This window comes from Chanodichthys erythropterus, chromosome 12 (assembly GCF_024489055.1).
Source record: "Chanodichthys erythropterus isolate Z2021 chromosome 12, ASM2448905v1, whole genome shotgun sequence".
NCBI classification, from domain to species: Eukaryota; Metazoa; Chordata; class Actinopteri; order Cypriniformes; family Xenocyprididae; genus Chanodichthys; species Chanodichthys erythropterus.
This window is the reverse complement of record NC_090232.1, coordinates 102,101-228,911: the sequence shown is the minus strand read 5'-3', so window position 1 is coordinate 228,911 and position 126,811 is coordinate 102,101. Positions and strand designations below refer to the sequence as shown.

Here is a 126,811-nt window from a genome sequence, read left to right as displayed (position 1 = left end):
TTTTAGAGACATGCCTTAGAAAATTGTTTATCTTGAGACAAAACAATGGCAGTGACATATTTTAAGATATGTTTTCAGTTAAAACTGCTCAGACATACATTTTAGTCTGGGACTAGATTTAAGCCTTGTCTGTGAAAGGGGTTAAGCAGTAATTAAAAAAAAAATAAAAACATTATTGGCATTCATCTTGAGACAAACCAATAGCGCAGACAAATTGTAAGATGTCAGTGCAAGTTACTTTCAGTTAAAACAGCTCAAACATGCATTTTAGTCATTGGAAAGAGCCTGGAAAACTGTGACAACAAATGCAATCTGTATCTGTAAATTTTAAGTAAATACAAATGGAAACTCACCAACAAAGACAGAAACACAGTACTACAGACTGAAACACTACCACAGTTCACTGTTCAGGACTTGAAGCTTTAAGGAGTGAAGCTCTTCTGATGCAAAAAGTATGTTCTTATTAAATTGATACTCTGACGAACACCACAAGCAATGACCGAAAGCTGATCAGGAGCATAAATGGAGCCAGTTTTGCAGAAACAGAAAATACAAACTTTGAGGACTCCTTTTCTCAGCCTTCACTTGTTGTAAGGCATCTAAAGAAAATAAAAACCAACAGGAAGTTAGAACTACACAATGTAGTGTATGACTGACAGAAGGTGGGTCATATATATTTGGAAATGTGACTGTTACAATGTACTACAAAATTAAGTGAAACTTGAAATATGATTTAAAAAAAAAAAAGGTTCAAGTTAAAACACGCTGAATTCAAATGTATGACTATTTAATATAAACCATTATAGGTTGATGTATATCATACCCAGAAGCAGGGCACAAGCTGATGTGACTGAAGTGAGTTGATTCAAAACTTTCTCTCCCTCGATCACGATGCCAAGGTTAGCAGGCGGTTCATGAAGTTCTCCAGCTCCTTCAGAATAATGAACATCACCATGAAGAGCTGCTCAAGGTCACCCTCACAATCATCTGTCTGGGCTGCGTTTCCCAAAAGCATCGTAAGATTAAGTTAGGCTTACGATGCTTTTGGGAAACGCTACCCAGGTTATCCTAAAGTTGTGCACATAAAACAAACCAGTTTCATCGCCTTTTGCTAGAATGACTACAAAATAAACAAATTTATACTTTTTCTGAAAAAATAACATGGGAACACAGGCAAAACAAAACACAAAAGTCACATGAATCTGGGATGGCATAAAGGTTAGTTAATGAACATCTGGTTTGGACATTAGTAATTCATTATCTATTAACAACTATATCAGTTTTTTATAGAAATTACTTACCATGTATTGTAAAGTGTCCTCAGTCATCAAACATCATTGAAAAGCTTTAGGTCCTAAGGGGAGAAACATTTTTACAGCCCTAATTAGTGGTCGATAGTTGTTTGCCAGGTCAATTAATTAGTTGTGCAAATACTATTATTATAATCTACTATTTCTACTACTACTATAAAAAAAAAACATGATCATGATACTAAAAAAAATCGTAACATTTTTCCCTGGTCGAAGCAAAACACCAAGTTAGGCAAATGTAACGTTAGCTCACAATGTCTTTACTTACAGATTTGGATCATCATTTTTGGGAAAACATACATGAAAATCAGAGCTAACATGTCAAAGACAAATAAAAGTACAGACAAATATTAATTTAAAAACTTAACTCAATATTATAATGCAGGAATCTTCACAGCCTCTGGCGTTTTCTCCCGCACCACGCGCACTTCCCGCCCACAGCATTTCAAATATCTCGCGCTGCATACAGGGTAAAGGAGGAATTCATTTTAATTACGATTCTGTTAGGATTCATGTCCACAAACAACATTAATGAACTATAAAACACACATTCAAATGCTGCATTATCTAATATATAGAGTAAAACAAATTTCCACCTACCTTTGAGTCCGAGAAGACGCTCGTGCGTCGTGACGTCAGAAAAACGTCTGACGCGGGATCCTTAAAATGCAGATGATGAGATGTTTGAGTAGTTGTGAATTTAGTGTTTAAGTTGAAAGATTGTAACGTTATTAAATTAATAATGTCCAGCTTTTTCATCTCACTGACTTCCAACTGGTTGGAGTTTATCTACACTTCAGTTGGAATTTTTTTTTTTTTTGTTTTTTTTTTTTTTTTTGGGGACTAGAGGGAAGGGTCATGAGGAGCATGAATGCTAATGTGAATAAAGTGTTGTATGTGGGGACAGATGGATTGACATTGTCTAAGTTCCACCACTGATGAAGCTGACCAAAAATCAACGTTGATTCAATGTTGTCTTTTTCAACACTGAAAAGCATTGAAAGTTCAACATTGATTCAATGTTATTTAGCATTGAATTTTCAATCTCAACCAAAATGATGATTCTGATAGATTTATAACATCACCTTGCTATCTGGGGCAGATTAGCCCATCGGATCCTCTTGTGGGCCCAGGGGAAGCTCCTCTCCCTGAGAGCAGCACTTATCCCGGGGCATCAAAATGTGGGGGCAGACATCCTGTTGATTCAGACATCCTGTTGAGGCAGGGGCCGAGGCCCGGGGAGTGTTGTCTCCACCCTAAGGTGGAGCTCATTTGAGAACTTCAGTCTTGCAGAAGTTGACCTATTTGCTTCTAAAGAACATCTCTTTGCCCCCTGTGGTGCTCTCTGACTAATCCAGCCCCTCTGGGGTTGGATACCACATTTTCCCCGATCGCTCTGTTCCCAGGAGTTCTGGAGAGGGTTCGCCTAGAGAGGGTCTATCTCATACTGATAGCCCCGTTCTGGCCAAGCCGAGTTTGATTTGCAGACCTAGTGTCTCTTCTAGACGGCTCCCCCATGGAGATCCCCATCAGATAGGGCTTTCTGTCTCAAACAGGCGGCATGATAATTTACCCCCGCCTGGAGTTGTGAAAACTCTGAGCCTGGCCTCTGAGGGGGCTAGGCTCATAGAATCCGGTCTCCCAACTGAGGTTGTCGAGACCATACTCCACTCCAGAGCTCCTTCCACGAGAAAGCTATACAGACATATAAATGGAAGTTGTTTTCTACTTGCTGTAGACAATGTCAGCTGGACCTGTTTCCACTCCATCTGATCTGGATACGGCCTGGATCCAGCACCCGGCAAACCTCAGGATAAGCAGAGAGACAGATATTAGCGGAGATGCCATTCTTATTCTGATGCACAGGTATATCTAGTGTTATAGGAAATGTTCTCGGTTCCGGCCGACCTAATTATTGCAGCGTTACAATCCTTTAACGGATTTGAAAAATTTTAATGTATTGATAATGTGTTATGTGTATGCAAGAGCAAAGAGATGTGTTTTTAGTCTAGATTTAAACTGACAGAGTGTGTCTGCTTCCCGAACAATGCTAGGAAGATTGTTCCAGAGTTTAGGTGCTAAATAGGAAAAGGATCTGCCCCCTTCAGTTGATTTTGATATTCTGGGTATTATCAGCTGGCCTGAATTCTGAGATCGCAATAAACGTGAAGGACTATAATGCATTAAGAGCTCACTTAGGTACTGGGGAGCTAAACCATTTAGAGCTTTATAAGTAAGTAGCAAGATTTTAAAATCTATACGATGTTTAATAGGGAGCCAATGTAATGTTGACAGAACTGGGCTAATATGGTCATACTTTCTGGTTCTAGTAAGAACTCTAGCTGCCACATTTTGGACCAACTGTAGTCTGTTTAAAAGCCGAGCAGAACAACCACCCAGTAGAGCGTTACAATAATCTAGTCTTGAGGTCATGAATGCATGAACCAACTGTTCCGCATTTGTCATTGAGAGCATATGCCGTAATTTAGATATATTTTTTAGATGGAAAAAGGCGGTTTTACAGATACTAGAAACATGACTTTCAAATGAAAGATTGGTATCAAAGAGCACACCCAGGTTCCTAACTGAGGACGAAGGTTTAATGGAGCACCCGTCAAGTGTTAGAGAGTATTCAAGGTTTTTTCGTGAGGAAGTTTTTGGTCCAAAGATTAGGATATCAGCTTTTTCTGAATTTAATAATAAGAAATTTCTTGTCATCCAGTTTTTAATGTCAGCTATGCATTTTATTAGTTTTGTGAATTTGTAGGTTTCGTCAGGGCGCGAGGAAATATAGAGCTGAGTATCGTCAGCGTAGCAGTGAAAACTAACACCATGCTTCCTAATTATCTCTCCTAAGGGCAGCATGTACAGAGTGAAAAGCAACGGTCCTAGTACTGAGCCTTGTGGTACTCCATATTGAACCTGTGATCGATACGACATCTCTTCATTAACTACTACAGACTGATAACGGTCAGATAAGTACGATTTGAACCATGCCAAAGCAATTCCACTAATGCCAATATAGTTTTCAAGTCTTTTTAAAAGAATGTTATGATCGATAGTGTCAAAAGCAGCACTGAGATCTAATAACACTAATAGAGAAATACAGCCACGATCGGATGATAGGAGTAGATCGTTTGTAACTCTAACGAGAGCAGTCTCAGTACTATGGTATGGTCTAAATCCTGACTGGAAATCCTCACAGATTCCATTTCTTTCTAAAAAGGAGCACAGTTGTGTTGAAACTGCCTTTTCTAGTATCTTTGACAGAAAAGGTAGATTCGAGATTGGCCTGTAATTTACTAAATCTCTCGGATCTAGTTGTGGTTTTTTAATAAGAGGTTTAATAATAGCCTGCTTAAAGGTTTTTGGCACGTATCCTAGTGTTAAGGATGAATTAATTATATCAAGAAGTGGACCTACGACCTCTGGAAGCATTTCTTTCAGTAGTTTAGTCGGCATTGGGTCTAACATACATGTTGTTGATTTTGATGATTTGATAAGTTTAGATAATTCTTCCTCTCCTATAGCGGTGAATGATTTTAGTTTTACCTCAGGGACACTACAGTGCACTGTCTGAAGCGAAACTGTAGATGGTTGCATGTTTTTAATTTTCTCTCTAATATTATCAATCTTGCAAGTAAAGAAGTTCATAAAGTCATTACTGCTGTGCTCTATGGAAACATCAGCAGTTGAATCTCTGTTTCTAGTTAATTTAGCCACTGTGTCAAATAAATACCTAGGATTATGTTTGTTTTCTATTAAGAGATTTGAAAAATAAGTAGATCTAGCATTTCTTATAGCCGTTCTGTACTCAATCATTTTTTCTTTCCACGAAAGGCGAAAAACTTCTAGTTTTGTTTTCTTCCAACTACGTTCAGCTTTTCTAACAGCTCGTTTTAGAGCCAGAGTGTGCTCATCATACCACGGCGTTGGATTAGTTTCCTTAATCTTCTTTAGACGTAAAGGAGCGACTGCATCTAATGTGCTGGAAAAGAGAGAGCCAATAGTTTCTGTTGCAGCATCGAGTTCTTCTAAGTTGTCAGGTATACTAAGGCGATGAAACTGCTCGGGGAGATTATTTATAAAGCAATCTTTAGTGGTAGACGTGATGGTTCTACAATATTTATGACTGGGTGATGGTTTTGTAGCCTTTGCTAATTGTATTATACACTAATACACTATCATTAAGACTAAATAATGATCTGATATATCATCGCTCTGCTGTAGAATTTCAACAGCATCAATATCAATTCCATGCAACTGTAACAGACACGTCAGGTTCCACCTCACTGCCATACCCACGTACCCAATCACCGGAGTACTAATCACCACCACCTGCCACTCATCAGCACTGCAATCAACACCACTACAAAGACTCTCCACACACACACACTCACTGTCCGGTCTCGTTTGCACTACTACCTACGTATGCTAACCTTAAGGACTCCAAACGCCATACTTACCTGCTCCTGTCGTCTCCTCCATCTCCTTCGTCTCCCGTCCTCCTTGTGTGATTACCTGCCTGTGTGTGTGAGTGTCTCCGCCAGCTTCAACCATCCCATCTCTTCTGCTGCATCTGCAAGACACTATCAGGACAGTATCATATTCCCTTCATCTCTCCAGTACTCATTATCTGCTTACCATAACCCAGTGCTCTGCTTATTATTAATAAACTCACCTGGATTGTTTATACCTCTGCCTCCGTGTCTCTGTACCGTAACAGCAACAGTATTAGATCTAAGGTATGATTACGACAATGAGTGGGTCCTGACACGTGTTGTCTAACTCCAATAGAGTTTAAAATATCTGCAAATGCCAATCCAAATGCGTCTTTATTATTATCTACATGGATATTAAAATCACCAACAACAAGGACTTTATCCGCAGCCAGTACTAACTCTGATAGAAACTCAGCAAATTCTTTGATAAAGTCAGTATGGTGCCCTGGTGGCCTGTATACAGTAGCCAGCACAAATGTCAACTTACATAATGTTACATAAAGCACCATCACTTCAAAGGAATTATATTTGAAATTCTTTTGAATGATTCTGAATATGTTACTATAAATTACAGCAACACCTCCCCCTTTGCCTTTATGTCGAGGATTGTGTCGATAATCATAACCTTGAGGACTAGATTAATTTAAAGTAATGTAATCGTCTGGTTTTAGCCAGGTTTGTGTCAAACACAGCAAGTCTAGTTTGTTGTCTGTGATAATTTCATTTACAATAAGTGCTTTTGAAGAAATAGATCTAATATTCAGTAACCCAAGCTTTATCATTTGTTTATCTATCTGTGATTTTCATTTTTTGAACATCAATTAAATATTTACCCTTAAAAGGTTTCGGAAGTTTTTTGTATTTACTAGTTCGAGGTACAGACACAGTCTGTATGTGATAATATCTAGGTGAAAGAGTTTCTATGTGCTGTGAATTATTTGAGTTCTGTGACGTGAGGCGGCTAGCAGACGGTCGGTTTAGCCAGTTTGTCTGTGTCCTGATCTGGGCCCTGGTTTGTCATGTTTCAGCTCTAAGACTATTTGTCAAATTTCTAGATAGAAGAGCAGCACCATCCCGGGAGGGATGAATACCATCTCTTTTCAACAGATTAGGTCTGCCCCAAAAGCTTTTCCAATTGTCTATGAAACCTATATTATTTGTATTGTGGGTGGTGTATCGCGATCTTTCGGTTCAGTTTGTGATATCGTTACACCCCTAATTAGGAGGTATCTGGAAGATTAAAACTGTCCACCTGTTGGCAATTTCATCTCTCAAAAGAATTGGAGATCTTCAAGCACTTTCGGTTGATCCCTCATGTTTGGAATTTGCGCCTGGTATTTTCAGGGCTTTCCTTCATCCTAGACCTGGTTATAAACCCAAGGTCCCCACCAACGTCCCAGGACTGATTGTACTGCAGGCCTTTTGTTCCTCCTCCTTTGACTAATCCGGATCAGGAAGAATGAGCAAGTGGGTGGTCGAGGCCATTTCTCTTGCCTATGAGTCATACGGGCAGCCTTCATCTTTGGCTGTCCGGGCACACTCTACTAGGGGTATGGCTGCCTCAAAGGCTTTGATCTCGGGGTTCCCATCAACGAGATATGTAATGTGTCTGGGTGGTCATCTCAGCATACCATCATTAGGTTTTATAACCTTGATTTGGGCTCCACTCCAGGGTCCTCGGTGCTCTCGTCATATGATAACAGACAGGCACTTGGTCTTATGGCCTATTTGGGATAGCGTTCCCAAAGCGACTATGCAGCGTCGATGTTCCGATGAAAGGGAACGTCTCGGGTTACGTCTGTAACCCTTGTTCCCTGAATAAGGGAACGAGACGCTGCGTAGCTTAGCCATACTCCCTGCACGCCTGTGAGCGTCTGCTTCATCCATATCAGAAGCTGGCGTTCTTTGTTCTCAGGAGTGCTTTATAGTTTCCTGGTCCGTGACGTCACCCGCTCTGACGTCCCGTCACACTATTGGTTCGATTTCACGAATGCTTCAAGACAAAACACGCAGAGGCGTTCCCAAAGCGACTACGCAGCGTCGTGTGGAATTACAAATTTAAGAATCCGTTTAAGATCTGCGGATCTTACATCCTGACCATTTGGCAGGACAAGCTCAAGATACAGCAGTGCTTTTGTCTCTACGATAATGTAAAGGTATAGGTGATACTGCCAGACTAATTGGATTAGCACCTATGCATTTGAATGACACAGTTATGCTGATTAGATCATGGCTAGGAAATGTAAGCAATGATCTGATTCCTGTACTGCATTTGCATCCTTTGTTTAGATTGTCCACACCTCTACTCTATGTATCCCTCCCCCTTGAATGTATATGAACTACCAAGTCACTGCTTTAGTTAGATTTTGGATGACCACAGCGACGCACAGCGTGAGTAACTTCTGCTTCAAGAGATCCCAAAGTCTCCTGGTCTATGCTTCTGAGATTTCCAACAGTTTTGGTGCCGTGACCCGGATGGAGCTTCTCACCTCAATCCAGATTGGAACTTAAAGCACAACAGAGATCTGATCCAAAAGAAGATCCAGGCTGAATTTTCCTGTACACCCAAGGGTTGGTGAGAGATACTCTATCCAAAAGAACCATTAAGACCAGTTGTTATCCTCTGCGCCGTCAGAGAAGAGTTAACAGACAGCTGTAGGGTTTGGTTAACTAAGTTATCCTCTAAAAATGTTCTTTTAGAGATGAAGTTTATCCTCTGTTTAGGCAGGGAAGTTTAGCATGACATGCTAATAATTAGGTATCCTCTGTTCAGGCAGGGAAGAATTAGTGTAAAGTGCTAATAATTTGTGTTGTCCTCTGTTTTATCAGGGAAGGTGGTGTGTTAACAGAATAGCCATCCTCTACTTTGCTAGAGAAGAAGGTTCTGTTAATTCAGGCTCTGTTAATTCAGGGAAGGTTACAGTTGTTACAGTGTGTTAGCAGGTTGGTTCTACTCTGCTCACCAGAGAAGGTTGAATACATTACGATGTGTATTAACTAGGTTAACCTCTTCTCTGTCAGGGAAGTGTTGAAGTGTATTGTTGTACCAGAAAGACATTACACAATGTTGAGAAAGAACGCTAGACTTATTCCAACAACTGAGAAAGGTGGACTAGCTACTCCTTTATGGACAGATAGTGAGTTCAAATCAGTGTTAGGAAAGCACATGGACTCAATAGTGACTGAGTCAGTCAGATTGGATTTGACAAAGAAATTTGGGATTCATCCAGAAAAAGTTTGGTCCATTGAAGAATGCAAAAAGGTATTTGGTGCTTGTATTCGGAAGAAAAATATGAAGGGCATTATCTGCTGCCACAAAGAATTTACTCTATCCATTGCACAAGAACAAATCCAACATATTGCTAAGTTAGAAGAGCAGAACAAACAGTTGCACACTAGAGTGTCTCGTCTCACTCAGAAGTTGGGCCTTAACAAAGCCTCAACAAAATGTGACTCAAAAGACCAACAGTCAGATGAAAGCTATCCTGACTTACAGTCTTTCTGTAGACTAGAGGGCAATAGCAATAGGGGATTGATGGATAAAGATGTAAACGCAGTTGAAGTGTGTGGAGTGAGACAAAAGGCTCAGAGTAGGGCAAAAGGGGTTGACACAGTTCCATCTGTAACCCCATACTGCAGTTACAAGCAGTCAGTACCGCTATAGGTCCTGAAGACATAGAAAGAATTGCTGAGAATTTGCCATCAGTGCATAGAAATTTTTCTGAGTTTAGGACAGAGTTGTCCAGAAAAATGAAGCTCTATGATATGTCCCTAGCTGAAGTCACACAGCTAATGTCACAAATCCTGAAAGAGTCAGAATTCAATGATTTTGAAAGTGCTGTAAATAATTCTGAGTTTCAGCATTCCAGCAAAGGCGAATTGAGAGAAGGAGTTCTGAGAGTGTTACAGAACCTTGTTGGACCAAAGGTAGACTGGTCAAAGATCACTAGTTGTGTACAGAAGGATGAAACTGTAAGTGAGTACACTGAAAGATTTTGTCAGTCAGCGGCAGCATACAGTGGAATAGTTGACACTCCAGAGAAGGTGTTAGAGGATAATGGACCACTGGTCCGCATGTGGTTTGATGGGCTTTCATCAGAATACAGAAATGCATTGCCTTTCTTAGACCTCACATGGTCCAATGGAACCCTGCAAAACAACTTGGATAGGTTAGCTATTTGGGAAAGAGACTCAGATGTCAAGACAAGAGTAAAGATTGCAGCAACATCCTTTAAGGTCAACACAGAGAATCGACAGAAACGTAAATGTCCTAAGAGAGAAGGCACTTGTCATTACTGTGGTGAACCTGGACATTGGATGAAAGAGTGTAGGAAAAACAAAAAGACATTAAAAGAAATGAACAGCTTTACTCAGCTCCTACTCAGTCTACTTGCTACATTGAAACTGCCCCTCCCCTCTTCTCCAAACTCTTGGAGCAGCAGCTTGCTGACATGCTAACCATTTGGGCTGTGAGTGCTTAATTTCCCCAGTAATCTACTAGAAAGCTGAAAGACTCATTATGAACAAATGAAAGTTGACTGTCACTTCCACTATTTGGGAACACTGGTTAAGTACACTCACAGCCTTAAATGTTATGCTACAGCACACTCCATTCACTTGTCCATCCTCAATGGGTTATGATGTCTGCTATGACTGATGTTTCAATGGAAGATGGAGATGTAGCACCTTAAATTTGGAAACTAACTACAGGGAGAGAATAGGACACACAGACCAGTGAGGAGCCCAGGGAAGAACCGAAGTGCATAAGGCCTCGGGGGCTAAACCCTGTGGTGAAGACTTCCTCATAGGTTTCCCCCTCTCTCAGTTTATCCCCACCTTACTGGTCTATAGGTGTCAAATTGATTAAGACTAGGTTAAGAAAAAGAAGAACAAAACCACTATACGATCACTAGAAGTTTATGATGATCAGAGTTAGACAGAAAAACTATACGATCATCAGAGGTCTAACGTACTAAAGTCTATGCATGAATACTGCTGGTCTGCTGTCTCTTTGTTTTCTTGTGTTGCAGGTATGTGTATATGCCATGACGTCTCAAGCAGCACCTGGTGTAAAGCATCACCTCAGATATCCATGAACAACCTTCATGATGACAGAGTTATCTGAGCAACTCGGAGTTGCACAATGACAAAGAATCATCTTGGGACAAACATGGAAATGGACTCTACAGGGAACAGACTCCACAGATATTCAGGTGCCATGGACTTTTAGGACTTTCACGCTTATGCTACATGGTTTTCTGTGTCATCATGTAGTTAATACAACCTGTTACCACCCTGCGTTGTATATGTGTGTCAACAGTATACGCAAGTTAAAGAACAACACTTATGTAAATGTTGGACACGACACAGAATAAGATGTATGTGCCTGTAGCTGTTACAAGTTGCATGACTGGAAGATGGAACTTATGTTAACAAACATATGTTATAGAAGGGATTTAAAAAGGTTTAAATTTGTATTATGTGAGAGTTATTAGAACTCTCAAAGGGGGAACTGTGGAATTACAAATTTAAGAATCCGTTTAAGATCTGCGGATCTTACATCCTGACCATTTGGCAGGACAAGCTCAAGATACAGTGGTGCATTTGTCTCTACGATAATGTAAAGGTATAGGTGATACTGCCAGACTGATTGGATTAGCACCTATGCATTTGAATGACACAGTTATGCTGATTAGAGCATGGCTGGGAAATGTAAGCAATGATCTGATTCCTGTACTGCATTTGCATCCTTTGTTTAGATTGTCCACACCTCCACTCTATGTATCCCTCCCCCTTGAATGTATATGAACTACCAAGTCACTGCTTTAGTTCGATTTTGGATGACCACAGCGACGCACAGCGTGTTTCTCAATAAAGAGTAACTTCTGCTTCAAGAGATCCCAAAGTCTCCTGGTCTATGCTTCTGAGATTTCCAACAGTCTCGTTCCCTTATTCGGGGAACCAGGGTTACAGACGTAACCGGAGATGTTTTGTTGCCGTAATTAATGCCATACGTCTGGTGGAAAGGGATTAATTAGTGAGGGCAGACAGCTCACTTTGAGACCAGGAAATTGCCTCTGGAATCCACCTGCTGATTGTTAGTTTGGTAGCCGGGCAGAACTCTTGGGGGACCTGAAGCATACCAACAACTGTTCAGTCTTTTTCAGAGAGCAGTCATAGATGTAGCTTCTCTTGGTACGCCGAAACAGTCAGAGGATGAGAGCCTGTAAGACTATAAGCCAAGACCAAAGCTCTGAAGAGTGCCAGGGACAACTCTTCTAAAGTCATGGCTAGATCTCCCTGCTGGGACTTTAACTCTGAGGTCTGAAAACGCGCCGGCGCGTTTTGCAGGGTTTTTTTTCACATTGCAGCAAAACAGACTTAAAATACTCCGTCATTTTTTGTCATAGAGACATAAGTAATATATCAATTGAAACTATAGAATATCTTCTTTTATTTGTATACAGAGTAAAAACACAATGTTGTGCTTTTTGTAAAATAGAGAAAACTAACATGATGCGTGATCTCTCGTCTCCCTCTGAACGAAGTTCAATCTGATAGTTCTCAGAAAATGAACTGTAACTTAGTGAATACTAATCACAGAAAAATTATTAACTTATGTCTACAAAAACGTTAAGATGTCAGGTTTTAAATCATGTAAGTCAAATCGAAAACAAACCTTCTGTGTTTATGTAATCTGTATGAAAAGAGAGCCATGTCAGAAGTCCGTGATTCAGCTCATTACCCGCTAATGCGGCCACACCCACAGAGCCAGCGCTATTCAGACGCAAATTCAGAGGCAATACATGCATTCATCGTCTCAATCGTGTATTTATTGTCGTGAAAAGTGTTTATCTGGATGTAAAAGTCATGATTAGCGAGCTCTAGAAGACATGCAGTTACTTCCTGTTTTCTTTTCTTCTACAGATGAAGTTTAGATGAGTTTTTGTTTCTTTAGCGCCCTCCTGCTGCTGTATGAATTGGAAACTCCATTCATGGAATAGCCTCTTCTTCTTTTAGATGAATTTGTAGACTAAAAATGCACAGAGCGCCCTCCGACTTCAAGGATGAATTAAAAACACCAGCGCTCATAGCAGTGGCGTAGCCAGAATTTTTTTTTGGGGGGGGGCCCATCTAAAAATGAGGGGGCCGCTATATATATATATATATATATATATGACACTAATAATGACTATGACACTAATAATTCTTAATTTCTAAAAGAAATGCAAAATCAATGGGTAGTTATTAATAGAATAACGAGACACAAACCTTACATTAAATCGCGCTTGGTCCCATTTATTTTTGATCACAGTGCATACTACATATACAAACTTTTACTCTCAAAGTGCGCACATTTGTAGAAATACACGTTTACCTCAGATTTCATTAGATAGAATTTATAGAACATGTAGGCTACGCAGAGTTTCATAATTACCGAGGTCATGAAATGTTGTTTCCTAGGGGGGTACGGGGGCATGCTACCCCCAGAAAATTTAGATTTCCCTGGTGTACATATGTGCATTTTTAAGACATTAAGACCAACAAATTGGTTAACAATAGCTTTAAAACCACGTCAACAAATACATGCAGGCATGCACAGTTTTGAGGCAGCTTTAATCGCATGTTTGGCAATTTCATTTTCAAAAGACGGTCATTGCTCATAGTTTCTATTGCGCTTTATTTGAGCAATAATAAAGTAATTATGCAGCGCGCGCCGGCGCATTTGCGCATGCAATTCTTGAGTGCACGCCACGAGCACAGTATAATGACTGATTGGACAGTCGTGTTATTTTTTCTGAGTTTTACCGACATAGCCTGACAACATCTCATCTGTTCACTGTTGTTCAACTGAAGCTCCCTCGTCATCACCTGCACCTTTTCCGCGCTCGTTTGACTTGCGCCTGGCGCTGAGGCGAAGTTGGAAAGCGCCTCTGAAAAGTGTCCCGTTTGTTGTGGTCGTAACGAGACAGTTCTATATAAACGCAGCGTTTTACTTGGCAATGTTTTAAAAAAACGATTTTTATTTTTGGTATTTTATATGCACCGGGAGGGATACATTTTTTTATCCCCACCAGGGATAAAAATAATTCAGCAGAGGCAGGGATACATAGACCAGACCATAAACCATTTTGATTACACTCATGCTGATATTGTACTATTTGATGATCAGTAGTGGTTCGCTAAATATAATAATTCAATAAGCATTTAGGCTACAATAAGCACTTAACTTTTAATATATAACCTTAAAAATATATATTAAATAGATAATACAAATATCTAGATAGCTGGCTGACTAAAGTAGGCTAAGTTTGAAAATGATATAATTTGTACATGGAGTTATTATAAAAATATACTTAATTTCTTTACAATTTATAGGTGTTGTTTTAACAGTCAGTTATGTAAGTTTGATGGTTAATAGCTTCTAGCAACATTAAATCCAGGAGAGAAGACAATTCTAAAGTAAAAGCATGTTTGATTTACATATAACAAAGATTGAGCGCGCACAGCCGCGCACGCAATATCTGCGCGAGAGCGAATAATGCCACGGAAACTGCCTCAAATGAACTATAATGACGAGAAGAAAGCTGTGTGCGCTGCAGTCAGAGGTTCTTGATTCTCTAACGACTTTTTATTGGTTAAAACGAATGTAGAGTTAGAAGCCCGAGCACCCACCGGATTTCACCGGAAGCTCGGATGTCGCTTCACATTGTCACTCACCGCATAATAACGAACTCTCACATGCAAAGATAATAACAGCAGAAGCTACGCGCAACACGTGAAATAATCAAACCAATAATTCTAAAAACAGCTGTTGCATTTTACCGCGCAGCATATGCATCAGTGTAACAAATCAACAAAAAAAATAAAAAAATCGCTCAGAAATCTGGGGGGGCCTGCATAATAATGAGGGGGCCTAGGCCGTGGCTACGCCACTGGCTCATAGTAATGACAATGAATATTAAATAAATATAACTCCTCTGTATAGAAAATTGACATAAGCATATGAGAATCCAATATTTCTCCAAATGTGCATGCTTTTAAACTAAAAGCCTATATTCAGACTCTTTGCATCACAGAAATACATTATATTTTAAAGTATAATATAAAAACCATTACTTTATATTGTAATAATATTTTTCTGTATGTTTCATATATCATAATGAGCTTGAGACATCACAGAAGGTTTTTTTTTCACAGCCTACCTGACTGAAATGCCTCATTAATATGCAAGTCATTTCAGCTCATTACTATCCAATTCTTTTGTCTTCTCAGGTGAGAATGGGCATTATTCAGTGGTGATTCACGCCTCCTCGCATACTGTGTCTCATGGCAAAAAGTGTCTTACAAAAACTAAATCAATATATTGTTTTATATGTAGTATAAATATAGTAGGCAGCATAATTTTTACATCATTTGAAGCAAAAACTCTAGTTTACAACCTCCAATACCCTAAAGTATTGTAAACACAGATTTACTATACTTGTTTTGGCCTTATTTCAGTGACTTAAGTTTTTTGTTTTTTCAATAACCACGCATAAATGTTATTCCTTCAAAAACACAAACATGTACATACATGTTCCTCACATATTATTGTAGCCTAGTTTGTGCTGAATACAGTGTAATGACACTTTTTCCATTAATATGTTTATGAACAACTGAAAAAAGCACAAATGTCAGGGCATGTCAAAACTTCTCCAGGCCCCAAATCAGCCTCAGACTCCAGAGGGTTAAGTGTGGATGGGGAAAGACCAGCATAGAGATGGTCTTGAAGTAACTCAAGCACTGACGCCACTGGGCATTTAACTGGGTACATCTAACAGCAAAAGTGAACTGTTTCTCGTGGTATAAAGATTCCTCGTGGGGGGAGCTCTAGAGTTGAGGCTGGTCTCCACAACCTCAGTTGAGAGACCTGTATCTAAGAGCTTATCCCCTCAGGGGTCCAATGAGGGGAGTCAAATGCTGCGTTCAAGTCCTCCTGGGAAGTTCCTGTTTACAACATGGAAAGTCGTGTCTAAGACGGCTGGTGCATTCAAGTCACTTTCGTTGGAGTAAGATGGTGGTGTACCTTCTCTTAATTAATTACACAAATACAGCACTTCTACTTATAGAAAATGATGCTTACCAGATATGTTTTGTTGAAATGACCCTATACATTAATATCTCTTAGTAAATAATCCATTGTTTTGCTGGCATCCAATCCAAACTATACAAACATGGCGGATACTGTTGTGGTTTCTTCTTTTTGTAAATACAAAACACTTCTCAAAATCTTTGATTCAGAATACACGCTTTATTTCAAAGCTGGAGCTGTTATGTCTACAGAGACAACAACTGCCCGTTCCAAGTTATGTGATCATATTTACCTCATTCTTCTAGGCTAAAACAGAATTTTCCATACTCATAGACACATTCTTTAAGATTCAAATTTCTTACAGCAAACTTTTTCTTGGAAGCACATGTACAGGCCTCATGCTGTCATGTTCTCTACACATGTACAGGCCTCATACTCTTCATATGATTGTAACTGTGAAGTAAAACACATTATATTAAGCTACATTATACTCAATTATACCATAATAAAATCTTGTACGATATCACCCACAACCAGAGGTACGAGACCCATCCCACTGCGCATTAAAATACATAAAAGTGTATAAAAGAATGAATTTCTGCATTACTTATAAATAGATTTGATATTAACATATTAGAGAACATTCTTATATGGCACTTTCATTATATCAAGTTTTACAGCAGTTATGTTGTTTTTGTCAAATTCACTACCAGGAAACTAAGTCAATTTTGAAGACAAATTTTATATTTATGTTTTAATGCTAAAGACAATTTTATGTTAATTATTGCTAAATTATATAACATTATCTGTGAGTGAACATAATCCGAGTCATTGCCAGAAGTGGCACAGATCTCTACAGCTAGAGTTGGGCCAGTTACAGTGAACAGGAATCGGCCCAGTGCTTTACAGCCGTAACAAACATACATGTGCCAGAGCGAGCTGCGGGTCAGATTACACACTCCCTACAGACCCCAAAGTGAAGGAGTTCTGGCTCTGATCTGAAATGAGTTTCTATGATGAAATAAACAGGAATCACACACAGACCAGCAGCAGAAACAGCAGGATGGAGACGCACAGCTGGATTCTCTTCATGTGGGGTGAGATATTCATTTATAAGATATAACATTCGTAACATTAATAATGCTAACATTAATATCTGTAACATTAATAATGCATCAGTTTCACTGAAGAGTTTGTGTCAGTCTGGAGTCATTATAACATCATGTAAAGCAGTATGTGTTCATTTAGATGTGTTTGTGTGGTCACTTATAAATCACACCAAATGATGTTTTTTGAAAATGTCAAAAAAAAATAAAATAAATTCTGTAAGGATTGGTTTAGGGGATAGAATGTAAAGTTTGCACAGTACATAAATGAGTCATTCACAGAGCCTGTTTTGTGAACTGGCCGAGTGTTTCGGCAATGTAAGAGTGTAAAGAGCGGCAATGTAAAGTGTTGTTTACCTGATATAACCAGTGTAAAAACAATCACTGCACCTCTGTAATGCTGTTCACTGTGCCGGGAGAGATTCTAGCGTTCTGCCAGCTCTCATATAAACTGCGACACTCTCTTCTGTGCTGATGAGAGATATTGAAACTGAAACTGTTGGTTCACACAATCTATCACACGCTGGGTCTCTCGCACAGGCTCGTGCGCAGTTTAATAGACCTTAAACATGCAGCCATCTGTAGAATTTTGTGTTACAAATGTTTACATTTTACAGTCACTTTGGAAAAACAAACTTTTCTAATGTCATATTTCATCATATTTGCATTGTTTTATTTCTGTACTGTGGGTTATTTTCTCATCCAGTTTTTCCTCAGAGAACGCTCCTGATTTAGACATGTATTTACTGACATAGTATATCTTCATTACATTAGAATGCATCAGAATATCTCTGCTCTCCGAGTCAGAAAAAAGATTTTATTGCTAGGGTTGACACACACACCTTCCCGGAAAAGACACACAAACACACACACACACACACACACACACACACACACACACACACACACACACACACACACACACACACACTTCCACGGTCTTCTATTGTTTTTCTATCCTGAATGTTTTTCTACTAAATGACTAAATGTAAATGTAATGTAAATGTAATATAGTCCACTTGACAGAGTGAATGAAAAGAAGAGAGTGAATTCAGACACTGATGAACACCTGTTAAGCAGAATCACTGAAGGACAGAGAAACAAGACCAGAAAAAAAGAGAAGAGACAAGCAGAAACACACACTGAGTGTGAAACCAGTTTACAATCCAGTTTGACATTATTTATTTAATACATGTACAGAAGTTCTTGTTGAAAATTAAAAGATTTAGATGTTCTGTGTCTAATCTTTGATTTCATTGTTATTTTACATTTATTGATTAACTATGTTTGTGATTTAAAAGCATGAGATCCAGCAATGTTACAGTAATCAGTTATTTGGTAACACTTTACAATACGGTTCATTAGTTAACATTAGTAAACAACATTATTTAACAAACTAATAATGAACTACACTTATAGAGCATTTATTAATCTTTGTTGATGTTAATTTCAACATTTACTAATACATTATTAAAATCTTGTTAACATTAGTTAATGCACTGTGAACTAACATGAACAAACAATGAACAACTGTATTTTCATTAACTAATATTAACAAATATTAGTGTAGGATAGCTAAAATAGGATTAATTTACGTATTATGTTTATTAAATATCTTATGTGAGCTGTTATTTGAGTTGACACCATCTAGGGGTTGAAGTTGGAGATGTAAGGCCTCTGGAAATAAAAGACCTGTGACTTCACCTGAGGGTGTGGCCAGAACCGGAAGTGACAGTCTTTGACCTCACGGCCTGACACCATGCGAAATAGACTGATTCAATCTACTTGTTATCTTTTCAATCCTTTAGTTATTTGACATTTAGATTTTTTTGATTTTGCATACAGTTGCTTTTTTGTAATAAATAATACTTCAGTTTCTGAAAATTATGCTGTGGACAATGGAATCATTTGGAGAGTGAGCGTCAAGCCTTTTTTCTGTTCAGCCACCAAAGTGGAACATTTTTTGGGATTGACTCCTCGTCGTAAGTCCAACTCCGTATTAGCTGAGCTACCGAGCAAGCTTGGTTGTGGCCAAAAAAACGCAAAACACATAGAGCCTGAAAGTCCAAAGTACGTTCGCTTACAAATCGGGCACTCCGGTAAGAAGCGTTTTGAAGTCGTGACATGATATTGCGCTAGGAGACGTCAAAACAAGTCTTTATGAATCCATAATCTGACCCCGGCCGTCGTCGAAACCGTGTGTGAAAACGAGCCAAATCGCTCATTGACGTTTTACCGGCCTCTAGCTTTCGTTTCTGTCAGAAACTGCAGCCAGATGTACGCGCCGGAACATAATTTTGTGTCTCACGAAAACGTGCCCACGGGTATGTCTCTCCCATGAGACCAGGTTGTGCAATAATATGTAATGGCTTTAAGACAGTTGTAGTTCTTGTGCTTCTGCTCATCTCTTTTTTATGTTCTTGTTGTTCCTATTCTCTTTAGTGATTCTGCTTGTTAACAACAGGTGTTCATCACTAATACTCGATCATCACTTATACATTTAATTAATTATCTCACTGCAACACAGCATCAATGTTACTTTTACTCTTTGTAGTGTGGACACCAGAGGATGTTCCTGTTGGGTTGAAAGGGTTAAAGGTGCAACATAAAAAGGCACACCAACAAAATGTATTATAAGAGTAACACACTGTAAGTTAAAAAAAACAACAACAGTTGAATACTGGCAACACTGTTGCCTGTAGTTTACCGTAAAATTGAGTTTTGTGAGTTACCATTGTGCTGAAGAATAGAGCCTATGCTTAAGTTCAGGTGAAATCAAGAATTGTTGATTATATGCTGTTTGTTGCCTTATTTAACAGATGGTGACTGTGTAGTTGCTGTTTCAGTGATAATCTCTTATTATTTAAAATATTTAAAATTTATATTTAAAAATTATTTAAAATACAGGTGCTGGTCATATAATTACAATATCATCAAAAAGTTGATTTATTTCACTAATTCCATTCAAAAAAGTGAAACTTGTATATTATATTCATTCATTACACACAGACTGATATATTTCAAATGTTTATTTCTTTTCATTTTGATGATTATAACTGACAACTAAGGAAAATACCAATTTCAGTATCTCAGAAAATTAGAATATTGTGAAAAGGTTCAATATTGAAGACACCTGGTGCCACACTCTAATCAGCTAATTAACTCAAAACACCTGCAAAGGCCTTTAAATGGTCTCTCAGTCTAGTTCTGTAGGCTACACAATCATGGGGAAGACTGCTGACTTGACAGTTGTCCAAAAGACCACCATTGACACCTTGCACAAGGAGGGCAAGACACAAAAGGTCATTGCAAAAGAGGCTGGCTGTTCACAGAGCTCTGTGTCCAAGCACATTAATAGAGAGGCGAAGGGAAGGAAAAGATGTGGTAGAAAAAAGTGTACAAGCAATAGGGATAACCGCACCCTGGAGAGGATTGTGAAACAAAACCCATTCAAAAATGTGGGGGAGATTCACAAAGAGTGGACTGCAGCTGGAGTCAGTGCTTCAAGAACCACTACGCACAGACGTATGCAAGACATGGGTTTCAGCTGTCGCATTCCTTGTGTCAAGCCACTCTTGAACAACAGACAGCGTCAGAAGCGTCTAAAGACAAAAAGGACTGGACTGCTGCTGAGTGGTCCAAAGTTATGTTCTCTGATGAAAGTAAATTTTGCATTTCCTTTGGAAATCAGGGTCCCAGAGTCTGGAGGAAGAGAGGAGAGGCACACAATCCACGTTGCTTGAGGTCCAGTATAAAGTTTCCACAGTCATGATGGTTTGGGGTGCCATGTCATCTCCTGGTGTTGGTCCACTGTGTTTTCTGAGGTCCAAGGTCAACGCAGCCATATACCAGGAAGTTTTAGAGCACTTCATGCTTCCTGCTGCTAACCAACTTTACGGAGATCAGTGTTGGGGCTAGTTACTCAAAAAAGTAATATATTACATATTACATATTACTCTCAAAAATAGTAATGCCTTACTTTACTTTATTACTCCCTGGAGAAAGTTTTTTTTCTTAATTACTCTATAATTGCCTGAGATGCATCAGATGGAGGGAGAACATACAAAGGAGGAGTGTTCTTTAGGGTCTTTATTACGACAACAACAACAGACTGGCACTGTCTAGCACAAATAACTACAAACAACTGTACTTGTGCAATCAAGTACAAACAAGTATTAACTTCCTCAATGTTTAACAAACACCGTCTAGTGCAAAAAATCAATTTGATTGTCGATTAACAAGTACAAACAAAAAAAATATTAACTTCCTCAAAAAAATATATCCATAAATAAAAAAGACTGGCCTTACCAGCACTGTGTAGAGGAGAGGTAAATTGTTAAAAAGCAAAACACAGTGCAGAGGAGAGGTAGGTTGTTGAAATGAGTTAAAGCAAATACAGAAGTCTCAAAGTAAATAAAAGGAAAAATACAGTTGGCATTTACTGTAATGCATTTTTCTGGTGCAAAATATGAGCTTCTGAATGTGTCAGCTTATTTGTCAAAGTAATGGTTATTTTTATATTATATTATATTTTGATGTTGGTAGTACTTTATGTTCAAATGAAAGTTTTTGATGCTTGTGGGGCTGCTCGTTCATGTCACTCTGTCGCTTCGCAACGAGCTTGATGTGTCCGTGCTTTCGCTGCAGGTGCTTCTTCAAGTTGGAGGTAGAGTTACAAGTGGTGGAGAGCAGCTTTCTCAGAGTGTGCACTTCACCGTCAAGTTATTTTCCTATATTCAAAGTAACGACTGAATCTCCACCCGTCAAAACTAGCTTTTGTCACGGATCCCTTGTTCCCCTGGACTCCATTTCCCATCATCCTCCTGTTCTCCACACCTGCACTCACTTCCCTCGTCTGCTCCTCATCAGCACTCATCACCTGCACCTGGACTCTATTGTCAGCACTCCCCATATATTGCACTCACTCCCTGCACTCCTTGTCCGTTCTCTGTTTGTGTTAGTGTTTGTATGGTGTTCTCTGCCTTCGTGTATATTAAAGTATTGAATGTATTGTGGAAATCCGTATCTGCCTCATCTCTACACCAGCAAACGTAACAGAAGAACGGACCCAGACGTTGGATTTCTACAAAGAGGAAAAAGATGGATTCTTTCTGCTCCCGGGCTCCTGCTCCTCCAATGCCTCCCACTCCCTTGTCTGCTGGCGATCGCATCATCGGGCTTCTGCAGGTCGGTCGTTCGCTGGAGAGGTATGTGGAGGAGTTCGTTGAGCTCGCTGTTTTGTCTGACTGGCCTGAAGCATGTTTAATCTCCCTGTTTCTGGATGGACTAGACGATGACACCATCTGTTTTGGTGAACCCGATTATCGTTTCTCCTTAAGCGAAAACATAAATTCCATTTTGTGGTTAAATGATTCCAAATTTGTCGTTGATTGGGTTCAGGATGGGTGTCTGTCTCTGGTCCATCCAGAAACACGGTTGGCCGGGCCAGTCAGTCAACCTCCGTCTTCCTCCGCATGCCCCTCCAGCAAACTCCCTGCCTGCCCCACACGGAACCCACACTCCTCAACTGGGTCCCGAAAGCGGAGGAGGAGGAAACAGTCTGCTCCAGTGTCTCAAGAGCCCGCTCCAGTGTCTCCAGAGCCCGCTCCAGTGTCTCCAGAGCCGGCTCCAGTGTCTCCAGAGCCGGCTCCAGTGTCTCCAGAGCCGGCTCCAGTGTCTCCAGAGCCGGCTCCAGTGTCTCCAGAGCCGGCTCCAGTGTCTCCAGAGCCGGCTCCAGTATCTCCAGAGCCGGCTCCAGTATCTCCAGAGCCGGCTCCAGTATCTCCAGAGCCGGCTCCAGTATCTCCAGAGCCGGCTCCAGTATCTCCAGAGCCGGCTCCAGTATCTCCAGAGCCGGCTCCAGTATCTCCAGAGCCCGCTCCAGCCCTTTCCGAGCCTGCAGCTCCAACCCTGTGCGAGCCACCAAGTGAGGTGGCCTGGCTTATAGACTTTTGGACCGAGCCAAGTTCTCCAGTCTCCGACGAGCAAAGTTCTCCAGTCTCCGCCACCTACGAGCCCTCAGCTCCAGCCGCCGCCTACGAGCCCTCAGCTCCAGCCGCCGCCTACGAGCCCTCAGCTCCAGCCGCCGCCTACGAGCCCTCAGCTCCAGCCGCCGCCTACGAGCCCTCAGCTCCAGCCGCCGCCTACGAGCCCTCAGCTCCAGCCGCCGCCTACGAGCCCTCAGCTCCAGCCGCCGCCTACGAGCCCTCAGCTCCAGCCGCCGCCTACGAGCCCTCAGCTCCAGCCGCCGCCTACGAGCCCTCAGCTCCAGCCGCCGCCTACGAGCCCTCAGCTCCAGCCGCCGCCGCCGAGCCAGCCGCTCTTATTATGAACTGTGCTATTGAACTATCCAACCCAACAACTGTTTTCCCTCCCTGCCTCCCTCTCCCGCCTCCTCCCACTAATGTCCACACTGCACCTCCACCTCAAGCCACCTCACCCAGGACTCCACCTCGGTCCGTTGGTCCAGATGCTCCCCCTTGGCTCCAACCTCCCTCATCTCCACCGTGGTCCATCAGTCCACCAGTTCCGCCAGGCTCCATCCTCCCCCCGGTTCCGCATCAGTCATTCGTCGGCCTTCCCTCACATCAGGACTGCACTCCTCGGTGTTCACCTCGTCCCTTCGTCCCTCACGCTCCGTTGGCTTCCTCACTCCCTCCTGCGTCCCTTTGGTCGGCTGTCGCTCTGGCTCCACTGCGGCCTTCTGGAGCCCCGCCTGCACCTCGGTCGGCCAAGCCTGCGGCATCGCCCTGTCCCGCCGGATCCTCACCGCCACCTGGGATCATCGGCAATTCGGCTTCGGCCCCTGACCCTCCATGGCTGCCCTCGGCCCCTGACCCGCCATGGCTGCCCACGGCTCCTGACCCGCCATGGCTTTTGAACCTGCCCTGGAGACCTGCACTCCAGTCCACTCCTCCCCCTGCTCCGGCTTGAGGTCTCCAGGGCGCCCACCGGTTGTTACATCTACGGCGCGAGGACGCGCCTACCGGGAGGGGGAGGTACTGTCACGGATCCCTTGTTCCCCTGGACTCCATTTCCCATCATCCTCCTGTTCTCCACACCTGCACTCACTTCCCTCGTCTGCTCCTCATCAGCACTCATCACCTGCACCTGGACTCTATTGTCAGCACTCCCCATATATTGCACTCACTCCCTGCACTCCTTGTCCGTTCTCTGTTTGTGTTAGTGTTTGTATGGTGTTCTCTGCCTTCGTTTATATTAAAGTATTGAATGTATTGTGGAAATCCGTATCTGCCTCATCTCTACACCAGCAAACGTAACAGCTTTCTGTTGCTGGGAACCTTCCTCTGAAAAAGAGCTTGCCATTGTTGACGCTTCCATTTTCCCCCATCTGTCTTTGAGGGTGCCGCTCTGCTGCTGGCTGCCGGGTGTCGACCAATCGGTGATGGTAAATGATACCTCGTGCCAAACCCAGACCAATCACTGTTCCATTCACGCCCTCCTCCCCTTCCCTTCTTTTCTCTGTGTTGTGTGCCTTGTGTGTGATGAAGGTGCTACTGGTAAATGTAACGCAAGTAACTAGCTCGGGAAAGCTGTAATAATATTACCATTTTCAGACGAGTAATGCCTTACACTGGTATACTATATTCTACTATACTATATATTCTATTATACTATATACTGTACTTTGTAACGCGTTACACCCAACACTGACGGAGATGCAGATTTCATTTTCCAACAGGAAAAGTACCAAAGCTACCAGTACCTGGTTTAAGGACCATGGTATCCCTGTTCTTAATTGGCCAGCAAACTCACCTGACCTTAAGACCACAGAAAATCTATGGGGTATTGTGAAGAGGAAGATGCCATATGCCAGACCCAACAATGCAGAAGAGCTGAGGGCCACTATCAGAGCAACCTGGGCTCTCATAACACCTGAGCAGTGCCACAGACTGATCGACTCCATGCCACGCCGCATCGCTGCAGTAATTCAGGCAAAAGGAGCCCCAACTAAGTATTGAGTGCTGTACATGCTCATACTTTTCATGTTCATACTTTTCAGTTGGCCAAGATTTCTAAAAATCCTTTCTTTGTATTAGTCTTAAGTAATATTCTAATTTTCTGAGATACTAAATTAGGGATTTTCCTTAGTTGTCAGTTATAATCATCAAAATTAAAAGAAATAGACATTTGAAATATATCAGTCTGTGTGTAATGAATGAATATAATATACAAGTTTCACTTTTTGAATGGAATTAGTGAAATAACTCAACTTTTTGATGATATTCTAATTATATGACCAGCACCTGTATGTGTAGTGAATTCTAATGAAATAAGTTTACAACAATATTATGCACACATAATTAGCATTATATAAATATTAGTTTATAAATTCAAATAATAGTCAGACAATTAAAGACTGTTTCCGCAAATTAAATGAGGTAAGTCGAGTTTTAATTTAGTGCATGGTATCTTTAAAACATCTTACTGTAGATTACAGTAAATAACTGTACAATCAATAGTAAATTACTGGCAACAGTGTTGCCATTATTTTACTGTAAAAAAAGCCTGCCAAGGTCTAACAGTGTATATAAACACCTAGAAGAATAGTGTGTTAGAAGTGCAATTAAACTATTGTTGATATGAGCCACACCCTGCTTCATTAGGAAATGCAACTTTTCTAGGCTACTTGTACCGCTTCTGCTTATAAAGAATAATAATGACAACATAACTGAGATTTAAGAGGAAAAAACGTTTATTGAAATAAGTGATTCATAAGTAATAATAATGACAACACAACTTTGATTTGAAGATGAACAGAAGTAAGCTGTGTATGAGGTACAGCTATCATAAAGAGATACCTTGGAGGAAGAAACATGTTCAATGACATGTTTGTGTGTAAACAAGTGAAAAGAAGTTAGCTGTTTATGAAGCACAGCTGTAATGAGAGATATATAGATAACTTGTTTATGGGTAAACAGTGAAACAATTGGAAGTGATAACTTTTGTATAAAAACAAACTGTTGATAAATTGAAAAGTAATGTGTGGAAAAAGGAAAAGAAACAGATGATTGTATTAAAGAATGACAGACAAGTGGTATTGGAATGCCTTTATTAAAGCATATATTGATTGCTTATTAAAGAATGACAGACAACTGATATTGTAACACATTTATTAAATCATGTATTAATCACTTATTAAAGAATAAAAAACAACTGGTAATGCATTTGTTAGTAACATGTTAGTAGATTATAAAGGAACTAATCTGTATTAGAAAGAAAGGCAGTCTTACCGTTGAAGGATGTCTTGATCAGAAGCACAGGACGCAGCAGAGGAATAGAGTCCAGAACAAATAGGAGAGACCTCTATATATAGACATATGAGGGGAATTCCCAAGAAGATGACATCAACTGGTCAGATAGTCTATAAAAGGCTGGACCATGAAGAGAGCAGGAGGGGCTGCTTCACACCTGTAACGAAGCGGGACTCAACGTAAGATCCAAATGCAGCTTTATTAAAAGGTGAGCATGGTCGTACAGGCAGGGTCAATCAGGAGCAAACAGGAACAGCGAAGGACAGGCAGAGTCGTAGACAGGAAGCAGGCAAAGATCAGGACAGGCAGATATCACTCACAGGACGGTATACAAAGCACAGGTCAGGACAGGCAGCAACGGGTCAATAACGGGTAACAGGCAGGAACAATAACAACAAACAGACATGATATAAATGCTCAGAATTGTAACGGGAGTTAGCAAGACCTCGCGGTGAAGTGGTGTGTGAATGAGTCCTTTATAGTCCAGGTAATGTGTGGCAGCTGGGTGTGGTGATTAGTGTGGAGTGATTGTGAAATGAGTGCAGGTGATAAGCAATGGAGGATCATGGGAAATGTAGTCCGGGATGTGACAGGAACAGACGTGATCGTGACAACACCTGAGGCTGTACCTCCGACACCAGAACCAGCTGATGATGCCTCCATCGCTGATATTGCCTTGACTGAAGAACTTTTCAATACTTATACTTTATTTAATTACTTGTATAAAATGTTAGTAGAATATATATAATGTTAGTATTAATGTAATAAATAAATGAACTTATAACTTTATAATTAACCCGGCCTCATGTGGCATTAATTTAAGTTGTTGAGCCTGAACAGACCACGGAGAAGTCTTCTGTCTGATTGTAAGTATTTTAAAATGCCTATAATTTAGGTCAGATTTGACTTTCTTACTGTAACGAAGGTTCTTGTGTAATGGGAAGGAAGAGGACAGGGATCGGCTTTGGGCTGCTGACAGTCTTTATTCTCACCAGAGAAAAATATCAAACACATAAACAAAAAGACGGTGACGCACACTCAATAATTCCACATCCAAGGACGGGCTTCACTCCATGAAACGAGCACAGCTCACTCAGTCTGTCTGTCAGCAGACCCTCTCTCTCTCACACGCTCCTGCTTCTCCTGGCGTTTTATCCTGTCTCCACGCCAATTACTGGAACGAGAAACAGGTGTTCGTGATTTACATTCAACCCGTTCAATCACCGCACATCCCCAAACGCCCCTCGCCACATACCCCCCCCGCCCGACTCAGGCCGGGGAGCCGTCCGGCCTGCCGCCCACCCCCACCCCCCCCCCCCACCCCCCCCCCCCCCCCCCCAACAAATCTGGAGAGGAAGTCGGCCACAGCCATCTGAACACCCGGCCTGTGGATCACCTTGAATTTAAAAGGCTGTAAAGCAAGATACCAATGAGTGATCCGCGTGTTGGTGTCCGAACAGAGGGCATGGTCCGAACAGAGGGTGAATTCCCGCCCCAGGAGATAATAGCGGAGGGTGAGGACGGCCCACCTGATGGCTAAACACTCTTTCTCCACGGTGCTGTACTTAGCCTCTCTCTTGGAGAGCTTGCGGCTAATGTACAGCACCGGCCGCTCCTCACCCTCTATCTCCTGGGACAGGACCGCACCCAGCCCTCTGTCCGATGCGTCTGTCTGCAACAAAAAGGGGAGAGAGAAATCAGGGGAATGAAGTAACGGCCCGCCACATAAAGCAGCCTTCACCTGGGTAAGGGCCTGCTGGCACAGCTCCGTCCACTGGACCGTATCTGGTGCATCCTTTTTAGTCAGATCAGTCAACGGGCTGGTGAGGTCCGAATAATTAGGAACAAACCTCCTGTAATATCCCGCCAGCCCGAGGAACTGTCTGACCTCCTTTTTGGTCTTGGGACGCGGACAGGTTGCAACCGCTGCTGTCTTATCAATTTGGGGACGCACCTGTCCATGTCCCAAGTGGAAGCCCAGATACCTTACTTCCACGCGCCCAATTGCACACTTCTTTGGGTTGGCCATGAGCCCAGCCCCTCTCAGCGACCTCAGGACAGCCCTCAAATGCTGCATATGCCGCTGCCAATCGTAACTAAAAATAATAATGTCATCCAGATAGGCAGCCGCATACGCAGCATGGGGCCGTAAGATCTTGTCCATGAGTCGCTGAAAGGTAGCCGGTGCCCCGAACAGCCCGAACGGAAGGGTCACGAATTGGTGTAATCCAAACGGCGTCGTGAAAGCGGTCTTTTCTTTGGATAATGGAGACAAGGGGATCTGCCAATACCCTTTCGTTAAGTCCAGTGTCGAATAAAAGCGAGCTGTACCAAGCCGGTCAAGCAATTCGTCCACACGCGGCATTGGATACGCGTTGAATTTCGACACTGCATTCACCTTGCGATAATCCACACAGAACCGCACTGAGCTGTCCGTTTTGGGAACCAAAACTATCGGGCTCGCCCAGTTACTGCTGGATTCCTCTATTACCCCCATTTCAAGCATTGCCTCTAATTCTGCCTGAAACACTTTTTTTTTTGTGTGTTCAGATAACCTATACGGCCGGCTGCGAATCACCACGCCCGGCTCTGTCTCGATGTGGTGCTGAATGAGGTCAGTACGGCCCGGTAGGGGAGAGAACACGTCGGCAAACTCAGCCTGTAATTTGGAAACATCAGTGAGCTGTGAGGGCGAAAGGTGATCTCCCCCCGGGGCCAGAGCGAGGGATTGTTTTTTTACATTCGCCTCTGGCCTGCGATCATCCTCTCCGCTAATCACCATCGCCAGCATCACTGACTCCGCCTCACTCCACTTTTTCACGAGGTTGAGGTGATAAATTTGACGTGCCCCTCTCCTGTCGGACCGTATTACTTCATAATCGAGATCACCAACTCGCCGTGTGACCTCAAACGGTCCTTGCCACTTCGCCAGTAATTTTGAGCTTGACGTGGGGAGTAATACGAGTACTTTCTCTCTCGGTGTAAATTTACGCAGATTAGTTCCCCTGTCATACAACCGGCACTGTCTGTCCTGGGCTTGTAACAAATTCTCCATAGATAGCCGCCCCAAAGTGTGGAGTTTTGTTCTCAAGTCCAGCACATACTGAATTTCATTTTTCGATTGAGATGGTCCGTCCTCCCAAGACTCTCTTAGGACATACAGCACCCCGCGGGGGTGGCGTCCAAAGAGAAGCTCGAAGGGGGAAAACCCCGTGGAGGCTTGCGGGACCTCTCGCACAGCGAACAACAGGGGTTCCAACCATTTATCCCAATTTTTGGCGTCTTCTTGAACGAACTTACGAATCATGGATTTAAGCGTGCGATTAAAACGTTCGACCAACCCGTCCGTTTGTGGGTGAAAGACGCTGGTTCGAATCGATTTAATGCCCAACAATTCGTACAGTTCGCGTAGCGTACGTGACATAAACGCCGTGCCTTGATCAGTGAGGATTTCTTTCGGAAACCCCACTCGGGAGATTAAACTGAAGAGGGCGTCCGCAACACTCTTAGCGGAAATGTTGCGGAGAGCCACTGCTTCTGGATATCGTGTTGCATAATCCACAATGACTAATGCAAAACGATGCCCTCTCGCTGATCGCTCTAATGGTCCGATGAGGTTCATGCCAATTCGTTCGAGGGGACCTGCATTAATGGAAGGCGGCGCAAAGGCGCTTTTGGAGTGGCCGGAGGATTTACCAGCTGACATTCACGATAAGACGCGCACCACCTGCGCACGTTCTCGTGAATGCCCGGCCAAAAGAATCGGGCCATGAGGCGATTTAGTGTCGCTGTTTGTCCTAAGTGTCCAGCCATTGGGTTAGAGTGAGCCGCATGGAAAAGCATTTCCCTGCGGCTCTTTGGTACTAATAACTGGGTTGTATCCTCTTTTGACTGTCTTGGGTCACTCGATACAACCCATCTTTAATAATCGCAAAATAGGGATAAGTCAGTGGTCGTCTGAGTGGAGAGGCTGACCGTCGATCATGCTGACCCTCTCAAACGCATTTTTCAGCGTGTCATCGTGAGACTGCTCCAGGGGGAAATCATCACGGTCCGAGAGAATCAGTCTCCCGATTCCGCTCTGTTCCCCTGAGGCAGTCACCACTGGTCCCCGGTCAGTCTCCCTCGCCTGCACTCGCACTTTCTTTCCCCGCGCACATTTACTCCAAGAGGCACCCGAGCATAAATGTCCCAATAACTTATTAAATGCGGGCCAATTCGTCCCCAAAATTATCGGTTGCCGGAGGTGCGGATTAACTGCCACCTCCACACTATGCTTTTGACCCCTAAATAGAATCCCGACTGACACCAACGGATAACTCGCGATATCCCCGTGCACACACCATACCTTAACCACGCGGCCTGTATCCAATGCCCCCGATGAAATCAGGCTTTGATGCACGGAGGTTTGGTTACAACCTGAGTCCACCAAAGCCTGATAAGTACCCCCCTTGATACTCACTGGTATCTGGTACTGACCAGCTTGACCGGGGGTGACCTGCAGGTCGTCCGGGACCCGGATCAATGTCCCCACCTCCATCACTGGACACCGGTCTATGAAGTGATCTGGGTCCCCGCAACGCCAACAGGCCGACCCAGACCTGCCCGCCGCTCCAGTGGATTGGATGGCCGAATCCAGCGACGTGGGCCGGTGGCACTGAACCCACTCGGCGGTCTTCTTCGGGAGCCGAGTGGTGAACTGTTCCAGCACCACGCGATCGATCATCTGCTCCACGTCGCCTCCGTCCTCCATCAGCCATTTGCGGCACGAGTCCCGGAGCTGTTGGGCCAACGCGAAGGGCCGGCCCGCCTCCCCCAACTACAAAGACCGGAAGCGCTGACGATGCTGCTCAGGGGAGCGGCCGACACGCTGTAGGATGGCCCTCTTGAGGTCGTTGAAGACCAGGAGGTTCTGGATGGGCAGCTGCTGTGCTGCCACCTGCGACTCGCCCGAAAGCAGCGGGACGAGCCACATGGGCCACTGGTCCCGGGGCCAACCTGACACCTCGGCAGACTTTTCAAACAGGTCCAGGAAGGCCTCCGGGTCATCTTGCGGGCCCATCTTCTGCAGTGGCAGCGGGAAGGGGCCAGCAGCTGCCGCGCTGGTCTCCGCGGGAACCTCTCGGTCTATCCAGCTCCGGAACCTCTCGCGGTCCTCCTGCTGGCCCTGGACAATCGCCTCGAAGCGGCGCTCCTGATCCTTGCGGAGATCTAGCAGGGCCCGATGTTGCTCTTGATGGAGGGCTGCGAGGGATGCGATGATGTCCGCAAACGGCGTCCCAGCGGCGGAGGTTGCCTGCATGGCGGCGGCTTCCGTCTTCCTTCCCGGGTTTCGGCACCAGTGTAACGAAGGTTCTTGTGTAATGGGAAGGAAGAGGACAGGGATCGGCTTTGGGCTGCTGACAGTCTTTATTCTCACCAGAGAAAAATATCAAACACATAAACAAAAAGACGGTGACGCACACTCAATAATTCCACATCCAAGGACGGGCTTCACTCCATGAAACGAGCACAGCTCACTCAGTCTGTCTGTCAGCAGACCCTCTCTCTCTCACATGCTCCTGCTTCTCCTGGCGTTTTATCCTGTCTCCACGCCAATTACTGGAACGAGAAACAGGTGTTTGTGATTTACATTCAACCCGTTAAATCACCGCACATCCCCAAACACTCCCTCCTGTTGCAGACCCTGCTAAACCACGCCCCCCTCGCCACACTTACCTAACCTGAGAATGATAAAAATAAGGTAAAGGTGCTTAGTGACACATCATTAAAATACTATTTGCACTACAAACCAGTGTGAGCATTAGATAGACAGACTGACTGAATTTCCAGAACCGGAGTAGATTGGTAGGCTAGTGTGTGCTGGTGAAGCTGGTCATCTGGTCATAAACTGCAGCTGAACACACTCAAAGCAGTTCAGATGATTGTGGACTTGAGGAGAATACAGCACTGGAGTCTGTGATGGTGCTTCTTCAGGTCCTGAGAGACGTAAGAGAAGCGGCACAATCACAGACTCCAGAGCTGGTGCTTCTGAGGAGGTTCAACATCCGGACTGCCGAGAGGATTGGTGTACCTCTGCTGTCCACCCTTCAAGAGCTGTATACATCCAGGGCTCAGAAAATCTCTGTCATGTCCAGGACACTTCCTTTTGACCTGCTGCAATAGAAACTGTGTAATACCAAACTTACCAAATTTATACTTATACTCAGTAGATGAGAAACTTTGGCTTTTATAGTGCATCTTTAATAAAGACTGACGTCTCACAAACATCTCGTGATGTCTCAACAGTCTCTCTCACTTCTCCAGCGTCTCTTTCAGAGGCCTTCAATATGGACACTGAACATCCACTGAGATTTAACGGCGCGGCAGAAGATTTCTTTGGTTACAGCGTTTATCAGTCTGAGTTTGGAAACAGGAAACAGTGAGTGAAACACACACACACTGGTTGCTAGGGTGTTCTGTGTGGTTGATAGGTGTTTTCTGACTGTCTTATTGATTGTGAGGGTGTTTTTGGCAGGATCATTGTTGGAGCCCCATTAAAAAGAAACTCAACAGGTGAAATTTACAGCTGCACAGTAGATCTGCGTTCCTGCAGACCGCTGCACTGGCCAGGTATCAGCGTCACATACACTATCTGTCATGAACTTTCTGTTGACTTCCACTGTCTCACACAAACCTTTGTGCATCTGTTTAATCTGCTCTAACTGTGTTGTGGTTTGAGTTTGTCCTGTCATACTGAGGTCTGATCTCTCTGGTGATGATTGACAGGCTCAGAGAGCGTCCGGTTCTTCGGCATGTCTGCTGCTGTGTCGTCTGCTCCTGTCGGACGCTTGACTGTAAGTTCAGCAGATTCCTTCATTATTCACTTCAGTGTTTGACTTCTGCTCACGGTCTCTTCTGTACTCGTGTCCACTGAAACACTGCAGGAATGTTCTTTTCGTCCTCATTTTAGCACTGGAGTCTTAATTTCAGCTTCTTTGTGATTTGATCCTCCTGATGTCACTGATATTGTGTCTCTTTCTCAGAGCTGCAGTCCGTATCTTCCTCATGAGTGTGACGGAAACTCATATCCGAACGGCATCTGCTTCCAGTTCAACAGCGGTTTACAGGCCGTCTCAAACTTTACTGTCGCTTACCAAGGTCTGACGAGACACAGAAACCAGCTGATACTGACACTTTTAGTATTTAAAGCATTAGTTCACTTTCAAATTCAAATTTCCTGATAATATACTCACCTCCATGTCATCCAAGATGTTCATGTCCTTCTTTCTTCAGTGGAAAAGAAATGAAGGTTTTTGAGGAAATCATTCCAGTTTCAGTGCAGTTTCAAAGAGCTCTACATGATCCCAGACGAGGAATAAGAGTCTTATCTAGTTCAAGTTCAAGTTCAAGTTCAGGTTTATTTATAAAGCACATTTAAAAACAACTTGTGTTGTACCAAAGTGCTGTACAGTATTACACATGATATAAGATAATAAAACTAATACATAAGATAACATATAACAACATGCAGGGTAGGCCATAAACCACTCAATAAGCCTTATATAATTCAGGTGACATCATAGGCTAAAGAAAATAAATGAGTCTTTAAGCTAGATTTAAAAGTGTCCAAAGTGGGTGAAGACCTCACGTTCACTGGAAGCGTATTCCACAACTTAGGAGCCGCAACTGCAAAAGCTCGGTCACCCTTGGTCTTTAAGCGAGACCGAGGAACCGAGAGGAGGAATTTATTGCATGAGCGGAGAGATCTTGGAGCAGAGTAAGGGTGAAGAAGATCGGAAATGTACTGTGGAGCAAGCCCATGTAAAGCTTTATACACGTACAGCAGAACCTTGAAGTCAACTCTGTATCTGACTGGTAACCAATGTAAGGTGGACAGAACAGGAGTGATGTGTTCTCTCTTCCTAGTTCTTGTCAGGAGTCTAGCTGCCGCATTCTGAACCAATTGCAAACGGTGTGTGGAGGATTGAGGTAGACCTATGTATAGAGAATTGCAGTAGTCAAGCCGAGATGTAACAAGTGCATGAATCACTACTTCAAGGTCTTTCTTTGCGAGAAACTGTTTTAATTTGGCGATGGACCGGAGATGAAAAAAGCTTCCTTTGACAACAGAATTTATCTGCTTATCGAATAATAAGTCAGAATCAAAGATGACGCCAAGGTTCTTAACTTTGTTTTGCAATGTTAAAGACAGGGAATTCAACTGGTTTTCCATATTAGTGACAAACAAAGGTGAACCAAAAGCAATGGCCTCAGTTTTATCCCCATTTAACTTTAGGAAGTTTTCAGACAGCCACATTTTGACTTCCTCCAGACAGGAGATGAAATTTAAAATGGAATTTCCATTTGTTGACTTGACAGGAAGATAGAATTGAGTATCTTCAGCATAACAGTGATAAGAAACCTTGTATTTCTGAAAGATAGAACCAAGAGGAAGCATGTATAAAGAGAAGAGCAGAGGACTCAGAATGGAGCCTTGCGGAACACCACATGTGATCAGTGTTGAAGATGAGTTATGTTTGCCAATATTAACTGAAAAAGTGCGACCTTTGAGATATGAAGAGAACCAACTTAATGCAACTCCCTGAATGCCAACCACTCTCTCCAGACGATGTAATAACATATTATGATCTATTTTGTCAAATGCTGCGCTGAGATCTAAAAGACCCCGTCCCCAGAATCCAGAGAGCATAAGATGTCATTTGTCGCTTTTAGCAAAGCAGTCTCAGTACTGTGAAATGCCCTGAAACCTGATTGAAATTTATCGAGCATGTTACAGTCAGCGAGATAAGCTGAAAGCTGCAAGTAGATAACCTTTTCTAGAATTTTGGAGAGAAACGACAACTTCGAGATCGGCCTATAATTATTTAAAATGTCAAGGTCCAGGTTTGTTTTTTTCAAGGGAGGCTGGACCACAGCATGTTTAAAGCTTGTGGGAACCACTCCACTAGTCAGAGAACTGTTTATTATGGCCAGTATGATGGGAGCTACAGAATTAAAAATGTCTTTAAGAAAACGTGACGGCATCACATCCATAGGTGAAGAAGTCGGTTTCAGTGAAGAAACTATATCTGACAGCTGGCTAAGCGAGACAGGGTCAAAGGTTCAAAGCGTGAAACAACTGATGGCAATATTTGTGCTCTGATGTCCCGGATTTTGTCCACAAAAAAGTCAAGGAATTTTTCGCAGATCTCAGGAGTAGCAGTAGGGTAGCCTGCTGTAGTAGGGTTCAAGACTGAATCAATTGTTTTAAAAATCACTTTAGGCCTATGGCCATTTTTAGCAATTATTTCAGAGAAATAATTTGATTTAGCAGTCTTAACAGCAATTTGATACTGCTTTAAGGAGCCACAGGGCATTTCATAAGAGACTCTAAGTTTGTCTTTCTTCCACTTGCGCTCCGCTATCCTACATTGCCGCCTGATGGAGCGGGTGTGATCATTAAGCCAGGGATGGGTATCTTTCTTATTTCTAGATCTCAGCGATTTTAGAGGAGCTACCAGGTCCAGAATGTCAGTGCAGGTGGTGTTAAATATTTCAGTCAGTAGTGCAGTGTCCCCTGTGCTATTTAACACATCTTCTATTTGAGAGAGATAACTGGTTGTGTAAATCTCTTCAAAACTCTTTACTGTAGAAGCGTTTATAATGCGAGTTAAGTGGCGGCTCTCTGGAGGGGGTGGAAAGAGGTGTTGCTGAAGAGATTCAAATAAAACAAAGCTATGATCAGAGATTCCAGATTCTATCACCTTAAGATTGGTCACATGAAAGCCGGAGGTTAATACCAAGTCAAGTGTATGACCTTTTATGTGAGTAGGACATGCAACTAACTGTGTCAAGTTAAATGCATCCACCATGCACAGAAATTCCTTGACTAAAGGTTGAGTTTTACAGCAAATGTGAATATTAAAATCTCCCAGTATTAACAGTCTGTCACAGCGCGGTACTAATGTCGATAAGAACTCTGAGAATTCAGCAATAAAATCCTTATTATATTTAGGTGGTCTATAGATAAGTGCACAGAGTGTGGGACAGGATTGATCGATCTTCATTAACTGCACTTCAAAAGAAGTAAAGACATCAACAGGCAGAAGTTTACAGTGGTGATGCTTTCTAAACACGGTCTAAACCACCTCCACGGCCAACAGATCTTGGAGTGTTATAAAACATACAGTCTGCTGGAGTCAGTTCTCCTAAAGGAGCAGCATCCCCAGCATTTAGCCAGGTCTCTGTCAGGAATAAAAAGCCTAAGTTCCTAGAGCTGAAGAAGTCATTCAGAATAAAAGATTTGTTTGCGAGAGATCTGGCATTAAGTAGTGCAAACGTAGCTGCCGATGAAGCTGAAGTTGATGATGAAGTTGAGATTGGCACAGTCTTAACAGATGAATAATCCAAAGAACGAATGTGGTCAAGATTAATACTGCCCCCCGTAGCCACAGGCTTGTTGATACGGCGGCGAGCAGTTGACCAAAACGACGGGATACAGTTGTTAAGTGCATGGCTGGTATGAAACGTCTCGAATCTGCGACGAGACCCCCGATGCACATAACGGGGCCGACGCGCAATTCCTAATGACGTGCAGATTTTGTATGTCTCGGCAGTCAGACGCGAAGCAGTGTTCAAGTTCAAAAGTGCAGAGGCAGTGTAGAAATACATCCTATTCGTGCCGATGCACCGCCAACCGGATGAATCATGAGGAGTTATCCAAATAAAAGGCCAGTTCGTTAAAACAGTATAAACATAAAAGGAAAAAAGCCAGAACCAACCCATCTACACAGCCTGTCACAGCGCGAGGCCAACTCACCACCAATACACAATCGACAGGAGGTACGGGACCGGGCAGCCTTTGATTCAAGACCACCAAGCCCCCACAACACACTGATCACTAATGAATAGACCGATGGGCAAGTGTAAGCTAACTCACCGGAATATCAAAACGGATCAGGTCGGTAGAGTGTCCAGGCGATGAGACTCGCAGGCCAACTTTGTAGTGCAGGTTGCGCTGGCTAAATGTCAACAAAGTTCCTTGAGTTAGTCCACTCCAGAACAACCATTACATCCACAAGGCGGAGGATAATCCACTGGTGGAAACCATAACAGAAATGCAAAGTTATATGACCAGGAGAAGGAAAGCACGTTATCCGGCAGCATCCAATTTATTCGGCGAAAACCACCGCAGACAGCACATAACGCTCCGGAGAACAGCGGCAGACAGGCACGCCAGCGTACGCTCCACCGGAAGTCGCCAAAACAACGCGAGTGGTAGTTGTTTTCTAGAGAAACCATCGGACATTTACTAAAAAAAAAAAAAAAAATTATATACTTTTTAACTACAAATTCTCATCTTGCACTGCTCTGTGATGCTCCACGCATGATGTAATCATGTTGGAAAGGTCATGTGACATAGGTGGAAGTACCGCAGTAGGGTGAAAATCTCCATCTCATTTTCTCCTCCAACTTCAAAATCGTCCAATATCATTGTTTTACCTTTTTTTATAAACCTCGTTTGACTTAGTCTTTGACGTTCTCTTTGTAAATACTGGATCGGTACTTCCTCCTATGTCACATGACCTTTCCAACATGATTACGTCATGCGTGGAGCATCACAGAGCAGTACAAGACGAGCATTTGTGGTTAAAAAGTATATAATTTTTTATTTTTTTAGTAAATGTCCGATGGTTTCTCTAGATGAGACTCTTATTCCTCGTCTGGGATCATGTAGAGCTCTTTGAAGCTGCACTGAAACTGACATTTGGACCTTCAACCCGTTGAACCCCAGTGAAGTCCACTATATGGAGAAAAATCCTGGAATGTTTTCCTCAAAAACCTTCATTTCTTTTCCACTGAAGAAAGAAAGATATGAACATCTTGGATGACATGGAGGAGAGTAAGTTATCATGGAATTTTCATTCTGAAGTGAACTAATCTTTTAATGCACTTTTAACTCTTAACTATGAACCATGTGCTGGTTTCTTAGTAACATTTCAGATGGTGTGATGTTTACTGAAAACTCAATTAGAGACTAAAGACACGATTAAAGATATTATGTTAAATACTTGTGGAATAAATGCATTTATTGGCCATCTTGTCAATAATTTATGGTTTGATTGCTAAAAGAAGTTGTTGTAACAGATGTGTTTCCATATCTTGTGATATTTCTGCAGAATGCACGAAGAGAGAAGTCAATCTGGTGTTACTCTTTGATGGATCTGCCAGTATGAAAGACAGAGAATTTGAAATGAACAAAAAATTCATTATAGATGTTATGAAAAAACTCTCAAACTCCTCCATAAAGGTAGATAATCCACCACTATTAATGTGGAAATGTCGACATGTAATAGTTTGCTAATGATGTTAACGGCACGTGTGCTTGTTGTTTGTCTCTCTGTGTGTCAGTTTGCTGCTCTCCAGTTTTCAACTGATTTCAGAACTGTGTTTGACTTCAATGACTATCAGAACGGCTCCGCTGAAGAGAAACTCATGAAAGAGAAACACATGAAAGCTCTCACAAACACACGCAGAGCAATCAAATATGCCTTGTGAGTGAAACCTTCATTTGTTTATGAATGATCACTGAATTTACACTTTAAGAGGGAAAGTCTTGAAATGCACACAATGATGGCTCTTTCTGTAGTTTTTCTCTTTTGTTCTGGTCTGATAAACACATTAAAGTTGGACTTTGTCATTCTTTAAATTAGAAGTTAAAACACATTGGTGTAGAAACTACAGAGGCATGATGACACTGATCAAATATTCATATGTCATTATTTCTGATTTATTAAATCACCAGAACCAATCTCCTGAATAATGCGTCGTCTGGAGCCGATCTCAGCGCTCAGAAAGCCCTGGTGATCATCACAGATGGAGACCCCACTGATCCAGATACTGAAAATATCATCCTTAAAACATGTGATGAGCAAAATATCCTCCGCTACATCATTGGGGTGAGTTTCCTCACAGCTCAAGCTGGTCATTTTCATTGTGTGTTCAGATAGTTTGCGGTGTCAGTTTCGTGTTCAGAGTCACTGTGAGTCAGTCAGTTTGATTCCTGAAGAGTGAAACACTGTGACTCTGACGCTTCCAAAGCATTAGTTTGTTTGAGCTGTCTGACATGTCAACTTCTGACTCATGTGAGTTTGGAGACTGACCCTGTTTGACTGACCACTTCAGCTTTAAGTGACAAGTACTACAAGTACTAAATTATCCACAGATTAGTAGTCCATTTTTAGTTTGTTTCTATTTTTCAAGAACAAACATCCAAGTTCAGTAAAAGATGTTTCACTATTGAGTTGTTTCAGTTCACAGTTATTAAGTGTTTTTGCACTGTCAGATTTAATGATGTTTTTGTTCATGAGGTGGGAAAGGTTAACTTAACCAGACTCACTCAACTGGCTTCAGAACCAAAAACAAAAAACACCTTCTACATTCAAAACTACAATGGACTCGAAGGACTTCTTGATAACCTGCAACAAAAGATTGAAGGTAAAATGCAAGTGTAAATAAAATGTAACGTGTTAAATAAAAGCAGCTAATGAAGAATCCACAGATGATTTTAAGAGTTTTCCTTCTGTGGTTTCAGGGTCAAAGGACAGCAAATACGGACAGAAAGAGTTATCACAAAGTGGATTCAGTGTCCTCTACCACAAGGTCAGAAATATGCCATAAATCAATAAAAAATATTATTTCTTATAAGGAATAGTTCTCTGATGATTATTGTATGTGATATGTCAGTAGGCTGAGACTGAAACTGAGATTGCTGCGTTTGTTTCAGGCCTCTGTGATTGTGGGTTCGGGTGGATCTAATGACTGGCGTGGATCTCTGTATGAAGTGACGGGGTCAGGATCTGGATTCAAAGAGACTGAGATTAATAATCCAGCTGTCAGTAAAGACTCGTACATGGGTATGTTGAAGCTTTTGCTCCTTTCTGGTCTGATGTGAAGAGTCTGTGCATGTTTTAATGATGCTGATGATGTTCAGGTTACTCTGCTGTGCTGGGAATGAGAGGCGGCGTCTCTCTTCTGTTCTCTGGGGCGCCGCGGGCCGAACACACGGGTCTGGTGACCCTCTTCACCAAGAATGAAGGCATATGGACAGTGACGGGGAACATCACCGGAGAACAAGTTAGTGAAGAAAAACCCTCTGACATGATATTAACACTCTCCACTGATGAGAGCAGAGCTTCCCAAATCCTACAGTCCACCAAGAAGAAACCACTTAGAAACACTCCTGCAAAACCACTGCAAACATCTAGAAAATCTCAGCAGCCACCTACCAACCACTTTCACCTTACGAAAATAAAATAAATGGTAACACTTTACAATACTGGTGCTCTAATATGCATTAATTCGTGTTTAACTAATGCACAGATAATCATGTGTTAATGTATGACTCATGAAGAACTAAACCATTAATAATGATTACTGCATCAGCAACTAATAAAGAGTCTATATGATCAATAGATTAAGTAATATATAAAATGTTATTAATTATATATGTCATAATGTAATAATTCCTAATAATAATAATAATTCTTATTAAGTTTAATTATGGACTTTCACCCTGCGTCTCAATCATCTCCTTAGGTCGTGAATCAGTAAATCATGTAAATGAATGTGGCTGATTCCCTGATTAGTGCCCTGACTACTGAACTAGGGAGCTGATTGAGACACACCCTCAGTTTGTCACACTCATCATGTGTTCCTTTGTTCTGTTTTCCCGCTCCTCATCATTAGTTCATTTGTATCACCTGTGTCCTATTAATTACCCTTGTTATGTTTGCTACTTAAGTTCCTCTCGTGCACTCAGTCTTTGTCTGTTATACTATATTGTGTTGTTCCTGCTTGTCTGCCCGTTTGGATTGTGTTTATTAAATTTGGAGTATTTTGATATTGACCTGTTTGTCTACCTGCCTTAACCCAACGTGACACATACATGGTCAATGCGTATACTGCAGTATATTGAAAATTATAAGCACTAGTTTCCCACCTATGGAAATGTGTTATGTTATATGTCACATTATTTTTGGCAGTATATTCCCATATATTTTTGTTCCATAAGGGCTGCCTATCAACCACTTAGCAACACCCTAGTAACCACCCTCTAGCAACTGCAAAGCAACCACATAGAAACATCCTTACATTAATTTTGATTGATTTTTGTCATCAGATTGGATCATATTTCGGAGCGTCTCTAAGTGTGTTGGATCTGGACTCGGATGGAGACTCAGATTTCCTTCTGGTCGGAGCTCCATTATTTCATCAGTCTCAGCCGAGGGCAGAAGGAAGGCTGTACGTCTACGCTTTATCAGAGGAGGTATGGACAGATTCACAACATTTTCCAGTTATAAATACAAAAACATATGGTGGTTAATGTCAGGGCCTGTGACTGGAAGTTTGCTAGTCATCACCATTGTGTTTCTCCAGTGATGGGATGGACAACTTCAGTCCTGGAGGGTCAGTGTCCTGCAGAGTTCAGCTCCAACCCTGATTAACTCACCTGCCTGTAGCTCTAGTGATCCTGAAGACATTGATTAGCTGGTTCAGATGTGTTTGATTATGGCTGAAGCTGAACTCTGCAAGACAGTAACCCTTCCAGGACTGAAGTTGCCCATCCCTGCTCCAATGGGATCAATGGGTCGGTGTAATAGGTTTCTGGTGAATCATATTAAAGTCATAGAAGTATCAGCACTGGTCATGTGCTCATGAATAAATATTAAGTTCTCTTTCTCTCTCTGTAGTATTTTCAGAAGACACTGAACGTGAGCGAGTCAAACACAGGCAGATTTGCAGCATCTTTGGCTTCATTAAAGGACCTGAATGGAGACAGCCTGTCAGATGTGGCAGTCGGAGCACCACTTGAGAATGACGGTGAGGGAGTCGTCTACATCTACCTGGGTGACAGGACACATGGAATAAACCCCGAACATGCTCAGGTGAGACTTTGCTTTAGTTCCCTCAATCCCAAACACTGTGTTTGTGTCCAGCTTAACCCAGAATCCCAGACAAGACAAATGTTCACAGATAAACAGACAGACATGGCAGGATAAATGTGTGCAATGATGAACCGCTTTAGCACAATAAACGTAAGTGTGTGTGTGTGTGTGTGTGTGTGTGTTTAGCGGATCTCAGCGCGGTCGGTTCTGCCCGGTCTGAAGCAGTTTGGAGTGTCTCTGTCCGGTCAGATGGACATGAGCGATGATAATCTGACAGATGTGGTGATCGGAGCACAAGGAGGGATTGTGCTGCTCAAGTAGGACATTTTACCACTCATTTACAGAATAATGTAAAGATTCTCTCATAGTCTCAACACAAGGTGTCATTTATGAACTCTGGCTCTGTTTGAGTACAGTCACATCAGTGGCCAGTTTTTAACTGTTTTTGGAGAATAAATGTAATGATTTTAGTAAACTATCAGCTTGAGTTGGTCAAGTTTTTCAAGGCCCAGTTAGTCTCACTGTATCATTAACTGTTTACTCTTTTCTCTCTCTTCTCAGGGCTCGTCCTGTGATGTCTGTATCTGCACAGCTCAGTTTCAGTCCCAGTGAAATCAGTCTGACCGACTTTGAATGCCCGAGTGACAAAGAGTTAAACGCGTTTAATCTCACTTCCTGTTTGACGGTGGCCGAGCGAACCAGTAGCAGCGGTAACGCCAATGACATCTCAAAGAGTTTCTGTCACATGAAGAGCATGGCCTCCATGTCTTACCTTCTCATGTCTCTCAGGATCTCTCAAGAAGAACCTGAATGTTTCTCTGAACCTGAATGTGGACGTGATAAGAGGAATCAATCGAGGATTCTTCGTTCAGAGTGATTCGTCATCCAGGACTCTGCAGCAATTCGTCCTGTTGGATTCTGGGATCTCCTGTTTCAGCTTCCCCATCTTCATGAAGGTATATTTCGTCTATCACAGATTCAGCCAATCATGGTAGTTTCGGTTTGACAGCAAACGTTGTGTTTGTTTTAGAGCTGCACTACCGACACAGTGTCTCCTCTGAAGATACAAATTAAATTCTCACAAACCAAGATGTTTTCTGAAAGCTCCATGGCTATTCTTGACATCCACAGCAGGACGAAGGAGTATGTCGAGGTGAGTTGAGCTTCAGACATCTCTATTTATACACTATAGGCTTGTTAAATTCATGTCTCTCTCTGCTCAGAAATATCAGATCAATATCAGTCAACTATTAAGATCTTTCAGATTCACTGTATAAAGTTCCTGGAACATTCAAAATCTCTATAAAAGTTTCTGTTTTGTATGTGACTAGGTGCCGTTTCAAAGGAACTGTAATTCAAACAGCTGTGTGTCTGATCTGAAGCTGAACTTCAGTTTTACGTGAGAAACAACCAACAAATAAATCTGACATGATTTTAATGTGAAATATGATTTTAAATGCTTCTGAATATTGTCATCCTTCATAAGGTCTTGTTTTTTAATTAAGCATGAGATTTTGTGTTTGGTTTGTTCTGCAGGAACGACACGTTACTGGTGGTGAATCAAGCTCATTTCACTGTCCTCGTATCGCTGGCCAACCCAGGTGACGACTCCTTCAACACCAGCATAGTGCTGCACTACCCAGAAGGCCTCTCGCTCTCAAAATTTGACACCGTTAAGGTACAGCTATCCACACGTCAAACTAAGGACTGTCAAGAACTAAACAAACCTTCTGAAAATGGTTTTGGCATTAAAATCAAAGCATCAACTGAAATATACCTCTATATCAGTCCGAAACAACCACAGAATACATACAAGAGTGGTCATGCTTTGTAAAATTTTTAAATTTAACATATTAAAATTTTTTTATGAATTTTATTAAAATATTTAAATTAATTTTAAGTTATCTAATGGTCCCCTTGGGGGATCACTGAGGCCCCCTAGTGGGCCACTGCCCGCGGTTGAGAACCACCATCCCAAGCTGTTTATCATTGTGCCGCTGTGAAATACAGACTGAACGGCGGCTCAAAACACCCAATCATGAACATAGGATACACAAACTACATCTCTCAGTGGGATAAAGAAAACCAGTGTTGCTAATAAAGTTTTGATGGGTGACTATTGTAATGAATGCAAAGCGGCTACAGTGACATACAGGAGTCGCACATTAGGCATGTCCGTTAATGGAGATCAGTGTTTGCTTTAGTTACTCTTGATCCTTGACTTTTAATATTAGATTTTGTTTGGGCTGCTGTAACTGAGTTATAACAGCCAGACAAGCAAAGAGAAAAGATGATCAGGTGGTGTTGGTTATGTTTTCACATGATCATTATTTGATCTGAATCACTGAACTCATTTAGAGCCCAATCTCTGAGTTAGATTTACATTATTGATTACAGCAGAACTGTGATTCTACAGCTGAAGATCAGCTTCTTCAATATAATCTAAACCTGATGGAGTATGGGTTCCTTGCTGCTGTCGGCTTTAGGTTTCTTGGTTGAATATCAAATGTCAAGTGTCCCCAACTGTGTTTTGATCTGCCTGCATTGACACCATTGTATGTAACTGAACTGAGCTGGATGATGGCATCACTGTTTACTCCAGTGCTGATATATAGATAAATTAACTAAATTAATAACTATTGATTCTTACAACGGAATGAATCAATACTGAATTTACTTGAGATGGATACTGACACCATTTTGTTTAAGAGCTGAAATTATATACCAGAATATACCTTATCAGAATAAGTTGCTTGTCACAGTTGTTGAGATTCACAGGCTGATTCTTGATGTCTGTGTGTGCCTAAAAGAAATATTTATTTATTTATCATTATTTTTTGATCAGAACACCTTTTGAGAAATCCTTCAGATTATATTGATAAAGTTGATCATCTGCTGTAGAATCACAGTTCTGCTGTAATCAATAATGTAAATCTAACTCAGAGATTGGGCTCTAAATGAGTTCAGTGATTCAGATCAAATAATGATCATGTGAAAACATAACCAACACCACCTGATCATCTTTTCTCTTTGCTCGTCTGGCTGTTATAACTCAGTTACAGCAGCCCAAACAAAATCTAGAGCCAAGAGTCAAGAGCCCAACTAAAGCAAACCCTGACCCTGATGAAATTGTGATTTTTCTCCTTTGATTCTGCTTGTTAACAGCAGATCACCTTCCTGACACATTTAAAATCATTAACACAATGAATGTGTCAAAATGAAAAAAATGAAGTCATCCACCGATGAAGAGGCATGAACTTGCTTAACGGCTTGCGGAGTGACATAGCAGCAATGTGATTGGATGATAGTTAACACATGTTGTGTTGAACACATTGTTTCTCTCTTTCTTTTTACACATGATCAAGTCAGAATGAGACAAAACGTGTTAAAATAGCCATAGCACAATTTTTTTTTATTAATTAACATCCTTTTTGAGAGCACAGTGTTGGGGAGTAGCTAGCTGTTAGCTACATGTAATGAAGCTAACTACATTTTTCAGTAGCTTGACAGTAGGTCAGTTCCTTTAAAAACAGTGTAGCTTTTCCAATAGCTAACTACTTTTCCAGCAAGTAGTGGTGTAGCACATTCTGTTTTCCATTCTGACTAACCTGCAATGCATTGAAGCAGCACAGCATCATCTTACTGCCATCTGTTGTTATATCATGCATCTTGCAGCTTTACAGTTCACAGAGAAGAGACCGACTGATGAGGATGTACAGGAGTGGGTTGATAGTACACAAATTAACTAATAAAAGATACACTTAAAGGATTAGTTCACTTTCAAATGAAAATTACTCCAAGCTTGTATATGTATATGCTATGTATAGGACTTTCTTCTTTCTGATTAAAAAGAGAAAAATATTAATGAATATCCTGACGCATCCGAGCTTTATAATGGCAGTGAACAGGATCAATGAGTATGAGCTGAAAAAAGTGTCTCCAGCCACATCCATCCATCATAAACATACGGCTCTGGGGGTTAATAAAGGCCTTACGAAGTGAAGCGTTTGTGTAAAAAAAAAAAGCAGTTCAAAATAAGTCTTGACACTTTTTAATATATTATAGGGCTAGTTCACCCAAAAAGGTAAATTCTGTAATTTATTACTCACCCTCATGTCGTTCCACACCCATAAGATCTTCGTTCATCTTCAGAACACAAATTAAGATATTTTTGATGAAATCCAAGGGTTTTCGATCCACATATAGTCAGCAACGTCGTAGTACCTTTTGAGGTCCAGAGAGGTACTGGAGATATCATTAAAATCAACTTGACTACAGTAGTTCAACCTCAGTGTTATGAAGTGACAAGAATACTTTTTGTGTGCAAAAACAAAATGAAAATAACGACTTAATTTAACAATTTGAACTCGTGTCATATGCAGTTGACATAATGAACGCAGTGAAGGCTTCCCGGTTTGCGTCCAAACGTCAGCTCAGTATTGGCCGAAACTGAACATGTGAGCAGCACGACGCAGGAGCCGGCCAATAATCAGGTGCATTCGGACACAGAACACGGAAGCCTGCGCTGTGCTCTCTGCGTCAACTGCATATGACTATTTTAATGGTCTTTAATACCTTTCTGGACCTCAAAAGTTACTATGATGTTGCTGCCTATGTGTGTTTCACAAACCCTCAGATTTCATCAAAGATATCTTAATTTGTGTTCTGAAGATGAACGAAGGTCTTACGGGTGTGGAACGACATGAGGAAGAGAAAATTTTATTTTTGGGTGAACTAACCCTTTAATATATAACCTGCAAATACTGCAAAAAATATTTAATTTCCAGTAAAACACTATTACACAGAGTTGTGTGTCATTCTGAATTAAGTTTCAGATTCAATTTATAAACTAAAATGGTGCCAATTCTACAATCAGAGATATTCTGATTAATTTATATATATTTAAATTAATAAAGATATAGGTCAAAGAATCGAAGATAAATAAGTTTCTGAATATCTGATTATAAGTCTAAATAAATGATGTTGTGGTGTTTTAAGGTCTATTCACACTGCACGACCAACAGCTACTGACACTGTGAGTTTTGGTGAATCAGTGTGTTGTCATGTCATGTGGGTCATGGAATGTCTGAAAAGTGACGCACTGTAATCTGGAGATTGTCCTCATTGGTCATTGTCTGTCGGTGCAGTGTGATTTGGCATTTTAAGGACTTTATAAATGTGTGTGTGTTCAACAAACAGCCCAGCCAGACTCGAAGCAGCTGTGGTGATCGTGACAGTGGAGCTATGAACAGAACCACCTGCAGTATCAATCTACCAGTGTACCGCAGCGGCACCACGGTAAGACACACAAAACATGTTTCCTGCATTGCTGTAGTAACTTTCCTCATGTAATGAAACACAAACATCCAGAAACATTTAGTTTCACATCTCTGTCAGCATGAGGAGCTGAATTATCACATACAGTCACAGGGCAGGGAGAGAAATTAAAAATATACCCATATTCCTTACATTTCATACTTCCAATGTCTTTTTTTTACATTTATAAGGGCAAAGTCTTTTAACCTTATTAAAGGTATGTCTCATACTTTATGTAAAATTATTAAATTTAATCAATTACTTCAGTTCAAATGCTGTTATCAAATGAATTTGGTATCAACTTCATCCATTTTTGCGCTGCAGCAGTGGCTCAGAACTGGCATTTAGATGTATTTACACAGACTGTTTAATGCAGCTCAGAGGTGACGTGTGCATTTACACTGCAGTTACAGTGGCATAAATAAAATATGAATTGATGTTTTTAAAATAACATTTTCAATATAGAACTTTGAATTGGAAAAAAAAAATTAAATTATACTTTTAAATCAGAAACTAAATCTTTCAGTAGGTGATGAGCAAGTCATTTAATCTTGGATTCAATTGATTTGTTCAAAACTGCGATTAATTCAGTAACTGTTACTACATTCGTTGGTGAAATAAACAATATCGACAATATTTTGTTTAAAATAAATTATGCATTTAACCAGAAAGAGCACACATGCATGAATTAACGTAACTCTAATGCTTTGAACATGGGCTGGCATATGCAAAAGTTGGGGGCGTACATATTAATGATCCCAACTGTTGAGTCACAGTCAGTGTTATGTTGAGATTCGCTTGTTCTTCAGAGGTCTTTTGCAAAAATCAAATTTACATAAGAAGGAGGAAACAATGGAGTTTGAGACTCACTGTATTTCCATCTACAGAACTTTAATTATTTAACTATGCCGAGGTAAATTAAATTTTTTAATTCTAGGGCACCTTTAATCATTTGAATCATTCAGTCAGAAGACTTAGTTTCAAAATGTTGATGCTAAACCAGATCCGAGGACTGGTTTGTCATGATAGTTGTAAAGGATCTATACTTCCATGTCTCCATCCTTCCACAGCATAGGAAGTTCCTCAGGTTTGCTTTCAGGGGCGAAGTATACCAATATTAGGTTCTTCCATTTGGTCTAGCTCTATCACCCCACATGTTCATGAAATGCGTAGATGCATCTCTGGCTTCGCTCAGGCTGAAGGGCATACGCATTCTGAACGGATTAGATGACATCGAGATGTCGTTCTTGCTCATATGAAAAAGTGGGGTTGTGGCTGAACGCCAAGAAGAGTGTGCTTTCTCCATTACAGAGAACCACCTTCCTGGGCGTGGTATGGATTCAGTGATGCTGCGGGCCGTTCTGTCGCCCACCCGTATTGCTGCAATCTTTTCAGTCACACAGGAGATAAAACTAGGCCAGTCACTCACTGTAAAACAGTTTTCTAAAACTGTTGGGTCTGATGGCAGCTGCGTCCAATGGTGATACCTTTTGGCCTGCTATACATGAGACCCTTACAGTGGTGGCTCAGGACCAAGGGTTTTTCCCTGAGGGGGAACCCACTTCGTATGATCAAGGTCACATGGTGGTGTCTCCGCGCCTTAGTTATATGGAAGAAAAGTTGGTTACTGTCACAGGGACCTGTGCTAGGAGCTTAATATCATTGAGTCACTCTCATGATAGATGTTTCTCTCACAGGCTGGGGAGTGGTAATGGAAGGCTGCTCAGCTCAAGGGCTGTGTAGGAGTCATCATCTTTCGTGGCACATAATTGCCTGGAGATGATGGTGGTCTTCAATGCGTTGAAGTTCTTCCTCCCAGACCTGAGAGGTCATCGTGAGACAGTGGCTGAGGCCTGGGGAATGGAGACTTCACCTCAAAGTGGTGAAGCTCATATGGGAGATTTATGGCCACGTGGGAGTGGACTTGGAATGGATGCCATGGTACAGACATGGCTGAGGCTATGTCTGTTTTTTCCCCAATTGTTCTGCTCCCAGGAGTTCTGGACAAAATTCGCCTTACTGGCCAAGTTGGATATGGTTCTTGGACCTTGTGTCTCTCCTCGACGGCTCTCCCTCTGAGATTCTGATCTGGCGACGGGCTTGATTTTTCACCCAGCCCAGAAGTATTGAACCTGTGGGTTTGGCCCCTGATGGGGCCCAACTCATAGTATCTGGTCTCTCAACCGAGGTTGTGGAGACCATAATTTACATTTACATTTAGTCATTTAGCAGATGCTTTTCTCCAAAGCGACTTACAAATGAGAATAGTAGAAGCAATCAAATCAAGTACAACAGTATGTAAGTGCTGTGTGAAGTCACAGTTTCGTTAGTAAAGTGCTCATAGCAAGGATTTTTTTTAATACACAAATAGATGGAAAAAGAATAGAAATTTAAAAAAAAAAAGATTAAGATAGATAAATAAAAAGTAAGTGCTACTATTACTGGGTCAAGTGTTGACGAAAAAGATATGTCTTTAGCATTTTTTTGAAAATGGCTAAAGACTCAGCTGCTCGGATAGAGCATTGTAGGTCATTCCATCAGCCAGGAACAGACCTGGAGAAGGTCTGTGAGGAAACTATAGGCCCTGAAGTGGAAACTTTTCACTTCTTGGTGTGATGTGCGACAGCTAGATCCAGTTAATTGCCCAATTGGTATAGTACTGGAGTTCTTGCAAAATCGCTTTCATCAGGGCTATCCTCGTATTTCTGCATACCATGTCCCTGTGGATGTATGGGGTATAACCCTTTGAGGTATCGTTTCCTTCGTGGCACTCTGAGAATGAGGCCTGCAACATGCACTAGGGTTCCTGCTTGGGAGTTGGCCTTTGTGTTGGAAGTCGCTTGATTCTGTCTCTGAAAAATTTCTGACATTGAAAACTGTTTTCCTCCTTGCCGTTTCTCCCCTAAAAAGAGTAGGAGACCTTCAGGTCCTATCTGTATGCCCTACGTGCCTTGAGTGTGCACCAGGGATGGTCAAAGTGTTCCTTTACCCTACCGGGTTATATACCTAAGGTTCTGACCAATATTCCACGGCCTATAGTGCTGCAAGCTTTCTGTCCTCTGTTCTCAGATCCAGAACAGGAAAAGTTAAATCTTGTGTGTCCAGTGTGAGCATAGAACGTCAGATCAACTATTTGTTTGTTTTGGACCGCGCAATTAGGGGTCTCCCTGCCTCCATACAAATGGTTAGCAAGTGGATAGTTAAAACTATATCACTTGCTTATGAGGTCTCTTGTCAGCAGTATACAATGTCTGTCAGAGCTAATTCTTCTAGGAGTATGGTGGTCTCCAAGGCCTTGTTGTTGGGGGTTTTCCTTGGACAGGCAATTTTGTAATATGGCGTTTTGTGATATTGTTCCCATAGCACCCCCTTGGGACGCAGTGCGAGTTCCCTTGAAGGAGAACTTCTCAGGTTATGACTATAACCATAGTTCCCTGAGAGAGGTAACGAGACACTGCGTCCTGAAGGGGGCGCTATGGGAACGATATCCCAAAATGCCATATTTCCAAAATGCCTGTCCAAGGAAAACCCCCAACAACAAGGCCTTGGAGACCGCCATACTCCTAGTAGAATTAGCTTGCGTTGCATTGCCATACTCCCTGCATCCCTGTGATCGATTTGCTTCGATTTGCAATTTAAGCTAAAGCTGGTCTTTCCAGATGTGTATTTATCCTTTCCTGGTCATGATGTCACCCGCTGGTGATGTTCACTCTCGCCATTGGACTAGTTGACACACGTGCATCAGACGCATTCACACTGAGGGCGTTCCCATAGCGCCCCCTTCGGGACGCAGTCTCTCGTTCCCTCTCTCAGGGAACTATGGTTATAGTCATAACCTGAGATGATTTTCTTTTTTTTATTCTAGGACTAGGCTTAATCTCTGTCTGGGAAACTGGACTCTTATCTTCAGTTGATTTTATCTAAGACTGTGGATGAAGTCCGCTGTAGTTTCTCTTTTCTTCAGTGATTCTGCTTGTTATTATTAGGTGTCTTCAATAATGCTCAATCATCACTTAATTAATCACTTAATTACCTCTTAAACTTAAACACTACAGTATAACAGTGTGGACTCATATAAACCCTTAGCAGTGTTAATTTAACACTGGGAAATTTTCTGTGATGTGCAAAGATTCTCAGAAGAATAACGGATGTTTCAGCTCACTACTCTTAAAGGGACAGACCGCTCACCCCAAAACTGACCATTCTGTCTTTACCTGCTAGAGGTCACATATAATATGTGAGCGATGATAATGAGGTTAATTTTATTTCAATCATTCTCTTGGCCTTGCTTCAAACATCTGTGATTTCTATTGTGTTCTAGACTAATTTTCTGGCAATCTTTCGTGTGAAACGGGAGTACGACTGGGCTGACAGGATGGAGATGATGATCACCGCTAACAGGTGAGTGAGGCTGAACTTGACAGATGTGTTTGTTTTCAGCGCTGTTTCATATCAGTAATGATCAGCAGAGATTTGGGCTCGCGATTAAAAAAGACTTTACTGCATTTCATGTTCATTGAGTCAGTTCTGTTTGTTTGTTCACAGTGATAATAATGGAAACATCAGCGATACGGTGGTGAGGAGGAGCATCCCGGTTCAGTTCGCCGTTGATCTGGCGATCAGTCTGTGAGCGGCATTTATTTAATATCTCTCTTCTGTGTTTCTCTTCATGTCTGAAAGATTGAAAACTCAACATCTACATGTCTTTCTCTGTTCTGACTTCCTCTTCCTCACTTTCTGTTTTAATGACTTTATTGTAAACACACACAGTGTTATTACCATTATCAGTTGTAATATATTGTGTGTTTGTCAGAGTGGCTGAAGACTCTGTGAGGTATCTGAACTTCTCTCTGGAGGACAGAGGTCCAAAACCTCTCAACATCATCTACAAGGTCAGAGAGTCAAACACACATCTGCAGCTTCATTGTGTCGTGAACTTCATGTGTCATCATGAGGTAAATATGGGCTTGACGTGATCAGATTGCTGTGTGTTTGTGTTCACAGGTGGAGAATCTGGGTTTCAAAGGTCTGCCGGTGTCGCTCAAACTCATCCTGCCCTGTCAAACCACACATGTGATTTTAACCTCTCAGAACTTCAGCATGAAGGTGCGTCACTCGTTCATCAGATCATACCTTCAAACCAGCATGTGTTTTGCTGAATGAACATCTTCTGTTCTTCTCTACAGAACTCTTCAGTGCCGTGCGAATTCACCAAACCACAGGTAAGAGATCATAGACCCATTCACACCTGCTGTTAAAGAGATCGTTCACCCAAAACATGATCATTCTGTCATCATTTACTCACTCGCATGCCATTCAAACCTGTTGAATGACATGCAGTTCTTCTGCTGAACACAAAAGAGATGATTTAAAATAAAAGTTTGGTGTTCAAACACACAGATTTCATCTCTGTTTAGTTCATTTGATTCTCTGGTTTATTGGTGTCAGTGTTTCAGTTCTCAGTGTTGTGTTGATGTTTCAGGACGGTCACTGCGGGAAGTTTGAGTGTGATCAGTTTGATCTGCAGAAATTTTCAGAAGTTCACTTCATCCTGACGGCAGACGCAGCTCTCCAGAACGTGAAGGAATACGAGAGCGTGAGTGACGAACACAGACAAACAAACGAGTTTAAGACCGAATAACTCTGAAATCAGACTCTGTTTCTTCTGCTGTAGAAATACTCTTTCAGCGAGTTCAGAAAGGATTTGGGATTCGACATCAGCGCCGAGCTCCACTTCAACAGAAGCCGCTACAACCAGACGTCAACCGGCCTGAAGGTGAGCGAATGAAAGCTGTAGCTTTGCCATAATTGGTGCCATCTACAGACGAGCAGCTGTGTGTGATCGTCAGTGTCAGTCTGAATTCACACCACAGACCTGCAGCTCTTGAGTTCATGACTGACGTCACTGTTCCAGTATTACAGACACAGACACTGTCATATTTATAACTATTTCTTCTTCATTCTGCAGGACGACCCTCACAAATCACAGGTACACACATTTCATTCCTTCATCCATCATTTAATGATGATCAACACTGGAAGCTGGATAGTTTCTCTCTGTTCCTCTCAGACTAAAGTGAGTGCGGAGTTTGTCGTTCCACCCAGTAAAAAGCTGATCGTCTGCACTGGCGCAGGGGGCGGGTTCATCCTGCTCATTATCTTATTGATCCTGCTGGTGAAGGTAGGAACCAATCAAATCACCTCACACTTGATGTCATCATTCACCTCTCAAATTCTCAAGCCAACCTGTTTGTGTGTTTGTGTTTGTGTAGTGTGGTTTTTTTAAACGAACGCGCCCTGACGAGTTTCCCTCAGGGAATGAAAACATAACTTCGGTTGAAGACTCTCCTCTCATTAACACGAATGGTAAAGAAAACGGAGGAGTCAGTGAGAACAACAGCACAGAGAAAGAGAATAAAGTGACAGAGACGAATCCCAGTTCTAAACTGCCAAACGCTGAAGAATAAATCCACATCTAGCTGCTTTTCCACCACCTTGGCCTGGAATTCTCGGCACGGTTGTCTATCCTGAATCGTGCTGGTAGAATCCGTGAATTGATGATGCTACTCAGGATTGGTCACTTGTCTGTTGCTTGGCTACCAGTTTATCTGGCTAATCACTCTATTTGAATGATGTAAACATAAATTAATAATAAAAGTAATTGAAATATCTGATCATCCTCCATAACGCAGCTGTTATTTACTTCTCATTTCGTCTGTAAACCTTTGCGTTACCAAAGCAATGGCTGATGCTTTTGTATGACATTCCAAAGAGCAGCCGTTATATCAGCCGCACAGTGGAAAATGAAACCGTAACTGTACCAGCTGGCCTGTATCGGCAAGGAATGGAACGGTTACGAAATGAGAACCATTCAGCCCGATGGTGGAAAAGCGGCTTTTATTTTCAGCACAACAAAAGTAAATGAAGGTGAAGATGTTTGTTTGGAAGGAACTGAAGATTCTTTCATTGTTAATGATTTTTGGCCTGTTGCATGAAGCTAGTTGAACAAACTCTGAGTTTCAGAGTAGGTTTGGAGTTATTTGGACAAATCCAGATAAATCCAACCTGGTTTATATCAGGCTCAACTGTTGCACAACGCTTAGTATAAACTTTCTCTGTCAACTCAGGATTAATCCAGAGTTTGCAAAGCGCGTGCACCTGAAAGTGTGACACGTGCTGCAAACAGCCAATCACACGGAACAAGGAGAACGTCCGTTTGATTCACTTCTCGCGACAGAGCCGCGCAATTCATGTCTCTTCCGAAGATTAAGAGATCGTTATGAAAAATATAAAATTAAACGCATTTACAAAAAGCAGGAATAAACACTGATGCAGTGAAAGCATGAGAAGGCAGCTGAAAGAAAATATCTGACTCAATCAGTGCATGTGAATCAAACAAATAGACCAAATAATTAATATAGTTTCACAAAGAGCTCAAAAGAATACATGTAAGCTTAATATGTTGAAAAGCTTTATATATTATACATGTATTATGTTTATTTTAATTTAAAAGCAAAGTTTAATATTGTCAATTAATATAATAGGCCTAATTATATGAATTTGTCGTGAATTATTCATAATTCTAATTTATTTAATATAAATATAATGAATAATTAACAGCAAATGTCTCTAAACAGTTTTCATTATAAACTGCTTTAATTTGGAGCGGGAGATACAGGGGGAGTGGCTTTATTGCATCAGATACGTGTCACTTTACTCACAGCTGGTTTGGGTTTGTGATCTCTAACTCGGAATAAAACCTGCTCCAGAGCAGGTTAGCCGTGTAGCGTAAGTTACCATAGCAATGAAACCCGCTAAAAACCAATCCACCTTCATAAGCTCGAAAAAAACAGAGTTTGCTCAAACTAATCTTGAACTTACCTGGGTAGCAACTGAAACCGGCTTTGTGCAACAGGCCACTGGTTGTGTGATAATGTTTTCTTGAGGCTCATTGTGTGTTCAGTATGTTTAGATTAATGATCTTCAGCTTGTGTTGTAATAGCTGGTCCTCATCATGTTATTCTGAATATTAATATTTTTAAAAGAAGAGAAATTAATGTTCAATTATAATACAAATAAATGAGTTTTATACGTGATATTGATGTCTGTTTATTGTTAGACTGATGTTTTTGGCACTATTACAAGACATACATGAAAAATAATTATCAAAATGCTTTATATTTATTTAAACTAATTACATATCCTCACTACATAGATTACAGTAACATAAAAACACACATCTTTAAGCAAAGTCCCTTTAAGACAGTCATTCACTCGGCGGCCATCTTTGAAACTAAGGCATGCAAGTGCAGCTCCTATCTCTTTGAATGGGGAAACATTCAAATTCTCCAAAACTGTTTGCCAAGCTCATAAATATCATATTTAAAATTACAGATGAAATCTGACAACAACCGTCTCATAAATTTTGTTTCTAAAAGCTAAAACCATGACAAAAAACTGCATTTTTCAGGCTGGACCAAGCTATCCGGTTGTTAAGTCTGACGTCACGTGGCAGCGCTTCCGGGTCCAAACGCTCTCTCATGCCACAAGAAAACAACAAATGGTGCTAATATACATACACGATGTGGTGTAATACTACAAAAAATATATAATTACAACCTTTATCTCCATATCAAAATTCCAGATGGCCAGACAATGATTCATCTTTTATAAATCATTAAAATATAAATATCTGTGATGCTGTGAGCACGGAGAATGTTGTGTAGACTGTAAGAATTTAAAATGTTTAACTTTTTTAAATGATTGATGTTTAATATGAATAAATAGTGCTCATAAACGGCCGTCGATGGCATTCTCAAGTGAAATGAGTTGAGGCTTTGACCCGGAAACGGCGTTCCTTACGTCACGACTTAAGCGGATTGCACATGCGCAGTCCTAAGTGCGCATCTCAGAACACGGACTGTTTCTATAGCAACCAGAGCTTCTAAGGGCAGCTGCAGCGATGCGATGACTACCAATCAGCGAGTGGCTTTTCTTCAGAAGGCAGGAATTATTCCACCATATTGAGCATTGCACTTTCTCCCATTCATAGTAATATGAGTGAACCATCTTTCTGGAAGTTAATCAACAGAGAATGTGAAATGCATAATGTACAAATATAAATTAAACTGAACATGTGCCACCTTCTACAAGTAATTTACAGATATGAATATGGTACATATCAGAATGATGAACATCTACAAAGGCCTGTTCACACCAAAAATTATAACTATAATGAAAACTATATTATTGTCATCACCGGTAGATGAAAGCTATAACGATAACTATAACGATAACTATAATGGCAATTATATTAGCACCTACACCAGTGGACAAAATCTATGATGATAACTATAATGATAAATATATTAGTGTCCACACCACTGGATGAAAGCCATAACAATAACTATTATGAAAACTATATTAGCATCCACACCTGTGAAGTACATGTGTAACTAGTCCAATGCTGATTGGTGCTGCATCACCTCGTGACGTGTTACGGTATAACACAGAAGCTACAAAGGGAAGCTGGCGACACAGTAGCATCAGCTTTGATAGGCTGAAGCAAGCCACTCCCAGGCATTGAGCAATTATGGCAAAGGGATGCAGAGTCTCATTCCCTTCTCAGGGAACAAGGGTCATAGTCATAACCCGAGACATTCCCTTTTGAGAGAACTCGATAATGATGCTTTGTGGAATGAGATGCACACTACGCCATACTCACAAATGCCTGTCCTGGTCTGAAATTGTACAGGCACAGCTCAAGACGAGAACACTCAAGACCCTGGCGTAGCCAGCAGGTCCAGGCAATAAAACTTTACAACAAAGGTTTTGTTGCCGTAATTAATGCCATACGTCTGGTGGAAAGGGATTAATGGCAGAGGCGAGGGCAGACAGCTCACTTTGAGACCAGGAAATTTCCAAGTAATGCTCCCCCAGAGGTCCACCATTAGTGGTGCGTGGAAGGCAACTGGTCGTCATGCAGACTTTAAGTGTGGATGGGGAAAGACCAGCATAGAGATGGTCTTGAAGTAACTCAAGCACTGACGCCACTGGGCATTTAACTGGGTCCATCTAACAGCAAAAGTGAACTGTTTCTCGTGGTATAAAGATTCCTCGTGGGGGGAGCTCTAGAGTTGAGGCTGGTCTCCACAACCTCAGTTGAGAGACCTGTATCTAAGAGCTTATCCCCTCAGGGGTCCAATGAGGGGAGTCAAATGCTGCGTTCAAGTCCTCCTGGGAAGTTCCTGTTTACAACATGGAAAGTCGTGTCTAAGACGGCTGGTGCATTCAAGTCACTTTCGTTGGAGTAAGATGGTGGTGTACCTTCTCTTAATTAATTACACAAATACAGCACTTCTACTTATAGAAAACAATGCTTACCAGATATGTTTTATTGAAATGACCCAATACCTTAATATCTCTTAGTAAATAATCCATTGTTTTGCTGGCATCCAATCCATTACACGCTTTATTTCAAAGCTGGAGCTATTATGTCTGCAGAGACAACAACTGCCCATTCCAAGTTATGTGATCATATTTACCTCAATCTTCTAGGCTAAAACAGAATTTTCCATACTCATAGACACATTCTTTAAGATTCAAATTTCTTACAGCAAACTTTTTCTTGGAAGCACATGTACAGGCCTCATGCTGTCATGTTCTCTACACATGTACAGGCCTCATACTCTTAATACGATTATAATTGTAAAGTAAAAAACAATATATTATGCTATATCAGTGGTTCTCAACTCCAGTCCTCGGGACCCACTGCTCTGCACATTTTGTATGTTTCTCTTATCTGACACACTCAGTTCAGTTCATGCAGTCTCTCCTAACGAGCTGATGATCTAAATCAGGTGTGTTAAATAAGGGATACGTACAAAATGTGCAGAGCAGTGGGTCCCGAGGACTGGAGTTGAGAAACACTGTGCTATATTATACTCAATTTTACCATAATAAAATCTTCTACAATATCACCCACAACCACAGGTATGAGACCCCTCCCACTGCGCTTTTAAAATACATAAAAGCGATTAAAGGAATGAATTTCTGCATTACTTATAAATAGATTTGATATTAACATATTAGAGAACATTCTTATATGGCACTTTCATTATATCAAGTTTTACAGCAGTTATGTTGTTTTTGTCAAATTCACTGCCAGGAAACTAAGTCAATTTAAAGACAAATTTTATATTTATGTTTTATACTAAAGACAATTTTATGTTAATTATTGCTAAATTATATAACATTATCTGTGAGTGAACATAATCCGAGTCATTGCCAGAAGTGGCACAGATCTCTATAGCCAGAGTTGGGCCAGTTACAGTGAACAGGAATCGGCCCAGTGCTTTACAGCCGTAACAAACATACATGTGCCAGAGCGAGCAGCAGGCCACAGTCGGCCCAGTTAACACACGCCGATGCCGATTCTGAGCCGCAGGCACCGCGGGGCAGCCGAGCTCGGGCCGATTACTGTCACGGAATGCACAGACACAGGATGGTAAGATCCAAGCGCAGCTTTAATGGGGTAAATCTACAGGCATAATCAAACAGGCAACGGTCAAAAATCCACAGAAACAGTCCACAAAAGAAAGCCAGAGTCACAAAGTTCATGTAAAAATATACAATGAACCACAAACAAAGGCAGAAACAACAGAGTATAAATAGACAGAACTAATGAGCAAACACAAAACAGCTGAGTGCAATGAAACAAGGATAATGAGTCCAGCAGGTGAATTATGGGAAATGAAGTTCTGACAGGTGACAAAAGTCCATGTTGGAGTGCACTCTAGTGGTCAACTCGGGCACTCCAATTCGTGATCATGACAGTACCCCCTCCTTACGGAGCGGCTACCAGACGCTCCATGAAACAAAGACAAAAACAAAACTCTCTGGTGGGAGGTGGACTGGTGGAGGACCTGGGGTTGGTAGGGTGGCCCAGGACTAGAGCCCCTGACTGAAGGCCAGGGAGGAGTCGGAGGAATAGACCACGGGGGCTCTAAGAAGGTCGGGGTCCTGACTGAATGCCAGGGCGGCGCTGGAAGAACTGAAGAGGAGGGGTTCCAGCAGGTCTGGAGTCTTGGCTGATTGCCAGGGCGGCACTGGAGGAACTGACCAGGCAGGCGGGTTCCAGCAGGTCGGGATTCTTGGCTGAGTGCCAGGGCGGTGCTGGAGCAACAGACCAGGCAGGTTTCAACGGTTCAAACGGCCTGGGCAGTGATAGCAGGGCAAAATCCTTGGATGGCGGCAGCAGGACAGAAGGCATGGATGGCGGTGGCAGGGCAGACGGCCTGGGCAGTTGCGGCGGCGGCAGGGCAGAGCAAGGGGACTCTGTGGCCGTATCAGGGAGAGCGGACAGCTCGGTGACGGCCTCCGTGGCCGTATCAGGGAGAGTGGGCAGCTCGGTGACGGCCTCCATGGCCGTATCAGGGAGAGCGGGCAGCTCTGGGATGGCCACAGGCTGCTCTGGAATGGCAGCAGGCCGCTCTGTGACGGCAGCTGGCTCGGGCTGGTAGATTGGTACAGAGTCATAACAACTTGAGTGCATCCTCCAGGCACGCAAGAACGGCAAGAAGTAGAAGGCTAAGACCGTCCTCCAGGCCTTGACCGAACTGACATGGAGAGCGGGCTGCTCTGGGACGACAGCAGGCTGCTCGGGCTGCTCTGGGACGACAGCAGGCTGCTCGGGCTGCTCTGGGATGACAGCAGGCTGCTCGGGCTGGCAGACTGCTCCAAAGTCAATAGAGCCATAGAGCTCGAGTTCATCCTCCACGGACGCAGGACAGCCAAAACATAAAAAGTGAGCACAGCCCTCTGGGCCAAGACAGGACTGACCAGGAGAGCAGGCTGCTCTGGAGCAGACTCCCTGGTTGGAGCGGACTCCCTGGCTGGAGCGGACTCACTGGCTGGAGAGGATCCACAGACTTGAGCAGACTGATGGGCTGGAGTGGGCTCTGGAGTGGACTGATGGACTAGAGGGGGTGCTGGAGGTAATCAAACCTGCCCAATCTTACTGTAACAATCACCATCTGTTCCTGTCACGTTCCTGCTCACTCCGGACTCCATTTCCCATAATCCTTCCTTGCCTATCACATGCACTCACTCCACCAATCACCTGCTGCCACATACAGCCTAGCACTCCACACTGATCACCACACCCAGCTGCACATCATTACCAGGACTATAAAGGACTTTCACACACACCACCTCACCGCGAAGTCTTGATTACCATTGTGTCCTTACTGAGCGTTTCTATCCTGTCTGCCTGCTTGTTATCGTTCTTGCCTGTTTCTTGTTTTTGACCCGTTGCTGCCTGTCCTGATCTTTGCCTGTCCCTTGACTACGACTCTGCCTGTTCCTCACTGTTCCTGTTTGTTCCTGTTTTGACCCTGCCTGTACGACCACTCTCATTTGTAAATAAATGCTGCACTTGGATCTCCCGCCTGAGTCTCCATTCATGACAGAAGACTTCGCCAACTACGATCCAGCAGCTTCTATGAGTGTGTCCAGCCTCAGCATGGACCCAGCCATATGTCTTGTCAGCCTTCGTCAAGGTAACTGTACCCTGGAGACACATATTCAAAAGTTTCTGGATATAGCCCACCTATCTGATCTACCTGACTGTGCCCTCGTTGACTTTTTTATTCATGGATTAATAGAGCCACTTAAGGACTATGTATTCACCAATGGTCCACGAGGGTCGTTCGTGGAGTTCTTGGACTTTGCCCTGCTCACAGCTGGTTCAACTTTTACCGTGGGGGTCGCGGAGGAACGCGACACCACGCTGAACCACATAATGGCGGCTGTTACAGACTGCGCACATAAAATGGCGGATGCGGCAACGCTCAATCATGTCTTCGCTGATCGCCCAGAGCAACGTCACGCCTTCGCTGATCGCCCAGAGTCACGTCACGTCTCCGCTGATCACCCAGAGTCACGTCATGTCTCTGGATCTGTCCAAGGGTGCAGAGGACTACGTTCCAGTGTGACTGATCCACTGCTGATTTCAGCACGAGCGGCTGGCATTCCTAAGCCTCCGCAGGCCGCTTCGATCTCAAGCCCACCGACCGCTACGCTCTCAAACCCGGTGGCCGCTTCGCACTCAAGCCCGGCGGTCGCTTCGCTCTCAAGCCTGGTGGCCGCTTCGCTCTCAAGTCTGCCGGCCGCTTCGCTCTCAAGCCCGGTGGCCACTTCGTATTCAAGTTCGTCGGACGCTTTGCATGCAAGTTCGCCGGCTGCAATGCTCTCAAGTTCGCCGGCTGCAACGTTCTCAAGTTCACCGGTTGCCATGGACTCAAGCGCCCTGGATGCGATGGACAAGATGGCTGCTTTGCCAGTGCCCACGGGCAAGATGGCTGCCCCCTCGGAGCTTAAGGATATAGGGAGCGTTCCAGCCATTGAGTCTGCTCCAGAGACCGCTCCAGTCGGTGAACCATCGCCTCACTCTCGGAGGAAGAGGAGGAGGAAGGCGGCGTCCTCCTCTCCGCAAGACACAGACGCCCTTCAAGAGGCTGCTGTGGTTCTGGAGACCATTCCAGAGGCTCTTGATCCTCCGTGGCTGCCCATGGCTCCTGACCCTCCGTGGCTGCCCGAGTGCATGGACCTGCTTTGGGGACCCTGTTCTTGTCTGCATGCAGGTCCCCAATGCACCCACCCCCCCTCCCTAGCTCTTCCTTTCACGCCGCGAGGACGCGCCTTCCGGAAGGGGGGCGTTATGTAACGATCACCATCTGTTCCTGTCACGTTCCTGCTCACTCTGGACTCCATTTCCCATAATCCTCCCTTGCCTATCACATGCACTCACTCCACCAATCACCTGCTGCCACATACAGCCTAGCACTCCACACTGATCACCACACCCAGCTGCACATCATTACCAGGACTATAAAGGACTTTCACACACACCACCTCACCGCAAAGTCTTGATTACCATTGTGTCATTACTGAGCATTTCTATCCTGTCTGCCTGCTTGTTATCGTTCTTGCCTGTTTCGTGTTTTTGACCCGTTGCTGCCTGTCGTGATCTTTGCCTGTCCCTTGACTACGACTCTGCCTGTTCCTCACTGTTCCTGTTTGTTCCTGTTTTGACCCTGCCTGTACAACCACTCTCATTTGTAAATAAATGCTGCTCTTGGATCTCCCGCCTGAGTCTCCATTCATGACACATACGCAGATACAGGTAACTAGAGAAATTCCAGAAACTTAAATTCCCCACAAACTCCATCTCCCACTGCGGCAGAGGGTCGTCCAGACACTGATTAACACTCTGAGGTCTAAAAACGCGCCGGCGCATTTTGCAGTTTTTTTTTCACATTGCAGCAAAACAGACTTAAAATACTCCGTCATTTTTTGTCATAGAGACATAAGTAATATATCAATTGAAACTATAGAATATCTTCTTTTATTTATATACACTCAAAGTAAAAACAAAATGTTGTGCTTTTTGTAAAATAAAGAAAACTAACATGCGTGATCTCTCCTCTCCCTCTGAACGAAATCCAATCTGATAATTCTCAGAAAATGAACTGTAACTTAGTGAATACTAATCACAGAAAAATTAAACTTGTCTAAAAAACGTTAAGATGTCAGGTTTTAAATCATGTAAGTCAAATCGAAAACAAACCTTCTGTGTTTATGTAATCTGTATGAAAAGAGAGCCATGTCAGAAGTCCATGATTCAGCTCATTATCCGCTAATGCGGCCACACCCACGGAGGGAGCGCTATTCAGACGCAAATTCAGAGGCAATACATGCATTCATCATCTCAATTGTGTTTATTGTCTTGAAAAGTGTTTATCTGGATGTAAAAGTCATGGTTAGCGATCTCTAGAAGATATACAGTTAGTTCCTGTTTACTTTTCTTCTACAGATGAAGTTTAGATGAGTTTTTGTTTCTTTAGCGCCCTCCTGCTGCTGTATGAATTGGAAACTCCATTCATGGAATAGCCTCTTCTTCTTTTAGATGAATTTGTGGACTAAAAATGCACAGAGCGCCCTCCGACTTCAAGGATGAATTGAAAACACCAGCGCTTATTGTAATGACAATGAATATTAAATTAATATAACTCCTCTGTATAGAAAATTGACATAAGCATATGAGAATCCAATATTTCTCCAAATGTGCATGCTTTTAAACTAAAAGTCTATATTCAGACTCTTTGCATCACAGAAATACATTATATTTTAAAGTATAGTATAAAATCATTACTTTATATTGTAATAATATTTTTCTGTATGTTTCATATATCATAATGAGCTTGAGACATCACAGAAGGTTTTTTTCACAGCCTACCTGACTGAAATGCCTCATTATATTCTTCTCAGGTGAGAATGGCCCATTATTCAGTGGTGATTCACGCCTCCTCGCATACTGTGTTTCTTGGCAAAAAGTGTCTTACAAAAACTAAATCAATATATTGTTTTATATGAAGGAGTAGGCAGCATTTACATAATTTTGAAGCAAAAACTGTAGTTTACAACCTCCAATACCCAAAAGTCTTGTGAACACAGATTTACTATACTTTTTTTGGCCTTATTTCAGTGACTTAAGTTTTTTGTTTTTTCAATAACCACGCATAAATGTTATTCCTTCAAAAACACAAACATGTACATACATGTTCCTCACATATTATTGTTGCCTAGTTTGTGCTGAATACAGTGTAATGACACTTTTTCCATTAATATGTTTATGAACAACTGAAAAAAGCACAAATGTCAGAGCATGTCAAAACTTCTCCAGGCCCCAAATCAGCCTCAGACTCCAGAGGGTTAAACATGTCCCTGAGGACCAAATCAGGGAGATTAAATCTCTCTGCCCGCGACAAAAAACCATTGGGTAAATTTCCGCACCTCCATACCCCTCTGCCGAAGCTGAGCCAAATCCTGGGGATTGCTCCGACTTCCCTGTGTGTTGGTCGGTGGCCGGACTCTCTTGCTGCTGGATCTTTGCATGGTGGTTCGTTCTGTCACGGAATGCACAGACACGAGATGGTAAGATCCAAGCGCAGCTTTAATTGGGTAAATCTTAAGGCATAATCAAACAGGCAACGGTCAAAATCCACAGAAACAGTCCACAAAAGAAAGCCAGAGTCACAAAGTGCATGTAACAATATACAACGAACCACAAACAAAAGCAGAAACAACAGAGTATAAATAGACAGAACTAATGAGCAAACACAAAACAGCTGAGTGCAATGAAACGAGGATAATGAGATTACTACATGCTATCTGGGTCAGTGACTAGAATGGTGATTATATTGGGTGTGTAATGAAAACAGCCACAGATTACACACTTCCTACAGACCCCAAAGCGGAGGAGTTCTGGCTCTGATCTGAAATGAGTTTCTATGATGAAATAAACAGGAATCACACACAGACCAGCAGCAGAAACAGCAGGATGGAGACGCACAGCTGGATTCTCTTCATGTGGGGTGAGATATTCATTTATAAGATATAGATCATATGTAAAGTTAATAATGCATCAGTTTCACTGAAGAGTTTGTGTCAGTCTGGAATCATTATAACATTATGTAAAGCAGTATCTGTTCATTTAGATGTGTTTGTGTGGTGACTTATTAATCACACCAAATGAAGTTTTTTGAAAATGTCTAAACAGAAAGTTTTCTGTAAGGATTGGTTTAGGGGATAGAATGTAAAGTCATTGTTATGAACCAGTTCTTTTCAGTGAACTCAGATTGGACCTTCTGAAACAGTCACTCCATCTAGAAATGAGTCAATATCCAGAAGTATATGATCCTATGATGCCTTGCCATCCCATTCAGTGCTCCAGTTAGTCTAACAGTACACTGAACTGAGAACAGTCTTTCGGACAGTTCTGTCTGCAGAGACTTTCATAAAGTAGTTGACATTCTGCAGAGCCCATTCTGTGAACCGGCCGAGTGTTTCCACCCTCCTGACAAAAGAACAGTAACATAATGCTGCTGCATATTATATATAACCAGTGTAAAAACAATTACTGCACCTCTGTAATGCTGTTCACTGTGCCGGGAGAGATTCTAGCGTTCTGCCAGCTCTCATATAAACTGCGACACTCTCTTCTGTGCTGATGAGAGATATTGAAACTGAAACTGTTGGTTCACACAATCTATCACACGCTGGGTCTCTCGCACAGGCTCGTGCGCAGTTTAATAGACCTTAAACATGCAGCCATCTGTAGAATTTTGTGTTACAAATGTTTACATTTTACAGTCACTTTGGAAAAACAAACTTTTCTAATGTCATATTTGATCATATTTATATTGTTTTATTTCTGTACTGTGGGTTATTTTCTCATCCAGTTTTTCCTCAGAGAATGCTCCTGATTTAGACATGTATTTACTGACATAGTACATTAGAATGCATCAGAATATCTCTGCTCTCCGAGTCAGAAATAAGATTTTATTGCTAGGGTTGAACCAGCCTGGGCACTTTCAGCAGGCCTTCATCACTATCAACACCTTTGTGTCTTGTAGCAAGAGAAAGGGGGTTGAAACAGTGAAGAAAATGTCTTGTTCATTTTAAAATATCTTTTAGATATTTTCAATCTCTCTCTCTCTCTCACACACACACACACATGCACTTCCACAGTCTTCTATTGTTTTTCTATCCGTGTAGAAGCCAGCAATTTCCTGTGGATTGGCGAGGCTATATAAACACCTAGAAGAATAGTGTGTTAGAAGTGCAGTAAAACTATTTGCACTACAAACCAGTGTGTCCATTAGATAGACAGACTGACTGAATTTCCAGAACCGGAGTAGATTGGTAGGCTAGTGTGTGCTGGTGAAGCTGGTCATCTGGTCATAAACTGCATCTGAACACACTCAAAGCAGTTCAGATGACTGTGGACTTGAGGAGAATACAGCACTGGAGTCTGTGATGGTGCTTCTTCAGGTCCTGAGAGACGTAAGAGAAGCGGCACAATCACAGACTCCAGAGCTGGTGCTTCTGAGGAGGTTCAACATCCGGACTGCCGAGAGGATTGGTGTACCTCTGCTGTCCACCCTTCAAGAGCTGTATACATCCAGGGCTCAGAAAATCTCTGTCATGTCCAGGACACTTCCTTTTGACCTGCTGCAATAGAAACTGTGTAATACCAAACTTACCAAATTTATACTTATACTCAGTAGATGAGAAACTTTGGCTTTTATAGTGCATCTTTAATAAAGACTGACGCCTCACAAACATCTCGTGATGTCTCAACAGTCTCTCTCACTTCTCCAGCTTCTCTTTCAGAGGCCTTCAATATTGACACTGAACATCCACTGAGATTTAACGGCGCGGCAGAAGATTTCTTTGGTTACAGCGTTTATCAGTCTGAGTTTGGAAACAGGAAACAGTGAGTGAAACACACACACACTGGTTGCTAGGGTGTTCTGTGTAGTTGCTAGGTGTTTTCTGACTGTCTTATTGATTGTGAGGGTGTTTTTGGCAGGATCATCGTTGGAGCCCCATTAAAAAGAAACTCAACAGGTGAAATTTACAGCTGCACAGTAGATCTGCGTTCCTGCAGACCGCTGCACTGGCCAGGTATCAGCGTCACATACACTATCTGTCATGAACTTTCTGTTGACTTCCACTGTCTCACACAAACCTTTGTGCATCTGTTTAATCTGCTCTAACTGTGTTGTGGTTTGAGTTTGTCCTGTCATACTGAGGTCTGATCTCTCTGGTGATGATTGACAGGCTCAGAGAGCGTCCGGTTCTTCGGCATGTCTGCTGCTGTGTCGTCTGCTCCTGTCGGACGCTTGACTGTAAGTTCAGCAGATTCCTTCATTATTCACTTCAGTGTTTGACTTCTGCTCACGGTCTCTTCTGTACTCGTGTCCACTGAAACACTGCAGGAATGTTTTTATTGACTGTCATACTGATGTAAATTGTAGGATAGAAATTGGCAACTCTCTAAAACTTCCCTGAAATTCAGTCTGTCATCACTTCCTCTCCTTCATATCATTCCAAACCCACATGACTTTCTCTCTTGAATGAAACACACAAAAGGTGAATGTGAAAATGTGTTTTTCTAGGCAGTACCAGTGAACTGGGACTGAAGCTATTATGCATCTGAAAAGTGATCATTATGACTTTTGCACTACAATGCATGTCTTGAAGTCATGTGATGCTTTGTGTGATGTCAGTTTCAAATAGTTGATTACACTGAATCAATGAGCCGGTCGCAGTGATAAACAGCAGAAGACCATGTGTAGCCCACCACCCACTCTAAGCAGGACTCGAACCCGGGCCCACCTGTATGGGACTCGGGCGCTCTAACAGGGTGTCTAAAGAACAAAGTTTGTAGCGTCAGTCGCTAGAGCGCCTCTTGAGATCAGGAGAGTGAGGTTTACCCACACAGCTCTTACTAGCCCACGTCTGCCTCATAAGCCCTGAGTTTCCTCAGTTCACGGTCTTGTGTTAACATTATGTGGTGTATGTTTATCTCTTGGTGTTCAGTAAAAGTCTTTATTATTTCTGCGAAACACATCTCATTCTTTGGATTATCACACAGCAACCCCGACAGAACATGAGACCTCAAAAAAGATTTAAATGGAAAAAATAATAATGTATATCCCCACAGTCCACCTGCTTCTGCTCGAGCAGGGAGATCGCTCCCTTGAGGATCACACGAGAAACTTTCTTGATCTGGTGTGCCTTACTCACTACCCCTACTGCTTGCTATGTGTTTTCTATCAAACTGAGCTTATTGAGCAGTCAAAGACCCATGGATGGCCCTTGAGAGGGAGCTTCACCGAGTATGAGGAGTGTGTGCTGGTGCGGTGTGACTCATCTTTTAAGGACATCACCAGCCTCACTTCGGACCCAGAGCCCAGCCAGCTGCCAGTCATGCCCGCAACGGAGCAAGAGCCAGAGGCTGTTTTCATCTCTGAGCCGGGCCCATCACGGAGACTTCTGTCATTGAGAGCGTATTAGTGGAGTTTGAGGAGGTGTTGAGGAGGTATTTACTATACTACAGTTACTGGTGACCCCATTCAGTTCCAAGTCTTCTTAGTCATCACTGGATAAGTCCAGTTCAATGTCACCTTCATCATCCAGCAACTAGTCTTCATCGTCCAACCCCAAGGGTGTACTCACACTAGGCTCTCTGAGCCGTGCGTTTGACCCATAGACTGTAAAAAAATATGGACGTAGCGTCCGTGACGTCACCCAAGAGTTCTGAACAGCAGTTTTGACGCGTAAATGAGGCCGCGGCCATCTTAGCTGCGCGTCACCGCACGTCACTCCCGGATAACTGAAAATGGGCAAAGAGGCGGGGAGGTGGTTTGAGCTGATGTGATTGGTTGCTGAAACCACGCCCGCCTAGCTAGACATGACCATGTTAGCAGGCAAAGGAGCTATCAATCTATCTTAGATACGATCTAAAATAATAATGAAGATAAGTTTTATCATCAGAACGTTCTAAAGGTTTACTGTCAATCTACGGTGTTTTTTTAAGATATAGATCCTCCAACATCAGAAGTGTTGGGTGTGCAAATAACAACATGGAAAATCAAATGGGACTTCATACCTTTATAATGAAATAGAGATCGCGAGATGAATCCAATCTGTGGCACTTGGGTAAAATATGAGTGTCCATTGCAAAACAAAAAAACATGTCACATTTCTTCTGAATGATCTGCTCTCTGTCATCGTTCTTCAAGAAAGGATGAAATCTGAGCAGCATTTATCTTGTAAAATTGCATACGATCGTATCTAACAATATTTTTTCAAAATAGTGCAGCAGTTTTAGTTATAATATCCAAGCAGTGCTGTCAGAGTTGTATATCCTCCTGGTATTGTCATTGTAGTAAATCTCACAATCAAAACTTTCAGCCAATGCCACGATCCACAACGTGTGTTCTGTTTCTTCCGCGTGCGAGCACATCTACACAGACACACATCAGTCTCGAATATTATGCAGCAAGCCATATTTTATAATTGTATAAAATAATCGTGCACAAATACGGCTGAGATGCCAAATTCAGCGGCAGCTGAGGTAAAGTGACGGCTCACAGACAGCAGCGCAATCTACCTGTCACTCAAGTGACCACGCCCTTAATTATGCAGAACTTTAAGGCATAATATAATTTAAACGGATAAGTTATAAAAAAATTCACCCCCCCTCAGAGTTGTCATGAAGGGCAAAAATAGCAGTATAGACCAAAACCACAATTTGAACCAACTTGTAAACATGTTTTTTTCTGCTATAAACTTGGCCAATTTAACAAGGGACTCTATGAGATTCTGCTCTCTTTTGGAGCCTGTCCCTAGTGGCCAGTCGATGAATCGCAGTTTAAGTCACTTCCGTATTGGCTTCACGAGAGAAAGGGGTGGGTTGCCGCTTGGTTTGACCCCCAAAGCACGGTTCGTTTGACAAGTGTGATCGCTCCGTTCTGCACCCGGGTGTGGTTCGTTTGACCGTCTCTGGTCCGCTTGGAAGAGATGGGCCAGAGCACGGTTCGGTTGGGCTCAAGTGCGGTTCACATGCATTGTTAGCTCTAACCGTGCCTGAGCATGGAACAGCTACTGCTTTTGTGTACACTACTGTCATAATTATGGCAGCAAACATGTTCATTACTACTTTGATAGTGCACTTTTCAATTCATGTAATGAATTTGAGTGTATTTGGGTTTATAACGGCTCTGCTTCTCACCTTATTGATGAACAGGAATTGTAGTTTGCAAGTAAAGCTGCAAATTCCTCCATTAAAGTCAGCTGCCTTTGTAATAATCCTCTGATACGTGCAAGTGAGAATCACTGTGTGGCATCAAAGATAAATCGGTAACACTTTAGAATACTGATCCTTCGTTAATGAATAACTACACAGGAACAAATAAGTAATGCATTATTAACACTATAATAACTACAATTATCTAACAAGAAACTGATGAATGAATTAGTAAGTAATTGTGCTCAGTTAAAGGTGGTTGTTCACTATTAACTAATCAGTAACTACTATTTTTTCATAACTCCCAGACAACTACTATATACAGGTTCATAATTAATGTGAATAATGTATAATTAATTCTAAAGTAAATGTCATAGTAACCCACTAGTAATGACTGAATTATTACCAAATCCTTCAGAATTACTAATTATTTGGATCAGTATTCTAAAGTGAAAAGCATGATAACTCTCTAGTAACTACTGAAGTCACTGTAAACTTTTGAGGTTTTTGTAAAGTATTGGATAGTAATTACTTAAGTGTTACTACATCCTTCTAAAGGAACTATTACTGGATCAGTATTCTAAAGTGAAGATCATAGTAACCCACTAGTAATTACTTTAGTGTTAGCAAATAATATATCATAAGGAACTACTGTAGAAAAACATATAAAAACATCAAAAGTTTACAGTGACTTCAGTAGTTACTAGAGAGTTATCATGCTTTTCACTTTAGAATACTGATCCAAATAATTAGTAATTCTGAAGGATTTGGTAATAATTCAGTCATTACTAGTGGGTTACCAAGGCCTTTACTTTAGAATTGATTATACATTATGCATCATTCATGTTAATTATGAACCTGTATATAGTAATTCTTAGTAGTTCTCTGGGATGAATGAAAAACAGTAGTTACTGATTAGTTAATAGTGAACTACTATCTTTAACTGAGCACTATTACTTACTAATTCATTAATCAGAGTTACTTGTTAAATAATTGTAGTTACTAAAGTGTTAATAATGCATTATTCATTTGTTCCTGTGTAGTTATTTCATTAAAGAAGGATCAGTTTTCTAAAGTGTTACCAATAAATCTTTTAGGCAGTATCTTAGTAAAAGTGCATTTCTTCCTGTTTTCAGGTTCAAAAGTTGCATCGTATATGACGTAAGTATGCTCCGGCCCAGAACATTAAGTGCAATATGAGTGTGGGGTAGTGCGAAAGGGGACAGTCACGCTCAGGCTCGCTTCAAGGCAACCGTGTCTAGTATGAGTACACCCCAAGTCTCCTTCATCGCAGATGGTCCCATCCAGCTTCCCTCTTTCACTATCAAAGCCATCCTCGGCCTCGTCTCTGCTGTCTTCCTTCAGGGGCTGTGGGGGGTAAAGTTAAAGTCATGTTTAGTTTCTGGTTATGGCTGTTATTTGATTATCATCCTCCGTCAAGTCAAGTGAAGTCACCTTTATTTATATGGCGCTTTTTACAGTGCAGATTGTGTCAAAGCAGCTTTACATTGATAACTGGTACATTATTTTGGCTGCACAGCAGCTCTTAAAGAATAGTGTCAATGCAGGCAGATCAAAGCACTGTTGAATATCAAACGTCTCCGTGTATATAAGCCCTCAGTTTCTTCAGTTGATGGTCTTGTGCTTACATTATGTTAGTTGTGTAGTGTACATTTATAGCTTGGTGTTCATTAAAAGTCTCTATTTATTCATTCTGGATCACACATCATCTCGTTCATTGGATTATCACACAGCGACCCCTGAGAGAGGGAGAGTAAATGATGACAGAATGACAATTTTTGGGCAAATCATTCCTTTAATAGTTAATGTTCACAGAATGTTCATATAATAAAATGTGGCATTTGGTAAATAAAAAATGGGAACTGGATTTTTGAAATATTTTATAGAAATATATATATCAGATGTTTGTGTGACTGATGATCCTCCTGATGTTACTGATATTGTGTCTCTTTCTCAGAGCTGCAGTCCGTATCTTCCTCATGACTGTGATGGAAATTCGTATCTGAACGGCATCTGCTACCAGTTCAACAGCGATTTACAGGCCGTCTCAAACTTTACGGCTGCTTACCAAGGTCTGATGAGACACAGAAACCAGCTGATACTGACACTTTTAGTACTTGGTGAAGTTCCTAAACGTAATTTCAGGAGGAGTGAACCCATCTAATCTCTTAATTAACTGCCGGAGCATAACATTTGAGATGGTGTGATCTTTATTGAAAACTCAATTCATAACTAAAGACACGATTAAAGATATTATGTTAAATACTTGTGGAATAAATGGATGTATTGGCCATCTTGTCAATAATTTATGGTTTGATTGCTAAAAGAAGTTGTTGTAACAGATGTGTTTCCATATCTTGTGATATTTCTGCAGAATGCACGAAGAGAGAAGTCAATCTGGTGTTTCTCTTTGATGGATCCTCCAGTATGAAAGACAGAGAATTTGAAATGAACAAAAAATTCATTATAGATGTTATGAAAAAACTCTCAAACGCATCCATAAAGGTAGATAATCCACCACTATTAATGTGGAAATGTCGACATGTAATAGTTTGCTAATGATGTTAACGGCACGTGTGCTTGTTGTTTGTCTCTCTGTGTGTCAGTTTGCTGCTCTCCAGTTTTCAACTGATTTCAGAACTGTGTTTGACTTCAATGACTATCAGAACGGCTCCGCTGAAGAGAAACTCATGAAAGAGAAACACATGAAAGCTCTCACAAACACACGCAGAGCAATCAAATATGCCTTGTGAGTGAAACCTTCATGTACTTCTAGATCAGGGGTGTCCAAACTCCCTGTCCAAACTCAGGGCCACTGTCCTGCAGAGTTTAGCTCCAACCCCAATTAAACACACCTGAACCCGCTAATCAAGGTCTAACTAGGCAAACTACAAACTTCCAGCCAGGAGTGTTAAGGCAAGTTGGAGCTAAACTCTGCAGAACAGTGGTCCTCCAGGACCGAGTTTGGACACCCCTGTTCTAGATGCTCACTGAATTTACACTTTAAGAGGGAAAGTCTTGAAATGCACACAATGATGGCTCTATCTGTAGTTTTTCTCTTTTGTTCTGGTCTGATAAACACATTAAAGTTGGACTTTGTCATTCTTTAAATTAGAAGTTAAAACACATTGGTGTAGAAACTACAGAGGCATGATGACACTGATCAAATATTCATATGTCATTATTTCTGATTTATTAAATCACCAGAAGCAATCTCCTGAATAATGCGTCGTCTGGAGCCGATCTCAGCGCTCAGAAAGCCCTGGTGATCATCACAGATGGAGACCCCACTGATCCAGATACTGAAAATATCATCCTTAAAACATGTGATAAGCAAAATATCCTCCGCTACATCATTGGGGTGAGTTTCCTCACAGCTCAAGCTGGTCATTTTCATTGTGTGTTCAGATAGTTCGTGGTGTGTCAGTTTCGTTTGGTGGTTTGGTAGTTTCTTTCCTGAAGAGTGAAACACTGTGACACTTTCACAACATTGTTTTTTTGAGAGGCCTGTCATATCAACTTGACAAACAAATGTGAGTTTGGGGCAGGAATATCAAGAAATGTTCAAGAAACCTGTCTGGAAACAGTCATTATTTGTGCAATTTGGTGTCTCTAGTAATGCAGAAATGACCCAATTCAGCTTTAAGTGGCAAGTACTACAAGTACTAATTTATCACAGATTAGTATCTGTTACTTTTATGTTTTAAGGGGAAGGGGAAAATTCTCAGTTTTCAGTTTGTTTCCATTTTTCAAGAACCAACATCCAAGTTCAGTAAATGATGTTTTACACATTGAGCTGTTTCAATTAACATGGTTATTAAGTGTTTATGCACACACAGTCAGACTTTATGTTTTTGTTCATCAGGTGGGAAATGTTAACTTAACCAGACTCACTCAGCTGGCTTCAGAACCAAAAACAAACAACACCTTCTACATTCAAAACTACAATGGACTCGAAGGACTTCTTGACAACCTGCAAAAAAAGATCTACAATATTGAAGGTAAAATGCAAGTGTAAAGAAAATGGATGTACTGTGTAATGTTTTTTTTTTTTAAAGCAGCTAATGAAGAATCCACAGATTATTTTTATAGTTTTCCTTCTGTAGTTTCAGGGTCAAAGGATGCACAAGGCAAGGACAGGCCGAAAGAGTTATCACAAAGTGGATTCAGTGTCCTCTACCACAAGGTCAGAAATATGCCATATTTAAGTTAAAAACAACAACAACAACAACAACAACAACAACAAAAAAAACGGTTTCTTTTAAGGAATAATTCATGTTATCCCATAATAGCTGTTGTTCATGTGATTTGTGCACTATATTCCAAATATTCGAAGGTCAAATGAAACCTCTCAAAATCTCATAAAATGCTGCCGATTTGTCAGTTTGTCAGTAGGCAATGATTCTCCCTGGTTTTTGTGGTGAATTATGGGAATGTTTAGTGGTGAATGTATCAGTGCACTGGAACAATTTCAACACTGTGACGGTCGAAGAAATGGCCAAACCTCTGAACTAGCGAGCTGGTTGAGAAATGCTCATGGATTGTGCTTAAAAGCTATGAATTATTGAAATAAACAAATAAAAATAAATGAAGAAAATAATATTTAGAAATCAAAATTGTTCAAAAAATTGTCATATTCAATCTTGAATATGTAACTAATTTTACATATTGTTGTGTCTATCCCATTCATGGAAATATAAATGAATTTAAATGTTTAATGAACACTTACGATACAAAAATCAATATTGGTTTGCAACTTGAAGGTACTCAACTAAAACCAGAGCACCACTGATCTGGTTTATTTGTTGACAAATGATTGTATGTAATAGGGTTGTAACGGTACATGTATTCATCCCAAATCTTACGGTATGGACATCACAGCTTGGTTCATGCAGTTAGACGACGAATACAGTCAGTTACAGGTGATCCACACTCCAATCCAGAAGGGGCATGCAGTATTGCAACATTATTTGCTAACCGAGAAGAAGATGAACAGACCATCTAAATATGTTTGTAATCTCTCAACCAGTGTATTAACCACAGAAAGATATCAATAAAACTGATTGAGAATAATATCTTATTACATTTTCCTCAGGCAGGTCATTATCACTCATCAGCTCTCCCTTCATAAGCAGTCACCATCCTCACCACAGTTGTCTGGTCTTGTCAACATGTACGTCTATGTGTAATGCTACGTCTATGACAAGCTCAACAACCCACCTGTTATGTTCACCTTATATGTTCACCTGATAAACCTACATGTTGTACCTGACCTATCTTCTGTCCCTCGTGTCATCTCCCTGGATCCTCCACTCAGCCAGCATCACCGTCACCACTGCACCTGTAATACACAAACTGTGTTACTCTCCAGCTAAGTCATCCATAGACTCACTCAAATACTCACCATTGCTACATCCAGATCCTCTAATTCATTCCAACCTTATTCCTTATTCTAATCAATAAGCTCTGTTTATTCTACTTACCTGTCCGACTCCCTTCCTCATCCAGAGGCGACTTCCTCCTTTGTACTGAGTCCACAGGCAACTCCCTCCTGAGTCCTGAGTCCAGTTCCTGCATTCTTTTCAGCCCATGTCTGGGCCACACACATGGTTGGGGGCTAACCGTTCCCGGCCTTGGTGGCTGAGCCCGTAGTTTGGGCCAAGGCCACAGAGGCCACACCACCACCACTCCTTGAGCGGCCAGAGTTCTGCCATGGCTTCCCGAACGGCCAGAGTTCCATCCTGGAGATGACCTACCCTTATCACCTTGACCACCAGTCATGACTCCAGGATGCCCTTCCCCTGGCTACCATCTACGGCGTCCAGAGGCGATTCACTCCCTCATCCAGAGGCGACTCCCTTCCTCGTCCAGAGGCGACTCACTCCCTTCCTCGTCCAGAGGCGACTCACTCCCTTCCTCGTCCAGAGGCGACTCACTCCCTTCCTCGTCCAGAGGCGACTCACTCCCTTCCTCGTCCAGAGGCGACTCCCTCCCTCGTCCAGAGGCGACTCCCTTCCTCGTCCAGAAGCGACTCACTCCCTCGTCCAGAGGCGACTCACTCCCTCGTCCAGAGGCGACTCACTCCCTCGTCCAGAGGCGACTCTCTTCCTCGTCCAGAGGCGACTCTCTTCCTCGTCCAGAGGCGACTCTCTTCCTCGTCCAGAGGCGACTCACTCCCTCGTCCAGAGGCGACTCACTCCCTCGTCCAGAGGCGACTCTCTTCCTCGTCCAGAGGCGACTCACTCCCTTTTCCAGAGGCGACTCACTCCCTCGTCCAGAGGCGACTCTCTTCCTCGTCCAGAGGCGACTCGCTTCCTCGTCCAGAGGCGACTCACTCCCTCGTCCAGAGGCGATTCACTCCCTCGTCCAGAGGCGACTCCCTTCCTCGTCAAGAGGCGACTCTCTTCCTCGTCCAGAGGCGACTCCCTTCCTCGTCCAGAGGCGACTCCCTTCCTCGTCCAGAGGCGACTCACTCCCTCGTCCAGAGGCGATTCACTCCCTCGTCCAGAGGCGACTCCCTTCCTCGCCAAGAGGCGACTCGCTCCCTCGTCTAGAGGCGACTCACTCCCTCGTCTAGAGGTGACTCTCTTCCTCGTCCAGAGGTGACTCACTCCCTCGTCCAGAGGCGATTCACTCCCTCGTCCAGAGGCGACTCACTCCCTTGCCCAGAGGCAACTCCCTTCCTCATGCAGAGGTGACTTCCTCCTTTGTACTGAGTCCACAGGCAACTCCCTCCTGAGTCCTGAGTCCAGTTCCTGCGTTCTTTTCAGCCCATGTCTGGGCCACACATGGTTGGGGGCTAACCGTTCCTGGCCAGAGTTCTGCCATGGCTTCCCGAACGGCCAGAGTTCCATCCTGGAGATGACCTACCCTTATCACCCTGACCACCAGTCATGACTCCAGGATGCCCTTCCCTCCCTCCCTGGCTACCATCTACAGCGTTAGGATGCGCCTTCCGGGAGGGAGGAGTACAGTCACAGTCACCAGCACATGCACTCCAACTCCTAGCATTCCTCCCGTTCCACACCTGCACTCTCTCATCAATCACCTGCAAGCCATCACCATCGTTACCACTCATCAGCACTCCCTTCATAAGCTTCACCATCCTCACCACAGTTGTCTCATCTCGTCAACGTGTACGTCTATATATGACAAGCTCCACGACCCACCTGTTATGCTCACCTGAGAAAGCCACCTGTTGTTCCTGACCTGTCTTCTGACTTCTGTCCCTCCTGTCATCTCTATGGATCCTCCACTCAGCCAGCATCACCGTCTCCACCGTCACCACTGCACCTGTAATACACAGACTGTTACTCTCCAGCTAATTCATCCATAGACTCACTCAAACTGCAATACTCATCATTGCTACATCCAGATCCTGTCATTCATTCCAAACTGTTCAATAAACTCTGTTTATATTCTACTAACCTGTCTGTTGCCTTCTGTTCCATGACAACTGCCTGATGTGCAATTTACATGTTTTATTTTTTTTTGTGTTGATTATTATATCTAAAACAATTACAAAAAATGTAACCTTTAATATTACAGTAAAGTACAAATAAGGTTTACAAATAGTTTACAGCACGGGCTGAGATTTTTATTATCTTTAAGAAAATGTTAATTATAATTTAACTTATTTAAAGAGAGACACAATGTGTTCAATAAACACTGTTTAATTTGTGTCAGGACTCTGTGATTGTGGGTTCAGTTGGATCTAATGACTGGTGTGGATCTCTGTATGAAGTGACGGGATCAGGATTTGGATTTAAAGAGACAGAGATTAAGGATCCAGCTGTCAGTAAAGACTCGTACATGGGTATGTTGAAGCTTTTGCTCCTTCCTGGTCTGATGTGAAGAGTCTCTGCATGTTTTAATGATGCTGATGATGTTCAGGTTACTCTGCTGTGCTGGGAAAGAGAAGCGGCGTCTCTCTTCTGTTCTCTGGGGCGCCGCGGGCTGAACACACGGGTCTGGTGACCCTCTTCACCAAGAATGAAAGCACATGGATAGTGACGAGGAAAATCACCGGAGAACAAGTTAGTGAAGAAAAACCTCATGATATTCAGATTCTCCAATGGCAGGAGCAGGGCTTCTCAAATCCTACGGTCAATAGGACATTAAATATAACTGCAAACACCTTTTTACCACACACTCTCATGAGATTGTAAGGACCACCTGTCTGCCCAACGAACGGATTCCAATGGCCTGGGCAAAGGTATAATGCTTTCCAGCGCTCCTGTGAAGTTCACTTAATTTTTAGAATTTAGTTTCAATTTTACTTTAGCGGTGCGCTTAATCTGTCTCCAATTTCAAAAGATTTTTATATTTAGATTGTGATTCTAATTAGAAACACAAACTATTGGTTATGTATTAACTCAGATCTTTGATTATTCTGGGTATCCCATACTTTAATTCTTCGTTCAGATGCACCGGGATACATGGATCTCACAGACAGTTCTGATTCTAAGAGAATCAGAGTAAGAAATGCATGTACACACAATGGTGTGTGTGAGTTTTTAAGACACTCACCCATCACTGCATGGGGGTTTCTGGGGGTTTCTGGGGGTTTCCTTGCCGCTGTTGCCTTTGGCTTGCTTAGTTGGGGACACTTGACATTTGATATTCAATAGTATTCTTGACATTTATTCAACAGTGCTTTGGTCTGCCTGCATTGACACTATTTTTTAAGAGCTGCTGTGCAGCCAAAATTATGTACCAGTTATCAATGTAAAGCTGCTTTGACACAATCTGCATTGTAAAAAGCGCTATATAAATAAAGGTCAAGTCAAGTCAAGTCAAATTTATTTATATAGCGCTTTTACAATTGGTAATTGTTTCAAAGCAGCTTTACATATTAGAAGCACAGAAAAAAGGGAAATGGTTAAAAATAAGCTGTACAAACAAGCGTGGTAATATGTTACATATACAAGATGGTGCTACATTAAGCCAATGTTGGCTGACTTCCAGGGGTGGAAAAAAAACCCTAGGAGAAAAACCCAGCGTGCTAACACTGGGAAAAAAGTCCTAGGAGGGAAAAAACCCCTTGGAAAATATATATAATATATGTAAATGGATATGGAGATCAAAATCTGAATTATACATTTTTATTATAGAGATTAAAAATAGATTATATATAAATATATGTAAGCGGATACGGGGATTAAAAATCGGAATTATAGATGCAGCCAGAACTGGATCTGTAGGCCCATTGTCTCCTGGGCTACGTTGTAGTCAGGTCCAGACACAGGTTCTCCATCTGATCTGGATACGGCCTGGATCCAGCACCCGGCAAACCTCAGGATAAGCAGAGAGACAGATATTAGCGTAGATGCCATTCTTACTCTGATGTACAGGTATATCTAGTGTTATAGGAAATGTTCTCGGTTCCGGCCGACCTAATTATTGCAGCGTAACAATCCTTTAACGGATTTGAAAAAATATTAATGTATTGATAATGTGTTATGTGTATGTGTAGTACAAACAATGTTCGTTAGCGTAGGAAGGAAGGGGACAGGGTCGGTGGTTAACTGCTGACTGAGCTTTATTTCAAAATTCAGAAATGTAAAACCAAAAACTGTGCAAGGCACAAAACAAAATAAACCACAAAGGGCTTCACTCCAGTCACGGCATATACGATCCACAAAGGGCTTCACTCTGGTCACGGCATATACAATCCACAAAGGGCTTCACTCCAACGTGTCGTGCACCAGCGGCTCAGTCAGCAGTCCCCCTCTCTCTCACCGACTCCTGCTTCTCGCGGCGTTTTAACCTGTCTCCGCGCCAATTACTGAAAAGAGAAACAGGTGTTCGTGATTTACATTTAACTCGCTCACTCACCAAAGATCTCCCGATGCTCTCTCCCGCTGCAGACCTCGCTGAACCACGCCCCCCTCGCCACATACACCCACCGCCCGACTCAGGCCGGGGAGCCGTCCGGCCTGCAGCCCCCCCCCCATTCCTGGAGAGGAAATCGGCCACAGCCATCTGAACACCCGGCCTGTGGACCACCTTGAACTTAAAAGGCTGTAATGCTAGATACCAACGAGTGATCCGCGCATTGGTATCCTTCATGGAGCCACTGCAGGGGAGCGTGGTCCGAACAGAGAGTGAATTCCCGTCCCAGGAGATAATAGCGGAGGGTGAGGACGGCCCACCTGATAGCCAAACATTCTTTCTCAACAGTGCTGTACTTAGCTTCCCTCTTTGAGAGCTTGCGGCTAATGTACAGCACCGGCCGTTCCTCTCCCTCTATCTCCTGGGACAGGACAGCACCCAGCCCTCTGTCCGACGCGTCTGTCTGCAACAGAAAAGGGAGAGAAAAATCAGGAGAGTGAAGCAATGGCCCGCCACATAGAGCAGCTTTTACCTGGGTGAAGGCCTGCTGGCACGGCTCCGTCCACTGGACCGTATCTGGAGCATCCTTTTTAGTTAGATCAGTCAACGAGCTGGTGAGGGCCGAATAATTAGGAACAAACCTCCTGTAATATCCCGCCAGCCCGAGGAACTGTCTAACCTCCTTTTTGGTCTTGGGGCGCGGACAGGTCGCAATCGCTGCCGTCTTATCAATTTGGGGACGCACCTGTCCATGCCCCAAGTGGAAGCCCAGATACCTTACTTCCACACGCCCAATCACACACTTCTTCGGGTTGGCCGTGAGCCCGGCCCCCCTCAGCGATCTCAGGACGGCCCTCAAATGCTGCATATGCCGCTGCCAGTCATTACTGATGATAATATCGTCCAGATAGGCAGCAGCATATGCACCATGGGGCCGCAAAATTTTATCCATGAGACGCTGAAAGGTAGCCGGTGCCCCGAACAGCCTGAACGGAAGGGTAACGAATTGGTGTAATCCGAACGGCGTCGTGAAAGCTGTCTTTTCTTTGGATAATGGCGACAAGGGGATCTGCCAATACCCTTTCGTTAAGTCCAGTGTCGAATAAAATCGAGCCGTACCTAGCCGGTCAAGCAACTCGTCCACCCGAGGCATTGGATACGCGTCGAACTTCGACACTGCGTTCACCTTGCGGTAGTCCACACAGAAACAAACTGAGCCGTCCGTCTTGGGAACCAAAACTATCGGGCTCGCCCAGTTACTGCTGGACTCTTCTATTACTCCCATTTCAAGCATAGCCTCTAATTCTGCCTGAACTACATTTTTCTTGTGTTCAGGCAATCTATACGGCCGGCTGCGAACCACCACGCCCGGCTCTGTCTCGATGTGAGGTTTGTACGGCCCGGTAGGGGAGAAAACACGTCTGCAAATTCTGCTTGTAACTTGGATAAATCAGTGAGCTGTGAGGGCGAGAGGTGATCTCCCCCCGGGGCCAGAGCGAGGGATTGTTTTCTGATATTCGCCTCTGGCCCGAGATCATCCTCTCCGCTAATCACCATCGCCAGCATCACTGACTCTGCCTCATTCCATTTTTTAAGGAGATTGAGGTGGTAAATCTGACGTGCTCCTCTCCTATCGGAACGCACAACCTCATAATCGAGCTCACCGACTTGCCGTGTCACCACAAATGGTCCTTGCCACTTTGCAAGTAATTTCGAGCTTGAAGTGGGAAGTAATACAAGCACTTTATCTCCCGGTGCAAATTTGCGTAAGTTGGCTTGTCTGTCATACAGTTGGCTCTGTCTGTGCTGGGCTTGTAACAAATTCTCCATAGACAGCCGCCCCAATGTGTGGAGTTTTGCTCTCAAGTCCAGCACATACTGAATTTCATTTTTGGCCTGAGATGGTCCTACCTCCCAAGTCTCTCTTAAGACGTCTAACACCCCACGAGGCTGGCGTCCAAAGAGAAGCTCGAAGGGGGAAAACCCCGTGGAGGCTTGTGGGACCTCTCGCACTGCAAATAACAGAGGTTCCAACCACTTATCCCAATTTTTGGCGTCCTCTTGAACGAATTTACGAATCATGGATTTAAGCGTGCGATTAAACCGTTCGACCAGCCCGTCCGTTTGTGGGTGAAAGACGCTGGTACGCACGGATTTAATGCCCAACAATTTGTAAAATTCGCGTAACGTGCGTGACATAAACGCCGTGCCTTGATCAGTGAGGATTTCTTTCGGAATCCCCACTCGGGAGATTAAACTAAACAGTGCATCCGCAACACTCTTAGCGGAAATGTTGCGGAGTGGCACTGCTTCAGGATATTGCGTTGCATAATCCACAATGACTAATGCAAAGCGATGCCCTCTTGCTGATCGCTCTAATGGCCCGATGAGGTCCATACCAATTCTGTCGAAGGGGACCTGCATTAATGGAAGGGGGCGCAACGGCGCTTTTGGGGTGGCCGGTGGGTTAACCAACTGACATTCTTGACAAGACGCGCACCACCTGCGCACATTCTCGTGAATGCCCGGCCAAAAGAATCGGGTCATGAGACGATTTAGAGTGGCCGTTTGTCCTAGATGCCCAGCCATCGGGTTAGAATGAGCCGCGTGGAAAAGCATTTCCCTGCGGCTCTTTGGAACTAATAATTGGGTCGTATCTTCTTTTGTTTGAGTGTCTTGGGTCACTCGATACAACCTATCTTTTATGATCGCAAAATACGGATAAGAAAGTGGGCGTCCAGGCTGGAGAGGCTGACCATCGATAGTGCTGACCTTTTCAAACGCATTTTTTAGCGTCTCATCGTGAGACTGCTCCAGGGGGAAGTCATCGCGATTTGAAAGAATAAGTCTTCCAATTTCGCTCTGTTCCCCTGAAGCTGAACTCACTGGTCCCTGATCAGTCTCTCCTGCCTGTACTGGCACCTCCTTATCCCGCGATTTTTTTCTCCCAAGAGGCATCCGAGCATAAACACCCCAATAATTTGTTAAATGCAGGCCAATTTGTACCCAAAATTATCGGATGCCGGAGGTGCGGATTAACTGCCACCTCCACGCTATGCTTTTGACCCCTAAATTGAATAATGACGGGCACTAACGGATATTCCACCACATCCCCGTGCACACACCTCACCTTAACCAAGCGGCCTGCATCCAATGCCCCGGACGAAATCAGGCTTTGATGCACCGAGGTTTGGTTACATCCTGAGTCCACCAAAGCCTGATACGTACCCCCCTTGACACTCACAGGTATTTGGTACTCGCCAGCTTGACCGGGGGCAGCCTGCGGATCGTCCGGGACCCGGATCAACGCCCCAACCTCCATCACTGGACACCTGTCCACAAAGTGCTCCGGGTCCCCGCAACGCCAACAGGCCGGCCCAGACCTGCCCGCCGCTTTTGTGGCAGAGAGCGGGTTAAATGGTTGACGCGGAGAGAGGGGAGAAGCAGGAGCGGAGTCCGGCCCGGTGGCAGGGAGTCCCGCCCCCCTGGGTGGGGCTCTTGGTCCATAATACGGGCCCTGTTCCGTTCCACCCCGCCCTCGGGGCGGAACATGTGGCGGGCCAGGTGGACGAGACCTGGGTAGAGGGACAGGTTTAGAGAGAGAGGGGGAATTAAAAGAAGGAGAGAGAGAGGCAGATTGTAGGGGTTCGCCGACCCCTTGGCACGCCACCATGTGGTCCTCCGCCAATTCGATGGCTGAGTCCAGCGACGTGGGGCGGTGGCACTGGACCCACTCGGCGGTTTTCTTGGGGAGCCGAGTGATAAACTGCTCCAGTACCACGCGATCGATAACCAGGTCCACGTCGCTTCCCTCAGCCAGTAGCCATTTGCGGCACGAGTCCCGGAGCTGTTGGGCCAACACGAAGGGCCGGCCGGACTCGCCCAGGTCCAGAGAACGGAAGCGTTGACGGTGCTGCTCGGGGGTCCGGCCGACCCGCTGGACGATGGCCCGCCGAAGATCGTCAAAGACCAGGAGGTTCTCTGCTGGCAGCTGCTGCGCCGCCACCTGCGACTCCCCCGAGAGGAGCGGGACCAACCTCATGGACCATTGGTCCCGCGGCCAGCCACTTGCCTCGGCTGACCGCTCGAACAAGTCGAGGAAGGCCTCGGGGTTGTCACATGGCCCCATTTTGTTCAGCGGCAGGTGGGTAGGTGCAGCCGGCTGCCCGATGGTCTCCTGGCGAACCTCCCGGTCAATCCAGCTCTGGAACCTCTCGCGGTCCTCCTGCTGGGGCCTGCACGATGGCTTGAAAGCGGCGTTCTTGGTCGGTGCGCAGGTCCAGCAGGGCCTGATGTTGCTCCTGATGCAGGACCGCGAGGGAGGCGATGACTTGCGCAAATGTCAAAGGGGAGGACGAAGTTTGCATGGCAGCGGCCACCCAGCTTCCTTCCCGGGTTTCGGCACCAGTGTAGTACAAACAATGTTCGTTAGTGTAGGAAGGAAGGGGACAGGGTCGGCGGTTAACTGCTGACTGAGCTTTATTTCAAAATTCAGAAACGTAAAACCAAAAACTGTGCAAGGCACAAAACAAAATAAACCACAAAGGGCTTCACTCCAGTCACGGCATATACAATCCACAAAGGGCTTCACTCCAACGTGTCGTGCACCAGCGGCTCAGTCAGCAGTCCCCCTCTCTCTCACCGACTCCTGCTTCTCGCGGCGTTTTAACCTGTCTCCGCGCCAATTACTGAAACGAGAAACAGGTGTTCGTGATTTACATTTAACTCGCTCACTCACCAAAGATCTCCCGATGCTCTCTCCCGCTGCAGACCTCGCTGAACCACGCCCCCCTCGCCACAGTATGCAAGAGCAAAGAGATGTGTTTTTAGTCTAGATTTAAACTGACAGAGTGTGTCTGCTTCCCGAACAATGCTAGGAAGATTGTTCCAGAGTTTAGGTGCTAAATAGGAAAAGGATCTGCCGCCTTCAGTTGATTTTGATATTCTGGGTATTATCAAATGGCCTAAATTCTGAGATCGCAATAAACGTGAAGGACTATAATGCATTAAGAGCTCACTTAGGTACTGGGGAGCTAAACCAATTAGAGCTTTATAAGTAAGTAGCAAGAATTTAAAATCTATACGATGTTTAATAGGGAGCCAATGTAATGTTGACAGAACTGGGCTAATATGGTCATACTTTCTGGTTCTAGTAAGAACTCTAGCTGCCGCATTTTGGACCAACTGTAGTCTGTTTAAAAGCCGAGCAGAACAACCACCCAGTAGAGCGTTACAATAATCTAGTCTTGAGGTCATGAATGCATGAACCAACTGTTCCGCATTTGTCATTGAGAGCATATGTCGTAATTTAGATATATTTTTTTAGATGGAAGAAGGCGGTTTTACAGATACTAGAAACATGACTTTCAAATGAAAGATTGGTATCAAAGAGCACACCCAAGTTCCTAACTGAGGACGAAGGTTTAATGGAGCACCCGTCAAGTGTTAGAGAGTATTCAAGGTTTTTTTGTGAGGAAGTTTTTGGTCCAAAGATTAGGATATCAGTTTTTTCTGAATTTAATAATAAGAAATTTCTTGTCATCCAGTTTTTAATGTCAGCTATGCATTCTGTTAGTTTTGTGAATTTGTAGGTTTCGTCAGGGCGCAAGGAAATATAGAGCTGAGTATCGTCAGCGTAGCAGTGAAAACTAACACCATGCTTCCTAATTATCTCTCCTAAGGGCAGCATGTACAGAGTGAAAAGCAACGGTCCTAGTACTGAGCCTTGTGGTACTCCATATTTAACCTGTGATCGATACGACATCTCTTCATTAACTACTACAGACTGATAACGGTCAGATAAGTACGATTTGTACCATGCCAAAGCAATTCCACTAATGCCAATATAGTTTTCAAGTCTTTTTAAAAGAATGTTATGATCGATAGTGTCAAAAGCAGCACTGAGATCTAATAACAATAATAGAGAAATACAGCCACGATCGGATGATAAGAGTAGATCGTTTGTAACTCTAACAAGAGCAGTCTCAGTACTATGGTATGGTCTAAATCCTGACTGGAAATCCTCACAGATTCCATTTCTTTCTAAAAAGGAGCACAGCTGTGTTGAAACTGCCTTTTCTAGTATCTTTGACAGAAAAGGTAGATTCGAGATTGGCCTGTAATTTACTAAATCTCTCGGATCTATTTGAGGTTTTTTAATAAGAGGTTTAATAATAGCCTGCTTAAAGGTTTTTGGCACGTGTCCTAGTGTTAAAGATGAATTAATTATATCAAGAAGTGGACCTACGACCTCTGGAAGCATTTCTTTCAGTAGGTGACTTGACTTGACTTGACTACAGAATTTCCCCAATGGCTTCTCTGCCACCTTCCCTTAAATACCCAGACCAGAACAAAAGGATTCATGTCAAGTCAAGTCACCTTCATTTATATAGCGCTTTTTACAATGCAGATTATGTCAAAGCAGCTTTACATTGATAACTGGTTCATAATTTTGGCTGCACAGCAGCTCTTAAAAAATAGTGTCAATGCAGGCAGATCAAAGCACTGTTGAATAAATGTCAAGTCAAATTAAATTAAATTAGGGCTGCACGATTAATTGTATTTTATCACGATAACGATATCTGCTTCTCTCGATTGATTTTAAATAAACGTCAGGATATTGGCCCGCTCTATGAAAATGAACATAATTTGGAAATATTGGAAGTAATATTAGGAATGTCGCTGTTTTATCTTTTGAAGTTCCTAAAGGTTTTACCAGTTTTCATAATGTTGATCAGCTAGAAATGATTTTTCTTTGCTTTTCGAATTTTGCCGGGCAATTTGAATCTGGTTTGTCTTATTGCAAATGAATTGTGTTGCTTTAAAATCTAATGTGAATACATATTACAAAGTGCTCACCAAAACCATGTTTTGTATTGATTTACCATCTAACGAAGTTATCATAGTTGGTTAAATCGAAGTCTTTGTGCCACCTACAGGCCTTTTGGGTGAAGTGTAGGTTGGTAAAGAACTTGCAAAATAGCCATAGTTACATGAACATACATAGAATAAACGTAATTAATAATCATGATTATAATTTTGAGGAAACTGTGACACTGGCTGTCGTGTTGATGATGTCTTCACAATGGATGATCTAGTCGACTCGATCTCTGCTGATACTTCAGGGCTGCGTTGTGGTCGTGTCATGGCACCGGTCCTCGGTCTCATCTGGAAATGGCCCCGAATCCGGTTAACTACGGTAAACCTCGGGATAAACAGAAAGACTAATATTAGCGTAGATGCCATTCTTTTTCTGATGTAACGAGTACATCTGGTGTTATAGGAAGTGTTCCCGGTTCCGGCTGAACTAATTTATGCAGCCTAATAATCCTTTAATGGATTTGAAAATATAAATATATAATGTGTTATGTGTATGCCAGGTTAAAGAGATGCGTTTTTAGTCTAGATTTAAACTGACAGAGTGTGTCTGCATCCCGAACAATGCTAGGATGATTGTTCCAGAGTTTAGGTGCCAAATAGGAGAAGGATCTGCCACCTTCAGTTGATTTTGATATTCTAGGTATTATCAGCTGGCCTGAATTCTGAGATCACAATAAACGTGAAGGGCTATAATGCATTAAGAGCTCACTTAGGTACTGGGGAGCTAAACCATTTAGTGCTTTGTAAGTAATTAACAAGATTTTAAAATCTATACAATGTTTAACAGGAAGCTAATGCAGTGATGACAGAACTGGGCTAATATGGTCATACTTCCTAGTTCTAGTAAGAACTCTAGCTGCTGCATTTTGTACGAGCTGTAGTTTATTTATCAAGCGGGAGGAACAACCACCCAGTAGAGCGTTACAGTAATCTAACCTTGAGGTCATGAACGCATGAACTAACTGTTCTGCATTCTTCATTGAGAGCATATGTCGTAGTTTACATATATTTTTAAGATGGTTAAAATAAAGTAAAAATAAATCTACATTGACGTTTGCCTTGGTAAAGCAGAACATATTTTCATATAGCTTATGCTAAAATGCAAAGGCATTCATTTTGTTTGATTTTTGTCATCAGATTGGATCATATTTTGGAGCGTTTCTGAGTGTGTTGGATCTGGACTCGGATGGAGACTCAGATTTCCTTCTGGTCGGAGCTCCATTATTTCATCAGTCTCAGCCGAGGGCAGAAGGGAGGCTGTACGTCTACGCTTTATCAGAGGAGGTATGGACAGATTCACAATATTTTCCAGTTATAAATACAAAAACATATGGTGGTTAATGTCAGGGCCTGTGACTGGAAGTTTGCTAGTCATCACCATTGTGTTTCTCCAGTGATGGGATGGGCAACTTCAGTCCTGGAGGGTCAGTGTCCTGCAGAGTTCAGCTCCAACCCTGATTAACTCACCTGCCTGTAGCTCTAGTGATCCTGAAGACATTGATTAGCTGGTTCAGATGTGTTTGATTATGGCTGAAGCTGAACTCTGCAAGACAGTTACCCTTCCATCCCTGCTCCAATGGGATTGTCGGTGTAATAGGTTCCCGGTGAATCATATTAAAGTCATAGAAGTATCGGCACTGTTCATGTGCCGATGAATAAATATTAAGTTCTCTTTCTCTCTCTGTAGTATTTTCAGAAGACACTGAATGTGAGTGAGTCGAACACAGGCAGATTTGCAGCATCTTTGGCTTCATTAAAGGACCTGAATGGAGACAGCCTGTCAGATGTGGCAGTCGGAGCACCGCTTGAGAATGACGGTGAGGGAGCCGTGTACATCTACCTGGGCAACAGGACACATGGAATAAATCCTGAACACGCTCAGGTGAGACTTTGCTTTAGTTCCCTCAATCCCAAACACCCCAACTAACAGGGAATGCTCTCAGAACTTTCTGCTAATGTTCTGGCAAAATAATGAACAAATTTTCTTCCAGTAACGTTAATAGAACGTTTGTTGAATGTTATCTGGTCTTTAATAATGTTTTCAAAACGTTAGCACAAAACATTATTTTTACATTGTTTGTAGGTTTTTTAAATGGCATCATAAATTTTGGGGAAAAAAACATCCTTAGAGCAACATACTTGGAATATCCTTTAAACATCAGAATGACAATTAACTTCAAACGAATAAGGTTGTGAGTGCTATTTTAAAAGAACATACTTGGAATACTTGGATTTATGTAAAGGTTATGCAAGTGTTATAATTAAACACTTTTAAAACAATGTTCATGAAATCATAACATATTTTCATAAGTATTTCATGACTGTTTTTCATAATGTTGGCAGAAAACATTCTTTGAACAACATTCTTCAAATGTATTTTAAACATTAAGGGTAACAAAATTTCTGGCTTAAAATGGATTAACGTTGTATGTTACACAGCAAAATCACCTGTGTCACACAACAGTGTTGAAATGAAGCAGTGATGGAGTTAATGAGATAATTAAGTGATGATTGAGCATTCGTGATGGCACACTGAAGTAAAGAGGAACAAGCATTTGAAGTCATCATTGAGGTGACTAGTGTTTCCTGTAGTTGGGCTCTTGACCCTTGGTTGTTTTGGTAGGTTTTTTTCTGGCTGCTTTAAAAGTTTGTTCAGAAAACACATTCACTGCGTCAGAGTGGGGCTGGCTCGATACCACAGTTTTGGCTTCCGTATGCTACCACAATCTAATACTGTAATATCAATATTAAATTGATACAATAAACGGTGCGAATTTTGGCTCAGGATTGTGAGTATTGCGTATATAATTTTACTAATTCCTGCAGGTTTCGCATTTATAATGTGGGAATTACTGCAAAACTGTGTGTGAGAGCAGCCATTAAAGCAGACCTTTCAATCTGCTTTTTCATTTTTCTCTTTCTTGAGCAATATGCAAATGTTTTCTAAAAACACTATTACAATTGTTGAGAGAGAAATAAACTAACAAAAGTCAAGGGTTAAGAGCCCAACTAAAGTGAATACAGATTCAATAGAAGAATTTTCGATAAAACAAACATTTAAACCTCAATAAGAACTTCTGTAGACAAATGACAGAAATAACACCAATCTAGTTACCAATAGGTGAAGCTGGTAATGCTGTTTTTGGAGTTTAATCATCCTCTGTTGAGATCTTGAGAGATTTAATGTCTTTTATCTTCAGTTGATATCATCTAAGGCTGAGGCTGGAAGTCAGTTGTAATTTCTGTTCTTGTTGTTTCTCTTTCCTTCATTGATTATACTTGTTAACAGCAGGTGTTTGAATGTTTCAGGAACATCATATTAACCTTAAATGAAGTTCCACTAACATTAAGAAAAATGGATATTATAGCATTCCCGTAACCAAAACTGAATGTTTAGAAAATGTTCTTAGAACAAAAAATTGTTAGGATAAACATGTAGAATGATGAACCGCTTTGGCACAATAGACGTGTGTGTGTGTGTGTGTGTGTGTGTGTGTGTGTGTGTGTGTGTGTGTGTGTGTGTGTGTGTGTGTGTGTGTGTGTGTGTGTTTAGCGGATCTCAGCACGGTCGGTTCTGCCCGGTCTGAAGCAGTTTGGAGTGTCTCTGTCCGGTCAGATGGACATGAGCGATGATAATCTGACAGATGTGGTGATCGGAGCACAAGGAGGGATTGTGCTGCTCAAGTAGGACATTTTACCACTCATTTACAGAATAATGTAAAGATTCTCTCATAGTCTCAACACAAGGTGTCATTTATGAACTCTGGCTCTGTTTGAGTACAGTCACATCAGTGGCCAGTTTTTAACTGTTTTTGGAGAATAAATGTAATGATTTTAGTAAACTATCAGCTTGAGTTGGTCAAGTTTTTCAAGGCCCAGTTAGTCTCACTGTATCATTAACTGTTTACTCTTTTCTCTCTCTTCTCAGGGCTCGTCCTGTGATGTCTGTATCTGCACAGCTCAGTTTCAGTCCCAGTGAAATCAGTCTGACCGACTTTGAATGCCCGAGTGACAAAGAGTTAAACGCGTTTAATCTCACTTCCTGTTTGACGGTGGCCGAGCGGACCAGTAGCAGCGGTAACGCCAATGACATCTCAAAGAGTTTCTGTCACATGAAGAGCATGGCCTCCATGTCTTACCTTCTCATGTCTCTCAGGATCTCTCAAGAAGAACCTGAATGTTTCTCTGAACCTGAATGTGGACGTGATAAGAGAAGTCAATCGAGGATTCTTCGTTCAAAATGATTCGTCATCCAGGACTCTGCAGCAATTCGTCCTGTTGGATTCTGGGATCTCCTGTTTCAGCTTCCCCATCTTCATGAAGGTACGTTTCGTCTATCACAGATTCAGCCAATCATGGCAGCTTCGGTTTGACAGCAAATGTTGTGTTTGTTTTAGAGCTGCACTACCGACACAGTGTCTCCTCTGAAGATACAAATGAATTTCTCACAAACCAAGATGTTTTCTGAAAGCTCCATGGCTATTCTTGACATCCACAGCAGGATGAAGGAGTATGTCGAGGTGAGTTGAGCTTCAGACATCTCTATTTATACACTATAGGCTTGTTAAATTCATGTCTCTCTCTGCTCAGAAATATCAGATCAATATCAGTCAACTATTAAGATCTTTCAGATTCACTGTATAAAGTTCCTGGAACATTCAAAATCTCTATAAAAGTTTCTGTTTTGTATGTGACTAGGTGCCGTTTCAAAGGAACTGTCATTCAAACAGCTGTGTGTCTGATCTGAAGCTGAACTTCAGTTTTACGTGAGAAACAACCAACAAATAAATCTGACATGATTTTAATGTGAAATATGATTTTAAATGCTTCTGAATATTGTCATCCTTCATAAGGTCTTGTTTTTTAATTAAAGGGTCATGAAACCCCCCTGTTTTAGGCTGGTCGTTCACACCTCTGAGCTGGAAAAACTCTGTGAAAATGGGCGTGTAAAGCTCTGGAAAAGTGGGAGTGTAGAGGGGGAGAAGAGGGGAGAGAACAACCAATGAAGCACAGACATACAGCACACGCATTATACAGAATAATGAACAGTCATATATGAGCACGGAGAGAATGCAAAAAACTCCCAAGCACAAGGGAGAAATGCAAAAGAATATTTAATGGGGCTAATAATAGGCTACTTTGATTACGTTTATGAGCACTGCAGTCTCAAAATCAGTCTTTTGTCTATTAGAATGATCGTGTCGTTGCGTTCAGATACACCACTGTATCAGTGTCCAGTTTGCACATATGATTCATTTGAAGAAGACTTGATGAAATATGTGTGCATAACTACACCGTGCTGGTTAATGTTTGGTGCAGGAGAATGTGAGAAATAACTTTAAACATGGATACTTTATTCTGTATGAGCTATGTGCCGTGTCTAGTGTTGTTAAACTCATCGCGGAGCTCTGCGCTGAAATCGATAACATGCGCGCTCCTTGTGTATTTCATAAAAACAGTCATATTTTTCATGTGTTCGTATTCAAACTCCAGTTCTGACTGCATCGCGAGAAAAATACAAACAACACACATGCTGTGCTGAGGGAAACAGCCTACGGCTGGAGTGTTTGAACACAGCTAGAGCAGGCAGAGGAGAATGAGCCGCACTTTTATGACATTTGAATTCTCCGCTGTAATGCAATCTCACGCGAACATATTTTCCATTTGTGCTGGTAGATCACAGCAATACAATCCACATGCACACAAACCTCTGGTCGCGCCGCAGGAAAACATTGTGTTGTGGCACTGAGGAAACAAACATCAACGATATGTCTCTGAATGACAAGAAACGAGGCGAGAGAAGTGATGCTTCCTCATGCATAATACTGCAATTATAATCTTATGCATACTACAGCACAGTGATTGGATTAAATGAGCTCTATGTCATGAATATATGTCGAGAATCGCTCTAAACGGTCTACGTCAGCATGTTCGACCAGCCCATACTTGGGCCGAAAGTACACAATGACGTCAGATTTTGTGACGTTGCTCCGACTCAGCTTTTCAAACCGGAAGACAGAAATCGCTCTGAAAAATGCAAAAATAACTATTTTTCACTTATGAATAACTTTAATGAGTACCTTTAGTGTTTTCAATCATGTGCAGCCTATACATATCTGTTTATATTTAAAAAAAAGTGTTTTGGGGTTTCATGACCCTTTAAACATGAGATTTTGTGTTTGGTTTGTTCTGCAGGATTGACACGTTACTGGTGGTGAACCAAGCTCATTTCACTGTCCTTGTATCGCTGGCCAACCCAGGCGACGACTCCTTCAACACCAGCATAGTGCTGCACTACCCAGAAGGCCTCTCGCTCTCAAAATTTGATGCTGTTAAGGTACAGCTATCCACACGTCAAACATATAAAAACATATAAAGAAGATCAGTTTACTTGTGAAGAATTATTGCTACATAACAGAGCTGTGTGTCGTTCAGAAATGAATTGAGAATGAGTTTAACATTTCTGTTCAATACCTGAATTTGAGCTGAATTTGAATTGAGAGCAAACAGCTGAATTGCAGGAATGCATAATTATTTTTAATAAATTAACTTTTGTGGACCAAGGTAGAACAACCCTTTAACTCCTAGAATGCATTGCCTGTACTGAATTTCTTTCTGTAAATCTGTCTTCCTGTCAGTTCAGCTTCCTGTGAGATCTGGCCAGTTCAAATTCCAAAATGAAGCAAAAATCTACACTGTCATTCATTTGTCAAAGAATAAAAATATTAAATATAGAGCTTCTAAACTATATCTGAAAGTCTGTGTTTTTTTAAGGTCTTTAAAAGTGTGTGTGTGTGTGTGTGTGTGTGTGTGTGTGTGTGTGTGTGTGTGTGTGTGTGTGTGTGTTTGTGTTTAACAAACAGCCCAGCCGGACTCGAAGCAGCTGTGGTGATCGTGACAGTGGTGCTACGAACAGAACCAAATGCAGTATCAATCTACCAGTGTACCGCAGCGGCACCATGGTAAGACACACAGACACACTCCACCTTTCTGTTCAAACATGTTTCCTGCATCTGATTGCTATATCTTTCCTTATATAATGAAACATAAACATGCATAAGCACTTAGTTTCACATCTCTGTCATCATGAGGAGCTGAATGTATCTCATATATATATATATATATATATATATATATATATATATATATATATATATATATATATATATATATATATATATATATATATATATATAAGCAGGAAAAATGGTCAAGCGTAAGGATTTGTGCGAGTTTGACAAAGACCAAATTGTAATGGCTAGGCAAAGCAATTTTTTTGTATATCACATTTCATACACAATGGTAATTCAAAGTGCTTTACATAAAGAAGAAGAATAAAAATTGAACATAAGGAATAGAAATAACAGAATTTTGCTATCTGGATAGAAGAGCTAGGAAGTCTTAGGGAGTTTTTTGTTGTTGTTGTTGTTGTCCATCAGAGTGGATCTAAACAGATCTATCCATCAGAGCAGATCTAAATGGATTTTCCTCACGCGACAGGACTGCTACCTGTTTATCAGTTTGAAGTGCCTTAACAAAATTTAATTCTCCCCTTTTGCCAAGACACCTCAAACTGCGCCACACAGCCCTAATCTATGAAACGCAGTTCAAATTTCCCCTTTGGAAATTTCTCCTTTGGAAAGTGTCCTGACTGTAATCCAGAGATATCTTAACCATGTACTACAGCTCAAATTTCCCCATGGTTTGTCCCCTTATCCAAATTTACCAAATTTTAACCTAATCACAAATGCTTTCTTCCTAATTCACCCAGCTCTTTCAACCAGACAGCAATATTTAAAATGCATTAAAAGTCAGAAATAGTAAGATGATACATACAAATATAAAATACATAAATGAAATAAAAACAGGAAAAGGAATTAAAAAAATAAAAAGATAATACAGGTATGCATTCAATTTGATAACTTTCTTTGTTTCCAAACTCAATGACTTCAGTTTGTCTTTTAACTGAAAGAAGTTTAGGCACATCCAATTTTTAATTTCATCAATGCATTGGCACAGAGAGTCAATGGGGCAGTAGTCATTAGGTGAGAGGGCTAGGTAAATCTGGGTGTCATCTGCATAGCTGTGATATGCAATTTGGTTCTTTCTCATTATTTGGCTCAGTGGCAGCATATATAGGTTGAACAGGAGGGGTTCAAGTATTGAACCTTGAGGGACTCCGCATATCATGGATGTCCACTCAGACTTATGGTCACCAGTACTCACATAATAACCTCTCCCTTCTAAGTATGACCTGAACCATTTAAGGACCATCCCAGAAAGCCCAACCCAGTTTTCCAGCCTGTCAAGAAGAATGTTGTGATCGACAGTGTCAAACGCAGCACTGAGGTCAAGTAGAACCGGCACTGTTAATTTACCTGTATCTGTGTTTAGGCGAATATCATTTATTATCTTTATGAGTGCTGTCTCTGTGCTGTGATGCGGTCAGAAACCAGAGTGAAAGTTGTCAAAATAACCATTCAAGCTTAAGGTCAATTTGTTCAGCTGATTGAAAACAACTTTTTCAGTGATCTTTTCAGAAGGAGTCTCGGAGTCAAATGCAAGTTCACAATGTTTATTTAGAAGAAACAGAGAGAGAGTAAAGAGCACTAAAGTCACAGTCCACAGGAGAAAACCGACGCGGCGTCCAATAATGTAATCCACTCTGGTCGAAGACCGGGGAGAAATCCTCACACGAATGATGACTGAAGATATAATCCACAAACAGGAAAGAAAGCTCACCAGAATCTGGATCTCGCCTAAAGACAAAGCGCACCAGATACTGCGGGAAGAAACAAGGCAGGGCTCACTTGAGGGCAAGTTCACGTACATCCACAGGCGTGTGAAATCCGGACAGAGGCAAACCTCCGGATTCCAGCGACTGAATCTGAGACAGAAACTGAATAATAAAGGAGAAATAAACAGATACTTCCGACTGGACTTGACAGTGACTGTGACTAACCAAAACAATGAGCACGCGACGAAAGACAGGACAGCGTGCTACTTAAAGGGAAACAGCTGATGAGACACGACAGGTGAACAATTACTGAAACGAGCGGGGGGGGCTAGTGCATCCGTGAGGAACCACCACCAACAGATAAGCAGATAAACATACACACACACACAAACACCATTGATTACCCAGTAGTCCTGACAGATCTTGCCTATGAAAGGAAAATTTGAGATTGGTCTGTAGTTGTTCAATATGGTGTTATCCAGATTGCTCTTTTTCAGGAGGTGCTTAACAACTGCAGTTTTCAGGGATTTTGAAAAAATGCCTTGAGAGAAGTGAGGCATTTACCACTTCTAGGAGATCTGCTTCTAAACAGTTAAACACACTTTTGAAAAAAGATGTGGGAAGTGTGTCAAGGGCGCAGGTTGATGTTTTAAGGTGCTGTACTGTTTCTTCCAACATTTTACCATCAGTTGCTTCGAAAGAAGACATAATAGCTGCTTTCTGAGGTTGTGACATGATCTGTTTTACCCCAGTGCAGCTCAAGGATGTGCTGATCACCTTTCTGTTATTATTAATTTTCTAAAGAAGGAAGCGAACTCACAGCATTTGACTGGGTCTGAGCAGCTCTTGTGGGGTGTTCCCGGTCTGCAGTGGTCAGTATCTATCAAAAGTGCTCCATGGAAGGGACAGTGGTGAACCGGAGACAGGGTCATTGGCGGCCAAGGCTCATTGATGCACATGGGGAGTGAAGGCTGGCCCGTGTGGTCCAATCCAGCAGACGAGTTACTGTAGCTCAAATTGCTCCAGAAGTTAATGTTGGTCTGATAGAAAGGTGTCAGAATACACAGTGCATCAGTTTGTTGCGTATGGAGCTGCATAGCTGCAGACCAGTCAGGGTGACCATGCTGACCCCTGTCCACCGCTGAAAGAGCCAACAGTGGACACGTGAGCATCAGAACTGGACCACGGAGCAATGGAAGAAGGTGGCCTGGTCTGATGAATCACGTTTTCTTTTACATCACGTGGATGGCCGGGTGCGTGTGCGTCGCTTACCTGGGGAACACATGGCACCAGGATGCACTATGGGAAGAAGGCGAGCCGGCGGAGGCAGTGTGATGCTTTGGGCAATGTTCTCCTGGGAATCCTTGGGTCCTGCCATCCATGTGGATGTTACTTTGACATGTACCACCTACCTAAGCATTGTTGAGACCATGAACAGCCTTTCATGGAAATGTTATTCCCTGGAGGCTGTGGCTTCTTTCAGCAGGATAATGCTCCTGCCACAAAGCAAAAATGGTTCAGAAATGGTTTGAGGAGCACAACAACGAGTTTGAGTTGACTTGGCCTCCAGATCTCAATCCAATTGAGCATCTCAGGGATGTGCTGAACAAACAAGTCCGATCCATGGAGGCTCCACCTCACAACTTACAGGACTTAAAGGATCTGCTGCTAACATCTTGGTCCAGATACCACAGCACACCTTCAGGGGTCCATGCCTCGACCGTTCAGGGTTGTTTTGGCAGCAAAAGGGGACCAACACAATATTAGGAAGGTGGTCATAATTTTATACCTGATCGGTGTGTGTGTATATATATATATATATATATATATATAATTTATCTATTTATTTATTTTTTATTATGGGAATTGGAGTCCGGAATGAACGGGAACGTGACACCTGTCACAGCACTACCAAGTCTCGGTCATATTTAATATATGCCATATATTATGTAAGTCTTTTACAAGGTTGAAAATAAATAACTAACTAAATAAATAAATATGTAAATTACCTGTGAAACTGTTAGTAACGGATCTTGTCCACCGTGTGCAGAGAATCTCAGAAGAATAACGGCTGTTTCAGTTTCACTGGAATGTGTCCTCTCTTCAGTCCGCTCGCTTCTCTTAAAGGGCCCAAAAATGAGCATCTCTCTTTACCTGCTAGAAGCCGAATATATCAATATATGATAATTTAGTTTTTTTTTTCTTCAATCATTCAAATTTTTCAATCATTCTCTTGGCCTTGCTTCAAACATCTGTGATTTCTATTGTGTTCTAGACTAATTTTCTGGCAATCTTTCGTGTGAAACGGGATTACGACTGGGCTGACAGGATGGAGATGATGATCACCGCTAACAGGTGAGTGAGGCTGAACTTGACAGATGTGTTTGTTTTCAGCGCTGTTTCATATCAGTAATGATCAGCAGAGATTTGGGCTCGCGATTAAAAAAGACTTTACTGCATTTCATGTTCATTGAGTCAGTTCTGTTTGTTTGTTCACAGTGATAATAATGGAAACATCAGCGATACGGTGGTGAGGAGGAGCATCCCGGTTCAGTTCGCCGTTGATCTGGCGATCAGTCTGTGAGCGGCATTTATTTAATATCTCTCTTCTGTGTTTCTCTTCATGTCTGAAAGATTGAAAACTCAACATCTACATGTCTTTCTCTGTTCTGACTTCCTCTTCCTCACTTTCTGTTTTAATGACTTTATTGTAAACACACACAGTGTTATTACCATTATCAGTTGTAATATATTGTGTGTTTGTCAGAGTGGCTGAAGACTCTGTGAGGTATCTGAACTTCTCTCCGGAGGACAGAGGTCCAAAACCTCTCAACATCATCTACAAGGTCAGAGAGTCAAACACACATCTGCAGCTTCATTGTGTCGTGAACTTCATGTGTCATCATGAGGTAAATATGGGCTTGACGTGATCAGATTGCTGTGTGTTTGTGTTCACAGGTGGAGAATCTGGGTTTCAAAGGTCTGCCGGTGTCGCTCAAACTCATCCTGCCCTGTCAAACCACACATGTGATTTTAACCTCTCAGACCTTCAGCATGAAGGTGCGTCACTCGTTCATCAGATCATACCTTCAAACCAGCATGTGTTTTGCTGAATGAACATCTTCTGTTCTTCTCTACAGAACTCTTCAGTGCCGTGCGAATTCACCAAACCACAGGTAAGAGATCATAGACCCATTCACACCTGCTGTTAAAGAGATCGTTCACCCAAAACATGATCATTCTGTCATCATTTACTCACTCGCATGCCATTCAAACCTGTTGAATGACATGCAGTTCTTCTGCTGAACACAAAAGAGATGAATTAAAATAAAAGTTTGGTGTTCAAACACACAGATTTCATCTCTGTTTAGTTCATTTGATTCTCTGGTTTATTGGTGTCAGTGTTTCAGTTCTCAGTGTTGTGTTGATGTTTCAGGACGGTCACTGCGGGAAGTTTGAGTGTGATCAGTTTGATCTGCAGAAATTTTCAGAAGTTCACTTCATCCTGACGGCAGACGCAGCTCTCCAGAACGTGAAGGAATACGAGAGCGTGAGTGACGAACACAGACAAACAAACGAGTTTAAGACCGAATAACTCTGAAATCAGACTCTGTTTCTTCTGCTGTAGAAATACTCTTTCAGCGAGTTCAGAAAGGATTTGGGATTCGACATCAGCGCCGAGCTCCACTTCAACAGAAGCCGCTACAACCAGACGTCAACCGGCCTGAAGGTGAGCGAATGAAAGCTGTAGCTTTGCCATAATTGGTGCCATCTACAGACGAGCAGCTGTGTGTGATCGTCAGTGTCAGTCTGAATTCACACCACAGACCTGCAGCTCTTGAGTTCATGACTGACGTCACTGTTCCAGTATTACAGACACAGACACTGTCATATTTATAACTATTTCTTCTTCATTCTGCAGGACGACCCTCACAAATCACAGGTACACACATTTCATTCCTTCATCCGTCATTTAATGATGATCAACATTTGAAGCTGGATAGTTTCTCTCTGTTCCTCTCAGACTAAAGTGAGTGCGGAGTTTGTCGTTCCACCCAGTAAAAAGCTGATCGTCTGCACTGGCGCAGGGGGCGGGTTCATCCTGCTCATTATCTTATTGATCCTGCTGGTGAAGGTAGGAACCAATCAAATCACCTCACACCTGGGGCCTCATTTATAAAATGTTGCACAGAGCATACGCCTCTCTTTCAGATGTGAAATCAATAAATCACAAATGGGGCCCTATAATACACCCGGCGCAATGCGACACAAGGCGCAGCGCAAGTGTGTTTGCTAGTTTGCGTCCGGCGCCGTTCGCGTTTTCCCGTTCAGCGCCACGTCCTTAAATTAGTAAATGCATTTGCGCCAGTTAGTGCGCCCATGGGCGTGCTGGTCTAAAAAAGAGGTGTGTTCAGGTGCATTGCCGGCGCATTGCTATTTTAAAGAGCTGAAAATAGACTGCGCCATAGACCAACTCAAACCTGGTCTAAAGACTAAAGTCAATGGCGCAATATTTTTTTGTTAGAGCGCGTTGGTAGAAACTGCACCTCTGGGCGCGTCCACAGTGCGCATTGACATATGCTTATTACACACAGGGATGCGCATCACACAAACATGCCAAATATTAAAAACAAAAGGATTACAGTGTAAAAGAATATTATTGTGTAGGCTACATAAATATAAAAATGTAATGATAAATAGTCATTGCGTGTATTAGAATTAGGCTACCTATTTTCAATTCAGCCTATTACTACTTATAGTAATGAACGAAATTGGCTAATTAATTGAACAATCGTGCCAATACACACACATATATAATTCCACCATGTAAATAGCAATACGCCATGGCGCGAGCGCATCTCACTCTTAAAGGGAATGGGAGATGACACTCTGATTGGTTTATTGAACGTTACGCCCATTACTCATTAAGAGAATAGAGACAACCCATTTCAAAAATGCGCTCCGGCGCACGGACCGTTTTTCCGTCATTAAAATAGCAAAAGTGGATTTGGACACGCCCTGAGTGCACCTGCGCCGCGCGCTTCACACTTTGGGTTTAGATCGTTAAAATAGGGCCCATGATCTTGAACTTGGGAGCAGCTGAATGGTTTCAGTTCTCCATGTTGTAAACGACACCTAATTAACGCCATTTACATATAAAAGTCACCAGTCATCGTCCAAATCCTTTCATTTAGAATGACGAGCTGCAAGAATAGCTTAGATTTACAAAAACCTGCAGTAATCTGACGTCTGCTCAAACCCTGACATGGCGCTAAACACTTTTCCACATCAACAACAGTTTTTATAAATATGAGCGTTGGAGTGGATTTAAGCGTACACACACTCCAAGATCAGATCTGTGCGTGTGCACGCTTTATAAATGAGGCCCATTCATTCGCCCCTCTCTCAAATTCTCAATCCAATTTGTGTGTGTGTGTGTGTGTGTGTGTGTAGTGGGGGTTTTATAACCAAAAGCATCCTGAAGTGTATGAAAATGGGATGGTGCTTCTGATGAAATTCAAGAAAACAGAGGAATCTGAGTCTGCTTGTTTTGAAGGCTTCAAAGCTGAAGATTCGTCCATTTTTTAATGTCGTTGTATGATAATGTTTTCTATCTAGTGATTTAATTTGTACTTTATTTATGATAACCTTTTTTTAATTGTCAAAGTGTTCTGTAAATAACTGAATATTGGTGGTCAATTTAAGAAGTGAAAAAACAATCAATCATAGTATAAATAAATGAGTTAGTTGAATTGGATTTTGCCTAACCTGTTTATTGTTTGATGTATATTTATGGCACTTTCACAAGACATATATGAAAAAATATCAAAATGCTTTATATTCATTCAAACTAATGACATATCCTTACTACAAATCTTGAGATTACAGCAACAAAAACACTCACACACGACACACAACACATCTTTAAGTTAATCAACAGAGAATGAAACACAAAATGTACAAATATAAATAAAACTAAAGATATAAAAGCATTATGTTAAGTGTTACATGTCAATGCCACCTTCTACAGGTCATTTACAGATGTGAATATAGTTCATATCAGTCGCCTTCAGTCTCGTCTATCAGAGTCGATTAGGCGTTCGTCGTGTCGTCGTCGCCGTTCTCTGACTCCGTCTTGACTCTGAGCAGCGACGTCGCACCGGTGCCGCTTCCCGTCGCAGAGTGAGTCTCTTCGGCCGGTTGGCACGGCGACTCGTGCACGCGCACGTGTTTGGCCAGGTGGTCGGCGCGCAGGAAGACGCGCGGGCAGGAGCTGCAGCCGAAGCGCTTGGCGCCGGTGTGCGTCTGCAGGTGGCGCTGCAGCTCGTCCGAGCGGGTGAAGCGCTTGCCGCAGAACAGCCAGTTGCAGACGAAGGGCCGGTCGCCGCTGTGCCAGCGCAGGTGCGCTTTGAGGTGCGACGTCTTCACGTAGGCTTTCCCGCAGCCGGGGATGTGGCAGTTGTGCAGGTGCTTGCGTTTGCCGTCGCCACTGCTGCTTCCCAGGGACTCGGCGCTCAGGCAGTTGGGACAGCGGCAGGAGGCCTGACCGGGAGCGCGGCCACAAGCGCGTCGCTGCGACTTCGGCCGTGCGGAAGCCCCCGCGGCGTCCTGCGGCTCCTCCGAGGAGTAGGACGACGAGGCCTGCGGGAGCGGCAGCAGATCCTGCGGCAGCGGCTCCATCTTGAAGCCCTCGGGCGGGAAGTGCAGGCCGGAGTGGGCGGAGCCGGAGGGAGGCAGGCAGCACATCTGAGGGTCGGCCGTGTAGGAGCTCATGGGTCCGCCCTGCCCTGGCCCCGCCCCCTGCAGGTCCATCCAGCCGGCCGCGGCTCCAGTGTGCACGTCCCACCAGCCGGACACGCTCACCTCGTCCTGCGGCGGCCCGGCGCGCAACCAGGGGTCGTACGGGTGCGCCATGATGCGTGTGAGTGTGAGTGAGAGAGACCGTATCACCACATGACTGTGGATGGGAATCTGATATCACCTGCGAACGCACAAAACACCACCGTCAGAAAACCACACACACAAACAGATCAGTCAGAATGATTCATCAATGATTCTGCACATGACGGTTCATGTACAAGACACTATTGCTTTATAATCAACATTTTTGATCCACCATCTTGAACTAAATTTTCCTCTGAGCTTGTTGCAATGCATTACAGGATTGCCTTCGTCACGGAGGAGATGTGGGCAAAGACGAGGCAAAATTCTGTTAAAATGAATACCCTGTTAGCTGCTTCAACTCTGAGTTCATGTGTTTCTGCAGTTAATGTCTACTAGTCTGTCATATGCCGTTGCGTGTCCCAAAGCTAAGGTGCACAGTGCCATTACAGTCCTGGTCAGATAGTACTGCTGCTCTAGCACAACTTAGGCAGTTGTATTTTCTCATATTTGTCCATTTATATATTTTTGTGCACATTTATTTCATTGTTGTTTGTAGTGTGGGACTCTCTCTCCCACTCTCTTTCTGCAAATGTAGTTTTGTTCAGAACAGAAAGACGGCTGGAAGTGCTGCCTCTGTTCCTCGTGAGCGGAGCCGCGGTTTGACTGTCAGCGTCTGCAAAGCCGCATGAACGCACCAACCTCTAATACACATCTGAGCTTCTTTTACATCATCCCAGGGAGTTGGCGCGCCGTAATGACCCTGCTAGTCTAGATCTAGTGTCTGAAATCAATTCTCGCTGACCAGTGAGCTTCTTTCACACAGTTCTGCTCGGATGTGAACCAAACTATTCACAAACACAATCATCCAGTTCACCTGCACTGACTTAAATCTGTTTCTTTCTCACTACATGTTCAATGTAAAGTGTAAAGATGCTCTGAGATTCGCGTCCTGATCGAGTCGGTTACAGCAGCAGAACAGGAATCTGAGATGCGGGTTTAATCGGGCAGAATCATTCCGGATCGGATTGAAGAAGGCTAGATTTCAGCATCAAGTGAGACTCACCGACCACAATTAAGTTGTTTTGAGTCGACAAGTTAGACGCCACCTTAATGCATCGGTGATCTCAAAAAACACACACCTCAGCTCTAACCACACACACACACACACACACACACACACACACACACTCGCTGGTTTCACTTTATTAGTGAGGACGGCTCATAGACGCAATGGTATAAATCCCTAAACCACCACTAAGCCTGATCCTTCCCTTCACATGAACCTGTGGAAGTTTGTCTCCGACGCTGAATAAAAGTTTTTCTCAATTGCAAGAAAAAAAGATAAAAAGATAAAAAATAGCAATTATGTTTTTATTTATTATATTTGTGAGGACATTTTCAAACATTCAGAACCTGCAAATATTCACACACACACACACACACACACACACACTCACACACACACACACACACACACACACACACACACACACACATACGCACTCACACACAAACTATGGTACTTCTGAAATTCAGATGTGTCTATCAAGGTTGAACATGTTTAGTGTGTGTGTGTGTGTGTGTGTGTGTGTGTGTGTGTGTGTGTGTGTGTGTGTGTGTGTGTGTGTGTGTGTGTGTGTGTGTGTGTGTGTGTGTGTGTGTGTGTGTGTGTGTGTGTGTGTGAGTGTGTGTGTGAGTGTGTGTGTGTGTGTGTGTGTGTGTGTGTGTGTGTGTGTGTGTGTGTGTGTGTGTGTGTGTGTGTGTGTGTGTGTGTGTGTGTGTGTGTGTGTGTGTGTGTGCTTTTGTTTATATTACATTGTGGGGACCAAATGTCCCCATGATGTAATATAAACCTGAGTTCACCTACATCGACCAGCCACCGGTCCCCACAATGTAAATCAATTAATAAAAATACTAGATGATGAGAAAATAAAGGTATGCACAGTTTCCTGTGATGGTTAGGTTTAGGGTAGGGGGATAGAAAGTACGGTTTGTACAGTATAAAATGCATTGCGGCCTATGGAAAGTCCCCACAATTCACAAAAACAAGTGTGTGTGTGTGTGTGTGTGTGTGTTTATACGTACAGGAAGACTCAAGATTGCAGCTGTAAAGATCTGTTGACAGCTGGAGTGTGTGTGTGTGTGTGTGTGTGTGTGTGTGATTTGTGATGAAAACAGGTTTAACTGTCTGCCAGAAGTTCTCTGAAAACAGACAAACACACACGGTCTGGCACGAACCCACAACCTCCCACAAACACACACACACACACACACACACACACACACACACACACACACACACACACACACACACACACACACACACACACACACACACACACACACACACACACACACACACACACACACACACACACACACTACAACACACACACACACACACTACAACACACACACACACACACTACAACACACACACACACACACACACACACACACGCACACACACACACACACACACACACGCACACACACACGCACACACACACACACACACTCACACACACACACACAGACACACACACACACACACACACACATGTTTGTTTTTGTGAATTGTGGGGACTTTCCATAGACTTCAATGCATTTTACACTGAACAAACTGTACATTCTATCCCCCTACCCTGCCCCTACCCCTAACCCTAACCCTCACAGGAAACTGTGCAAACTTTTACTTTTTCACAAAAACTCATTCTATATGATTTATAAACCCATTTACATTGTGGGGACCGCTGGCTGGTCCCCACGATGTAGGTGAACTCAGGTTTATATTACATCATGGGGACATTTGGTCCCCACAATGTAATATAAACAAAAGCACACACACACACACACGCACACACACACACACACACACACACGCACACACACACTACAACACACACACGCACACGCACACGCACACGCACACACACACACACACACACACTACACTACACAACACAGTGTCTCATAGACTCAATGGTTTATACTAAGATGATAATGATATTTACGAGCTGTACTGAATATAATGCTCTCACAAACCTGCTGACGTCAGGAGATCGAGAGCAGATCATGATCTGTCCATTTATGAGTCCTTCAAATAGTGTTTAAATGTCTTCATAAGACACTTCTGACTACACTCACTGAAAATAAAGCTTCCAACCGAGGGTTTTCACAGCAATCCCATAGAAGAGCCATTTCTGGCTCCCCAAAGAAGCGTTCGGTGATCAGTTCTTTGGAGAACCATGTTTTTCTTAGTGTGAAGAACAGTTTAATGATCTGTAAAGAGGTTTTTCGCACACTCTTTGTGGAAAGATTCCATGGATGTTAAAGTTTCTTCATGAAACAATCGATGCCCATAAAGAAGCTTAATTCTTTAAGAGTGCAGGATCATGTTAGGCTTGATGTTGAGTGAAATGACTGCTCCTCATATCAACACAAGACTGACACAGCAGCCGTCAGCCACAACTATTACTAACACTATCACTGCTTTCAAACAACCTGTCCTGCATAACACGCTAGAGAAATACAGACTTGACATTAACATGATCATGAAGACATTCATGCGGCATTATAATAAAGTTACTGATGAGAGAGGGAGAGATTTTTACCTGCTCGGCGTCTCCTGATGAATGTGACGCCACTCCAGAAAGCAGCACGAGTTTATGACAGTGAGAGCCACACCTCTGTCTCACACACACACACACACACACACACACACACACACACACACACACACACGGTTCATTCATACACACATTCATTGATACAGCTCTGTCACTGCTACACACACACACACACAGTCAGAGCGGCTGCTCGATGCGTCTCAACATGTCAGTGAGACCTCAAACTACCTGAAAGACAGACAGGAAATCAGGAATCAGCCCCCAAACAAACATTTTCCCACCACAGAGAGTTCTGAGTTTTATTCCATGTGTTTTCATTTTCATGCATAATTCTATTGTGCTGTTATTTTAGACTTGAACAGTTCAATCTTTGCAAAATTTCCTTCATGCATTTTAAGTTCCATTTAATGCATGAAAGGTTCAGTAAAAATAAAAGATGGTTTGTTATTAACTTTGTAGAATTAATTGAAAAGATTTCAGACAACTTTGGATCAACATGCAAAACCATCATATTTCATCCTAATATTGTAATATTATCTAATTGAATATAATATTATTAATAATGTATTGTAATCCTTACGATCACAAGTTGTAATTGCGACAATCGTCTTTTTTTAACTGAACACAAACAAGCATTTTTATTGTGAAAAACACTATACAAATAAACCTGAATTGGATTATCAATAAAATATCATCATTATTATTAATTATAATTCTAAAATATATTATTATTAATAACTGTATTCATATTCATTTTCGTATATTAATTTTGTGATAATTCAATGTTTAGGTGGAGGCTTTAAATAAGCCTTTGTGGGTTTTCCTCATCTTCCTGTATATAATTTATATTGCACAAAAATAAGCTAAACTTAAAAACTGTAAGTAAAACTAACACCTGTATCTGAATCACTGCCAAATCCTGCCGTGCGGTGTGTGGAGAAACCCTGACACTTCACAGCTCATGCGTTAAAATATGCGATGAAAGAAAGTGTGCAGAAGAAGACAGAAACGGTTCAGTTCTGCAGTGAAGGACGCGGCTGCCGATGACAAGGTCACGGGTTTGACACTGAACAAACATATGGGCCGTTCTCGCAACCAAAAAACACATTTAAAAATCATTTAAGTATTCAAATTTTAGATGTTTACTAAGATCCTTCTATTATCTATTGAATCCCACAATAATATTTAAAATATCAGTAAGATTACTGGTAACACTTTACAATAAGCTTCATTAGTTAAACATTAGTTAATGTATTAACTAACATGAAGTAACCATGAGCAATACATTTGTTACTGTATTTACTAATCTTTGTTAACGTTAATTAATGAAAATACAGTTGTTCATTGTTTGTTCATGTTAGTTCACGGTGCATTAACTAATGTTAACAAGATTTTAATAATGTATTAGTAAATGTTGAAATTAACATTAACAAAGATTAATAAATGCTCTATAAGTTCATTATTAGTTCATGTTAACTAATGTAGTTAAGTAATGAACCTTATTGTAAAGTGTTACCAGATTAATACATATAAATCATCATTTATTGGCTACTTTCAGTTGGAGGAGGAGGAGTCTGTCCTGAACTCTAAACACTAAATTTCAACTCGTGAAAATATTGTGAAATGTTGTTTTTAAAAAATATATTTTTGATTTTTTTTTTTTTAAGTGAAGTTAAAAAAAATATTTTTTTATATTTTATTTTTAAATCATGAAACTTTATGTAAAAAAAGTGTCCCTCATGTTCACATCACTAAACAGTGTGTGTTTGAGTCATTGAGGCTGATTTTAACACACTTCAGGAGATATTCGTGTGCTCCTCCTCTCACAGCCTCTCTGTCACAGCAGATCGATCATCATTCTGAGTTAAATGTGTTCAGAAGTCTGAAAATCTGTGAGGAGCTTTAAGAACGTCACTAACAAACACCTTTTACTGCAATTAAACAAACTTTTTTGAGTGTTACTCCATATAATGTAGTTTTTATGTGTGTGAAACTGTTCAGATCTGTGCTAGATAACCATGTGCTGATCATCATCTTTGAGCTCAAAAGTGTCTGAAATTGTCACTACTGAAATTTCACCACATGTTTCGGTCGTTACTGTTTCGGTAATGACATGATTGTTTTGTGTGACAAAAGAAAACACACAATCATTTGTTATGTAAATCATTAGTATTTTAATATGTTTTAGTATGCGAGTTAATTTGTGTCATGTGATGTGGTCACTACCAACACATTACTGTCTCGACCGAAACATGTCAGAAATAAAGTACATTGAATGATCAGCTCAGATGTTATTATAGTGTTTGGATCAATGTTTATTCAAACTAATCAGTAAAACTTTTTTTAAAAATAGCAACAAATATATTTACAAGATAGATTTAAACAAAATCTTAATACGTCAATGTAACCCTTCTTATTAAATGATGTATTATTGTGTTTCGGTAGTGACAAATTTGGGGAGAGGAAAAATAATCCAAAAGTTTCTGAAAATACAATATGAGAATTAACTGGAAATGTGTAGCTTTGATATTATACAATTTGCATACATACAAAATTTGTGTGTGGGGGGGGGGGGTGTTTTTCAAGACGTTTCCAACTCTGACTTTGAACCAATTCTTTAGAATGGCTCATAAACACACACAGTAAACATGTCCAAACCTGACAGACACATCTGAAGTACTTCCAACAGAGATTCTGCTTTCATCATTTTAAATTCCAAATTTTAAAAAAGAGGGAAGAAACAAAACACTAAACTTGGTTAATGTTTTTAATATTTAACAGTGTTTGATCTGCCTGCATTGACACCATTGTATGTAACTGAACTGAGCTGGATGATGACATCACTGTTTACTCCAGAACTGCTGTATAGATAAATGAACTAAATGAATAACTAATGTTTCTTACAACAGAATGAATCAATACTGAATTTACTTAAGGTGGACAATGAAATCATTTCCTTTAAGAGCTGAAATTATGTACCAGTTTTCAATGTAAAGCTGCTTTGACACAATCTGCATTGTAAAAAGTGCTATATAAATAAAGGTGACTTGACTTGACTTGAATTATATTAAAAGAAAAAAAAAGTCAAACTACAGCTACAGGTTTTATTTAAAAAATGCATAGAAAAACAAAAAGCTGAAAGGAAAAAGCAAACATTGACTACAACATCATCAGTTATTAATATTTGGTTGGTTCTCTCCTGTTTTTGCATGTGTTTATAACTTCCTTGTATGACCGTCTGGACAAAAATTATGTCGCACAATTTGACATGTTTCAGTGCGTTATCAAATCCAAAACAATGAATTCCAAGCCCAATTACACAATATGACTACAAATTTTTTTAACACATTCTTAATAATATTCAGATAAAGTGTGTAGATGTCATTTTTCTTTTCTTAGGCTAGACATAACTTTTGGCCACTACTGTATATATATATATATATTTATTGTGTGTGTGTGTGTGTGTGTGTGTGTGGATGAAATCACAGTGAACGGCAGAGGGTTACTGTGGGTTAAGTGAGTGCATAAGGCTAATTTCATAGATTTTTTGTTTGTGTTGGCTGAAGGGAACTTCCTCCTGCTAAAATCATATTTACACACTGCAGCAGCTACTGAGTAACAGATTTCCACAAGCGTGTTTGTCAGTGGAAATCCAGGAAATCCTATGGGCCGACATGATACGTGCAGCAGTCACACGGACACACACTCACACACACACACACGGACACACACAGACGCTCAGACGAGCCCCCCCCGTGGTGCCGTGTGTTTAGTGTTCAGAGAGCGGCCTTTGATAGTCAAGCACACCTGTATTTTCAGGTAGAGACTTCCTCCCTGCACACGCCCCTCTGCTTTGATTGTTAAAGAGCCCTGGCGCCAACACACACACACACACACACACACACACACACAAAATAAACATCATATCTAGGCAAGCGGTTTTCCAGGTTCCCACAGAATCTTGTTGTCACAGATCACACACACAAACACAGACTGAGAGAAACAACTGTGAGATATGTATGTTTCTATATAATGCTTGTTTAGTGACGTAAAGCTTTACTTTAAGCTTGAAGCCAATGAAGCGCCTTAAATCTTGAGACAGACAGAGAAAGAGCAGCAGCGGGAGCGGAAAATGACTTCAAAACATTTAGAAACATTAGTGTGAATTTTACTGCTTTATTTCATTTAATTCCAGACATTTGTAATTATCAAGTTCAGCGTATATAGCATAAATTTAAAGTATGCAAACTTTATATTAGTTGTCTTTAACTAGTAATAATAAGTGCATTGCACCAAAAGATTTAAATATTAGTACATTGTAGCTAATGACACTTATATAAAGTTGGTCCTGAGAATATGCTTTTCACTCGTGTACAGATGAATAAACGTGTGAAAAACGAAGGGTGTTGAACATATTTACATTACATTGACTGCATGTATCATTATCAGTTTCCTTCTATAATGCTTCTAATGAGCTGGCGTTGTATGTCAGTAAAGCTACCTTAATCTGTATCTGAGACACACACACACACACACACACACACACACACATATATATAGCATGTCATGTGTAGGGCAGCAAAGTTCCATTTAAAATGTTGAAGCTTCAGAAGTTGAAGAACAGAGACAGTGAGTGAGTTTGCACTCGAATGGCTCGAATGGTGTGAAATACAACTAGAGGATTTTTCAATTCAGTTTCTTTGTGTTCTTTCTGTGAATTTATTCAACATTTGGACAAACTGGACTGTTTAAGAGTTGATTTACAACAATAAAGTCAATTGGAAACAGATGTAGAAGAATCCTTCTGTAGAATCATTATGACATGCAGTTTACCCACACAAAATATGTATGTAAGTTCAAAACAAATAATTTCAGCATGAAGCAAATTATTGACAATTAAGATTTCTGTCACAATTACACAGCCCTAAGTTTTCAGAGTTTTCTGATGAGAAATGATTGCGATGATACAGCGTATGTTTGTCTGACTTTCAGTCATTTTTTGCAGCCGGTTCAAACACATGTTACAGTTTTTTACAGACGCTAGGACACATTTCTCAATACTTAGGTCACTTTTGCAAAACTCTTCACACAGTGAGCACAACAGAAGTCTATGTGGGCTAAACTGAGGATCAGTTATCATTGCTTTGGCACAAAATGCATTCAATGACTACATCTCTCAAATTTCATGAATTCTTTTCTCACTCAGACACAACAACTGCCAAAACTCTTTGTATGTACAGACCGATTTGCACATGCTTACATACTGTTTTCAAAACTGTTAAACTTATGTTCAAAACAATAACATCATACAAAACTGAATAAGGCAGAAATATGCTGCATTTCTATAGTAATATTGTAATGAAATATATTCTGAATATAAAAAATCAAATACTATCAGAGGAATTAGATGAAACTGAACACCTACACAAGCATTTGTTTTTCAGTTTCATTACCATCCATTCAAAAGGGGAAACTTAGGAATAATTTTGTTCTGTAATGTAAACATGGACCATGTAACATGTACTGCGGTGAATTATAAGCAGTAGAGAGTGTCATTCTTGTTTTATAAAGAAATTTAAAAAAAGAAAACATTGTATAATGCTAACTGATGTTAGTGTTTTTAAGGTCGATGTTTTATGACTGACAAAGTGTGTTTGCTTGGTGAAAACCTTTGCTAGTGTTCTGGAAGAATGAGTTGATTTGAGACATGAATGAAGTGTTTTGGTAGATTTAGTGCATTTTGAATGTGAAATTAACTGCTGTGCCAAGATGAAAGTTGGTTAGGAGAACTGTGTGAAGAGTTTTGCAAAAGTGACCTAAGTATTGAGAAATGTGTCCTAGCGTCTGTAAAAAACTGTAACACAGGCGGTTACGAAACACTGCATGCTGTTCTCTGCTGCCATCTACTGGTCAAAGGGAAACATTAAGTTCATACTTAAACATCTGCAAAAGTGCCACTACATGTGTGACAGAAATCATACTTAATATCTTTTGGTCTTTGTTTGCTGTGGTGTGTATACAGTCTTCTACTATTTACAAATCATTAATTATTTGTTCACGTTTTGAAAACAAATCCATTTTTTTCAAGAAAATACTTATCAAAACAATGTAATATAAACAGTCTGAACAGTGTTCCCTTATAGTAATAAAACTGACCCCTGTACACTATTGGCCCCTTAAACCTACCCTTACCACCAAACCTGTCCCTAACCTTACCCGTATCACACCTCAATACCAGCAATAGTGCTTTGCAATAGAGCATAAACACAGTAAGTACATTGTACCTAACAATTATTATTATTATTTTTTTTTTAGATGTGTCACAATGTGGCTATAAGAACACTCTTTATTATAATCCACAAGGCAAACACATGAAAACATTGGAGAAAAGAACCACGTAAAAAATACTGATGACCCAGAACAAAGAACTGAACGAACACAGGACTGACATACACAGAGGAGCTAATGAGTCCATCAATAGGACAACAGGTGAACGGAGTCATTAACCAGGGGAACAAACTGGCACATACATGGTAACTAGGTCAACTTAAAGGGATAAAAATGAAAATTAACCCATAATTTACTTCCCCTCAAGCCATCCTAAGTTTATATGACTTTCTTCTGTCAAACAAACACAATCAGAGTTATTTTAATAAATATCCTGACTCTTCTAAGCTTTAATGGTAGTGAATGGTACCAATTTTTTTAAGCCCAAAAAAAGTGCATCCATCCATCATTTAAGCAATCCATACAGTTAAAGGAAGTTAATAAAGGCCTTCAATGCATTTTTGTATAAAAAATATCCATATTTATAACCTTATAAACTATAAAAACTGGCTTCCGGTAACAGCCGTACACAAGTCGATTCCGGCAGAAGAGTGAACTTTGACCCGAGGCATGAGGTATTGACGAACGCGGAGGCCCAGAGGATAAAGCAAACAAAACACTGGTCACGAATTAGAAATCTAAAACGAGAAATTTTAAAGAGAAATGTCAGAGGAGCTTGAGTTTGTTGTACCGTGAGAGGCGTCTACACCAGAGTCCTGCACGGGTCCTGTTTGATAGACCAGTCATTCATATATGAAAATGATCCACGCCAGGCTCTACCCTCACACAGACCCAGCGCACGTCATCACCGGAGAGTGAATCACGCACACCTGCAGCCCGTCTGCACCCTCGTCAGCAGCAGCACAAAGAGCTCACGCACTCACGGTCTTACCTTAATGCTCACCTCAAGGACTCCTTCCAAGATACTTACCTGTCTCCAGCATGTTCCCAAGTCTCCTTCGTTGTTCCTCGTCTCGTGTGAGTTCCTCAGTGTCTTCTCAGCTCCAGTCCATCACCAGCCTGCGATATCTGCAAAAGAAAAGACAAGTATCACTCCAGTATCCGTATCTGCCACCGGTCATATCTGCCTGCACTTACCTGCGCTCCGTATCAGCTCCTGGGTGTTCAGTAAACTATATTACCTGCGTTCGCACACACATCAGCTAGAGCGAGAGCAGGAGCACGGTCATCAACGCGCTTCGTTCGGGATACGGAAGCCGAGAGATTCTTCAACAATGTCACACCAAAGGCGCGTGTTTTTGGTTGTGAGGGAAAGATGACCTTTTTCAGCTTTCCAAAGAACCCAGCGTTAAGGGAACAGTGGAGGTGGATCGTTTTTCCGGGGCAGCAATGAAGATGTGCACGTATGTTTGTTTGTTCCCGGGATTTCGGTGATGAATACTTTGTAAACAAGTCCCAGTTCGACGCTGCATTTGCAGATTGGGAGCGGTGAGTAAAGCTGCATCAAATGTCTGTGTTTGTTGGCAGTTGGCGTTCAAGTGCAGATAATGTAAACAACGCAAACACTTTTGCTCCCTTTGTATTTATAATGATGTCACAGCTCGCAGACTATCTCTATGCAAAGCTGCACATGCTCCTGACTCTCTTTAGCTCCGCCCACGCCACTGACGGCAGGAACGCCTCCAGGAGCTCGGCTTTTTTCCGGAAAGACTCTGGAGATATGAAGGATGCAGTACTACGCTACAGGTAATCAAGATTAACATGAGATTGTGGAAACTGTGTGTTATGTACCCTTTAAACATTATGTACCGTTTAATAAGTTTATTATTGATGCATTTAAATCCAGGTTAAAAACTTATTGTTATTCTTTGGCCTTCCCTGTTCCATAACCTGGAATTTTCGGTAACACTTTAGAATAACTCACGCTATGAAGCATTAGTTAAGCATTAGTAAATAGTTAATTCATCATTTATAAAACATTAATAGACATTAGTAAGCCATTTATAAATACAGCTATAAATGCTTTGTTCTTGATTTATAAGCATATCTATAATGAGTTTAATAATTGTATTTTCATACTTTATTAATGATCAATTTATCATTTTTAAATTATGTATTACATGATTCACAAACCAGTAATTTAGGAGTTGTCAGTGGTTCATAAGATCATTTAGGAAGTGTAAGTAAATGATTAATAAAATATTTAAATGTACATTTATGCATCTTATTATTTATACATATAGTATTAGTTACTCAGTGTGTTAATAAATGCTTTATTAACATATTCCTAGTGTCAAAACTACCTCAGTACTAACTTTAAAACATTAGATGACAGCAGTGCAGAAGATCACTGAACCTTTAAATCTCATTTATAAAAGCTTTACAGAGCATAAATAGTGCTCACTTTAGATGAGCTCACAAAAATAGTTAACTGACCACTTCTAAATGTTTTATAATTACCTGAATGAATCATGAATTGCAGTAGGAATATGTGTTAATAAAACATTTATTAGCACACTAAGTAACTATTACTATGTGTCTAAATAATACGATGTATAAATGAATGTTTTAATAGTTTATTAATCATTTACTTACACTTCCTAAATGAACTACTGACAACTCCTAAATAACTGGTTTGTAAATAATGTAATACTTAATTTAGAAATAATAAATTGATTATTAGTAAAGTATGAAAATACAATTATTAAACACATTATAGATATGCTTATAAATCAAGAATAAAGCAATTATAGCTGTATTTATAAACTACTTACTAATGTATATTAATGCTTTATAAGTGATGAAATAACTATTAACTAATGCTTAACTAATGCTTCATAGTGTGCAGTTATTATAAAGTGTTACCGAATTTTCTACTGTTATGTATTTCTGTGTTGTGTGCCCTGATATTGAAGATTTCATTTCATTTTATTTCATTTTATTACTTATTATTCTTTAATTATTGATTTTATATGTGTGTTTTCATTGTACAGCACTTTGGTCAGTTTGCGCTGTGTGTAAATGTGCTTTATAAATTAAAATTACTTACTTACTTACTTTATTAAACATTAACAAGCACATTATCTCATTATCTCGGTAAAACTTGGGTAGTATAGGGAACACGTGTTAACTATTAACTATGGTTTTTCCCTCAATAAACTCCTAATTTACTGCTTATTAACAGTTAGTAAGGTAGTTGTCAAGTTTAGGTATTGCAGGATTAAGAATGTAGAATAAGGTCATGCAGAATAAGGCATTGATGTATGTTTAATAAGTGCATAAAATAAACAGCCAATATTCTTGTAATATGCATGCTAATAAGCAACTAGTTAAAAGACCCTAAAATAAAGTGTTACTCATATTTCTAGATATGTGAATATATATTTACTAATGATCCGTTAAGCATTATATAACATTTGTTAATGATTTATTAATGAAAGTTATTAAAATTGTTACAAAAATGATGAATGTCAAACTAAATGCCCTGCGAGTCACAACGTACCTCAATTAAAGGGATGGTTGACCCACAAATGATCATTCAGTCATCATTTACTCAAAACCTGAAGGAAGGAACACAAAAGAAGAGTGTTGTTTTTCGATTCCAGGCATTCTCAATCATGTATATTGGTATTTTAATTGCTGCCTGTTTGTTTCAAAGTCATCATGCATCTGTTCATCCATACGTCTCAACGCTGCCTGCCTGCGGTTGAAAATGAAAGAGACTGAAATCTCTACAGTCACACTCGTGACCAGCTCAGATGGAGGCAGACACATTTAGAGGTGCTTTCTAATAGATGGAAAACCCCAACGAAAGATATTACAGTCAGTCTCCTCTGTACTTGAGGGGACGGATCACCCCGAAATGATCATCAATTGTTGTTTCAAACCTGTAGGACTTACTTTATTAACAATAACATAAGAAAATGTTTTGATTGATTTGATTGAAGATGTTATTCTGTAAAAGCTGGTTTTAAACAATACTATAAAAATAAATGAAATCAATATGCAGATCATACTGATTTGACTTGTTTAATGAATCCTGATAAACCAGTTTAATGTGTTGCTCTTGAACACTTACAGTTTAAATCAGGTTGTGACGTGAAACACTCCCAGGCCTGTACGAAGACACACAGGTGAAAGCAATTCCAGAGCTTCTGTTCAGAGGAGGAACAAGAAACATCTACATATAATTATCTGCAAACGCTGCTATTATTCAAGGTAAGTCAGTGAATTAGTGATACTGAGAGAGCTGCAGTATTACATCTTTACCATAAACCGTATAGCAGAATGCAACGCAATATTACTGCAGTAAAAAAGTGCTATTTGTGTTGTAAGCACAATGAAAAACTACTGCAGTTACAATGCTTGTAAACGTTAGTAATTAAGTAATGCTGTGGTCTCGACTGAACTGGCCTGATAACTGTGGCTGTTTTCACCTGCTGCTGAACTACAGCTGTTGTCATCGTGAAAGGCACTTTTCACACTGCACTTGTGATGGAGGAAGGAGGAATGATAACTATTTTAAATTATCCTTTGATTAAGATTATAAATTGTGTAAAATGCTGAAATCATCCACATTTTCAAATAACATTTAAATTTCTCATATATCGGTGTATCCCTTCACCACTGCATGAGCTCACATTAGTCGTACCGAACAAGCATAATGTATAGAAATAGGACACCTATTAATCCGCACCATTGCTACACAATACCTGCTCCAGTTAATAATACAGGTCAATGACAGTAATGCTTCAATAATAACTTTAATGCAGTAGGCACGCTTCATCTGCTTAGCCAGCAGACGGCGGTAAAGTGAACCGAGCCTCGTTGCTTCAGCAAGCTTCATGATCAGTATCACAAGCGGTATTATCTAGAGCTTGACTGCAAAAATGTATCAACTATAAACTTGATTTGTACTTCAGTTCATAAAAAATGCAAAATTTTTTATGAAATATATATTTTCCAAAATGTGTTCAAAACCATAAACTTAATTTTGTTTGGTGCAGTAGCAAATGCTTCCACCAGATTGTTTTCCAGTGTGCTGGAACTAATTAACGTTGCAAAGTTAATTATAGTCAGAATGTTGAAGAGCATCAAAATAAAGTGTCAGCAGATATTAAGCAGACCGTCTGCTAATACTCTAAAGACTGCCAGTTGACATGTAGTTGCAAAGAAACATGTAGTTAGTAGAATGTCTAAAGTGAACCAGACCATACGGACAGTAGCCTATGGGCTTCATTCATGAAACTTTTGTAAATACAGTGGCAAGAAAAAGTTTGTGAACCCCTTGCAGAATCTGTGAAAATGAGAATTATTTGAATAAAATAAGAGGGATAATAAAAAAAATGCATGTTATTTTTTATTTAGTACTGTCCTGAGTAAGATATTTTACATAAAATATGTTTGCATTTAGTTCACAAGACAAAACAATAGCTGAATGTATTAAAATAACTCCATTCATAAGTGTGTGAAGCATTGATTCTCAATACTGTGTGTGGTCACCTGATGATCCATGACTGTTTGTGTGTTTTGTGATGGTTGTTCATGAGTCTCTTGTTTGTCCTGAGCAGTTAAACTGAGCTCTGTTCTTCAGAAAAATCCTCCAGATCCTGCAGATTCTTCAGTTTTTCTTCCGGGAAACATGCAAGTATCTTCTGTTGCTTCTGAAGGGCAGTACTAAATGAAAAACAATGATATTTAAACAATCTTTATCCTGTTCAAAAGTTTTCACCCCTCGGCTCTTAATGCGTCGTGTTTCCTTCTGGAGCATCAGTGAATGTTTAAACCTTTTTTAATAGTTGAGTTTGAGTCCCTCAGTCGTCCTCAGTGTGAAAAGATGAATCTCAAAATCATTCAGTCACTGCTGGAAAGGGTTCAAATATGCAGAAATGCTTGAAAACTGAAGAATCTGCAGGATCTGGAGGATTTTTCTGAAGAACAGAGCTCAGTTTAACTGCTCAGGACAAACAAGAGACTCATGAACAACCATCACAAAACACACAAACAGTCGTGGATCATCAGGTGACCACACACAGTATTGAGAATCAATGGTTCACACACTTATGAATGCGGTTATTTTAATAAATTTAGCTATTGTTTTGTCTTGTGAACTAAATGCAAACATCTTTTATATAAAATATCTTACTCAGGACAGTACTAAATAAAAAATAACATGCATTTATTTTATTATCCCTCTTATTTTATTAAAATAATTCTCATTTTCACAGATTCTGCAAGGGGTTCACATACTTTTTCATGCCACTGTATATGAGTAAACTATCAGTAATTTGCACATAAAACGGACCTTTCCAAAAACCCTCCTCTGGATTCACAAATGCTTCTTAAACATCATATTTGATAGATAAATTGTAAATAAATAAAAATAAAAAATGATTTCATACCAACTAACATTTGACTTACATTAACTCTATGGACAGATGTGCAACACACTCAAAATGCATACTTTATGGAAAAGTTTCATAACCTTTTAAAGAAAGAAGAAAGAAATAAATCATGGATGTGAGTGCGTTCCTGCGTGTGTGCATGTGTGTGTGTGTGTGTGTGTGTGTGTGTGTGTGTGTGTGTGTGTCTGAAATGAGAAGCAGCTGGAAACTCTGGCTGGACTGGTTCTGTTCCTCCAGCTGGACCAAACCTGTGGAACGGATCCACTCAGTACAGTTCAGACACCATGACATTATTCAATATATTCAAACAAAAGAAAGCAATGATGAGGGTAATTGCTATTATTACAGCTGTTGTTGATGGGTGTCACTTTACCCCAAGTGCTTTAGTGCATCACTGAAGCTGATGCTGCGACATTCGAGGGACTTTAATAAAGTTACCTGTAACGAGACGGTCATATCACTGTATGATGAAAATACCCAGCATTTGCATCACATCTGCACAATGTCTGCAAGAAATTCTAAAAAATTGGGAGGTTCACAATTAAAACTAGTGGAAAAACTCAATATCCCAATGGATGACAAAAAAAAAGAAAAGAAGGATTAAACAGCTCATAAACATACTTTAGCACTAGAAAAAAATGAAACAACCCATAACCTATGCAATCATTTTTGACATTTCTCCTTATTTAGAATCTTTTTGGCATAAAGACTTCTTTAAAACTGGATCGAGAGCCCTAGAGTTTCTACTGTGCAGTAAATCAGACTCCATGGCGCTCAAAGTGAGAGACTTTCAGGCTCTGGGCGAAATCCTCAGCAGGACGAACCAGCTCGCGGCTTTAGCCTCGTCCTCGGGCACATTTCTGAGAGCTGAGAATCAAAGATCGAGGAATTGCTAATATTCAGCGGTTAAAGTGGGCAGATGCACTAACAGATCATATAACGGCCTGATTGTCGAGTTTCTGCGTCTCTGGATTTCACAACACAAGCGAACGTCCAACCCTTAGCGTGAGAATCTGGAACGAGATTCAGTCACATATCAAACAAAGCAAGCATCAGGTTATGATACACTGAACAAACAATACACCGACTGTACAGCCCAACTAATCTGCCACTACATCTTCGTCTTCATCAATATCTTTGACTTGGGGATATATTACAACAAGACCTGAAATGAACTTTCAAAACTGAAGCATTTTCTGGAGACTGCAGGCCATCCAGATCATTACAGCAATCCAAGTTTTATTTGAGTTCACAAAAAATCTAAACTCTATTCACACACATTGTGTAACTAAAACTGAATTAAAAGATCAAAGTAAATCACTAAGAAATGCAAGGAGACTATCACTATCCTGATACCATCACAGAACATAAATATAACAGAACAGAAACACCGCCGTTAAACCCCAACATCTTTTAACATCTTGTGCTCAAAAACATGTTTTCAACATTTAGTCTTCTTACAAACTTAAGCAGAGCATTGCTGAGAACTAGAAATCCGCTGCAACTCATTCAGTTCTGCGTAATATAATCAGTTATTGCATTTACATGACTTTTTTTTGACAGTGAACTTCATATTTAAATGAAGTAAAGTAAATTTCACTGTGATGGAGTGGCTACTCCTGAATTACATTAACAAAACGTGTGTGTTTGTTCCTCCTTAAACATATTTTTCATGGAAAATTTCCATCCAAAAGTGAGCTAAGCCTGATGAAATCTTCATTTGGGACGTCCTCATTTGTAAAAACTGTATATTTTTTGTTTTAAGACTGTAAAAGGTTAGGTTATAATGCTATGCAATGCAATGTCCCCATTTAGACTGAGTGAATGTGCAAGAGAGGGGTGATTTCCGTATCACGGCACAGGTCGCAATGTCAGACTTCCTAATCAGAAAGGTGAAGTTTCTTCTGGTAAAGCATAAGACGCCACCCAAAAACCCTGGAAACAGTCCAAAAATCCTAGGTGTGGATCTGTTTGCATTTTATTTGTTGGGTAATTCAGTCCTTTCTTTTGGTGTGATTCATCTCTCAAACAGCTGTTAAATCACAAAGACCCGCAGATCGACATTCCCGGAGAAACCCAACCAGAAAACAATGAAGCACACAACAGGGATGCTTTAGAAGTGAATTCCAGGTCGATGACACACACAATATATAAATAACACCTCATTGGAACCAATTATTACATTACATTACTATCAGTTTGACCTGTTTTGATTTTTGAGTTGTTGGAAACATCAGTTAACCTACGTTTTTTTTTGTTTTTGTTTATTTGTCTTGAAATTTTGTGACATTTTCTCATTGAGGGTCATGAACGTGCCTGTAAATTTTCAACACGATGGTGTGTTTTGACATATGCACACTAAATTTTGGTTACGTTGGAGATGTTCGCGGGTCAGTTTGACCTGCATAATTTAATGTTGAAAGGCAACTGTACAGACCCAGAACAATAACATTTCTTGGTTATATTTAGTTATTTTAGTTCCCTTTCGTGGGAACTATCGACGCTACGTCAGTGACGTGATGGGAATCCTCTGCATTTTTGTGTTCGTGAAGCACTATTGTATCTAACCAATGAGAGAACGCGACGTCAGAGGCGGGTGACGTCACGAACCGGAACCTATAAAGCATGCCCGGAAACAAAGAACGCTAGCTTCTGTTGTCTTCAGTAAGCGCTATTTGTATCTTGTCTGTCTTATTTACTGTTGTCTGTCTACCATCTCGCCAGAAAGTGATCTCTTGTCTGAGGACAAGAGTTTCTAAACAAGTGAAATAAGACACATAATAGACATATATATATATATATAAAATGACGGAGAAAAGCCAGCGTTTCACTAAGTGTGCACCTCCTTGCCCACGATTCATCGTGGAGGGAGATACACACGAGATGTGTGTGAAATGCCTGGGAGTTGAGCATGCACAGGCAGCTCTTGAGGGGGCTGTCTGTGTGCACTGTGAGCGGCTCACTCTCAGGGCGCTGCGCTCACGCCGGGCGCTCTTTGAGGAGGGCGCCGCGGCGAGTGTTCCCCGCGGGTCTGGTCCCGCTGCTGCTGAGGCACAGCGAAGGCTGCACTCGTGGGGTTCACAAATGGATCTAGCAGAGGGGGGAGAGACGGGCTCTGCCTTATCGCTTCCCTTACCTGCTAGATCTAGTGTCTCTCCTTTGGTGGTGGAAGCACGCGCTGCGGTTTCTTCCCCGCAAAGGGAGGCACCGGCACTGAATATATCTTCCTCCGAGGAGGTTGATGTTGAAGGTGTCGAGGGTGGTGATGAGGGACCGTCATCCTCATCTCCAGCCCATGAGGAGCTTATGGAGGTAGTGACCCGGGCAGTAAAAAAAAAAAAAAAAAAACTGAAAATAAGCTGGCCCGCGGAGGAGAGCGTTCCAAAAATAAAAAGCAAGTTAGATGAAAGCTTCCTCCCAGCTAGGTTACTACCCCAGCGTCGGGGACTGCCGTTCTTTCCCGACCTCCACACCGAGGTGTCGAGGTCGTGGAATAGACCCGTGCAGTACCGTGTCTTCAGCCCACAAACGACAATGTACAGTAATATCACGGGGCTGAAGCAACACGGTTATGGGGCGATGCCTCGGGTTGAGGAGACGCTTGCGAGCTATCTCTCGCCCGAGTCTGCATCGTCCCTGAAATCCCCGACGTTGCCCACCAAACCACTAAAACAAACATCGAGTCTGGTGGGCAAGGCTTATTCGGCAGCGCCCTGAGGCTGCTGGGCGGGAGCAGCCTCAGCCGATAGCCGGCTCCTCGGGATACAGGTCCCAGCAGAAAGCTAGTGTGGCCGCCCGTGCTCCCCCGCGGAAAGCTTGGGGACCGGTGCGCGCTGTACAGCAGAAGCCTTCTGGGGGTAGGGCGGATCTGAGGACCGTCATTATTTCCCGGAAGGCTTCCCAAAAGAAATCCTGACGGTCATGGGTCAGGGTTTCTGAGGGCAGTCCCTTCCGAAGGGGTTCGACGATTAACATCTATCGTTCCTCATCGGTGCCCTCAGGGGGCTGTTCTGCCAACCCTGCCACCCAGTGTGCGACAGGGCGCAGCAGTCCCCGTCGATCCTTCGAGGAGGGTCGGCCAGCACATGATTCGCTTATCTGCCGGTGCGCCGTGCCAGATAAACGAGCCAAGTGCTCAAAAAACACCAGAGACCAGTCTCGAGAGGCTGGTTCCCTTAGTAGAATTTTTGGGGGAATGGAAACTTCTTCCGAATATTTCGAAATGGGTGCTGCTCAGGGTAGAACAGGGTTACAGAATTCAGTGGGGTCCTTCCCACAGTGGTGGCCCCGAGCAGTCTCTGGTAATGGAACAGGAGGTTATGACGCTCTTGCAAAAAGGAGCTATAGAAGGGGTTCTCCTCCCAGCAAGCTGTCAGGGTTTTACAACCTATACTTCATTGTTCCAAAGAAGGGACAGATCAGGACCGAGGAGCTGGTTTGTAGTGATAGACCTGAAAGATGCTAACTTTCATGTATCCATCCATCCTTCTCATAGGAAGTCCCTCAGGTTTGCTTTCGGGGACAAAGCTTACCAATACAGGGTTCTTCCTTTCAGCCTATCATTATCACCCCGCACGTTCATGAAGTGCGTGGATGCAGCGCTGGCTCCATTGAGACTCCAGGGCATCTGCGTGCTGAACTATATCGACGATTGGTTGATATTAGCTCAAACAGAACAGTTGGCAGTTCAACATTGAGATGTTGTTCTGTCGCACATGAAAAAGCTTGGGCTGAGGCTCAATGCCAAAAAGAGTGTGCTGGTTCCGAGTCAGATTGCAAACTATCTAGGAGTAATCTGGGATTCTACCACGATGCAGGCGCAGCTGTCTCCTGCTCGTGTGAATTCCATTCTCGGAGCCGTGAATGGGGTGAAGTTAGGCCAGTCACTCACTGTAAAACAGTTTCAGAGACTGTTGGGTCTGATGGCAGCTGCGTCCAACATTATTACTATTGGCCTTCTGCACATGAGACCCTTACAGTGGTGGCTCAGGACCAAGGGGTTTTCCCTGAGGGGAAATCCTTTTCACATGATCAAAGTCACGCGGCGATGCCTTCGTGCTCTGGTCATGTGGAAAAAGCCTTGGTTCCTGTCCCAGGGACCCGTGCTGGGAACTCCTCGTCGTCGCATAATGCTTACGACAGATGCTTCCCTCACGGTCTGGGGGGGCGATCATGAGTGGTCGCTCGGCTCAGGGTCTAAGGGAGGACCATCAGCTCTCCTGGCACATAAATCGGCTGGAGATGATGGCGGTGTCTCTAGAACTGAAACACTTCCTCCCAGACCTGAGGGGCCACCACGTGTTGGTGGACAACACGACGGTGGTCTCTCTTGACCAGTCATTCACTGTAAAAGTTTCAGAGACTGTTGGATCTTATGGCGGCTGCGTCCAACGTGATAACTTTTGGCCTTCTGCACATGAGACTCTTACAGTGGTGGCTCAGGACCAAGGGGTTTTCTCCGAGGGGAAATCTTTTTCGCAAGATCAAAAGTCACGCGGCGATGCCTTCGTGCTCTGGTCATGTGGAAAAAGCCTTGGTTCCTGTCCCAGAACCCATGTTGGGACTTCTCGTCGTTGCGTAATGCTTACGACGGATGCTTCTCTCATGGGCTGGGGGGCGATCATGAGTGGTCGCTCAGCTCAGGGTCTCTGGGAGGACCATCAGTTCCTGGCACTTAAATCGGCTGGAAATGATGGCGGTATTTCTTGCAGTAAAATACTTCTTCCCAGACCTGAGGGCATTAAAATGTGGGAGCAGACGCCCTGTCGAGGCAGGGGCCAAGGCCCGGGGAATGGAGTCTCCATACTGAGGCGTGGAGCTCACTTTGGAAAACTTTGGTCGAGCTGAAATCGACCTATTTGCTTCAGGGGAATCAACCCAGTGTCCACTGTGGTTCTCCCTATCTCATTCAGCACCACTGGGTCTGGATGCCATGGTACAGACGTGGCCGAGGCTGCGTCTGTATGCATTTCCCCGTTCGCTCTGCTCCCGGGAGTTCTGGAGAAAATACGCCAGGAAGGGGTCAGTCTAATATTGATAGCCCTGTACTGGCCAACCAAAATATGGTTCTCAGACCTAGTGCCACTTCTAGATGGCTCCCTGATGGAGCTTCCTCTCAGGCAGGACCTCCTGTCTCAAGCGGGCAGCATGATAATTCATCCATGCCCAGAACTATGGAGACTGTGGGCCTGGCCTCTGAGGGGGCCAGGCTCATACATGCTGCTCTCCCAACTGAGGTTGTGGAGACCATACTCCACTCCAGAGCTCCCTCCACGAGGAAGTGTATGCGGCCATTTTTGGCCATAGTCCTCTGGGGGATTCCTCGGTAGGTCGAGACCCCCTTTTTTATACGCTTCCTCCGTGGTACTCTGAGGCTGGGGCCTTCAGTACCTACAAGGACTTTGGCCTGGGACTCGGCCGTGGTATTAGAAGGGTTAGCCGAGGCTCCCTTCGAACCACTAGAGGAAGTTTCAGAGAAATTCCTCACCTTTAAAGACCATATTTCTACTGGCTATTTCATCTCTTAAAAGAATAGGAGATCTTCAAGCACTTTCAGCTGCTTCTTTGTGTTTGGAATTTGCACCTGGAATGGTCAAAGCGTTCCTGCACACTAGACCAGGCTATATGCCTAAGGTCCCCACCAAAGTCCCAGGTTCCATCGTACTTTAGGCCTTCCATCTTCCTCCATTTACAACTTTGGATCAGGAGAAACTCAATCTGCTCTGTCCAGTGAGGGCTTTAGATGCATATGTCCACAGAGCTGCCCTGTGGGGAAAAACAGATAAATTGTTTGTGTGTTTTATGGGTCTCATTAGAAAGGAGGTCCAGCATCTAAGCAGAGAATGAGCAAGTGGGTGGTCGAGGCTATCTCACTTGCTTATGAGGGGGCCGGACAGCCATCTCCATTAGCTGTCCGTGTTCACTCGACTAGGGGTATGGCGGCCTCAAAGGCCTTAATGTCAGGAGTATCCATTAATGACATATGTGGTTCTGCTGGATGGTCATCCCAGCACACCTTCATCAGATTTTATAATCTTAATGTGAGTAGAACTCCGGGTGCTTTGGTTTTACAAGATAGTAGCCAGGCACTCGGAGGCACGGCGTAGTTGGGACAGCGTTCCCATCACGTCACTGACGTAGCGTCGATAGTTCCCACGAAAGGGAACGTCTTGGGTTACGAGTGTAACCCTTGTTCCCTGAGTAAGGGAACGAGACGCTACGTCACGTTGCCGTACCTCCAGCATGCCTGGAGCGCTTACTTCAGACATGTCACAGAAGCTAGCGTTCTTTGTTTCCGGGCATGCTTTATAGGTTCCGGTTCGTGACGTCACCCGCCTCTGACGTCGCGTTCTCTCATTGGTTAGATACAATAGTGCTTCACGAACACAAAAATGCAGAGGATTCCCATCACGTCACTGACGTAGCGTCTCGTTCCCTTACTCAGGGAACAAGGGTTACACTCGTAACCCAAGACGTTTTTTAGTACCCTATGAAGCTCAAAAAGGAGCTTTTCCTCACTTATTTCAATGCAAAAAATATTTTGTTAGCCACATACAGTATGGTAAAAATGACCTATCATTTCTTTTTTCAATCTATCTGAAAAACTATCTAACCTACATTGTTTTTCTTGACATTCTGAGACTTTTTCTCAGTTAGGGTCATGAACATGATGTGAAGAATGAAGAAACTATCGCTATTTATCTATTTATTTGTCATTTCTTTTGAAAATGAGTCAAAAATGAAATTATGAAAATAGAGTCTGAAAGCTTTCATCAAATGATATATAGTGTTACGTCCCAGTCTAGGAGTGTTGAGGAGTAATATAAATGAAGAACGTCACATGTGGAAAGATTTGTGTTTATTGTAGGAGCTTAGCAATTTTTTTTGTTTGTTTTCAATCCACTATCAGCTTCAGGAATGGGCAAAAACCAAAATAACAAACAAAACAGAAACTAACTATT

At 42.1% G+C, this 126,811-nt stretch overlaps 1 protein-coding gene and 2 pseudogenes across 1 annotated transcript; 2 read left to right on the top strand and 1 right to left on the bottom strand.

The window, feature by feature from the left end:
* Positions 1–16,825: 16,825 nt before the first annotated feature.
* Positions 16,826–55,603, top strand: LOC137033058 (integrin alpha-M-like; annotated as a pseudogene).
* An 8,820-nt stretch (positions 55,604–64,423) lies between these two features.
* On the top strand, positions 64,424–101,376 carry LOC137033059 (integrin alpha-M-like; annotated as a pseudogene).
* Positions 101,377–101,721: 345 nt separating this feature from the next.
* sp6 (Sp6 transcription factor) lies at positions 101,722–107,329 on the bottom strand. Its single transcript, XM_067405126.1, has 2 exons — positions 106,144–107,329; positions 101,722–102,626 (listed from the first exon to the last, which is right to left on the bottom strand). The coding sequence occupies exon 2, from the start codon at positions 102,557–102,559 to the stop codon at positions 101,738–101,740; it is 822 nt and encodes a 273-aa protein (XP_067261227.1). The 5' UTR covers positions 102,560–102,626; positions 106,144–107,329; the 3' UTR covers positions 101,722–101,737.
* Positions 107,330–126,811: the final 19,482 nt, after the last annotated feature.

Coding starts and splice junctions, on each gene's coding strand:
- sp6 (XM_067405126.1), bottom strand. CDS start 102,559: ATGGCGCACCCGTACGACCCCTGGTTGCGCGCCGGGCCGCCGCAGGAC.